General features: G+C 39.7%; 4 protein-coding genes across 7 annotated transcripts; 1 reads left to right on the plus strand and 3 right to left on the minus strand.

The window, feature by feature from the left end:
- Positions 1-4,853: 4,853 nt before the first annotated feature.
- On the minus strand, positions 4,854-8,889 carry LOC146559938 (extracellular calcium-sensing receptor-like). Its single transcript, XM_085244386.1, has 11 exons — positions 8,624-8,889; positions 8,252-8,490; positions 8,034-8,125; positions 7,745-7,924; positions 7,454-7,642; positions 6,849-7,331; positions 6,530-6,739; positions 6,296-6,419; positions 5,984-6,177; positions 5,624-5,905; positions 4,854-5,313 (listed from the first exon to the last, which is right to left on the minus strand). The coding sequence occupies exons 1-11, from the start codon at positions 8,887-8,889 to the stop codon at positions 4,891-4,893; spliced, it is 2,682 nt and encodes an 893-aa protein (XP_085100512.1). The 3' UTR covers positions 4,854-4,890.
- A 10,682-nt stretch (positions 8,890-19,571) lies between these two features.
- Positions 19,572-76,772, minus strand: LOC146559939 (1-phosphatidylinositol 4,5-bisphosphate phosphodiesterase eta-1-like). Of its 2 annotated transcripts, none has more exons than XM_085243673.1 (23): positions 76,280-76,772; positions 59,621-59,767; positions 55,310-55,555; positions 54,814-54,941; positions 52,295-52,465; positions 51,643-51,736; positions 49,996-50,199; positions 49,243-49,363; positions 43,738-43,909; positions 39,386-39,493; positions 37,462-37,620; positions 36,678-36,740; positions 32,583-32,677; positions 30,968-31,065; positions 30,693-30,872; positions 27,890-27,997; positions 27,121-27,245; positions 26,825-26,909; positions 25,904-26,050; positions 25,413-25,492; positions 25,212-25,271; positions 24,326-24,716; positions 19,572-23,430 (listed from the first exon to the last, which is right to left on the minus strand). In XM_085243673.1, the coding sequence occupies exons 1-23, from the start codon at positions 76,320-76,322 to the stop codon at positions 20,744-20,746; spliced, it is 5,712 nt and encodes a 1,903-aa protein (XP_085099799.1). In that variant the 5' UTR covers positions 76,323-76,772; the 3' UTR covers positions 19,572-20,743. The 2 variants fall into 2 exon arrangements, with proteins under 2 accessions (XP_085099799.1, XP_085099798.1); XM_085243672.1 differs by lacking the exon at positions 76,280-76,772 and adding an exon at positions 67,733-68,117.
- A 17,052-nt stretch (positions 76,773-93,824) lies between these two features.
- miso1 (mitochondrial inner membrane subdomain organizer 1) lies at positions 93,825-96,060 on the minus strand. 2 transcript variants are annotated; one of them, XM_085243675.1, is made up of 5 exons: positions 95,873-96,060; positions 95,537-95,596; positions 95,206-95,365; positions 94,493-94,653; positions 93,825-94,406 (listed from the first exon to the last, which is right to left on the minus strand). In XM_085243675.1, exons 1-5 carry the CDS (start codon positions 96,032-96,034, stop codon positions 94,152-94,154), a joined length of 798 nt encoding a protein of 265 aa, XP_085099801.1. In that variant the 5' UTR covers positions 96,035-96,060; the 3' UTR covers positions 93,825-94,151. The 2 variants fall into 2 exon arrangements, with proteins under 2 accessions (XP_085099801.1, XP_085099800.1); XM_085243674.1 differs by having other exon boundaries at positions 93,825-94,409.
- A 1,171-nt stretch (positions 96,061-97,231) lies between these two features.
- On the plus strand, positions 97,232-121,436 carry med13b (mediator complex subunit 13b). 2 transcript variants are annotated; one of them, XM_085243677.1, is made up of 30 exons: positions 97,232-98,075; positions 98,929-99,163; positions 100,208-100,376; positions 103,221-103,366; positions 103,464-103,661; positions 109,107-109,301; positions 109,411-109,567; positions 109,659-109,766; positions 109,851-110,567; positions 110,695-110,911; positions 111,620-111,650; positions 111,747-111,868; positions 111,979-112,069; positions 112,164-112,360; positions 112,445-112,644; positions 113,066-113,955; positions 114,057-114,224; positions 114,337-114,560; positions 114,689-114,884; positions 114,984-115,365; positions 116,576-116,792; positions 117,886-118,077; positions 118,203-118,426; positions 118,704-118,846; positions 118,934-119,092; positions 119,187-119,372; positions 119,460-119,593; positions 119,871-120,035; positions 120,299-120,399; positions 120,499-121,436. In XM_085243677.1, the coding sequence occupies exons 1-30, from the start codon at positions 98,010-98,012 to the stop codon at positions 120,629-120,631; spliced, it is 6,363 nt and encodes a 2,120-aa protein (XP_085099803.1). In that variant the 5' UTR covers positions 97,232-98,009; the 3' UTR covers positions 120,632-121,436. The 2 variants fall into 2 exon arrangements, with proteins under 2 accessions (XP_085099803.1, XP_085099802.1); XM_085243676.1 differs by having other exon boundaries at positions 111,620-111,868.
- The last annotated feature ends 460 nt before the right edge of the window (positions 121,437-121,896 follow it).

Raw genomic sequence — 121,896 nt, forward strand, 5'->3', positions numbered from 1 at the left:
TTGGCAGGTAGCTCCATGCCCTCCTGGGTTTTAATTGCACCTTAGAACACATATGCATCAACACTACAATGAGCGGGTGGAGGGAGGTTTGGAGTCTTCTCCCACCCCCATTCTCTGCGGCCTGCTGGAGCGGGAGGGCTAGTAGGAGGAGTTGGCCGTCCGACTGCGGTCTGGGGTGTGGGGCCTCCCTGCTGCTGCGGAGTCGGGGTGGTCTGCCTCTCCCCACCGCAGGGAAAAGGGTAACACCACCTGGGTCTGGGTGCAATTCCCCCCTCCAGGGGCAAGGGTACCTAGACCCGGTTTGTAGAGTACGCTTGGGGAGTGTGATTGTGTGTACAGCGTCTCTTTATGTCTGTCTCCACGTTGGTTGAGTGTGGAGTGAGTGCATATGAGAGCATGAGGGTGGGAATGGATGTTTGTGTCTGTGTGTGCCTGTATGTCTGTGTCTATATGTCAGGTTGGGTATCAGACGCCACCTCTCTGGGGACACCTCAGGCCCTCCAAGGTTTGGAGGCCTATCTCCACCCACCACCACTTCCCCTGCCGGTGGCGGACTCCCTCAGGTGTCGGTGTGTTGGTGGTTCTTTGTGTCTGGGGGTGGGCGTCCGGGTGCACACCGGCTCACTCCTTGGCGGCCGCTTGTCGGGGCCTGGGGCCTGGGGCTCGCTCGGGCCCCTTTGGAGGTGGGGTGCCCCCGGCCTCTCGGCCTAGGGCTCGGTCACTCAGGCGCAGCTGGGGGCCGGCGGAGCTCACGGGCGCGTCACTGCAACTCCCCCTGACTTCTGCTCCGCGGCTGCTGGGCGAGCCCTCATCTGGGACTCTCCTCAGCTCTTACTGGGACAGTGGCGCGGCTGCCCCTCTGTTGGTCTTCCATGGTCTCTTGTGTTCTGGGGGCCTCTGGATGTCTGGAGTTTTGATCTCCTCCATACCCGCTTCACACCCTGGAGGACGGGGCTGTGGCCCCCCCACACTCCCTAGCAGATCATTACATGGAGAAACCTTTGGAATGCAAGCATGCTGATCCACACAGGTATGCACACATGGGTATTCACAGACGCGGACTAAAGCTTTCTTGGCTGCTGCCTCAAAGCACACTGTGCGCTGTCTATCTTGCGTGCTGCACAATATCGTTTATTACTTAGTAAATACTGATATCTATGACTAGCTAGTTTATTGTGATGGTGCTTTGGTTTCTCTATTATTATGTTGCTCTTTGTTGTTTGCTGTCTCCTCTGTTTGTTTTTGTTTGTTTGTTTTGTTTTGTTTTTCTCCATACAGGTGACCCAGGAGTTTTTTTTTTTTTCTCTCTCTTCCCCCCCCTTCTCACCGTCTCTTCTCCCCTTTGGTTTTCTTTCTTTCTCTCCCCCTCTCTCTCTCATTCATTCCCCCTGTCCTATTTATTAAAAAAAAAAAAAAAAAAAAAATGACAAAGGATGAACTGAAGCTCTGCCATCACGTAAAAAAAAAAAAAAAAACAAAAAAAACAAAAAACAAAATAGGAAACAGTAGTAATACAAAAATGCAATAAGCTGTACCACCAGGAGCAATAAAACAGTGGTCATGCTCAGTGACAAGTATGTGTAAAAAAACATCCCCGTATTTACCCTGGGAGATCTATTGCGTTAAATTGGGTTTCGGCTGTTTTAAATTAAATTTCAATCAACATAAACAAGTGTGAACCACCAATGATTTGTCTTTTTTTTTTTTGACACTTTTATATCTACATGCAGGCAAGTGTGCAAACAGTGCAGGTTGTATCATAGCAGTGTGAGTTGTCAGTATGACTAGAAAAGTGTTATATAGTTGTCAGTCCATTTTATTCAGTTATATAGGTGCTTGTTCACATGTACCACACATATGATTATCATAATCCAAATGAGCTTGCACTTCTTATTTGAAAAGAATTATACAATGCAAAACAAAAAGGATTCACAAAGGAAAAACATTTGATGAAATTGTTTGAATCTGATCTATATTTGAAGCTTTCATCCTTTTCTTTTTTTTACTGACAGATTGCACCAGCAAACCATGTTTTGAGTGTTATTTCCCATGGAGTTAAGTCCTATTAAAAGGGTCATGGTACAGAGTGCCAAGGAAACTGTGAGGTAATTTTTATTGCATTGTGCTGTGTTTTATGGTTTTTCAGAAAACATGGCACATTATTCATATACAGGGTCATGAATAATCAGGGCCAATCTTATACTTCTTTGCCCTCAGACTGCTGATTTATTTGTCATTCCTAGGGTATTTAAAAGTAAAATGGTAAGCAGAGCCTTTAGGTTTCAGGCCCCTCTTTGAAGCCACCTCTAGGTTTTGCTTCAGGTAAACAGATACCCCCTGCACTTTTAAGATTAGGCTTAAAACTTTGCTTTATAATAGGTGTAGATCAGGTGACCCTTAATTCTCTTGTGCTGCAACAGGTCTATGATAGGGATTTCCTGTAATAAACATTTCTTCTTCAGTCAAGTCTTTTCATTCTCTCTGTTTATGCCTACTTTGCGCTTAATCATAATTATTATCTGGCTCTCTTCCTCTTGTCTTTTGTCCTGTCCCCCTCTCCTCACCCCCAGCTAGTAGTGGCAGATGGCTGCCCCTCCCTGAGCCTGGTTCTGCCAGAGGTTTCTTCCTGTTCAAAGGAGTTTTTTTTTTCTTCCCACTGTTGACAAATGGTTGTTCAAAAGGGTCATCTGGTCATTGAGATTTTCTTCTTCTTTTTTTCTTATTGTAGCTTTTTCACCTCATAATATAAAGTGTCTTGAAACAGAAGTTGAGTAGAAGTAGAAATTAATTGAAAAAAATCATTTAGGACACTTTAACCTCCTAAGACCCGAACTCTTCCACGGCATGCATTTTTAATTTCTCTGTGATATTTGGGCTGATTGGGTCCTGATGAATGTAAAAACAAAGAATTATCAGATTTTTTTTTGCCTAATTTTTGTTTCTAACGAAAATGAGAGCCACATATGAGGATATTTGTTTAAAATTTTGATATAACAGTAACAGTATAATGTCCTCGTAAGTGGATATCGGGCACTTGTAGAGCAAAATTGAGTATTTTGGTCTAAATAACCCAAAATGTGATGTCAACATATGTGGACGCCAGGTCCTAGGAGGTAAAAAAATAGAATAGTTTGGCTGAAAATTTAGCCTTTCAAAGAGCATTTTGGTCACTCATAGTGATTTGAGATATTTATACATTAGTGGAAAAAGGAAGAGAAGCTCCAAACAATTTGTACTTCAGGTCACTATGACCCTTTCATTAAGTTGCCAGGGTTTACCACTGTTGGTAATCATCTACACTAAGGTGTAAACAGCCTGCAGTGTGTATAGGAATTTCACAATTAAAAAAAAGAAAATGGAACATGGCTTAAACATGGCAAGAAATGACATGACCTCTACTTCTATTTGGCCTCTGAATGATTAATGTAAATGGATGCAGTAACAATAGATTAAAATATTTGCTTATTTATTTGCTTATTTATTATTATTATAAATGGACAAAGTGGTATTCAGAATTCCTTATTATTATTAAACAGACTTGTTTTCTTTTCTGTAAGTATAAAAGCATAGAGTAGTTTCATATAACACGTACAGGGTCATGGCAACAAATTCAAATGGAAATTACATCCAGCTTTTCAGCTTTACATGCAAATGAAAAATTGTTGATTGGGAAGGAACCTGTTCATGAAAAAGCCCCTTCAGATTGCCCCTGTCTCAGAAATGGCACTATAAAGAATCCACTCAGAGAGGAAATTATCTGAAAATAGCCTGCAGAGAGTGCCCTTACGCCAATATACATGAACGGCGTAGGCTCTCGTCTAAAACACCGCTGTGAATAGTTGTAGGGTGGTTGATGTACCAACCTCAAATCCTTTTTCTGTGCCACACATAAAACATACTGTCTATTCAAAATGGTTTACAGGAAGTGGCAGATATCAGTGACTGAAATACACAGTCTAAAGTGACATACGGTGGTGAGAGAGAGATGTGAGTAGAAACACAGTTAACCCCAAAATTACCTTTGAAAATAAAACATGGACTAACAGTGCAATCCATGAACTTTATTGTATTGTTATTGCAAATTGTATTTGGACTGAGACAAATTTCTTTGGGTCAAAGAAAAGACTGTTTGCAATGGCATAAGAGTGCTGTATGTACATTAATTTCAAAGCAGCCAGGGGAAGGAACAGAGTATCAATAAATGGTATGACACTACCATCTGCTGGCCATGACTTGGTACATGCAGTTTCAGCAAAATCTACATATCATCTTTAAAGTTATTTGTGTATGTGACATCTACCTATTTATCATGAACTTTGATTGTTGTATATATTTAGAATATATAAGATATTAATGTGATCTGCCTGACAGATTAGTCCTCTCTGTATGGAGTGTGTATCTTCCATTATCAAAGTCCAATGCCGTTTTATTTATTTACTACCAAATGATATCATAAGTCGCCTCAGCACATCTTTGAGTATTTGATATCTATAAGTGTTTTGGGTTGGCCTGTTGTCTTTAAACTGGTGTGTAATGGTTGTGATAAGTTGTCCTGAACTCTCAATTTATTATCAACAAAACATATCAGTAAGTTAGAAAAGCAATCACTAAATTTAAATCAGTTTATGTGGATGGCATAATGAAAAAAAAAAAAAAAACTGGCCTAGAACAAACAAAGTGAAGCATTTTACTGGGTTTTGGTGCAGGTTGTAATCAAAACTCAGGGAAAAAAACCCCACTAAAAACATTGATATAGAACACATAATTGCATTATATTTGATTCTATCCTCTATTATTTACTAACAGTAGAACACAACTACTTTTTCTAATTCAATTCAGTTATTAATAAAAGACAAATGTAAAAAGAATTCTACACTCACATTTGAATAACTATCGAGCCATAAGATGTTTCTTTGTGTTCTTCTCAGGCCTCAAAAGAATAATGAAACATTTGGGGGCAAAAATGCAAAGCAGTAAACCATAGCTAGAGGCAAGTATTGCAAAAACTTCCACAGCAACAACATACTTCCCCGGAGAGCTAATGTAAGCAGGCACAAAGGACACCCAAACAGTGCAGAAAATCAGCATGCTGAAGGTGATCAGTTTGGCCTCATTGAAGTTGTCTGGAAGTTTACGAGCAAGAAACGCCAAGAGGAGGCAGGTACAGGCCAGCAGGCCAATGTAGCCTAGGACGAGGGAGAAGCCTACGACAGACTCCATGGTGCACTCCAAGGTGACCTTTGACCCTTGAAAACCAAAATCACTTTGAGGCCTGGGGGGACTGAGAGAGAGCCATATAACGCAGATGATAACCTGTATGGAGAACAAACAAACCTCAAAGTTATTATTATTTAAAAAATTATTATTATAATGAAGCATGGGATTTCCAATGAAATTTTACTGTAAAAATCATGCCCAAAAGTAATATTTAAATGTTCTTACTCCACTGTTGTTGCCCACATTTTTTAATTTACCTCATTTGTACATTAATGTACTTTATTTGTACATTAATTTACTTTATTTGTAGATGAGACAGCTAATGAAAAAGATTGTGATCTACTATAGAGAAAGGACACTATTGGCAAACATTCTCATTATGTCATCAATACAGGAATATGTGCACCTGTATACAGGTAAAGAAGCAGACACTTCCTCTCTGTTGGCCTGGGCCAAACCACTTCATTAAAGTTTCAGCACCAGGCCGAGCTGAGCGGAAAACAGCCAGAACCACAATGGTTTTTACCAGGAGGCAAGAAACACAAAGCACAAAGCTGATCCCAAATGCAGCCTGCTGGAACCGGCAGGACCAGACTGACGGGCGGCCAATGAACACAAGCGAGCACAGGAAGCAGAGCTTGAGTGACAGAAGAAGGAGGAAGCTCAGCTCTGAATTGTTGGCTCGTACCTGGATATGAGAAAAAATAAATATGAAACAATGAATCAATACTTTAAACTCTATTTCACATTTTGTCAAAGACCTCACCATAGGTGTTTGACGGTAGAATAGAAACACGACAAAGACAGTGGTTGTCACACTGACACCAGACACAGCTGCTGTTGTGAGAGTAATGCCCAAAGTTTCATTAAAAGAAAGAAAGTCCAGCTGGCGAGGGATGCAGGCAATTCTTTCAACATTAGACCAGAACTCAGACGGACACTGCTCACACTGAAGTGAATCTGGTAAAGAAGTGAGGAAAAGCAGATTGAAAATAGGAAAATAAAAAGTGCAGATGAACTTAAAGTAGACAAGGGTCAAGGAAAACACTACCCCAGAACTCTGCTTACATTTCCTTACCAGTTTTATTGCTAATCTCCCCTTCAGCACATGGGATACAGTCAAAACAGCAGACAGGTTCCCCTTTCCTATCTGTCATCCGTGTACCTGGGCGACAGCTTTTACTGCACACTGAATCAGGCACCTAAATAAAAACCACAAGACACATGGCATAATCTTATAAAAATTGACAAGAACACTACTTTCTGCAGCAAATTAATCAGTAACCTTTAGGCAGTTTGTTAATCTGACTACCTGATTTGATCCTGTGCTCCACTGAATAGCTGACTCATTAAGGTGGAGGTCAAAACCATCTACATGACCGACCACAACAAGTTTTAGCGTCCCCTTGGGTGTGTTCTGCCAGTTCACAAGGTCATACTTTGCTGGGGGGTCACCTCCTTGGAAATAAAACACTTCTCCTTGTGGTGTTGTGAGATTCACTGTGTTTAAGTGTTGCAATAGCTGAAAGTACAGTATTGAGAATATAAAGTGCTTTATAGTATTCAACTTATTGAAATCTTAAAGTCCAGCACTTGTGTTTAATAGCTCACACAGTGATAATTATGATCACCTCTACAGTTCTGATGTGTTTTGGAGAGGAACAAGAAGAGATGTTGTTTTGAGGAGGGATTTTTCCACTGGGGCAGGAGAGTAGGCTGTGAAGGGCGTGGGCTGCAGCATAAACAGCAAGGTAGACATTATACACCACTCTTAGCTGGGTGATGTCGCTAAAGAAATGCTGCACTTCATTTATGGACTCTGTCCCACTGCAGGGTGGTATAGAAGCTTTTTTCACATGGGATGAGGTAGAAGTATTGTGTGAGGCATTCACAATACTGCATCCAAACTCCTTTTCCCAAAATTCTCTCAGAAATTCATCATCAGGACGATGAGATGGGCTCAACTTTTTTAGATAATTTTCAAATCCAGGTATTGTTGAACTCCGAATGGCAACACCAACAACTCCACTTGCAACCTTAGAGATTGTAATATCTTGAAGAAGATCGTCACTGGTACTCCAGGCCTCACTGGCCAGAAACTGTCTGCCAGTCACCTAAGGAAATATCAAAATAAAGAAAGTTTGCAATAAAACCAGCAGTGCTTTTATTTTTCAGAACACAAGTTTGTGTTTACTGATGAACTCCTATGCTACTAGTGTCAATATATTTTACTCACATTTCTCTTGGCAAGTTCCACAAATATTTTCTGTACATCTGTATACCAGCAAAAGATCAGAATCACAGTTGCAGTTGAAGACTGGATCGTAAGCGCCACCCGTCTGGCATCACTCACAATAGTTTCTCTGTGAACAGTCTCAATGAATTCTAAACACACCCTTTTCCCCTTAATCTCTTCCTGAAATACCTGAAATATGGAGGTATAAGCAACCACTATGTTATCTTTTATTATATAAGACGGACACAAAGATTTATTCAGCAATTTACAGCATAATAGGAAAACATGCACCTGTATTGCCTTTTGACCATAATCATTGTTCGCAAGCACAGCTCCAATCCAAGTCCAGTTGAGGCGTATGGCCATTTGTGCCATGGTCCGAGCTTGGTAGATATCACTGGGGATTGTTCTGAAGAAGTTAGGAAAGTTGGACCTGTCACTAAGACAGGGGCAGCTAGCCAAGTAGCTGATCTGTGAGCCACACAAATATCAGTTTTTTACAACTTACAAAATATATTAGCTCTTCAAAGATGACTATACAATATTATCATCAGTCATTGTTCCCATTATAAAAACTTACAACTGGTACAGAGAGAGGCCCTAGGATCCTAGAGAGTATCACTCCTGTTGTAGATGCGTGACCTCCAATGAGTAAAGGAACAGGCTGAACACCTGATGATTGGATAAATAAATAAATAAATAAATAAAAGCAGCATCTTTACACAGTCATAGGATCATATTATTTGTTGTTTGACATGAACTTTTCAAATTTTAACTTCATGAAATTTGAAATCAAACCTGCTGTCTCTCCGGGTTGTTCATAAGCTTCAGAATAAAGTGTAGAGGCTGTTAAATTGCAGCTGTGTCTGTCTCCTCCAACCAGTGAGAGAGCACTTTGCAGAGCCCATGGGTATCGGCCGCAGCTATCAAGTATATGATAACCTAGTTTTATTCCTGGTAGCAGAGCGCTGTTTTGATTTATTTCCTCCACGGCAAATGCCATAGCGTACATATATTTTAGTGCTTGTAAATCTAAACTGTGACCACAGGAGGAAAAAAATCATAGTGAATTAAACAACCTGTGAAAGGCAAGGTTACAGGATATGATTTTATAATATGAAATAATACATATTGCAGCAAACAAACAAACATGTTTTGAGTAAGTTTTACCCGCTACAAGGTTCATAATGTGGCAGTCTGGTGTAGTCCTGTTCTACAGCTGAAGGTATGTAATGCAAACTAAAGAGTCCGCCGATAATCACATCTCCATCCTGAAAGACACCCCTGTCGCTTGGCGCACCCAACTGGGAGCACACCGTCGCCTGCACCCCCTGCAGTCCCACTGGTTTACCCATTATGCTGACAAGCAGCAGGGAGAGGGCTGAGGAGAGCCACTTAGTGGGTTGCAAGGGGAGCCAAAATGTGGAAGCAGCCATTCTGTATATGGCACACATGAATGTCAGAAAATTCATGAATTGTAATTACAGTAAATCTAGTAAATGTAAAACACAATTCACCCCAAAACAGCTTCATCAAACCTGTAAAATAAGTCAAATACACTTTTACTAAATAAAACATTTAATTAAATCCTATAGAGCTTCATATGAGTTCTTCAAGAAGAAAGGGCATTTTAAACAAAAACATGATTTCACCTGGTTACAAAGTCCAAACTATCTCGACCAACACATATCTGCCTCCCTCTCTGCACATGTGAGGTGTTGATGTGGCTATTTATAACAGGTGGGAAGCATTTTGAAAGGAAGTAAAACTGATGACTCAAGCAGCAGATAAAATAAAATGACTCCTCTCCAGAGTAATAGTGGAAAAACACTTGAATGCTAACAAGTAATTAGCATGCATGCAGTTGGCAGTGGTGGGTGTGTGTATGAGAGTACAGTATGGTTCCTGTACCCTGTATCCTGTACCCCCGGGGGGAGTATTTTATATAAAATGAGGTAATTGTGAAGTGTTGGTGTAGTGAATGAGCACAACAAATGCTTACATTAATTCAATAGATTAAAAAAAAAAAAGAAATAAGGCGCTCTGACTGCACACAGAGGCACTTGTGGAAGCCCAATTTTTTCAAGATTGCTACTATTACTACAATTACTATTAAAATACTATTCCCCTGCTATTTGCAGGTTCAAAACAATATTTTAGAAATGCTCTATCATTTGCCGGCAATAAGTCGGACTCGTTCCTGGTGGGTGATGGGCTCCGCCAGGGCTGCCCTTTGTCTCCGGTTCTGTTCATAATTTTTATGGACAGGATTTCTTGGCGCAGCCAAGTGGCGGAGGGCTTTCGCTTTGGTGGCCTCAGAATCTCATCTCTGATTTTTGCGGATGATGTGGTTCTGTTGGCTTCATCGGGTGAGGGCTTCCAGCTCGCACTGGAACGGTTCGCAGCCGAGTGTGAAGCAGCGGGAATGAGGATCAGCACCTCCAAATCTGAGGCCATGGTTCTCAGCCGGAAAAGGGTGGAGTGCCCACTCCAGGTCGGGGATGAGTTCCTGCCCCAAGTGGAGGAGTTCAAGTATCTCGGGGTCTTGTTCGCGAGTGATGGGAGAAGGGAGCCGGAGATCGACAGACGGATTGGGGCTGCAGCTGCAGTAATGCGGACGCTGCACCGGTCCGTCGTGGTGAAGAGGGAGCTGAGTGTAAAAGCGAAGCTCTCAATTTACCGGTCGATCTACGTCCCTACCCTCACCTATGGCCACGAGCTGTGGGTAGTGACCGAAAGAACGAGATCGCGGATACAAGCGGCAGAAATGAGCTTCCTCCGAAGGGTGGCTGGCCTCTCCCTTAGAGATAGGGTGAGAAGTTCGGCCATCCGGGAGGGTCTCAGAGTAGAGCAGCTGCTGCTCCACATCGAAAGGAGCCAGCTGAGGTGGTTCGGGCATCTGACAAGGATGCCCCCTGGGCGCCTCCTGGGTGAGGTGTTCCAGGCATGTCCCACCGGGAGGAGGCCCCAGGGCAGACCCTGGGCTCTCGGCTGGCCTGGGAACGCCTTGGTGTTCCCCCGGATAAGCTGGAGGAGGTGGCTGGGGAGAGGGAGGTCTGGGCCTCTCTGCTTATAAGCTGCTGCCCCCGCCAACCGGCCTCGGATAAAGCGGATGAGGATGGATGGATGGATGGATGGATGGATGGATGGATGGATGCTCTATCATTTTTGCTTACAGGAATAGAAATGTATTTAGTGTACAAGACTTGTTCTACATCACATCTGATCTAATTAATTTTATCTTTTTTATCTGCAGTATCAGATGGCTCAAAAATAGTAGTGTTTGCAGAATACAAAATACTATAATAATACAATAATAATAATAATAATAATAATAATAATAATAATAATAATAAAAAGAGCTCTTAAATACAAGGAATGAACATCTGCAAATTCTTGTGAAAACCTTTTTTCTCTGAAAGATTTCCAGTTATTTCTGGAATTCCAGTGCTACACCTTAACTTGTTTAATTGTTTTTTTAATGTGTTCTAAAATTCTCAACATTACATTTATATAGATGATTCGAACTCAAGTGAAATTACAGTTAAGTGTAAAATAAGATGGGTGAATATTTTTTTATATAATCTGTGGTCATTGTAGCGCAGGAGTTAGCCCAAAAAATATCTAGAAAACTATTTATCTTTCTTTGGATCGAGTTCCCAGCTGCCCTTCAAATCTTTCTTCCGGTGATTTTTCTAATTGAGTCTTGATTCTTTTTACTTTTTCTTTACTGTTTGATGTTTGTAGCTGGCAAAACCAGTTACTGACCAGAAGTCTGTAGACTATGTACATATACACTCACCAGCCACTTTCTTAGGTATGGCTGTTCAACTACTTGCTAATAAAAATATCCAACTAGCCAATCACATCTGAAGTTCAAAAAGTGATTTAAGAAACTTGCCATGGTTGTTAGCATTGGACAGGATGGTGTGAGTATTTCAGAAACTGCTGATCTACTAGAATCTGCACACAGTCATCTCTAGGGTTTACAAAGAATGATCTTTTTTTTTTTTTTTTTTTTTTTTTCTAAATGACATCAGAAACAGCAGTATGCGACATTACGTGATGGCAGAGCTTCAGTTCATCCTTTGTCATTTTTTTTTTTTTTTTTTTTTTTTTTTTTTAATAAATAGGACAGGGGGAATGAATGAGAGAAAGAGGGGGAGAGAAAGAAAGAAAACCAAAGGGGAGAAGAGACGGTGAGAAGGGGGGGGAAGGGAGAGAAAAAAAAAAAGAACTCCTGGGTCACCTGTATGGAGAAAAAAAAAAACAAACAAACAAAAAAAACAAACAGAGGAGACAGCAAACAACAAAGAGCAACATAATAATAGAGAAAACAAAGCACCATCACAATAAACTAGCTAGTCATAGATATCAGTATTTACTAAGTAATAAACGATATTGTGCAGCACGCAAGATAGACAGCGCACAGTGTGCTTTGAGGCAGCAGCCAAGAAAGCTTTAGTCCGCGTCTGTGAATACCCATGTGTGCATACCTGTGTGGATCAGCATGCTTGCATTCCAAAGGTTTCTCCATGTAATGATCTGCTAGGGAGTGTGGGGGGGCCACAGCCCCGTCCTCCAGGGTGTGAAGCAGGTATGGAGGAGATCAAAACTCCAGACATCCAGAGGCCCCCAGAACACAAGAGACCATGGAAGACCAACAGAGGGGCAGCCGCGCCACTGTTCCAGTAAGAGCTGAGGAGAGTCCCAGATGAGGGCTCGCCCAGCAGCCGCGGAGCAGAAGTCAGGGGGAGTTGCAGTGACGCGCCCGTGAGCTCCGCCGGCCCCCAGCTGTGCCTGAGTGACCGAGCCCCAGGCCGAGAGGCCGGGGGCACCCCACCTCCAAAGGGGCCCGAGCGAGCCCCAGGCCCCAGGCCCCGACAAGCGGCCGCCAAGGAGTGAGCCGGTGTGTACCCGGACGCCCACCCCCAGACACAAAGAACCACCAACACACCGACACCTGAGGGAGTCCGCCACCGGCAGGGGAAGTGGTGGTGGGTGGAGATAGGCCTCCAAACCTTGGAGGGCCTGAGGTGTCCCCAGAGAGGTGGCGTCTGATACCCAACCTGACATATAGACACAGACATACAGGCACACACAGACACAAACATCCATTCCCACCCTCATGCTCTCATATGCACTCACTCCACACTCAACCAACGTGGAGACAGACATAAAGAGACGCTGTACACACGATCACACTCCCCAAGCGTACTCTACAAACCGGGTCTAGGTACCCTTGCCCCTGGAGGGGGGAATTGCACCCAGACCCAGGTGGTGTTACCCTTTTCCCTGCGGTGGGGAGAGGCAGACCACCCCGACTCCGCAGCAGCAGGGAGGCCCCACACCCCAGACCGCAGTCGGACGGCCAACTCCTCCTACTAGCCCTCCCGCTCCAGCAGGCTGCAGAGAATGGGGGTGGGAGAAGACTCCAAACCTCCCTCCACCCGCTCATTGTAGTGTTGATGCATATGTGTTCTAAGGTGCAATTAAAACCCAGGAGGGCATGGAGCTACCTGCCAAGGAGCAGCAGGTAAGCGCATGGTCCCTCCTGCTAGCCCTCAATGACTAAGTGTATTTAAAATTGAGAGGTGGGCAACGACGTCAGGGGTGAGGTATACACCCTGATGGTAATTTGGACTCCGTGATTGTGCCCACCCCCAAGATCCTATATGTATGTGTAATGAGAGTGTGAATAATGTGAATGTCTAAGTTGTGGGATAAAATTGAGGCAGAGGCAGCCAGAAGGGGACAGGGGGGGGGGGGGGGGTAGCCTCCTCTGCACCCTGGTGACATACCCCCACTCCAAGGCCCTGCATGTGTGGGTGGTTGTGGAGGAGCGGGAAGAGGGAGGCAGCTGGAGATGGGGAGGGAAGGAAGGGAGGGGCAGGTAACCCCTCCCTGGGGCCAGCTCCCCCGCTGACCCCAGTAGGCACTCCCACCCTCCGCGACCCGCCAGGGAAGGGGGGCCCAGGCCCATCAGACCGGGGCCCAGTGCAGTAGCGCCCCCCGGCTCCACAGAGCCCCGGACAGTCCACCCAACCCCACCACAGAGAAAACTGCACCCACCCCACCATCCACTCATCTTCCAGACTACATGAGACAATAGACGCCCAGGCTGAGATCTTCCTCCACCTCTCCTGTATCTCCCCCTCCTGCAGAGAGTTCCTGAAGAGAAGAAAGCTCCTGCAAGATGTGACCATCCCCCCCACCAGTTGAAGAGCCCCCCAGGCGGCTCGACGCACCGGCGGCACCCTGCTCCAGGGCCGGGCCCCCATGCACCCACCCGCCCACAACCCCGGCAACACACCAACCAGGACCCAAGCCCCCGAGGCCCGGCCCGGGCCCCAGCCCAGAGACGGAGCGCCCCCAGAACCTCACGCCCATCCCGGACCCACCCAGGGGCAGCCAGGCTACCAGGTCAGTAACCCACGTCCGTCAGCACAGACCCTCCCCTAGCCACGCTGCACGCAGCCGCGAGGAAACAGTCACCTGAGAGCCAACAGAGCCCCCAACCGGACGTGACCGCTACCCCGGGTTGAGCCCCCCAAGGAAGATGCCTCTGGGGAACCCCCCGACGCCCTAAGCCTGTCCCTACCCCCTCACCAATCACAACAGTGAAGGCGGGACCAAACTATGACCCCCCACCCCAAGGCTGGACTGGGACAAAAAATCGGCCCGGGCATTTTGACTAGAGCCCGGCCCACCAGGATAAAGATTGAAAATGTGACGTCATTCAGGGATAAAACCGCAAAGGATTCTGGGAACTTGTGGCAAGAGGTACTAGCGCATGCAGGCTTTCAATTGAACTCAGTTACACAGCGATAAAAAGAAACCCAAAAAATGGCAAGAAGCTGTTGTATTATTAACTGCAATAGCCGGTCGCATGACAGCCACGGGAAGCCGACGGGTAAAGAGATCGTTTTTTTTTTTTTTATCGGATTAAGTCATTGAAGAGAAATTTTTAAGCCATGTTTCCGAAGTAAGAGCCGACAGATGGTCTGGATATACCAAATATAACGTCCCAGAACACTCCAGCTCACATGTTAGTCTGCTCCAAGCATTCCCACAAAGGTCAGTGTTTTTTAGTAGTTAATACGTCATTTTTCTTAACATAATTGGTGATATAGGTTACAAGCAAGTCTGGCGCTGAACAGAAATTGTCGCGCTATGCTCCTTTATTTATTGTGTTTATTGTGCATAAATAGTGAATTGTCCTGACACAATATTGCGTTTCGTTTCTGTTATAACCATGGTACACTGACAAAACCATATACTTTTACTCACAGGATAAAACAGTTGTTTTGTATCACTAATTGTCCATTGCGATTACAACATACAATATTACTGTCACTGCTACATTTCTGTAATGCTACTGTAACCGGTTTCTGCTTCATCCCGCTGCAACAGTTCGGCCCAAACAGACTCCTCGACTCTGCGTTGTGTAGTGTTTTTAAAAAGACAAGGAGTCTCTGATCGATCGTTGCCACTTTATTTCCTGAATGGAAACAACGGTGTATTATCAGTGCACAGGCTCGCCATACACCACTCCGCACAGCACACTCTCGTATGGCTACGGCAGACTGGCAGCGATTACTGCAGCAATATTACAATTTCTAATATACAATAAAATAACAGCAACAACAAATGATGTACCTGAATGGAAACAACGGTGTATTATCAGTGCACAGGCTCGCCACACACCACTCCGCACAGCACACTACGGCAGAACATCTCATTAGCATTCCGCTTTAGCATACAGTTTCACACATTAATAAACAAATGAAAAGTACATAAAACTGGTGTTGGACATGTGTCCACTAAGCACTTATTACACTCGGTGCTCGTCAGCTAATCAAACATGTTTTATGTGTCTGTACTACTTAGCTATATTGTGTGCGGAACAATACAACTCACCTCTCGTATGGCTACGGCAGACTGGCAGCGATTACTGCAGCCAGCCTCACCTAACCAGCCACACTGAGAGGGGGGGCGCTGTTTCCCCATGACACTGATATTTGTGGCAAGTGGAATAATACCAGATAAACACTGTTACACTACCAGAAATTATTTCCACTACTAATTAATTACCGTTGAGCTCAAAGGTCCTATTAATAAACTGTTAATGAATGTGTATTTATGAAGACGATTTGTGAGACTGGTAAACTTATGATATGTACAATAGTCTTTCGTTCTACACGGTGCATTTCAAGGTCCTGTACCCATCCGTCGGTAAACTGTACCTGGGCTTGTTGCAGTGACCTGAAGTTACTAAACTTCACGAGTGTGTGCACTCACTCCAAGAAGCGTATAATTATAAATCTGAGCGTGGTGAAAGTTGGGCAGCACGCTGACGTCTTTTGTTCACTCTTTCACTCCTTTGATTTTTTCCTCGTATCTTTTCTTTGTCTTTTCGTCGAGTCTGTCTTTGTACGGACCGGCATTGTTCTCCTTTTGTTTTGTACATTCCTTTTTTGTGCGGCAAAGAAAAAAAAAGAAGGTATTGGAACCGGAGAATGAACGTTTTGCGGTGCAGCAAATGTTTGCATTTGATGCGGTACTTGGATTGTTTTGCCACGGGTTCCCGGCATGCAATGCGCGAAAATCACGTGATTGCTAAACAAGGGGGAGGGTGCATCCAGCCTCCTCGGCTGTAATTGGTCCAGCCCAGAGTCGATCATGACCAATTGGCCAATCCAACACCTTTCATTATATATACCCTTCCTAAAAAATAAAAAAATAAAATAAAAAATCCATCGGCCCATAAAAACAAAAAATCGCCAGCGGCCCACCGGGCAAATGCCCGGTATGCCCGATGGCCAGTCCAGCTATGCCCCACCCCCACTAGGTGATGGAGCTGATAAAAGGGGCCCAGAGCAATTGATCTAATGTGGTGGCAGAGGCTGTGTCAAGACTAATGTAATCTAATAGATAATTTCTATATTGGTTAGAATTAAGATTATTTTTATTTTTCCAGTTCATGAGGACTGTTTTCTTGGCTATGCATAGGGCAGTGAAGATCATATGGGCTATATTCTTTTCTGAAGTGACATTATCTAAGCTGCCCAGTAGACACACTAAGGGGGAAGTTGGAATGTTACATTTCAGACACTTTGATAAGTCTTCACATATCTCGCGCCAAAACTTTTGCACTGGTGGACAGAACCAAAGAGCGTGGATGTAATTGTCTGGTGTATTGCCTTGACAGTGTGAGCAGTTGTTGGAAGATGTAAAGCCCATCTTGAACATCCGATGACCCGTATAGTGCACTCTATGAAGTATTTTGTATTGTATTAATTGCAGACTGGGATTTTTAATTAATTTAAAAGTTTTTAAGCAAATCTGAGACCAGAAGTTTTGGTCTAGGTTGACTGATAAATCTGCTTCCCACTTTGCAGTAGGAAGGGATATTGATTCATCTAATTTAGAAAGTGTTCTGTATATTTTAGATAATAATTTGGGGGATTTAAGAGTAAGAAAATGTGCCGCACTTAGTGGTGTTTGTAATTCAACTTGACTGAGGTTAAATTTCTTTTTTACTATGGATTTAATTTGTTGATATTCTAAAAACCTTGTCTTGTTGATCCCATATTGTTCAACTAGTCTGTCAAATGGAATAAATTCTGTTCCCTCTAATATATGTTCTAAGTATTTAATTCCTTTACAACTCCATTCTGGGAAATTAATCATATTATTGTTTTGTAATATGTCAGGGTTATTCCAGATAGGTGTACGTTTGCATGGGATTAATGAAGACTCCGTTATTTTTAGAAACTCCCACCATGCTGTTAGAGAAAAGCTGATGTTGATACTTTTAAAGCATTCATGTCTTTTGATGTTTGAGCTAATAAATGGTAGGTCTGAAATCTCTAGATCCTTGCATAGTGCCTGTTCAACATCTAGCCAGGGCTCAACTAAGAAGGTATGTTTTAACCATTCTGAGATGAACTGAAGCCTGTTGGCTAAGAAGTATTGGTGAAAATTAGGCAGATCTAATCCTCCTCTATCCTTGGTTCTTTGTAGCGTTTTTAAGCTAATATGCGGGGGTTTATCTTTCCAAAGGAATTTGGAAGTATACGAATCCAGAGATCTGAACCAATCTTGTGATGGTTTGTTAGGGATCATCAAAAATAAGTAATTTATTTTTGGCAAGATCATCATTTTTATAGTGGCGACCCTTCCCATGAGTGATATGGGTAAAGATTTCCATCTAGTCAGATTGCCTTCTACTTTCTTTAGAAGTGGGATGTGGTTTAGTTTAGTTAAGTCTGAAAGCTTAGGAGAGACATTAATACCTAAATATTTAATATTTCCGGATTGCAGTGGGGCAGAGGAAGAATTATGGAAGGAGCAGTTAATGGGGAGAACTGTAGATTTTGGCCAGTTAATTGAATAATCTGAAACTCTTGAAAACCAGTTTATTAAAGTAATTACCTCAGAGAGGTTGGTTTGTGTGTTTTGCAGAAAAAGCAACACATCATCCGCATAGAGACTGATTTTATGTTCTATGTTCTTACATTTTATGCCCTTAATTGTTGTAGCCTGTCTAAATGCTGCTGCTAGAGGTTCGATAAAAATTGCAAAAAGTGAAGGGGAGAGTGGGCATCCCTGTCTGGTGCCCCTCAGGAGACAGAAGCTGGAGGATGTCTGGTCATTTGTTCTGATACGAGCCGTTGGGGAATTGTATAATATTCTTATCCAGTTTATGAAAGAGTTTCCAAAACCAAATTTGTGTAAAGTTGCGAATAAAAATTTCCAATTAACTCTGTCAAATGCTTTTTCTGCATCTAGAGATAATATTATGGTTTCGATGTTTTTATCGTATGAGTAGTCTATTAAATTAAGTAATCTACGAGTGTTTGTTGAGGAGTGCCGACCTTTTATGAAACCAGTTTGGTCAGGATGAATTAAGAGGGGGGTCATTTTCTCTAATCTCTTTGAGAGAGCTTTGCAGATTATTTTAAGGTCTACATTTAAAAGAGAAATTGGACGATAGCTTGAGGGAAATAAAGGGTCTTTGCCTGGTTTTAGCAGGAGACTAATGTTGGCAGAATTCATATTTGGTGGTAGTCTGCCCTTTTCCTCGATTTCCTGCAACATTCTGTGGAATACTGGTGCCAGAATTGTCCAGAATTCTTTGTAGAATTCTGCAGGGAAGCCGTCTGGACCTGGAGCAAAGAATGATCTGAAAAAGAGAAACGATCCAGCAAGCAGCAGTTCCTTTGGGAAAAATGTAATTACAATATGTAAATAATGTTGTTCTGATGACTCGATTTCAGCTGCAGGAATAACAACTTGGCATAAATGACATGAAAGCATGGCTTCATTGTGCCTTCTGTCAGGTGTTCAGGCTGCTGCTGGTGGTTTAATGGTGTGGAGAATATTGTCCTAGCACACCTTTGGTCCCTTAGCACCAACTAAGCATCATTTAAACGCCACAGTTTACCTTTTATTGCTAACCATGTCCATCCTTTTATGACAGTGTATCCATCCTCTGAGGCTGTCCAACTTGGTGCTAGCAAGGTGTACCTAAAAAGTAGATTGTGTGTATTATGCTGACATAAGAAAAATAACAACATCTCATAGCCTTTCTAAAATCCATTAAATTAGCTTTATAATTAAGGCAATTTTCACTGTCTCTTGCTTTTAGGTGGCTTGTAAGTTTAATATTTAATTTGGAAAGCAAAGCTTACAGCCACTGTTATAGATGTTGTGATGTTTGGTATTGTGTGGATGAACTAAGGCGACTGAGATACTGAGCATTAGGGTAGAAAAGCAAAGTCTTGGCTCAGATCTTGTCTTAATGAGCCTAAAGTTGAATAAATCAAAAAAAAAATAAACATTCAAACTATGTAGCTGTATGCCTCTTTTCTCTCATATTTCCCTGAACGTTTGTACTGTGGGAGTTGTGTATCCAGAGCAACAGGTGTATCATTTGTCAGCTGTATTACACTTTCTATTACACTATTACATTTCATGAGCAATTACATCCCGTTACGTTTTAGGTGGCATATGGGGAAAGAAGAGGCTGTTTATGTCTTACAATGAATCGATTTTGAGCTTCAGCCGCATTCTTGATTGATTATCTGTTACTACACAGAAAAAAAACATGTCATTTGCTGATACCAAATATCTCATAATTTTATTGCATTGATAAGAAAATGCTCATAGTTCTTCAGTGAGCAGCCATACAAAGAAAAAAGATGGTGCAACACTGAAACAAAAAAGAAAAAACCCACCAAAACTGCAGTCTTACTACGCTCCTCTCCTCTGCTTGGCCCAGTGTAGTTGTCACTCTGCCTTTTCAGTCCATTACGTATACAAAATAAAAATGAACAGAACTAAAAGATCATTTTTGCAGTCTGTATCAAAGCAATTATAAAAATAAAAACCTTTAAACTCATTTTTTTTCTTAATTTGCAATCACATTTTCAAATTCTACAAATCAAAAAGAGCAACAAGTCCAAGCAAAGAAGTCTATGTACTGTATTGCACCCAATACAAACCAGCCTATGCCCTCTGTTGTATCCAATACAACTGTTTGTTCTGTGCAAATAAGGTTGGTCAATGCAACACCTATTGTATAAACTGGTGCATAGTCATGCTTGACATGTTCACAAGTAACATGCACAAACATAAATGTACAGTTAGAACTGATTCTCAACTAAAACTCATCTGAGATGAAAAATCATGTCAGGAATATTTACACACAACACAAATAAAGAAATACCACCGGAAAGAGAAGGAAGACTTACATTTGATATGAAGATGAAATCCATCAATTCAAACTAGCTGTTTGATACTACTACACATTCAAATGATACACAGAAAGACATTCCCTCTCTGCTTAACAGCCAATGCTTCTTTTTTTTTTTTTTTGCTTCATAGTCAGTGTACATATTTTGGACAGTACATCACTGGGACAAAGATAACAAGTATCTGTACAATCAGTCTAGGAAGCCGTTTGGAGGGACCCAAAGTTCCCAAGTACATTTACACATTAAGCATAATACAGACAATATATAGCCGACTAGAAAGACCATTCACTATTGAAATAGTGGACATTTCATACAGGCAATTCATGCTGTCAGATCCAACCATGGATTATATGAGATGCTTTACTTTTATCTTTTCTAAAAACAGCCCAGAATAAACATTTATTCAACTTGGGGTTAACAAACATGAGAACAAGCAAGTGCTTATTTCATTGATCCCCAGACTTTTGGTATAACAGAAGTTAATCAAGAATCACTGGCAGATTCTTAATTTCATGTAAAGTTATCAGAATTAGAGTCTGAGCAGAAAGTAGACCTCGGGCTCAGACACTGAGTGGCTTGTGTTTGCAGGTGGAAGAGAGTCATCAGTATAGTATCGATCTCCATAATGGTCACCATTTCCGTAACGTAACGATGTGCAAGCTCCTTCGGGAAGTCCCCTGTCTTCCAGCTGACCAAGATAACCTGCTATGTAAGAACCAGTAGAGTGTCTGTTCGTTGGAGGATTCTGTGAGGCTGGTTTATTCCTTAATACCACCCCACCAATGCCACCAGTGCTATTGATGACCACCCCTGAGCGAGGTTTTAGAGCTTCTTGCTGTCTTTCGCGAGCCCGGCTATTGATGTGACGTACACGGCTTTGACTACGGGAGGATAGGCGACGTGTTAGGGGTGGAGGGGAATCATCTATATCCCTGGACACAACAGGAGCTAAACTTGGTGCCTGTGGCTGTGACAGTGGGGATTTTTCTTGCAACTGAGGAGACTGGGGCCTATCGATGTCACTGTCATCCCCCTCCAAACTGACCAGCTTACGTAGCTGTTCGGTAAGAGGATCACACGACTGTGACTGGAAAGTTACTCCCTCTATGGTGCCCGACTTCTTTTGCTTCCTCATATGGGGCGTGATGAAACTGCGACTAATAATGTGGTATTTGCTCTGAAAGTTGCATGATATGTCTTCAGAGGTTAAGTCTCCCAGGGATTTGGATTTGCATGGATTGGGGGCTGTGGAGTCTATAGTATCAGACTGAGAAAGAGGTGATAAAGGCTTTAAACTAGACTGTCGTGTAGTTCTGGTTTCAGCCTGTGGCTGGTGCCTATAATTAATCTGAGAAACCTCGTGGTTCCATGACTGCTGTTGGTCAAATGATTGTGTTTGACTTTGGTTGTGTAGCTGACTGTTCTGTGGCGCCTTAGAGGACATAATGCAGTCATAGTCCAGATGGCTGTATACTGCTTCACAGTCTGAAGAGGGGGAATAAAGGCCTCTGTCTCTACAGCTGTTTACAGATGTAGCAGATTGATCATGGAGGCTTTCTGAAGAGGAAATACCATTTTGGTAACATCCTGCTTGCTCCCTCTCCAGCTGTTCATACCCCAGCTTGTCTTGATGAGACATGTTTAGGATACGATTCCCACTGTAGCTCCTCTGCTGGTAGGAAGTGCTGAAGTCTCTGGTGTAGTTAAGGGCCTCGGAATTTCTCTGAGGTATGGGGTAGCTGTTTTGACGCAGTGGACTGGGTTTAGAGGGTCTAGAGTTAAAAAGTCTATAGTGGAGGGAAGTCTGGGAGCTGTCATGATGTTCATCGTGACTGAACTGCTGATAAGAAGGTTGATTCATGAGGGAATGATGTTGTGAAAATGCAACGTGAGAGGAACGTGATGAGTACTGCTGTTGGGAATCATAATATGAAGAAGGCTGTTTTTGTAGGAAGCAGCTGGGAGTGGACTCATGGTTTTCATATATAGCCTGGCGTTTGATAGGACTCATAAGCCCAAACTCACAATGTCTTGGGGAAGTCAGCATCGTCTCCAGTGGATCCTCATCAACATTTAACTCCACTTCTGTAAAAACTTTTCCAGATGAATCGCAGGGAATCTGGAAACTGTGACCGTTTACAGAAGAGCCTATGTACCTTTTAGAAGTATTTTGTTCTGTTTCACTCATTGGTCCTGGGGGATCAGTCACCTCTTCATACACCCTCTCCTCTATCTCATCATCTCTTTTTCTTTCCACACAATCCCAGCCTATATTATGACTGTTCCTCAGTCCCTGAACCACCTTTGCTGGAGATGACCCCAAACTGCTTGAGGGTGTGCTCTTTAAAGTGTCTGCCTGAACATGGACTGTCTGTTTCTTCAGGTTGTACACTGATACTGGCGACAAAACCTCCTCATCTAGAATGGTATAGACCTCCTCAAGCTCAGTGGTTTCTGGGCTGGAGATGGGGGCTGGTGCACGTTGGATACTTTTGTGAGGTGAACAGATTTCCTGATTTACATTATTTGCTTTTTGAACTGCCTTCTGGGGACTTGTGGGATTTTTCTTGTAGGGGGAATCTGCGCTGGTTTTCAGAGGAGATCTGAACTCTTCTAGTGTTTTAGGGGTAGTAGGCCTCAAGTTTGAATGATGGGATGGGATCATATCATGAGATGTGAAACTGTTTTGGTCAACAGTGCTTTCAAATTGACCAATAAGAGCTGAAACAGAGCCACATGTGTCTTCCTCATTGCTTAAGGATACAGCATCAATAATTCTGGAAATTGTGCTGTCATGCATAGAGCTGGGGCTCTTTAAATCACAGTACCTGTTGACAGGGGGAAGGGGGGCCACAGATGAGGGGACAGGGGAGGAGGATGAAGACACTGAAGGTGCAACTGTGAATGTTGTGCTGCTTAATGATGTTTCTGGTTTATCCAGTTGCATTTGGCTATTCATTGCAGGCAGTACAAGAGAGTTTTTCTCTGTTCTTGTGGAGATGATCTTGGATTTGTTGACTTCTGGTTGGTAATTCGCATAGTCTTCTTCCTTCCTCACTTCTCCAACACCAACAACCAGATAAGAAGTCTCTGACTGGTGAAATTCTTTGTTTCTGTATGTCTTAGAGGGAGAAGGGGTGTTTGATTCTGTGGCAAGTGATGATTCGATGAGTAGGTCAACAGATGAAGACCTTGGCCTGTCAAAAAGGCAGGATCCTGTGGACACAGATAAATGAAATACGGGATTAATAAAGAGATGCTTATATACAATAACTGATTTTGAATACCAAGCAGACCAACACTGACAACAAATAACAATCCAGCCAAAACAAGGCAACAGCAAAACACAGACAAATGGATCACCAAGTACAACTGTGAAAGGAGAAGATGGTGGAGGTTTTAAATAAAGAAAGAATCCATGTTTGCAAAGATCAGATCAGGACGGAGATGGTCAAATGGGATAACATGGCACAGTAATATATTTCTCAGGCCACTTTCCAACAAAATACACTGGGTGGACGCAATACTGGTATGTTTTTGAACGATGCAACCTTCAGACAATAGGTATTTTAGATTACCTGTAGGCATATCCTAGTCAGTTCTCTACTATAAGGAAACACACAAATGAAGATGGGACAGAAAAGGCACGTTAAGGTATTATGAAGAATAGGCTGTAGTCTGTCAGTTCACATGGTTACTGTACATGAGTTTTGTAGCATGAAGTAAAGCAAGGGAGAGAAATCAGAAAATATTTTACATTTATTAATCTGCAAAGCAAATCAAGGCAACTCCATGTAACATTCAAAAAAATATAACAGTTTAAAAATATGCTGTAGTTTAAAAACAAGGCATTAAAAAATTTAATGTTTCACATTTTGACTCTGTTGTTTTTGCCACAGATTGCTGTGGCCTGATATGTGTTAGTGTCTGATATTAGATCATGAATCTTACAAATATATTTAATTCAGTTAAATTTTAATTAAATAGTGCCAAGTCACAAAAACAGTCATATGATGGTATTTAAACTAGAATGGTTCAATTTTCTCAGTAATTTATATAATTTCTGTATTTATTTCCATCTTTGACTGCAGGATGAATGGAAAATACCCACCAATAATAGTGTCTGCACCTATGTCATGCTGTTCTTTGTCTGGGGAGCAGATGGAAAGCTGCCCTTGCAGAAGTCTGTCTAAGGGCATGGAGATCGGCCTGTGAATAAGTGGGGCTCGAGGCTGGAGACGTCTCTCCATCCCTCCTTCCTTCCCAGACACACCCTCTCCTCCTGCAGCAGCTGCACCTGTGCCATTCTTATGGTCTGATATTGAAGCCACTGACTCTGACAGCATCATCTTTGTCTTCTTCCGTCCCTTTGCCGGGGCACTTGCCGTGCGTCGCAGGAGGTGATCACTGATGGAGCGTTTTCGAGGACCACTGGAATTTGTGTCAACGGAGGACTTGGAAGAACGGTTAAAGAAACCTCGGATACCTCGTAGCTGATTACTCTGAGGACAAGAGCCAAACAAGAAGAAAAATGTATAAGTAATGCCTGATCAACCAGTGTGTCGATCTAAAATAATCTAAATTCATTACAACATTTCAGTTTGAAGTTAAAATGTTGATGTGGAATTTTATATAAACGATGAGAGGTTTGGCATGTACTGGATATGACCAGTTAACAACTACCTGCTTTCATGAACATTGTCTATAGATGGCACCCTTACTCCTTAGTCACCACAGCAAACAAAATGCAAAAAGCTGTTGTTTGGTTGTGCACACATGCTGACATTAAAAATAATTACATGTACTCTCATAATAAGACAACAACAGGTAAAAAAAAAAAAAAATCTGAATGAAAGCTTAATTTGTAAGTAAACTGCATGACTCAGTCAATTGAAATGTCACACACAAAAAGTCACTGAAGATAAGCCAGACTGCACATTTGCATCATGCATTGCTTTTTCATGCAGCAGCACACAGACCCTAGTAAACAGGTATACCTTATTAGATCCTAGAAAGTGCATTATGGTAAAGCTGGGGTTCAGCACTAGAGGGCTCCACTAGAAAGACAAAGTATTGAGCATAGCTTAAATGGACTGGTGTGTTGAGAAAAAAGCAATTTTCTGTTTACCTGTTAAAAAAATGTGTCACTTGATGAAAAAGGCTAACAAGGGGATTCCCCAGGCGTATAGGGCACTTACCTTCCCATAGACATCATGCACTGACACGTGCACAAAAATGGAAGCTTCAGTTAGCCCTTCCAAGTAAACGTGTCTGTAACCTGTGGTTAGAGATGAAGAGAGAAAGCATGTGAGCTAAACAGTGTGTTTAACACAGATAACAGATGTTATCAAATGATGCAGGGTGATCTTCAGGATTTCAAAAGAAATTCAAATGGATCCAAATTTAGAAAAGAAAAGAAAAGGAAAGGAAAGATAAAAAAGAAAAGAAAAGAGTAAAAAGATAACCTGACAAATAACTTTTTTTTCACTATATAGTTACATGAAATCATGGTTTACCTAATACAACCAGGAGATGATATATCCCTTAGCAATAGCACCATCTAATCCACAAAGGGAAAATTATCCTAGTACTATATTGATTCTAGCCATAAGTAACAACCTTGTCCTCACTTATGTTTATGTCATTCATGCACAGTAAGTACAATATGTAAAACAGAGTCTTCACAAACCAGGCATCAGGCTGGTGAAAGCAACAGTCCGTTGACCAATAAAGTCCCTTCCAATCGGGTCATGGTCCCAGACAAGGAAACGCACCAATGCCACCTCAGCCATGTGAAGTGTAAAGGTCAGAGTCTCCTCCCATACTGGGTTAAAACCTGAAGAAAGAACATATATATATACATATATACATATATACGTGTATATATATATATGTGTGTGTGTGTGTGTGTGTGTGTGTGTGTGTGTGTGTGTGTGTGTGTGTGTGTGTGTGTGTGTGTATATATATATATATACAGTAAGCTTAATTTAATTATTATTATCCATTTCATTAGTATGCCGTTAAAGCACACACCCACACACTGCAAGACTTCCGTCGATAAAAGGTAGGATCTCACACTGATCATATAATACTGTTGAGCTCCCGGGCTTCATAATCTTTCCCAGAGGAGGCATTCTCCCTGCCCCTGCAGAGTGCTCTCATCTGTGGAGTCACGTTTGGGGTGACACCCGAAGATCACGCCTTTTTGCTTCCATTGTTTCATTAATTAATTAATCTGATTTTTTATCCAGGCTGTGCTTCACAGCCCAGAGTAAAATGCAATATCTGTGGCATTGTTTCATTGGTTTGCTCTGTTTTTTACAACAATGCCATTACCAGAATATGATAGAGGTGAAAAGACCTGTGACTTTATCTGCTTTTTTTGCATGCCATACTTGCATTTTATTCTATAGTATGAACACTGTAAAACACAAAATATAAGCAAACAAAACTCACACATACACAAATATTCCACATTCATCCTTTTTACACAAAAGCATGTAAAACAGTTATGAGAAAATATTATATTACATAATTTATACTCGTTGTATATAGTTCAGGTTAGGTCAGTGTAGAAATGTGCAATTTTTGGTCTGTGTGTGTGTCTAACCATTATCATCAACAACTCGGGTCTGTTCCTTGCAGCAGTCAACTGGCAAACCGATTATTTCCACTTCAACAAAAGGATCAATAATCTGATGGAGGAGAAAAAGCAATGAAATGAATTGTATTTCATTTTATGACCCTGGCTATATTAAGAAAGAGAGCAACTGGAAGATCTAAACAGTCAAATAATTGTCCAAATGTGTGCAATAGCGTGTAAGAACAAGAGAGAGACAGAGAGGGAGAGAAGAGATGACAGATGGAGAATGTGGAAACAGGGGATGTGTTTTGGTATGTTTTTACCTCTCCACGGTCCCCCAGCATGGAATCTGGCGGTTTGGGCAACTGCTGTCCGCTAATGATCTTGAGAATGAGCTGCTTCTTGGGATAAGCTGGAAGGGGATCATCACAGAATGGGTTGAAGGTGCCTAGAGGGAATAACAGACAGCAGCGCACCAACTTTGATTAATTCCAGCAGTAAATACAAAAAAAACATCCATGACTTGCTTTCATGCTGCACACATTTAGTAAACCGTAAAGAAATTGTACAGACTAGAACTGCAAACTACACCTGAAGCAAGCCTGCTAAAAAATTCATCAGTGCCTCTCTCGTGTCATGCAGCTAACTCCCAGTTGGATAGATAATTATAAAGCAAACAACGCTGTACTGTAAAATGAAATCTCTCTAATGAACTGAGGTGGGTGAAGAGAAGGATATCTCAAACTTACAGCATGTTAAAAACACAGCAGAGTTCCCAAACATTATGCTGAATTATGTAACATGATCAGAAAGTTCTTCCTCTGATTGCTCTAGCAAAACATGCACTGAAACTATAATTTTAGTTAATATCTCTTACAGTTAAATTCTTATTATGCTTTCTTCAATGAACACTGACTTAACATGTTCCAGCATGTTTCCATTCCAACTATAATGTACAATGTAATGTATAATGTACTATAATCCTGGGAAAAACAAATAGGTACTGATTTAATTATCAGTTAATGCTATTCACAAATAATCTTTTATAAACGCTGACCTATTTGTGAGTTTGCAGTGAGTTTGTTGCTGTACCTTTACACATTGGAGGAGGCTTGAGGACATATCCAATACCTCCATTCACCATAAACTTGGCTCTGTTCAGCTGCATCATCCTCCCCTCTGTCTGATAGTTGAGTGCAACTAAAAGAAATAATAATAATAATAATAGTTATTATTATTATTATTATTAATCTAATAAACATATCATGTTAATTGATTTTCATCTTTAACATTTTTTTATTATTATTCAATGCTCCAGTGGGTTCTTAGTTAGTTAGTTAGTTTATTCGTGATCATTATCTGTAATATGAATTCTTGGTTTCAGTGGGGATTAATTTTGTGTAGGCTTTTTTATGTTTGGCCTTCCCTTCTGTGTCACTGTCACTGGTTTTTTTTTTTTTTTTTTTTTGGGGGGGGGGGGGGGGGGGTTATTTCTTGCTTTATTTTGGTAGCCTTGGTCTTGTGCAGTGTTGGTCAAGTTACTTGAAAAAGTAATCAGCAACTAATTACTGATTACTTCCCCGAAAAAGTAATCCTGTTACTTTACTGATTACTTATTTTCAAAAGTAATTAATTACTTAGTTACTTAGTTACTTTTTACAAGCACAATTTACAACCTGAATAGGTGATAAAGCGATAGATCTTTCAGCCCAATTCTACTTTTTCTGCATAATCCATCATACAAAATGTAATCGAATGGAAAAGTCTCTTTTTTTTAACTTGTTTTATCAGTTTTAATCTTTTAACTTTATGCATCAAGCAAAAATAAAATTATATGCACCATTCTCTGACTTGAATAAATTAGTTTAACATTTAAACCTATTTTCTGCACATTCCAGCACATAAAATAAAATATTTTTTGTGTTTACACCCAGTCTTTCAACTAGATGCAAGTAAAACACAGCAGAAAATAAATAAAGTCAAAGACTAGCGGTCCTTTTGCTCTATTTTCACCTGTAAAGCAGGAGTGGGGTAGGCGGAGGTGTGCTCTGGTGCAGGTGTGCGCAGCAGTCAGTGGAAGAATCCGCGAGTGAATTTCCCATTGCATCGTTGCACACTCGGTGCTTGTTTAGGGGTTTTTTTTACTGTAAAAAGAAGTTTTCTTCCCACGCACAACGGACACTAATGTTTTTGTCACTTTTTATGGAATCAAACTCAAAATAAGGTCAGTACTTCCACGCTTTAAACGCTGCACGCTCATACTCTCTCCTGCACTCGATATATTATCCATTGTTGATCTGCACACAGCTGTTGTCACAAACGGCGCACTCGCTTACGTCACTGTCATGAGACATTCTGGCTAAAAAATCACAGTTTTAGTAACGCAGTAACGCAGCGTTCCTATGGGAAAGTAACGGTAATCGAATTACCGTTTTTGCAATAGTAATCCCTTACTTTGCTCGTTACTTGAAAAAAGTAATCAGATTACAGTAACGCGTTATTTGTAACGTGTTACTGCCCATCTCTGGTCTTGTGTGCCTAGTATTTAGTTTTACATTCCCTCTCTTGCTATCATGGATATGTTTCAGTCACCCTCCTTGATTACCTCATGTGTGTATTGAAGCCTCAGTTTGCCTTAGGTCTTTGACATGTCTGTTTGTCCTGTTTATCCGCCTGAGTAGTTTCCCTGGTTGGATTTTGGGATTCTGTTTTCATATGCCATTTGCTCTGTTGGCGTCCCCTAATGAATGTTGCCTTTTGCTCACTAACCCGATCTGCAAGTCTGCATTTTTAAGTCCACATTATGCACTAATAATGTCAAAACATGAATCCAGATAAACTGCAATAATTTCCCAGTACAGTAAGTCTAGCCTTATATTTAGTTATATTTAGTACAAAAATAACACATCAAATATATATATCGATCTACATATAGATAGAAAGATATCTATCTATCTATCTATCTATCTATCTATCTATCTATCTATCTATCTATCTATCTATATATATATATATATATGACTTCAAAGGTTGATGAAGATGTTTCAAAGATGTATGGCCAGGGTCACAAATGACTGACTACGCTGTTTAAAATAAAATAAAATAAAATAAAATATAATAAATAAATAAATAATAAACTGTTTTGAGTTGCTATTTCAACTCAAAACAGTTGAAATAGCAACATAACAACACATAAAGAGAGTGTTCCAGAGATGGTGAGTGTTTCAAAAGCAAAGATGGGGTTCTGAAAGCCTGCATAGACAAATAGTTTAACAGTTTAAGAAAAACACCTTTAAAAAAGCGAAATTGCAGAGTATATTGGAATTCTGTCTTCTATGGTAGTATATGATACTATAGAAATTTAAAATAATTACAGGAACAGTTCTTTAGATGGAACTGTTTTTGTTTTGCTTAAAAGAAATTAACTGTTTTAGATCAAGAAAGATTCCTATCTCTTCACAAATAACTACATTTCAAATTATATCAAGCGAAGGCCACCGATAAGCTGATTTGTATGTGTTCATGCATTTTTTAAGCAGTGTTAATGTATGACAGATAAATAGACTATTTCTTGCTTTCCTTCTTTACTTGAGTACTCGAAGCACTCTATACAACATGTATGATTCACCCATGTGTCCTTTTTGTCTATACTTTTTCTTCCTAAGTGCTTTTATCTAACATTCACACTCCAATGCATGCATCAGAGAGCAACTTGGTCTTGCCCAATGTCTTGCCCAAGGATACTTAGGTTCTAGATTAAAACAGCCAAGAATCAACAAAACACCCTTCCAGTCAGTATGTTGAACTAGGAGTATGGCATTTTTTAAACAGCTGTGTTTTCTAAAGCTCTCAGAGTTTTCTAGAACCTAATAAGATCTCTAATTTGTCATCTTACCCAACTGACAACCCACATTCCAGTAGAACTGAGGGTTGAAATTGGAAGAGTCGATGCGATATGCCGAGGGATAAATTCGAGACAGCTGCCTCTGGTTAAAAGCCAGAAACTCTTCTGTTCTGTGATTCACCAGAGACTGTGCTCTGGTCTCACTGAAAGACAGAACGTCACCTGCAGTACCTGAAGAAAAACGAGGAGTTGTTATAAGAAGTTGCCCTTAATATGAAGCTTGCATTTTGCTTGTGTGTGCATATGTCATAGCTCTGGTGTTTCACCTTCATTAAGACACTCCTGTGAGGCAACAGAGTTGGTGAACACCACAAGATTTGACAGATCTCTGCTCAGTTTCATCGTCTTCCTCTTTCTTAAACACCTGAAACAGTCAGATGAACGATTTTAAAAAGAGGACAGAGATGACAAAGTGAGATCATCGAGGCAGATGGAATAAAAAGGATAGTTAAGACTTGAACATTCATCCATCCATTAAAGTATTTATATGAGAAAAGCATTGCAGGATAGAAGATTGTCCACTGGAGGCAACTTGGAAACCACAGGAAAAGAGCATCAAATGCAAAAAACTTAATAGGGACCAGAGGATATGCAGTGCAGAAGACTCACTCAGATTCCCACATACAAACAACTACACTGTCATGCACCCGCAGTCTTAAAAAAAAGTCAGCCACTCAGACACATGCTTGCGGGAATCTGTATTGTGACAGTTCCCTGGGACATGCCTATATGAATATGCAACAGAGACTGGAAGAACAAAGAGAGACAAAGGTCTTAGTTGCAGACAGCCGCTGAACAAGGAAAACAAAGCTGGATTTCCACATTTTTTTTTGCCAGTGTTGACTCAAATAGAAATGGGGGGGAAACAAGACCAACATGGACATAAAACTGAAAAAGAAGTGGACTATATTCAAACTGAGGATGAAAATGGAAATACTACAATTTACTTTGGTATGATTCCTTTCAGATTCTAAATAAAATACAGACCAAATTAGTGGCAACAATAACACTGAATTATGTCATTTTAACACCCCTTCCTCTGTTATTTTTAGTACATAATGAGTTGAGAGGATAGATGGGGGACTGCAGAAATGAAAGTAAAACATTAGAATCCTGCATCATTTATTTCTCAATAATGATATAGCAGTAATAATTACCACTTATTACTGCAGATGAAAACAAGAATTGTAAGACCACTCATTAGTGACAGGTAACATGGTGTGAAAAATATGCAAAATATTGATATGATATAAGTGAAGGCAAAAAACCTAGCAATACTGGAATTAGAGAAAGGTCAGGAAAAGTATTTTGAATATTTTGAGTTTTACTTCTGACAAATAATGTGGCATCAACAATTTTGCCAAATAAATGATCAAAGTTTATAATTATGGTTTTGAATAAAATATCCATCTTTGACTACAAGTTAATAAGCATATGAGCTGTGGGATGGTTTATTATTATTATTATTATTATTATTATTATTATTATTATTATGTGATGCATTCTGTTATGGCGCCAGTTTCATGCATCCTAGACCTTTGGTATTATTGGGCTTTTGTAGGAAGTCAGTAAAATGCAGGCTCAACATTACAGATAAATTTGAGAAAAGTGGAAAAGGGTGACTGTTAAATACAGTCACCCAAAAAATCTTTGATGCTGGTGGTAGCTCCAGATTTGACTCCTTAAACTTTCTACATAATCTTTTCTCCACAAAAACAAAGTCTTCTCCAGCAAACATACAATATTTGTTTGGAGAAGCTTCAGTGTTTGCATGGCACTACCAGTGACCTGGATTGTTTCATGCTCCCAGCAGTCAGCAAGTATCCAACCTCTCAGCTGTCAGAGATTGTCAGTATTGTGATGAAGTGGTTCAAAGGTCACCTGTTGAACTGTCCTCCAGCCTCCCTCCCAGACCTCTCCTGACCATCTTCTTCCTTGTCCATGCTTTGGCATGTCAGCCTGGATTTGGAGTGCCTCTGGATAGTGAAGAGACAGAGATATGTAAACAAACACACAATTACACTACTGTAAAGGTTTGCCCTCTAAATAAAAAGTATAAACAAAAACATATCTAATATCCATAAAGCCACCTACATTCTCACAGCACACGTTCTTTATGCCTACGAGTTGTCACTAGTGTTTTTTCAGCAAGTCCGTTTCACTGTGGCTGTTGCAGTATGTTTGAGTGTGTGATTGTGCATGCCAGTGGATGTGTCATACATAGCATACTCAATCACTGCGAGACTTTTTTTGAATAAATTGTTTTCTGTTTTCTTAGTTTTGATGTGCGTTTAGCTAGTCTGTTCTAAGAGTAATTACAGGGTTAAGGCTGCCTACCAGCAGATTACTTGCACCCATGTGTGAACAGATATATACACACACGTGGGAGGGTGCACAAAATGCAAAGAGGGAGGCATAAAAGAATGAAGAGTAGATGTGTGTGGGCAGTAGAGGAAAATGAGGAAGGTAAAAGGAAGCGAATGGCTAGAGAGAGAGAAATTCAAAGAGAGAAATAACCAAACTGAGGAATGTGGAAATGTTTAGGGAATCTTTTCAAAAACCACCACCCTCTTAAAACTGACACAAACTTGCGTTAAATGCATGGTAAATTGAAATCATGCTGAAGAACTGAGAAGCATTGTAATCAGTTTCACTAGATTTTTTTTTACAGTCGGCCACACTCTATAGGAGAAATTTACCATAAAGAAAATTAAAATTTGTATATGCATATTAGTATGCTTTATATCTACAATTATAATTCAAAGGTATGTGACAAAGAAAAAACTAACATAGTGGCATAGACCATCACAAAAACATGGATTCTATGAGTTTCCTTAGCTACCGTTAGCTGGAAGTACCGTTTTTTTCCAAAGCATACTTGTTGATTTAATGTTTCGATGATGGTGGTAAAAAGCACTGTTCAAGGAGATGACGAGTTTAAAGGCCGTAACTTAGATTCACATAATTTCCATACTCATTAAAATATTCAATGACCTCTTGTGCTCAATGGATGAGACTACTCTCATCAAGATGGAAATCTTTAATCGAAGGATAAAGGTGATTACTCATAAAACTTTGCATCACTAGTCTATGGTGTGTGCAGGGACCGTTCTCTTTATGTAGAATTTAACATGTCAGAAACTAAGCTTAACCATTCCTCTAGTGCCAGAGTTAAAAATTCTGGGGTTTGTTTTTTTTAATGTGTCATAAAGTGTCATTTACATTAGCATTTGCTATAAATGACTTCAAAAGGAGCTTTCAACTAAAAGAAAGCAGCAATTGCTTCTGTTTCACTTCTTGTAAGTGATGCTTATCAGTTAGAGAGCTGTCTCTGATGATGAAATAGAGCAAACAGTGTGGCAAGGTTGCACCAAATTAAAGCTCTGCTTAATAAAAACATATGTAGTCTAACATAACAGCTTTGAGGTAAGCACTACCTTCAAGAAGGCTTTAAAGTTGTGTGGCTTTTTTTCCAAACTATTTTAAAGAAGTGTTCATAAACAATTATGTTCATTTTCAGGGTTGTTCCTAAAATGCATTGCAATATTGTAATTATTTGATGAGCTGGTATAAATTTAGTGTTAAGGTTGTGTAACACTAGCTCTTGCCTAGAAGAAGAGCTGGTCTTTTTCTTATATACAGTGAATACAACGCAGCACTAACACAGTCAGGCTTGGCGTAGCACAGAGAATATAAGAAGATCCACACAGTCGGTGACCCAGTGTTTTATATTTTGTATTATTATATAGTCTTTGATTTCATTGCTACTTAGGTTCTAGTCTCTTGGTTACTGTTCTGTGCTCCGTGTTCCATGTTCCCTGTGTCTCCTCAGTATCAAGTCTGTGTCTTTTGGATTCCTGGTTCTTAGGTTTAGTTCTGTATCTATGTTTAGATCTGTCTTCCCTGTCAACCATGTCCCCTTGTGAAGTCTGCACTGTCCTCAACTGTCCTGTGTTTCCTGTTTTATTTTGATAGTCCTTGTCCTGTGTCCTTGTCTTTTTATATCTATTTAGTCCCAGCTGTGTTTCCCTCCCCTTTCCTATTCCCTCGTTACTCCCGCATGTATTTAAGCCCTGTGTTTTCCTTTGCCGTTTGGCATGTCATACTTCCTCACGTACTGTGAGTCTCTCCATGTTTTTAGTTGCCCTGTGTTTTGTTCTTAGTTTTATTCTCAGGGTTTTGGTTTGTTTTTCTGTAAATTTATGTTATGAAGGATGTTCCTCTAGCAAGAAGAAAAGCTGTCGTTCTAAGTTTATTTTCCGTGCACAAGTGTCTGCATTTGGGTCCATTTCCTGACTGCTCCAGCCGTACATGACAGTTACAATATCTACAGTAAAATCTGACTAGTTAACATTCTATATCTAGTTTGTTTCGTGCAAAAAATGCATTCAGAGGCTTTCATATTTCTGCTCACGTGCACTTTTTTAGATTTGTGCATGAGAATCATTTGGTGTGAATCTTATAACAGTCACATTAGCACCCAAGTGAGTCACTTAAACCCTAAATCTCAAGAGATGCATATAAAAGACATTAGCCAGTACAGCACAATACAACTGATAAGTGGGTGGGAAAAAAGAAAAAAAAAGTACAGTAAGTAACACCTAGAAATAAATAAGTAAAAAAGTGTGGTGACAAAATGAGGTGAAGGGTATCACCAGCCAACCATGAGTAGAATAAAATGAATAGGAAACCCCGATGCACAACACCCACTACATTAAAATGACTGTCAGGAAACTGAAGCTATAATACTGTTACCAACATAATGATATTCTGTTGCTAACTGGTTTTGCCTAATAAGCATATATTGGTTTCCATATTATGGGTAATATTACGGTGGTGCAAATATTGTTGGTACAAGATAATACCTATTTAATAATATGAAATTATTTTGGTAATCAAGTGATAATAACTTGCTATTTTCATCTTATTACCTTCTTGTTTCCACCCTATTAACCACCATTATTATTGCACAGCTGTTATTTTAAAAAAAAAATGCTACGACTTCCAATTATTTCCATTGAGAATATAAGTAAATGCATTTTTTGAATTTTATATTTTTCAAGGAAGTTAGAGTAGATGCCATTTATTTACATTTCTAAATATTGTCACTAGTGTTTTGATGGAAAAACAATTGCAAAAAAAAGCTATTCTTAAAAGCAGCCAATTTTAGCTTTACAATTTTGTTTTCTTTATATTTGTGTCAGTCAAAACATTGTCTGAACGTGTTAATAATAGTCATTATTATGGATCGTATAAGAGCATGTTGTGTTATTATGCATGCTGTTAAAAAAGTGCAAACCATCAGTGACAGGGAAAGACAATAACATGAAAATAAGATGATCAAGCACACTGGAAGTGTAATCAGTCACCCAAGAACACCTTTCATTTTACTCATTGAAAGACAACTCCAATATTTCTATTTGTGATACAGATTGTTTAATGTATATATTAAGTGCATAGATACAAAAAAAAGTCAAGAAATTATGACAGGATCTAACTGAAAACAAGCAAGAAGGTTTCAAGTAATGCAAAAGAACATGTCTATTTGGACATGATAATTTGAGGGTTCAAAAACACAGTATAAATACAACAAACTGCAGCTCTGCTGTTGAGCTGATGGAGCATGTTAAATCACCACCCTGGGTGAATTCAGTCAGGCTGGCTGTTCTGACAAGAGACTCATTGATTTCAGCCGTTTAGTGCAGGCTTGCACATTTTTCCTTCATGCACAAAGACAGCATTGATTTCTTGGGGCAAGTTTGGTCTGCCATTCAAATAAAACAAAATCTCATCCTGCTGAATATTAGTTTCCCCTCCCAAAAAAGATCATTCGAAAGTGGTTTAATATTCTAAGAAGTAAAATAACTGATTACAACCTAACCTGAAGCTGAACAAAGATGAATTACATTTTGGGACCCCAGATAAACAGAATAGGAAACAAGCACATAAAGCCACCTCCTTTTCTATGCTTCTTACCTTCTGTTTGAGTGTCGTGATGAACGATCTGCTTTGGGATTTCTTCAGAACCCCTCTGGAGCTCTAAAATATATATTTAAAAAAAAATGCATTCAGAGGCTTTCATATTTCTGTTCACGTGCACTTTTTTAGATTTGTGCATGAGAATCATTTGGTGTGAATCTTATAACAGTCACATTAGCACCCAAGTGAGTCACTTAAACCCTAAATCTCAAGAGATGCATATAAAAGGCATTAGCCAGTACAGCACAATACAACTGATAAGTGGGTGGGAAAAAAGAAAAAAAAGTACAGTAAGTAACACCTAGAAATAAATAAGTAAAAATGTGTGGTGACAAAATGAGGTGAAGGGTATCACCAGCCAACCATGAGTAGAATAAAATGAATAGGAAACCCCGATGCACAACACCCACTACATTAAAATGACTGTCAGGAAACTGAAGCTTCTAAAAATAGCACGAGAGGCAAGCAGGGAAATTAAATATTAAGTAACACTGCAGACATTTAGTTTCTCATCACTTTCAGTCTGTTTTGACAGCCTTTGGATGAATTTGGATTACGTGGGTGGAAACATAAGATCCTTCAGACAGATGTGTGTGTCTCTGTGTTTTCATGTATTTGGTTAGTGTGTTTGGTGCAGTAACTAGTCTGCCTCTTTATTTTCTCCATCCCCCTCCATGACTAATCCCATGGCCTAGTTGTATCCCCTTGATTTCTTCTCTTCATCTGTTAACAAGTATAACTCTCCTCCATACTCATCCCCACACATCGCCTTGAACTTTACCTGCCGCAGATTCTTCTGAAGACCCTGGTGTGTGGCTCGGAGCAAAGCTCTGATGCTGAAGCTGTCAGTGTCTTCCTTGTCTCCGATCCGAGACTCCTTTAAAAGAGAGTCCAGTTTCTTTCTGATGTGAGACTCCACCACCTGGTGGTGACTATTGCCCTAGGTGAAAGAAGAGACAAAAGGAAAACGCTTTCAGTGTGGTGTAGAGTAATGCCTTTTTGAAGCAGGAGCACACCTTATTGCTAATGCAAAGCACCTGAAATTGCAACACCAAACTGCTATAAATCAAACCTGTATACAGAGTGCCATATATTTGCAAGAAATAGAAGTAGAAGATGATAACTGCATATAATCACATATAATCTTGTGTATATCTGAGGAGTATCGATTTCCTTTCCACAGGTCAGAAGTGTATAAGCGATAATGATAATGAATAAACATCTCCATCTTGTATAAAACTGTACACCTGCTGAATGAATGGCTGAATGTGAATGAGTAATTTTCTCAGTGAATTATATCTGGAGCTCAGTATGTGCATCATTCCATTCAAAATGACAATAAAAATAAATATTTACAAACAGTCTGAGTAATCAAGACCATGCAAGTCACCTTTTTACAAATCCGATGCATCATTACTGTACAAAACTTACACCACACTATTATTGTAATGTTCAGCTGTGACTGCTGTGAAAGCAAACTGGTTTTATGAGCGCAATACAAAACCTCCCATCAGTGGAAACCTGCCATCTCCCGTTTTAAATTGGCAATGATCATCTGAAGTGGCATCTGCAGCCTCGTGCCTCTCAGCTAAATGTGGAATAATGATGCCATATTTGGTTACACAACTATACCATCTGGAAGAGTCTTGTCCTCTTTTAAGCATTGTAAGGAGGACCATGGCACTATTGTATCACAATATGATGATGATTAAGAATAGCTATGAAAATAGCTCAGGGAAAACTAAAGAGCAGTTATCATAAGCTGGCATTAATGGCATTCTTGGACATATTTTCTAGCAGGCTGAGTACTAAGTGCATTTAAAGTTTTTTTTTTTTCTGTTTACTTTTGACTTGAATCTACGCCTGCTTGATTAAGCACCGGTTATTCCAAAACATTACAACAATGACGATCATTAAAACTTTGCAAGCAAAAATTATTGAAGTCATTACCTCTAGAACAACAATACCATTTAGATCTCATTATCTAACCTCTGTTTATGGTGCCTGTACGTGGCGGTTGGGATTAATTCACTGCAAACTGTTTGTTTGTTTTTTGTTTGCTTGCCTGTTTGCTTTTTGACAGGCTGTTGTTTTTGTTATTATTTTTTGTTATTCATTTTGAATTAAGATAAATAATTTATCAACATGTTTTGACATAATTTAAGTTCATCGCTAATTAATCAATGTTACTTGACCTGGTTATTTGATTTTCATGGTACAAACAAGTGTGGCTTAGAAACTTATCTGGAGACATTTCCTACACGCAGCTCAGTAATAATATGGTAACAGTGTGATAACAACGTAGAAATGAGACTGCAATAACATGGAAATGACAAGTTAATTACCAAAGTAAAATTCAACTGAAATCCAAGTAATATCTTGTATCGACAGTGGTTTTACCTGAGTAATATTACATTATTTAATTTTTCTTATTAATGTGGAACTGAAATATGCAGTTTGCATCATATTATAACAGTCTCATAATCATATTATCATCATATTATAATACTGTTACCAACATAATGATGTCTATATTAAGTGCATAGATACAAAAAAAGTCAAGAAATTATGACAGGATCTAACTGAAAACAAGCAAGAAGGTTTCAAGTAATGCAAAAAAACTTGTCTATTTGGACATGATAATTTGAGGGTTCATGCTTCGGTGTGTGCACATCATCATTCATAGATTTATTCCTCTCTCTTACATTACTGCTCTTGAGCTTGAAGTCGTCCTCAATTTCATCAGCGCTGTCATCATCGGACACCTCCCCTTCTTCAGCATCCGCAGACAGATAGGCAGGCAGGCGTTTTCCCTGCATGGGAAAAAAAACACAGACCAAGACATGAGAGGATAGACATTTGACCCATGCATATGTCTTAAATGCATCGCTCATCCCTTTTATACACATGAACACCCACTCTGCTTGGACTTCTAAGATAGTCCAAGAATAACACAGCACAATTCAATATCTCTGACTCCAGAATATATACAGGCAGATAATGAGCATCCTCCTAATTTTTGAAGATGCTTTACTAGATTCAGCAGGAAAAAATTAAAGGATATAAGCACAGAAAACAACAAAAGACACACATATGTGCAATCACATACATTCTAAACAGTCATCTGCAGAGTCTCTGAGAAGCTTTCCGAGCACTCCTTTCAGCACACAGTGGAAGCCCATTAGTAAGCCACTCTGGAGGTGTGAGTGGGAGTTAAAATTTTCTAAGCGTCTTCTTCTACTATCAATGGCATACTCTATGCTTACTGCAGTACATCACCGCCCTCACTTCAGCAAGTAATACATCCCCTTTCCTTCTATCTATCTGTGACTGTCAAAAATCTTTACGCCAGTTTTCTTCATTGTCTTGTGACTGTCTGGCCTCTTCTGCTCTTGCTCCTCTGGTTTATTGAGAAAGGTGAAAGCCTCTCAAACAGAGGGACAAAAAAGATGGGGGAGCAAAGGGCCTTTATAGAAAATCAATAATGCTCTTTAACTTTGCAGACATCTGACCATATAAGACAGATCCAGGTTTTCTTTTCACAGAGAACAATGCAGACCTTCTTCAACATTACAGATAAGCTGCACTATATCTCATTCTTATATATATTTAAAAAAATCCAACAAATGGTGAAAGCTTTTGTTGTACTCTCTCTTGGGGTCTCTGGGCAACTCCTACTGCACTGGTGGATAAGGATCTTGGGTCTCAGGTCTTTTTAGATCAACCACAATTTTTAGATCATTTTTGCTGGACACTTTTCCTGCATCTTGGGAGAGGCTATTGCTCTAAACAGATAAGCTTGTGAGGATAGACATGGTAATGTTCTTAGATAAACTTGCAAGTGCAACATCCATTGTGAGGTCACTCTAAATTGTTGCTTTTATCTATATGATTACATCGACTGAAGAATATATCTGATTGCTGTGGAAGTACACCAGTTTAGTAATACACAAAAGATTTTGTGTGTTCAAAAAAATTTGGTAAGTATATTTTGTTATTGCTTGTTCACATTGAGGTGTACTGTGAACAAGCTTAAAAGAAACTTCAAAACAATCATGTTTAAATGACATAATACAAAATTATCATGAAGCATACTATGGTAAGAAGCCTACTTTGGCTGCTGTTAAGATGCAAACTACAACAGTCACATGCCAAATTAAAAACTATTAAAATTACCCTAAAGGAAACATTTGTGTACACTAACCAGGCACTCTTTTATGTACATCTGTCAACTTCAAATATCTCACCAGCCAATAGTAATGCATGGATAGATTTAAGTATATGCACATGGCATTTGCACATCTGCTAAAGCTAAAACCAAGCATTGCAATGTGGAAGAAAGGTGCACTTTGACCTGCTGGTTGGTGCAAAATGGGCTGGTCTGGAATTTCCAATAAAATTATTTCTAGAGTTTACAGAGTATGGTCTGAAACACAGAAAATATGCAGTTTTCTGGTTTAAAAAAAAAGCCTTGTGGATGTCTTAAGTCAGAGGGACTGACCAGACTGATATGAGTGGAAAAGAAGTCACCAGTAACTCATATAACAACTTTTTTGGATGAATGCATGATATGTCAAACTTGAAACAGATGGGCTACAGCAGCAGAAAATCACACCAGATGACACTCCTGTCAGCTGAGAACAGGAAACATTACACAGGCTCACCTAACTGGACTAAAAAAATAATAATAATAATATAGTCCGACAGGTCTAGATTTCTCTTGGAGTATTCACATGGCAGGATCAGAAATGTAAATCGGTGTAAATATCATAAAAGCATGGATTAATGCTGCATTGTATCAATGGTTCAGGCTGCTGGTGATAGAATGGTGTGAGGAACATTTTCTTGGCACACTTTGGGCCCCTAAGTACCAACACCCAGCCTACCCGACTATTGTTGGTGGCCATGTCCATCCCTTTATGACCCCAGTTTACTATCTGCTGACAGGCTGCTTACAGCAGGACAAAGTGCAATGTCACAAGCCTCAGATAACTTAATTTTAAGTTCATGAAAAAATTTATTAAAAATTAAAAATTTTATATTATGATCTGTCATTTGAGGAAAATTGCAATATATTGAGTTTCTTGAATAAGTACAAGAAACTGGGCTTTCTTTGTTTTCAATTTGCTAAATACAAATAAATAAAGAAGGATGATAAACTTTGATATTTCAAAGATTTGTTGTGATGTTGTATGTGGTAGGTTGTATTATAAAATATTTTTCAATTCAACATTGCTAGTTACAATTAGTTGTCATGGTTATTTTAAAAAATATTCACACATCCAAGCACAAAAAAAATAAAGTGCAAGGCAAAATTGTACCAACATCTCAGAAAAAGCATAAAGACGGCACAAGGTTGGGCTGCAATTAAATAATTTATTCTCTTCAAAAGTTTTAAGGCTATATTTTGATCCAGCACCCTGAAGAAGATTTGATCCTCTGAATCAATTTTGCCTCGAAAACTAAAATAATTTAATCATTAAACTGGAGCTCAGCAGTTCTGCAGACTTTTGTGTTTGCAGATAACAAAACTTAAAGCCTCACTCATCATATACTAGCGTCTCGTTCTTCTCTCTTTCTTGCCTATGATTAATACATTGACCTAGTTTTGCACCACTTCCACACCCTCTCCCACTCCCTGCTCCTCTTCCTTCACTTCATCTGTTTATTGGAAATAGTTAGTGGCCTTGCAGTACCTTCTGAACTCGTGCACATGAAGTAAAATTGGCATATGCTCAGCACACTACTTTGTTCACTGAAGTGAGAGGAGAGCTGATGCAGTTGCATTTATTCACAAGTGTACTAACTGACACGTCATATTTGAATTCAGTAAGACATTCATTCATTTACAGTTTTTCTCAAATGTTAAAACACAAAAGCCAATCCTGTAACCCAAATGACCAGTAGTCTAAACACATTTACTAAATGTAGCCACCATATTCCAGTACCATAAACACATGTCACATGAAGACACAATTCACAAAACACAACCCTCTGTACTCATAAATCTAAACACATTTTTCCTTGCTAAAACACATGTTGCAAAACAACTCTGCTCATATCCTCAAATGAAAGCCCATGTGATGCAAAATGCTTGCCACAGTCACCAATCTTTGAACACAGGGAACACACCTGGCGTCATTCACTACACACAATGACTCAAAATTGAAGACACTTGTTGCTAATGCTGTACCCACATGTAAAAGCAAGTTCAGAGTGCACAGTATGCTGAAGGTTCCAAACAAACACAATGGATGAAGGCAGAGTCAGGGGAAGAGGAATTTGATGCAGAGGAGGGAGAAGAGCTGGCCCTGGAAGAAGAGGAGCAGGCCAATGAGGAAGAGGAGTTCAAATGAGAGGAGGAAGAGGAGCGACCAACGAGGAAGAGGAGAAGGCCAACATGGGAGAGGAGAAGGTCCAGGAGGGAGAGCAAGACAACCTCGCACCATCATTACGGACGAGATGCGAGCAACAGCTCAGCGACATGATGCCGCACAGTGATTGTGGTGTGTGTGTGGTGTGAATAACGTAAATAAAAAAACTTCACACCCTGTTCATGTTTTCAAGATTACTGTTGTGTGCAATAGATTCTGTTTTTGCATTGAGTTGTGTTACAGTAGTGTACGTACATGCAGGATTTTCTATAGATTTATACTACTCATATGAAACTCACAAATCTAAATGCCTAATCCTCTGCAGAGATCTACGACGATCCGTTACTGTATAGTTTCTAAAATATGCATTGGCAGTTATGAAACAAAGAACCTTCTCACAAATTGAGCATTGTGTTTTCAATTGTTTTGCTGTAGTGTGTAATGCTGTGTATAGTGTTTACAGTTTTGACAGCTTCGAGCTGCTCTCTTGGTGTGGGAGTTTGAGTTTTGCAGTGGGAAGGTGTGGTTGTGTTTATGTAGCTTTAGAGAAGGGTGTTGTGTTTGGACATTGGGGGACCTGGTGGTAACGTTTGTGAAATGTGTTTTAGCATTTGAGAAAAACTGTAAAGCATGCACTGTCAGTCCATCTTCCATTCGTCTAACCACTTTAGACTTATTCTTACTTTGATGAGTATCTTGCCTTGCAGGCTGTGAGGACTGGGTAATGTTTTGCAGTCTCCACTCAGTACATCTCCTATGTCCAGTTTGTCTGCAAAGATTTCTCGCAGGTACTGTGCAATCTTCTTTTGCTGCTGGATGCTACAGTGGTTCTCTATGGAGAGAATCACTGGATACCTTTAAAAAAAAGAACAAGACACATACTCAGCTTTCTTTAAGTTACATAAACGCTGTCCACACTCTCAAAATGTGCCTTAAACGAAATCAATGGACTGAAGTGAGATGGATCTGCTGACATGATCATAAATCACATTTCAAACTGTGCTCCCATTTCTCACCTCAATTCAACAGAGCAAAGAGGAGGTAAATCATAAAAATACAGCTGCACCTCTGTGGCATGGCATGGTGTATGCGAGTCAGTGGGCTGTGTGTGTGTGTGTGTTTTCATTTAGAAAAGGTGAAATGACTTGTGGCCACACAGCAGTACAGCTCAAATGTCAGGTTTGTCAGACTGACAGCTCTCCCTCAGGGGACACAGCCTCGCTTTCACTCCCACCTCTGATCCTTGAAACACACACTTGCATGAACAACACACACAGGGACATGAGCACGCGCTCACACACACACACAGACGCAGGCACTAGTTCTCTGCCAAAGAGCTAAAGACAAAAAGAGACAACAGAGAGAGAGTCATTTCATTTCAAACATCTAGCAGCTCCTCCCAGGTGAAACACCGAGGCAGCCCAATGAACTGCGTAATGTGTGCTTGTGCCTGTTTGTGTGTGCGCGCATGTGATGCGGGAGAGCAGAGACTCACTCTCTTTCATTATAGCCTCGGGCCCATTAATCTCATTAACAGGTGGCACTGATGATAAAAAATTTACTGAATATAGAAAGTGAAAATGGCAACAGGAGAGAAAAGAGAGCAATAAAGCACATGACATTGATTTTATTAGTCTGTTCTTGCTGTCATTATTATTATAAACACTTAAGTTAATTAGGATCAGTAATTTTTTCATAATTGGCACGTTTCACATGACAATACTAAACATTTATTTTATACTAGAGCGCATCATCATGAAATCTTTGTTTTATTTCTTGGGTCATTAATGGCTTAAACTATTGATTTGTACTCAGTACAGGTCCATAGCTTGCTGGATAAAGGCACTTTTATTTATTTATTTATTTATTTCAGTTTTGCTGCTGTACACCACAGTGGAATCAAACAATGAATAAAAATCCATTATCTTTCATAACTGCAGTTGTAGGTGTGTCAGAGGCAGAGTTGTGGACCCAAAAGGACTCACCAACACAGAACCAAACTCAGAAGAAAACAATTAACAGGAACAAAAGGCAAAGTACCCAAGTAAATGGTCACAAACATAAAATAATCTGATCCACTGACAGGATGACAAACAGATGGAAAGAACCACTACCCGCATGGGGAGAGAAGAGAGGGACATGTAAACAATAGCTGTGTCTCAATTCAGGGGCTGCATCCTTCCGAGGACCTGACCTTCGCGGTCTATGTGGGCCGGGTCTTCTGAAGACCAAGAAGGCCGGAAGTGCGAGGCTGTGAAATGGGACGGTCTAGCCTTCAGATTTGCGTCACCGCTGTCTCGGTGGAGTTTAATAAACTCAACCGTCTGCTCCTTGCTATGTAAACTATAACAGGATATTGGAGTAAATTCTCGACCATCTCACACTTCTGTTTAATCAGTCTTCTGTTTGATGTTTATTTAGCTGTGTGAAAACTATGATTTTAATCTCAGCCAAACGGATTTACTCAGGAACAAATAAAACACTGAAAAAAAGCCAAACAATAACTGTCGGCCACATTTGGAGCAGCCTTCAAATTGGGACAGCCTTCGTTGCGTCGCTATGACGTAATTGGCCTTCAAATGCGGCCTCAGAAGGATGCAGCCCCTGAATTGAGAAAAAAAAATACTAAACATAGAAAAAATACAACAACAAACAGAAACTAAACCTTAGAATATTAAATGAATCGGAATTAAACAGGTCCAATTACATAAACACTGGATCACCCAGTGCCATGACATTACCTGTTTAAGAATTACTTACAGAAGCTCAAAAAGTAACTAAAACAAAATTAACAATTTCAGGGTGGTTTTAACAGTTAGAGGAAAATCCTGGAGATAATTCATTTATGTACATTATTTTTTTTGGGGGGGGGGGGGGGGGGGGGATTTTCAAATATGGGGCCTAAAGAGATGGTAGTGCAAGAGGTTAAAAAAATGCAATGCAAAGTGCAAAGGGCAGCAAAAACTTCAGGAGTGGCCAAATAAACAATCTAGTACATTCATGAAAAACGAATGGACTGACCAGCTCAGGACCATAAGAAAAACCACAGAAAAAACGTAAGTGGATAATCATGGTATTATTTCCATCGTTAAGAAAAACAACATCCCAACATCTAATTGAATAAATGATACATCTACCTCAGGCAGGCAGACATGTTCTGATGTGTAGGGGCTATACTCTTTGCTCAGAGTACGCAAAATGCTGCAAAACTGATCAGACGGTGTTTAACAATGCAAACGGATAATGACCCATTATTACAAATATTTGATCCAGCTAGGTAGCATAGTAGTTAAACAGGTCTATAGAACATGTATCATGAATTTTAAAGGTTTAAAGTAGACAGTTACAGGCAAACTCTGAATAGGACATGCCGTCAATCTGTTCCCTTTAAACTTAAAATAGCTGTATATTTCTGCCAACAATGTCTCAAAAATGAACAAAGTTAAGTTGAAAATAAGTTAAAGAACAGGCATACAACTTTTAATTAACTTTACCAAACATTTCAACATGCTGCCAAATGTAGTCACACTTTTTGTTTACTTACAGAAACTGAGGGTACTCCAATATCGTCTTTATTAGAAACAGATAAATGGTTTTATAACACAATCGCTGCCATCACAAGAAGCTGCAATACTGGATGTCAAATTGAGCCAATGTGGCAGCAGGAAGCTGCATCATTCAACACTTTGTTTGGGTAATGTTGGACCTGACAGAGACAAACCGTGGCTCCTCGGGGAGCTAGAGGAAGTGCTGCTAAACAGATGGCTGGGTAATAGGTGCTATTCAGTGCCAGGAATCACAGTGTTCTCTAATTATCTACTTTCTGCAACTTCGTATTTAAACATTTCTGGGGAAACCTTCATTGTAATCACCAATATTTCGTTATAACAGTGTGAAAAACAGAAATTATGTTTATATCATGTTAGTGAGTAAACTGAAGGATAAATAAGCCAAACATAATTTCCATTTAGTATTCAAAGCTGTTTTCTCCCCCACTAAAATAATGGGATAATAGGTAGTGATGTGTCGGTCACGAACAAAACGGCTCTTAGAGCCGGATCTTTGACGTGAACGACGCGAGCCGGCTCCTTATCGCGAGCCGTGGGTTTTTTTTTTTCTTTCTCTCACCCTCTCTCGCACTTTGTTTCTGCTTCAGTCAGCATGCGAGCCTTGTGCTTTACGCTGGGGTGAGGGGGGAGGGGCGGTAGTTACACTCAGTAGCACAGGAACAGAGCAGGAGGGAAAGAGAGAGAAAGAGCCAGGGACAACAACGTCACATTAGAAAGGTATAGTGATCATCCACAACTATTTTCAGTTGCGGATGATAAAGGATTCAGAAAGTTTATTCGTGCAGGCCTATATGACAGAGAATATGCATGTTCTTTTTGTTTTCATATTATAATTTACATTTAACTGTGTTGTGGTTTGCAGTGTTTTGTGTTGTTTCACTTTAAGTTTGTAAAAGGAAAAAGCTGAAAATTTTAAATAGTTAAAAGTTGAAATGTGAATAGTTGGTTTTTGTATTATATGATTTATTTATTACATTTTATGTGGCGTGAATAAATAAAAGTATATTTACGGTGGCCCTTAGAGACAAAACACGTACAAACTCTGAAGCACATAAAAACTCAAAACACGTACAAAAGACAACAGAAGTGCTCCAGGATGCTAAAGCAGTGTTGAACTTTTGTTACCTAGTGGTAACAAAAAATTATTTGAATATATAGGAGTGCTTGTGTATAAATACACAAACATACACATATGCTTTCAATTGTGTAATTTAAGTGATCTAGGTAGCTCTGTTTTGGAAGTTCAGTTCATGCTAGAAATGTGTTTTGGAGTTTGTACGTGCTTTGTCTCTAGGGGCCACCATATATATTTATATATAAACATATATAAATAAAACCACTTTTTTTACATTACTACCGTAATTGTCGGGCTATAAGCCGCTACTTTTTGCACAAGCTTTGAACCCTGCGGCTTTTAGTCAGGTGCGGCTTTTCTATAGATTGTCCATGATTTTTGTCATATCGTAAGACGATTTGTTTTGTTTGTTCCGCTGTTGTACGGCACTACGTTGCCTGGCGGAAGGATCGGGGTTCAAGAGTGGTATGTTGGTCACATGTCCATCCGGCAGGCAACATAGTGCCGTACAAGTAGCGCGAAAAACAAACTTCAAAGTAGCGCTACGCGTTCAGCGGGAGTCGTGGATGACGAGCGGCGATAAACTTGCGAAAAGCAAGTTGTGCTCAACTCCACCGGTGGATTCTGACAGCGTGGAAAAGTGTGAAAACATCCACGATCACCAACGGATTTCGAAGGGCTGGACTGCTGCATGATGAAGAGGAGGACACCGCCACGGCCCTTCAGAGGGTGTTCGACTCTGACACTGACAACGAGGATTTCTTTGGTTTTGAAAGTGACAACGAAGGAGAGAAGCTGAGAGTGGATGACGAAGCCATCCTGAACCTGTTCGTATCCGACACTGGAGAAGAGGACTTTGGTGGTTTTAGAGCGCAGGAAGATGGTGGTGAATGACTGACTTTTCTTCTTGTTAAAGCTGTGTCACTGCACCTGAGCCTAAAAGGTAGTCCGAATCTATTTTTCTGGTGTGCTGTAGGTTATTGTTATGTAATACATTTGTTACTCATTTATGAAGCACAGCACATGTGCAAATATGTACCCATAACTTGTTTTTCAAAATATTAATAAAAGGGGTGTGTCTCCAAACAGCCATCTCTTTCCTGACAATTCCCTTTGTGCATATTCTCTTACATATGATGAGTCAACATTGAAACACCTGCGGCTTTTGGTCAGGTGCGGCTAATGTATGTACAAAACAGGATTTTCCCCTGATTTTAGCTTGTGCGGCTAATATTCAGGTGCGCTTTGTAGTCCGGGAAATACGGTAATTCCTTTTGTGCATAATTTTATATTATTGTTAATAATAAATTAGTGAAGCAACAAAACAACCTGAAGAGCCGGTTCGGAGCCGAAAGAGTCGGCTCTTTTTAGTGAGCCGAATCAAAAGAGCCGGTTCTCTAAAAAGAGCGGGAAATCCCATCACTAATAATAGGATAATGGAAGTGTCTAGTGTCCATTAAACATTCACAAACACTCTGTCTCTCTCCTCCAGACACACACATTAAAAAACACACACACATAAACACAGAGAAGTTTTGACTCACTGGTTATTTATGAAGGCATATTTATTGATGGTCTCTATGACAGACTTGAATGGGATCTTTGAGGTCAGAGTGTAGCCATGCTGGACCATCGGCTCTCCTTCAGGACCATCCCAACAGTCCACTGTAGGAGAAGAAGGAGCAATGATTCATAAATACTGAAACTATTTATATACAGTTCTCTCCTCGGAAGAAAATACAGCAACACAATGCTACTGCTGTGAGTTTTTAGTCTGTTATCGCTGTTCAACTTTCCATATGGGAAACACAAAATGTATTTGAATAACCTTTGATTTCACAGCTCTTTTGCATGTTTTTAAATGTTATGACCAGTTGGGATATTACAGGTTGTAAGATTGTGTTTTATGTTGAGGTGAAGCTCTTTTGTCCCCAAAAGGATCCATGCAGTGAGAAAAAACACACACAAACAACATAATTTAGTACATGCTGAAATCAAGATCATTTTTTACTATTATGAGCCACCAAACATTTTTGTCTAATTACGGTACTACATTTTCACTGCAGACATACTGATTAGTTACAATATGAAAGGCTCAGGTGTTACTAGTTACATTAATGAGGGTACTGTTCTACAGCATGAACCATTAAGCAGTAGACCCAGTGATGTAGTGTAATGGAAGTCATCTATCATCCATTTGAACATTTTTACCTTCCTTTTTCTCACTTTTTCCTACATGCTTAATGTCTTCCGTGCAATGGGTCAGATCACACATTTAAATAGAGCTATATCTTTACCTTCTACACAGCGGCAACCAGACTGCAGCACCCAGGCATACATGTCAGTCTTGGAGTGGGAGAGGAGCTGATCTCCAGTCAAGTAGGTGTTATGAGAGGAGGCGATGAAGTAGTTACACAGAGGCTGGTCCATGTCTTGATTTACCTCATGGTGCAATGGGTTGAAAATGTCACACGTTGGACAGCGCATGAAATTTGTGAAACCTGAAAGAAAAATATGAATTTTAATTAACAAAAGAAATTACAGGGGAAAAATAAACATCCATACTGAAACCATAGTTTCAGTTATGTTTTACAGCTTTTGTGTGAAATAGACTAACCCCCCTTTTTATATATATCTTTCTTTTTCCTAAACTAGTAAAATGTTTTTTTCTTTTTTTGAATAACAATCCATGGGATTATTTCAGAACTTCTACCCACATCTCTTGATCACCAAGTCAGTCTCTACAAAACTACAAATGGATCACAAATAACTCTAAAAACCACAGCGATGTGGTTTCAAGCCACACTGTTAGATATACTTCACATTGTTAACTTTTGGGGGGGTGGTCCAGCATGAAGGGGAGTAAGAAGGAAGAAAGTTTCCTTTCATCCAGCGAGAATGCAAAGAAATGAGACAGGAATACCAAGAGCAAGTGAAAATAAGGAAAAGAAAGGAAGGAAGAAAGGAGAAGCAGAGAGTTAATGTGGGGAAGCAGACTGAGGAGGGGAATTAAAATAAGAAAGAGATTTTAAAAATGTAGCATAAATTTGGTGATTGATCACATGTGCCTGACCATGGGATATTGAGATTAAGTTTAGATTGTAACAACACACTTGGAGGCATGAATATTAACATCTGTTGGAAACACAGTTGTTAAGAGACCAAAAACTGTACAGCACATCTTTTTCTTCATGCCATAGAAAAACATGTACATCCTGTGACTTCTGTTTGGACACCTATGATTCAGAGCTGCAACACGGTAATACCGATCTGGTTGGCCAGACATACAGACAATGGCGGACTTCATGCCTCAGACGACAAGATTAGCCTTACCCCCTTGTCCTCCCACCCCTCATCTACTCTGGCCTCACTGACTTTTCTCTTTTCCACCACCCACATTCTGATTTGCCAATTTTCACACTTTGGCTGTCCTCATCCATCCTCACGCCTTCTCCTCCTTTAAGGTCACCCTTTGAGTACATGGGATGATACTTAAAATGACACTCAGAGATAAAATCAGAACCATTCACGGTCCTCCTTTTATAGTTCCCATCATTTCTTGCTAGCAGTTTATAGAATTTCTATTATGAGGATTGGAATTTACAGCCAATATTAAGAAAAGTTGTTTATGAATGTCAAATATTTTTATGAATTTTAACCTGGAGACATACAAAGGGTAATATAATGTTTCATAATTAATTTTTTTTTTTTAACTGGCCCCTTTGTTACCTCCAAATAACCAAAATGGCATCAACTCTATCAATAGCTGGTCTTGATCTTAAGAGTATGAAAACTAATTGCAAATAAAAGTATAAGCATTGGTGTTGCAAAGTGATGATGTGCCATGACAAACACAGGGAAGGAAAGAGAGAGGCTGACAACGTCCAAGATTTAGAAATGCAAATAGAAAACTCTGAAAGGGAGGATAAAGAAGTTAAAGTTACCTTCAATCCCCATAACGCATTGTTGTTTATTTTCTTCTGACACTTCAAACTTGTCAATGATTTCTGCAACATACTCTGGAGTCACATTGGTCATCTATACAGAAAAAAAGTAACAGAAAATGTGAAAAGACCTATATTTGCAGCATTTGAAAGGCAGTAAATACCCAGTTTCATTTAAGTCTAGAAGGTCAAAGTAGTCAGTGTTACTTCCCATTTTTGTACTAAATTCAGCAGCTCAATTTTAGAAACATATTAACCTGAGTATATTAGGGTGGGAACAAAAAATGGGGCGTGATGAAAAATTACACCATTGAAATGTAAGAGAAGTAAAAACTCTGTAAGAAAAAAGAAAACCTTGAGAAGAAAGAAAAAGAGCATAGAAAAGTCATATAAAACAAGCCAAGTGCTCCCATGACACAAACCAATTTTAGATGCAATACATTGGCTTAGTGGAGCAGATTCCTCTGGGCAGACAGCTTAGGCAAAGGGAGTTAGACACTGGAGCAACAAGGAGAGCGTGAATAGGAATATAATGAATCTCTTTTCTGAGGCCAAATTAAAATTAAGAGAGCTGATTTTTGAGACTCTGGACTTCTCATTATAAAACTGTGATGGATTTTAACATCCTTTGCTGAGAATTCGATTGGCGCACCTTTTGCTCGTTGTGCAGGAAGTTGACCAGTTCTTCAGCTGTCAGGTGGTCCTTCCTATCGCTGTATGCCATCATCAGCAGATACAGGTCCCGTCTCAGAGACATCATCTTGTAGAAGACAGAGAACTCCTCGTATGTGAGAGTGCCCTGTTGATCATCTGTGTCTGCTTCCTGTGATGATGACAGAGTGATATGTCATTGGCGATATGACGATAGCTTGGAAAGCCTATTATTTTCATGCACACTCAAGCTCTGCAGTGTGATTATCAGCACAAGGCTTCGCTGAGACAGAAATTCTGCTCATTGTTTCACAATTAAAACTATTACAATTGAACGTTGTTGTACTCTGTGTCATGTTAAGTTAATCTTCTTCAGTTCTGAATAAATCTACCGTTGGCGCTTGTTCTTCCCAGTGAAGCTGCAGTTCAATGTGACATTTTGTCTGCAGTATGAAAAGTGCCATGAGTTCTTCCCACCTGTTAATTTATATGTTCCTTGATATTTGATCCAAATGATCATAATGCAAGAAGTTGCATATTCCATGTCCTATAACTGAAAAGCTATTATCCTACCAACGTGCAAATAGTCTTAAACTGTGCAGGTGTGCACACGGTAGCTGCATACTGTCTCATCCTTTTACACTCATACAGCACAGGTTCACACTAGCACCAAGCAGACACCATGGACCAGCATTTTTTCTATATATAAACACATTACCACTTTCTCTTTTTTTTTCTTCCGAAACTCATATCTCACTAGATGTTTCCAGGGGACATACACAGCTGGGCTCGCTCCTCATTCTATCCTGCCACCACGCTCCACCGGCTCGGTGGGATCCAACATCTCATATTACCTGGATCTCACGGAGGCCCATTCGACACTAAATCTAATAATACTAGCTAATGCCTCCATCGCAATCCCATAATGAGTTCACTGTGAGCATTGGGAACTCGATCATAGACAGAATCTACACACAACGAAAAGGAGAAATCACTGTGATTGACTTGGAATACATGGACAGAAAACAGACAGACTCTGGATATTTTAAGCACCAAAAGCTGTTCAGGTGATGATGTCTCCTGGTGCGTCACTGGAAAAAGATATATTGAGGAAATTTTCTTTCTAATCTAAATGCAGAGACTGAACACTTTCAATTTATTCCATTGTGAGAGGATGAAACATTCTGAGATTCACTGTATCATCTGTGAACTAATGAAAGACTGGAGAAGAGGAGGCTTAAAGGGGTTAATACTGTTCAGATTTTTCATATCAGCAAATTAGATTTATTTTAAAACATGATGTAATTCTTGGCTTAAATAGGGATTTACCACACAACATGTTCTCATGAAGAGCGATTTAAAAGCTTAAAGGCACTGAAACCATTTCTCAGCCTCTACATCTGAGCAATAGGCCCACCAATGATTTCATTAAGTATGGTTTAGCTGAGTTTTTGTTTTTGTTAAATTGAGAGAACAACAACACTTCTCTGATGTAGTCATACCTGAGCAACTTGACAGTTGTGGCCCTAGTTGCCTATTGTGCCAGGACACCTACACAGGCAATCAAGCAGTTGAGTTTTATTTTTTTGATGATGGGATGCAAGAATTAATTAATCGGCCCAGTTAATTAACAAATTGTCAGATTGTTGTAATTACTTCTGATGTCTTTGTGGCTGGATACATTTGTTGGGGAGGGAGTACCATGTGTCATTTATGTTTGTTTTTGTGGTACTTAAAAGTAAGAGCTTTATTTTTAATGCTGTACGTTCCTAAAGTACACAATAATTAACATTAGAAAAGCCTGCGGTATATACAGTCTGTGGCAGGGGGGCTACAAGAGGGTCCAATCCTGCCCACAGAATGGCTTTGAAAAATGTGGAAATTTCAGATGAGGAGGGCATACAGTGTGAATGTTTAACTGTATTTACAGTCTCTTTTTTATAAAGATATAAAAATTACTGATCCATTAAAGGTAAATAATAATAAAAAATAATAGAAATTATCTGTGAATTCACATATAATTTATTGCTTTATTTCTGCCTCTGCAATCCCAGTGAACAACAGTAATTAGTTTCCTCGATTTTCTCCAGCTGCATTGCTTTATAGTGTAGAGAAACTAAAACCAAGTTGAAAATGGTGTGTTGAAATTGCAATAATTTTTCTCAGGGCATCTCTTGGGTTGAATGTGTACTTAAACTTATTTAGACAGAATGAAACTGGGCTGTATTTGCCCCATGAAGAAAAATGAGACTGACACTCCTGGTGTCTGCAGCCGGTACATTCCTCACTATCACTACTGTTCTTACATTAAAATGTTCTTTTCCTATAAAATTATCTCATGCATAAGGGCTAAAATACTACTAAATATCTCTAACATATATATTTGAATTACACACAGGCATAATAATTACAACAGCTGAGCTCCTCTAATGTGCTAAAATGGAAAACCTTTATGTTGACCTAAATATTTATATACAGAAAAAATATATAAATTCATTTGGAATGGTTTCATATTCTAACCTGAAACATTTGCTTGACCTTCCTGCGTGGCAGATTGACATTCAGCTTATGAAGAAGTTGGTAGATTTCGTCAATGTTTAGCAGGCCATCTCCGTTCTTATCGGCCTCTTCAAATGTCTGCTTCATCCATGTGAGACACACACACATTAAGGAAAAAGACGTAGGTTTTATGTTTCTATGTTTATAAAAATTGTCAGGATCATTTTTTGCATTTCCACTTGTTTAATAGGAAACACTGACAAACATGGATGAAAAAAGTTTAGGCAAAAATATGCTGATTGCCAGCTTTAATAGTAGAAATAATTTTTTTGACGACGTGCATGAATGCAAAGTTATTTTCTTAAGGAAAACAATTATACTTTGCATTGTGGTGAAGAATTTTATTTTAAAGGATTAAATGTTTCCTTCTGAACTTAAAAAAATATGAATACAAAACTCTTTTCCTTCCTAGAAAACCGATGTTCATGATTTCTCTGTAGCTATTTGTTTAAAGGATATTGATCGTGTGTACGCTGGCGTTTAGCCAAAGAGTCCTCATCACTGATTCCGGCCATCAGGTAGCGAAGACCAGTTATCCAGGTTCTGGCTTCCTCTGCATTTGATGTCACCAGGTCAAGGGACTCCATGTGGTTTCCATGATAAACAGTGAAACAGCAGGCAGGGTCGAAGGTGCCATCCGCATGCCGATGGAAGATGTCCGACTGGCCGCCCTCTGTCACCTTATACAGTGAATCGATGGTGACTGATAGTGAAAAGAAAAGATGGAAAGAAAGGAAAAAAATAATAAATTAAAAAGGCAGCTTTTAGGTATCATTAATAATTGTCTCTCTAGTTAATACTGAATAACAACTCAAATGAAAGGCTGCTGATATGAAACTTTTGAAAAAAAGTAGCTAGTTAGTTGGTATAATAGGTATTATAGTAATAAAAACTAAAGCTTTGGTATAACATTGTTGGTAAAAAAAAAAATATATATATATATATATAGATAGATAGATATAGATATATATCTATATCTATATCTATATATATAGATATAGATATATATATATTGAAAAGTGATAGAGTTATGCCATCTGTTTACATTTAAGACACAGACATTTATCCCGTGAATGCACATTTGCTCTAAATTAAAGTGTACTATAAAATATTGATGTTTAATCTAAAGAAAAAATGAAAAAAGCAGCACCCAAACACTTTTTTAAAAAAAATCAATAAAAAATTATATGCATTTGGTTCAGTTTAAATTTATTTATATGGAGCCAGTTGTCTCAAGGCAATTTCTATTCCAAGTTAAAGACCCTAAATTATTAAAGAGAAAACCCCAACAATCACACTATTTCAAGTTAGCAAACACTTGGTGACTATAGGACAGAAGAACTCCCCTTTAACATGATAAAATCAGGTGGGGGCTGAGAAGAGAAATAAGGAGAGAATAGAGTTTTTAAAGACGAATTCTTAAATAAGGTTGAATGGGCTTGAGGGCTGGAAGAGACAGGATGGAAAATTTAAAGTTCATTATTTGCTGACAAATTGAAAAAAAAATGGATTAACAAAATTAATTGTCTTTAACTTCAAGAAACAGAAGAACCTACAGAAGCATAATGACAAAAACACAAAGCCAGCAGAACATAAAACAAGGGATAACATGAAAAGAACATGAAAAGCTTTTTGAAAAATCACCATGATTAAAAAGATGCCAGTTCCTTCACACACTGCTTTTATGTGAAATACATAAAGGCAGAGAAAGAACATAAGCTGCTCCTATATGCTGCAGAATATCACAGCCTAATGAGATTTCAGTATAAACCCAGCTAACTATGAGTCTGTGCCTTTGTGAGGAAAGAGAGAGTGCCTGCAGTAAACTATGACCTTTGCTGAATCTAAAATCCACTCAATGCATCACTTCAAGTTGCTGCTTTTTTCCTTATGTCTATAAAATGTTTTGTTAATGACTCATCAACGCACAAAGCCCCTTACTCAGAAGAGTAAACGTTTTTGTTTTAGCATAATATTTAAATGACTAATTAAAGAATTGATGAGTTTTTCATTAAATTAATTGCCTCTCTACTCATCCTAAAATCAATTTTGTTATGATCCATTCCAAAATTATCCACCATCACACTCTTACCATGTCACTTCCTGTTACATTATCTCATCTCTGAAATCCTGCTACAGTATGACAGAAAGTAACAATATGGCCGCCTTGTTTTGATACTGCTTAGAAACACACACACACACTTTCAAAGAAATATTCATGCAGCTGTTGTGTGTTTCTCTTAATCATGTCAATGGAGAGTATCTAAGAGGCTTATCTAATGTTGACAGTCTACTCACAGACACACACAAACACACACACTGCCATGTACACATTTAAGGACAGGTCCATAGACAGATGTATGCCTCAGTGGGTTGATATAAAATAAAAAAGTGCTAACGATGCTTTGAGGGGGCCGTGAAACATATAACGATAATCCTCTCAGAGCCAGAGCAATGTGGCAAACTCAGATTATTAAACTTCAACAGACATTCCAGGAAAAAGGTTTACTGCTGCAAAAAAAAAAGGAAATGGCCACAATCTGTCAAGCACTTTGAAACATGATATGTGCTAAGAATAAATAAATAAATAAAAGTATTATTAGTGCTATTATTATGTAAGTAGAAATAATCTTATGTTGATAGCTTTTTATAGCTTTAACTGTTGAGTATTGTACTAGAAACAGTACAATGTCTAATAGTGCAACATCTGTGTGATCAGACAATTAGGCATGTAAAGAGCAGAGTGGGGTTTGTAATCTCACTCTCATTTGTTTAGATCTAAACAACAAAAGCGCCTTGTTTCAACCCATAGCAGATTATTTTTTTCTGTATTAAACCAAATCACAATCTTTCCAACAAGTTACACAGGTGTAAATAACAATATATAATACCAATGCCATTATTTTAGGATTTGTTTTTTGTTTTTTCCAAATTCAGCAATTCATATTAATAATCTAATGAATGCTGCAATATTTTTTGGTCTTCTTTAGGCCATTTTAGGAGGCAGCTATGCAGCATAATGATGTCATGATATATCACAGCCAATTCAAGTTTTGGGTATATAAACATGATGTTACTGTTGTGAAATAAAAATGACACAATGCTTTCCTAGGGTGCTAAAGATGTATAAAAACAAACAGGTCAATTTAGCCTGCTGGTATGCAGTAGCTAGGCAATATTTTGATATCATAATATCTGCATCCATAATATACATAGGAATATTGAGGGGCCTAATATGTACCTTTGTGCAAATTTTGGTCAGCTACTGATTTTTTAAGAGAACTTCACTGAGATAAAAACATTTGTGTGTTATAGTAAGATGCAGCGATCTTAGAATATTACAGTAATGTATGACACAGTACTTTAATAGTAGCACTTTATAGCACAGTCTTGTTGGAGCTAGCGGTGAGCAATATACTCTATGTATCACAAGTTTTTCCACGTACAATGGTTAAAATGGCTTTATTGTAACCACCGAACATAAATTGCACAGGCAATATAAAGCTGTCTGCATGTGATTGACTGAGTTTATTTTTTTCTCCCACACACTGCGAATGCATCATTAATCCACCCCTCCCAACCACTACGTTCACCATGCGTATTTATATACTACCAGATAAGGAAAAATATGGCAACAGCGTCAATTTCAGACGAGCAAGGGAATGCGACTCGCTGTCGTTTGGATATAACAAGGAGGATGTTGCACAAAATGTGGTAATTTGCAAAACAAGCTGTAAAACTATTGCCGCAAAATGCAGCAGTACCACATATTTATTCCACCAGCTGAAAAGTCATATAATGTAAAATGAAGAATGTTTTAAAGTCCACATTTTCCTCATATATAGAAAATTAAGAAGGACAATCACCTCAGCAACTAAAGGGGCAGGCCAGCAATTTGAGGTGGACTTGAGCAACTAATGGGAAAAATCAGAACATGAAACAGAGAAATTATCTGATTTTTATTAATAGATATATCTCATGCTGCAACTGTAAAATGTCTGCACTCTACTTTGGTCATATGGCAAACTACAAACAGAGTTGGGGTTGATGGATGGGTCCACAAATCACTTGATTTAACACAAAATACTTCTGCTCATTTCTGATTTTTAATCAAAAATATACACTACTTTCAATCGTGAGTATTTCTCACTGTAACAAAAGAGCTTTTTTCAACAAAGAAACCTTTCCCAGAACTTCTCTGGTTGGTCAACTCCTCTCAGCATTTGTTTTCAGTCACTATTTTGCACTCTTGAGTTACAAAAGCAACCATTTGACCAATAGACTAGGTTAAAGCATAGCATGGTTGCCTGTAAAAACTACATTTAAAAAAACACCCAATTTTTTGATATGTCAGGGGATTAGTGTGCTTGACATTTAAGATCCAGTACAAATCTTTGGACCATAGTGGAAATGAGGCCCAAAAAAAAATCTGTCTGAAGGAGTCTTTTAAGGTCCTCTGTTTTATTTGTTTTTGTGCCTGAGCCTCACAGATGTTTACTCTGAAATCGCATGCACAGACTCAAGGCAGATCACCCATATGGTCACTTAGGTTGAAGGCTTGTACAGTGCTACTTCAACTTAGACAAACTATGAAAAAAAGTTGTAATAAAGAAGATTTTCTCCATTAAATGTATCCACGATGTTTAGAAATTATACCATAATTTGATAGAAAGCCGGACAGAAGGACAGATGCAAAAATAGTTTGTGTATATTATTTTGAATCTGTGTATCGATGCAGAGGAGTGTGTGTGCATGCACGCATACTCACTCTTGGCCTTCTCACTCTTGCGTGAGGGCTTCCAGCGGATGCAGGAACGATGTTCATCCAGGTAGAAGAGCCTTACCAACCCTTTGGATCCAGCCTTCAGCTTTACCATCTGTGTCCCTGACTGCATAACACTCATGCATCGCTCCACTGCAAATAACGAAGACACACAAACACAAACAAGGTTAGCAGAGAACCGTATCAAGACAAAAAAAGGAACAGGTGTTTGGCTTTAACTGTATTTTCTCAGGAAGAAGTGTGGCAAAGTGTCACAGAGTCACACAGTTAGTAGTTGAGCCAGCAGCTGATGTGGGTCAGACACCAAAATGAACAGAGATTCTTCTGTGTAAACACACAGGGCTGCTTTTCTGTTACCCCGCTGACCTCCCCATGAGAGCAGCTCAGAGAAGGAAGAAGTAGAGCGATCTCAGAGAGAGAGACTTGTCTAATGTGTATGTCTCTGTTCTAAGTTTCACAGAGAGCCTAAAGAACTGTTTGAGGAAAAAAATCTTCACATTATGATGAAGCAGGTGGAAGCTAAGATTGGGCTGCATTAAAGGCTGCTGAATTTGTTACATACCTCTGCAGATTTCTTCACTTTTAGTGTTTCAGTGGTTTCTGGTGTCTGTCTCTGACATTTCTCCCTCTTCCCCCAATCCAGCTGGATTGAATGCAATTCTCTTTGAGGGTCTCACAGTATTGAATAGATTTCTCCAATAAACTGAAATAATTCAAAAGCAGAATCTGTGTTGCTGCTATTCTGGATTATCTACAGACCTCACCGTGAACAGTATGATTTAAATCTATGATTTGTTGATGTTGTCTTTGTGGAGAAGAGTTTATGGTGACTGGATTTAGATGAATTCACTCCCCGGCTTCAAGTTTTGGTGTGTGCACCTGTGCCATCATTCCTTTTTTTTTTTTTAAGTACTGTGGCATTTTGAAGTCTCTGCCCATCAGCTTTAACATGAAACACACACACACACACTTATCGCAAACCGATGCTTAACATTTTCACATTAAACACAGGCAGGTGAAGGTCCACTCTCTGTCAATGCACTGCATCGTATATATGTGTGTCTACACTATACTACGAACTGAAAACTCAATTTCTGGTAGTTATCTACTGGAAAAGGTTCAATTAAAGTGACTTGAAATGAACAGGAGTATGGCAAGAAGAGGGCAGGGTGTTCTGAAGAGGAGCACAGAGGGACTGAAATGATGGTAAGAATTGACTTTGTGTTTGATTGCTTGACTGTCTAGCACTGTCCAGCTTTGAGAAAGGATAAAAGACAAAGCTTCAAACTTTTTACTTTGCGTGACAGCTGGTGGCAGAGATATAGACAGGGATGACAGCAGAGAGAGGGAGAGATTTCCATCCTCATTAGTGGAGTGTGTGTACGCCTCTGCGTGTATGTGTGCGTGCATGGCTGTGCATATTTCATGTTTTCACATAAGTATGCATCATTTCTGTGTTAACATGCATCAGTCCACACATACATGGATGCAACACTTAAATAAAATAGAGAGGGGAATAAAGAGGTTAAACAGAAAAAATGTTATGAAATACCTGAAAGGTTAATATTTTAGTGACAGGTATTCAAATATTTGGCCTTAAAACAAGGCTGACACACTTTTAAAAGCCTCCCCCTCTCTTGACAAGACTGCATTTCATTGTACAGAGTACAACGAACAATGACAATAAAGGCTATTCTCTATTCTAAAGCTTGTCACTGATTGTCTGGTGTGTTTTCTCTCACCTTTATCTGAAAAAAATGTGACTTCTGGTTGAAATGTAAATTGTGTTTACATAGGATGAAAAGGGGAACAGGGAACAAACAAGGAGTGTGATGGTAATTTACTTAATCAGTGACGAGCTTTAAAATCGTACACAATGATTCGATTTCTTATAAGGGCTACTTAGTGAAAAAAAGATAATAGGAGGCAGATTAAAATATGAAGAATGGAATAAAAGCAGCAAAATTTGTAACGTATATAAAACAGCTTAATCTTAAATTTTCCAAGTTTGTGCTCCCCCACTTTTAAAAGCAATGAAGTAGCCGTTTAACTGTAAACTATAAGCCATTTCAGTAGATTATGGTGATGAGTTAATGTCTGACTTTAGATGTATAATGTGGAGCCACACCACAGGCTTGAGCTGAGGAATTCGCTTCCCAACCCTTCAAGATGGGAGGCGATTAGTGCCAAGTGTAACACTTTGTATTAAGGTATAAGTATTCACGGTCAACTAGTTATTAGGATACATAGTTGTAGCATTAGGGCCATTTAGAAGTCCTTATTCAGCACTTATTGATGTCTTATTCAGCATTACTGTATTCTATAATTGCTTGGCCATTAAGAAATTTCCCCACAAGAACCCTCTGTGTCTAAAAACTGATGAATTAGTCATGAAGAGATTACTTTGGGATTGGGATCGAATTTAAGGGTATATGGACAACTGTAATAGACCTAACAAGATGTAATTCATGTACTTTCATGGGGCTGTAATTAAGAGGTTACTGATAAAGAAAAAAAAAGCTTGTAAATACTATGTGAACATTAATTTTATAAACCAAAGTGGATCGCTGACAGTTTAAAACAAGAAATAAAACATACACTTCAGAGTTTACTTGTAAAGAGTTACTCATAAAACATTAAAAATTTAGTGGTGCCGTAAGGTAAATGCCAATTCTTCTCCTAAACACAGTATATAAATGAAAGCAAGCTCAAGTTCTCATGTCCCATTTCAATGTCTTGGATCAAAAAAGAAAATGTACTCAGAGAGAATTCATGCTAAACAAAAACTTGTCACGGTACTGGGTCGTGAGGCCCAGTGTTTGAGTTCTAATGCATATTTTTGTAGTCACATGTTGTAGTTTAACGCATCTAGTTGATTTCTAGTTTGCATTTTAGTCCTTGGTTTCTTAGTCCCTTTTTTCATCTCTCCCTGGTCCGTGCGTCTACCTGTCATGTTTCATGTCTGTGTGGCTCTTGTTGTCAAGTTCGTGCCATGTCTATGTCTCTGTGTTTCCTGTTTTATTTTGGAAGAGTCTGGTGTTCTTTGTTCATTGTAGTTAGTGTTACTCTCCCCTGTATTGTCATTATGTTTCATTCTAGTCAGCTGTGCTCGCATGCGTCTCCACTTTGCCTGATCACCTCATGTGTGTATTTAAGTCCTCAGTCTTCCTTTGATCGTCATCGCATCATCTGTTCAACTTCACCCATGTTATGCCAGGTTTCAGGACTCTGTGCTGGTCATGTCCATGTTGCATACGTGTATACATTTCATAGTTCTTTGTTGTTCCAGCACAGAGTCCTGTTTATAGTTGTCTCAGTCATATGCATCATTGTCTCCTTGTCTCAGTCTTCCCTGTCGTCTGAGTTAAGTGTCAGTTCTTAGTTTTCCCAGTTCAGCTTCTAGTTTAGTCTTGCCTCGGTGCTTTCAGTTTTTTGCCACTTTAATCAGCCAAAAGAAAGGCTCGCTTTTCGTTTCAAGTTCAGTACTGTCTCCTCGTCTGTGTCTGCACCTGGATCCTCACACTCCCACACACGGTCTGCCCTCCGCAGACCGTGACAAAACTCTCAACATATCAAAACATTTTTTCATATTACAAACACAGCAATGATATTATTTAGTAAAAAGTGCATGTTAATGGTTAAGATGTTAAGAAGAATACAGTTAAAAGCATACATGATAATAACTAGTATATTTTTTCTGCATCAGATCAATGGTGAAGGAACCTGAAGACTCAAAATCATCAGGGTTTACAAATAAAGAAAAACTGCCTAAAGACTCCATATCAAAATTTGAAAAAGGTCAAATATAGTGAAGTTGTATTATATTTGTAATAGCAAATACACAAACACACAGAAATAAATTTAAAAATGCATTTTTTGATGACATGAGTGATTATCTTTAAAGACACCAAAAGTCAAACCTCTTGTGGCTCTAAAACACATATTTAACCGTACTTGACAGAGCACACACTCAGCAGAGTGCTGAGTACAATCTGCACTCTCTCTATCCTGAGGAAAGGCTTAGCAATGGCACAAATTTGGCTTTCAATACAAGATGAGTTCTTTTAGTCACAGATGCTCACTCCAGGGACACAACCGTAAACATATGAGTCCAATAGCTGCGTATCGCTTCGGAAGGTTCACAGCACATTATGAATGCAAAGATGGTCACACAGCCTGCCATGTTATTAACACAAAAGAGAACAAAGATCAAAAGATACATACAAATATGTGCGAAGTACACAACAAGCTATTTACTCTAACCGGCAGTTTCCAGCAAATCAGAAGAAATATCAATAGTGTTGGGGTAGGACTATGTTTTAGACAACAGTAATGGACTGCAAGGGTCACCTTTTATAAATGATAAGCTTGAATTTCAGTAAAAGAATTAGTAATGTGAACATCTGATATGACAAATGGGCATGACTAAGATATAAAAAGGAAAGGGCAGCGTCACCGAGTTAACAAAAATATATTTACTCTTATTAGATTATGGTAACAAGATTTTTGTTTTTATGTAAATATAAAACAAATACAGTTTTTGTTCTCTGTAAATGACCCACCTCCACTTTTGCTTATTATACACCAGATGCATTTGTTACACCATTTTCAGCTCTTGTTACATAAATGTTACCTAATGCCATACTTCTGAACTTACTAATATTTTTGCATGAACTGCTGTTTTGGTTTCTTTTCAACTGTTTTTTTTTTTTAACCATAAAAACCAACCATAAATAATAGTAAGAAAAAAATGTTTCTTTTAACACATTGGATAGCTTCAAAAGCCCCTCACTTGACTTTGAAGTTATTAGCGAGTGGTTGATGGACATTACCAGCAGTCACTTGGTGAAATCAGTCGCAAACAGCTAAATTTCCTTGTGATTTCTTTGATTCTGAGCAGATTGCTGCAGTCACTGAAAAAACTGTGTGGAAGGCACCAACTTGTTTGTAAACATTAGTCAGCTATGTGCTAAGTGACAACGAAACCGCGAAGAGCACCAAACAAACCAGTAATAGAAACGCTTGCCTTCATAGTAAAATTTTAAACTTTTACTTTGAAAGAACTTTATTTTTTGATTTGCGTCTCACTTTTATAAATTTCACTACCAGTCAGCAAGCAGTTGGGGAGTGTTTATAGAAAAGCAGGTGTCTTCCATGCAAACTACAAGTGATTGTGGCAATCATCAAACTAAAATCAGGGACGCTTTTACAGCACGCTCTTTGCAATCAATTTCATCAAATTACTGGCAGCAGCCACTCGCCAACCAGTCAAGGAATAAGCGTTTTCTCTTGGGACCACAGGTTGCCAGGGGGTTGCCAACTGGTCTTTAGGCCTGTGGGACCGAGGCCTAAATCAAACTGACCAAACTGTCTAAACTTGTTTGGGAGATTTGCTCATTAAGCTCCTCATTGACAGTGCCCTAATGAATAAATTAATTCACAATGACATTGAAATATTCTACAGTACATACAACTATTAGCTATAATACAACCAGAACCTGTGCACTGTAGTTCAGAAGAAATAGAATCTCAGGCACAAGGTTTCATTAGACCCACTAACAGTTATATAAACACTATACGCTATTTTTCTATACCCAGCTTTAAGCCATTTTAATCATTTATCACAAAACAGGGAATACCACAAACTTTTATATCAGCTCATAATGGATGAGTACTTTATGGTGTTGCAAAAAGCCTTCAGGGCTGTAGAAAATAATGGGACACTGAAGATGCAGAGAGATTTAGAGAAAAGAATTAATCAAAAACAAGAAAATAGGACATGTTGCATTATTTATCTCTCATGGCCACTTATGAAATCCACAGCTTCATTAACAATGGATTTCAATGGATGGCACTGTCACATGTGGGTTTCCTGTAATGCTAATCACATCCACAATCTTTTTCCGGGTCTTCTCTCGCTATGTCAGACTGTAAAATCCATGACTCAGACTAGACAAGCTCACAGCATCACTCTGCCAGCAGTTGGATGTGAAACATCACAAATCAGCCCCAAAGTGAATAAATGCTATTCAACAGCCCTAGAAAGTACATGCCCATGCTCCCACTATTCCCTCGGAGCATAAATATGTAAAAATGTTTTTCAGAAAGGCAGTCAGATATATTTCACAAGAAAATTCTCAAAGGGAATACAGAAGTCATTTTTTTATTTATCCATCCAGCTCAACATCAAAAACAGGCAGCTTTCCAGAAACAGAAGACTGAAATCCAGGTATCATTTCATCATCAGTTTGTGTTGAAGCGCAACCTAAAGTAAGTTCACTTCCTCCCTTATTGCATCTCCATTTTTGCTCTATTTTCTTCAATCCATCCCTGCTATTCCTTGACCTTTCTGCAGGCATTCTCCTGTCACTCTGTTTTCCATCTGCATGATAAGCACCACAAAGAGCCAAATCTCAAACTTAGGCCAAAAGCTGAAAAGCAGAATGGAAGAGAGCAGGTGGGTTAATGTGCACACAGGAGAGGGGAGTCAGCTCATAATAATAGATGAGAACTAATTTAAGTAGCTCTTTGAAGATCAGTGATGTTGAATGAAATAATCGGCGGCCTGAACACCTTGACACTCATCTCTTGTCCAATTTCTCTGCTTAAACCATCTGAGGAGCAGATATGAATTTTACCATTTCAGTTCAAATTTGTAATTCTTGTCTGTTTCTTAGAGACACCTTTGCAAAACTGAATTCACTGCCTTTTTAACCCCACTTGACATTTTTATGTGAATTATCCTCTGATGGTGGTCTTTGTGCTTTGCTGGCACCCTTCCAAAAAAAAAGGATTTTAGACACATAGCAGCTCCATCCAAGTGTAAAAATGTGATATTTTTTTTAGCTATATGAGAGTAGGGAAAATATAAAGAGCAGCCTTTTTCTACTTTTTTAGCTTCCATTTCCATTGAATGAAATACAGTTGCTACACATGCATGTGCTGCTGTGTGAGTGTTTATGAGCGTGCACGCATGCATGTGTAAAATCTCATCATCTCTGTCGGCGCACAGCAGAGAGCAGATCAAAGCTTTGTCTCTCCACAGAGGCCAAGGAAATTCAAACATATTTTAATGGGGTAGGTGATGAAGACGCCTCTGTGATAACCTGATGAACAAAGCCTGTTCTTACTTAGATCCATATTATAAGGCCTGGAATTGCAAACACATAATACCTGGTATTTGATTATCAGCTACAACAGCTTTCATTAATCTTTTTCAATCGTAACTGTCATTTTTTTAATCTCAACACTGATGTGAGATTCTTATCAGCCGTGGCCTCATTTGACTGTCTAATCTACTCAGGCTAATATTTCAATTCTAGTATGGCCCTACATGAGATCTCTGTTAAGATTTGGTCTAAGGGTGACGACTAGAATGGACAACAGTCCACAGATTTATCATAATTTATTCATAACTACATAAATTCATATTCACCAGCATCTGCCTGATACTTCATGCACTATTCATGTGGCATAAGGCACCAACACTCAAACTATCTGAGCCAGTTTGACTACTGAAAAACAAATGCAGCATTTAGACAAGAATAAAGCTGTCCGAATGGAGACTTCTGCCCGATAGCTTTCATGACCTGCAGGTTTTGTTTTGTGTACGCAAGTTGATTCAAGATGTGAATCGGTCTCGGTTGATTGGCTGTCCAAAGGACAAAATGAATTATATTTACGCAGCATTACAATGTGAGATAAAATATGCAGAAATCAACACACAAACTAGACAAATCTTTCCTCATGAGGGCTCGCTGCTGGTTCAAAGTTATGGTAGCTGAAAGTGAGCAATTTGATTATTCTGGGGATATTCCATTGCATAAACATGAGCTCCTGCTCTGCTCCTGTGCTATGAATAGCACCAGGATGTGATGTGTTCAATATGCAATATGTTTGTCTTCATGCGCAGTTTTAGAAAACCTGTACAGAAACACGAAGATACCAGTTTTTCACAACATATATCAATTTAAATATAAAAAAGTCAGCAAAGGATGATGAAAATCCAGTCAGCTCTATTTGTTTGCTTCAGTCTGCATTATTGACTCGATCCATACACATACCTAAATCACACAGACATCACAGACATCAACTTACCAGTCTGTGTAAGCCTGCATTTCTGTGGTACAGCCACGGTGCCACCAATGTGGTATATGTTACGCGCCAAAAGGGTCGCTACTGTTAACGCAGCAGACTTTTCAGCAGGACCGTGAATAAAGGTGGATTGTACTTTATGAGCAGACAAAGAAGTTGGACCAAAAAGTGAACAAATTTCCTCCATTTCGTCGGCAAAAAAAATCCAAATTCGCCTGTAGGAGTGTGCCTCGGCTCAGTCCCAGTATGAAACACACTCAGCTTTTACCTGTAGCTAAACCCTCTGAAAACCACTTGCGCTTTTCCTCAAATTAGGCTTGACGGACAGCGCGCACTCTCTCCAGACAGTAAGCCTCCACACTCAAAACAAGAAGCAAGCACACCAACACTCCTGCTGTTCATCTTCCTCTGTGGTGTGCTCTGATCTGTAGCGTCACCTTCATCTGACAGCCTTCTCTCTCTCTAAAAATACACATTTCCACCTTTCGGTTGGTCATCTGTTCACCACTCCCGCTCTTCCCATCCACCTCTCTCTGATGTTCGCAGGTCTTTCAGAACATGTGCAGCTGTGTGACTGTGGCTGCCAACATGCTACTCTGACGCACAGATTTGTATTGTTGTGCTGTTTATGGAGTGATTATGAAGAGCATGGGAGGAGGATAGTGCAGATTTCTGTCTCTGTATCGGCAGGGTTCATTAAGGTCAACTAGCGGGATGCAGGGATAAGAATGATGACATAACATTCATGATAATGCATTACCAAAAGTAAGATTTAATGGGCTGGCATGTGGGAGGAGTGTGTGTGGGGATGTGAGTACAACAGGAAAACTCAGAGATGGCACATCTGTCTATCTTGCACTAAATGCTCTGCTATTATACACAAGCCCCCTCCTGGGGGTAAAGTCCTCTTCTCTCATTAAAATTTATTTGATCAGGCGATGAAAGATGCCATTTGTTAAGAGTAACATAATGCTGTAAAAAAGGACTCTATAATGTCATTTAATTAATGTGCTCATGTGTTGTTTTTCATACCCTAAATTGGTGTTAAAATCAAACTCAATAAGCTATAGAATAGCTCGAGGATATGAATGGCTGCAGTCAGGGATAGCTTGGGTCTTTCAGGCTATACTAAAGTACAGCTTTTTTCTCTCTCTCTCTTTTTACCCTTGAGCAGAGGAGTCTTGGACTGATGCGTCTCTTTTCTAGCACTTACAGTTTGTTCAGAACAGCTGCACTTAAGACAAGAAGAGCATGCTGTGATGAAGAGAGGCCAGATGCAAAAAATGCTCAAATACAGAGATAATAGGATTCGTTATTGGTCACTGTCTCCTTGAAGATTGGACAAAAAAGCTTGAGAAAGGAATTCATACCATGCTTAATGTCACACCTCCGCATGCATGAACTATAGCTGTTTGGAGATGAAATGCTAGTTGTTAATTTATCATTAGAAACACAACTTTGGAAATGTAGTGAGGAGAGCTGCTTCAGACACTGTTCAAAAAACAGTCAGAAGATTCATTCTAGCCACAAGTTTAACAGATCAAAGCTGAATGGGATCATCTGTGCCTGCAATCATGAAGGGCTGAGGAGGAGAGGAGGTACAGCGAGGAGCTCTTTAAGTACAAGAAAGTCATGCTGTCCTTTACTGCTTGCTGACTGTCCTGTGTCTGTGTACAGCACCACTGGCACTAATGCAGTTGTGAACGTTACACTGTGGTCATTGCAGAAGGGGATCCTGTGGTTCTTTCTGCTCGTGTTTCTGCTGAGGCTGCAAAACCTCTGTTGGGAAGAACCAATGTACCAATGCTTGGACTACTTTGACAAGGAGAAGGGCTTCCAGCCGAATCCTAAAGTCCAAGAGACCATGGTGGATCTCCATGGTGACCATGTCTGCTCGCCAAGTTTTCAGAGCCAGTTGGTTGCAACAGTTAATTAATAATTCAAATTCACTTTTTGTTACATGTTAATATAATTTTAAAGTAAAGTTGTTTTTTAAAGGCGCATTGTGTTAACTGAATATATTTACTTTTTTCCACTACAACCAAATATTTAATCTTTCTTTGACACAAGTCAGTGAAAAGAAAGAGTTTTGAAGTCCCTTTCCAAAATTGTAAAACTGCATTGTACAGAAGTTGAAATCAGATTGAAATGTAACATATAAATAAATATATATGTGAGGCGAGGAGTTTCCCTTTGATGGATCCAAATCTCAAGAAAGGTGAAAGTCCTCATGCCAGTTTTCAGTGTTTCACAGAATATTATTTCTGGAGGTATTTTTTCTTATTCCTTGTATGCAATTTTCTTTATGCTGTATGTAATATAATATTATATAGGATTTTTATTTGGAATATAACATCCACAAGAACCAGTCTGTGTTTCTAAGATTAGATAATCAGGCAGATTGGGGTTTTTTCTTCATATCACTGCAACAGAATAGATCAAAGATGATAAACCCCAAATTAAACTTCATATAATCCCATCACATCTTCTTCTTACATATATTCATGCGTTATATCATCCAGTCTCCATCCTGTTTCGCTGTTCCTCTCAGGACATTCAACAGCTTATGAAATTAAATTAGTGAGGCGCACAGCTCTGTGACAGATGACGACTTCTGGAAATCAGGCCATAGCATGGTGGGATGAATGCCCCCAGCTCATTTGTGACACTGCTGTTTCTAATGCCTTGGCAAATTCCAAATTCCATCACCTGCTCCATCAGTAAGCTTCCCAACAATGTGATTACTGGGTGAACATAATTTCTAGGATAACAAATCCTGATGTGGCGTTTAATTGATTCACTTTGTCTTGTTGCATGTTTCTGTTCATAGTGATGGTGGCCTGGAGCCATTCCGAGTATGTATGAGGTGGAAAGCAGGTAAATAGCCTGAATCTGTTTGTCAGTCAATGCTAAAACAGAGAGGCAGACCCTCACATTCCTAGCTGTGGGACAGCTGGAGTATAATCCACCTGATGTGTGATTGAAAAGACACACAGGGGAAACCTGTATGAATGCAGAGACAACATGCGGACCACATGCAGGAAACGCTAATTAAAGAACTGCAAAGCTGCACAGCCATGACACATTTTCTGATGTTCCTGTTTTAAATCAAAACAGTCATTTGCTAATATATGCAAGTAAATATTCGAGCTTTGCCATTTCTATTCCTGCATACACGGAATTTTAAAATGCACAATATGAAAAACTGATTAATAAATGTGAAATCATCATAACTATATTCTCAGGGAAAAAATAACTATGTAATAACAGTTTGATCCACAATGTCAGCATAAAAAAACTCCATTGTATTTTTAAAAGTACTGAAATCTACAGCGAACTCATTGTCATCTTCAAGAAACCCTTTTGAGATTGTTTGAGCTTTGTGACACTGTGAGGTGGAAGCATCTAGCAGAAGATGGGTACACTGTCTTCATAAAGGGAGGGACATGGTCAACAAGAATACTCAGTTGGTACTAAGGAGTCTAAAGAATAGCCTCCTTATTATGACATCATGACCAGCAGACGGACCCATTAATACAAGGCAGGATGGATCCATGCTTTCACAAGTCTAAACAGAGTTCAAACAAACCTCAACAAAAAAAATTTTGCCTTCTAAAAGCAGACATATGGCTGTTTTATGATCTACTGCCCCCCGCTGTTGTTTAGCAGTGTTGCATTGTGCAATTTCATACTAACACTAATATTAATATCGCTAAGGTTAAGGTTAGGTTGCGCTTCAGAAACTAAAACTACTTACTCCTTGTTAAGATATGAAAAGAAAATATTTTATCCTACAGTGGAAAAATAACTGAGGTGTAAGTTTTGAATATAGGTGCAAACCAGTCTAAACCGACTATCCTGCATCACCACGGGAGTGGTAGCATGGATTTATGATACATAATTACGGCACGTAATTTTCTTGTGAAAGGAGTAAAAACAGAAAAAGCCACAGAATTATAATCCTAATCTAAAAACTAAGTCATAATTAACATAATTCTGAGATAATAACCTCTTGTGTGGTGCCTGTACTGGCTAGTTCTGTAATCATCACAATGCGGCAGCTTGAACTAGACTGCATCAGTCCCAAACTTTTGAGCAGAATGAACAATTAGCCACGTTAATATCTGCGTTGATTTGAACACTTTGTTTTGTGTTTTACTTAAGAGTGTTTTACTTAAGAATAAACAGTGAATGAACTGTATTAGAAGTGTCAAACATACTGCCCATGAGTCAGAACATGCAGCAAAACTGCAGTGAAGTCAATAAAAATCATATTTTGCTATTAATTCAGGCTCTGTTTCACTGAATTGTTGCATTTGTGTCTTTTTTCTGGCTGTAGGCTTGAATGTGTACATGAATAGTTGTCTCTTTGTCTTAGCCCTGCAATAGACACCATGTCCAGGGTGTACCTGACCTTTTACCCATGACAGCTGAGATAGACTCCAGTCCCATTGCAACTATGAATTGGATAAGCAGAAGAAGACTAATGCAAGGATGCAAGATATGTGACATTGTGAAGAATTTCTTATCGCTAGTAAAAGAACAGATTGTGCAGAATTTAACCAAATAAAATGTAAGAGCCTGCATACAAATTTCTTAATTTATTTTTCAATTCTCCCACTCCAGTCTCACAAGTTTGCAGCAGAAGCTCAAATTAGTTTAAAAAAAGAGTCTGCACGCAGACAAATGTCTCTCAGCCCCAGAGTCAATCACAAACACCTGGTATACAAAAAAACAGATCACCATTGGAAGGGCATTAAATTCATGGAGGGTTTTGATTCATTAGTTTCAACCCAAAGATCCAAAGGTAGAAAAATCACAATTGAAAAAACAATCAAAAAAGTCACACCCATAAATGAATGAATGAATGAATGAATGAATGAATGAATGAATAGCTTAATTTGTTAGTCTATATCGTATTATGCCCAGGCTCAACAAGGCTACACAACAATGTTATGATATGAATATTGCTAAAACATTACTAGTTTTCCATTTCCACACTTTATTTCTGTGTCAGTGCTAAACAATCAAATAATATTCATGTATCTGAGATCCGTGTGTCGGTGTCGGTCCTGCCTCATAACAACGTTTGTCTGAAATTAGACAGGATTGCTCTGTTGGAGGTAAAGGGGGAAATATTTCTTTGTGTATATTAAACTCTCTTTTCTTTATTAATTTATTCACTATAATAAACATATTATTAATTTTGTGTTTGCTGTAAGCCAAATTTAGGTTACCTGCGTTGGCTTGCTAATGAGAGTTTTTAAAAGCATTAGTTAACTTCCTGGCTAATGATAACTAAATGCTCAGTGAGCCAAATGAGCAATAACGATGCTCCTGAATCATCATTATAATGATGCAGAAGCAACACCAATATGGTGATTTCAGATTGTACGACTCCAAATCTGATATTATTATGCAACTTTACTCTGACTGTCAGTGCCTGAGATTGTGGCTATAGTAATAATAGTAATAATAATGGATTGCATTTATAGAGCGCTTTTCGAGAACCTCAAAGCGCTTTACAATTCCATTATTCATTCACTCTCATATTCACACACTGGTGGAGGCAGCTACAGTTGTAGCCACAGCTGCCCTGGGGCAGACTGACAGAAGCGAGGCTGCGATATCGCACCATCGGCCCCTCTGGCCATCACCAGTAGGTGGTGGGTGAAGTGTCTTGCCCAAGGACACAACGACCGAGACTGTCCAAACTGGGGCTCGAACCGGCAACCTTCTGATTACAAGACGAACTGCCAACTCTTGAGCCACGATTGCAATGTATAGTATGGCTGGCTGCATTTTCTAATAAAACAGCCCACACTAATGTTAAAATTCTGGGCATGTATTTATGTTTACATTTCCTGCCTATATATAGGTTGTTAATGGCACTAAAACGAATCGACTTGTCACAAATAAATGGCTGCCAAGATAATAATCTGCTGTACTAATCATTTGTATAACTCCAGTGCTTTATATTTGACAGCAACATGGTGCCAATAGGTTTTAACTAGGATCTGGATTGTACTTTCAAATAAAATTCCTTTTAAAACAAAGTCATTACACAAAAGTTCTAGGGTAGAGTTAAGAACACTTGGTAAGGCTTCTTGTTAGCAACATAAAAGAATACACACTCACTCTTATGTCGCAGTCACTTACTCCACCTAATTAAGAGCTCTTAGGGCAATGCTCACACTGCCAGTGCTACAAATGGGTTTCCAGGTTCCCTCGGGTGCAGTGTGGAGCAACTCCGGAATAAAAATAAACACACGACAACTGCGGCATGATAATGCATTTGCCAAAGCTGATACAGGGGGTCCCCGAGCGGAGGAGGAGTGACTTCAAAGGCGGGAACTGAACCCTGCATGTGTGTCAATGCGCTTTTTATGTATACATTTGGTGTACGATTGTTGGCTGTTCGTGCAGTGATTGAGCTTCTTCTTTCTTCTTCCCAATGCCAGGAAGGATGATTAAGATGTGGTATCTCTAGCAGAGCCAGACTGCCATAAAAACCTGTGTGATCTCAACAGTTTCCCAAAAAATATTTGAGAGAAGATATGATTGCCTGCCTTCTGCTTCTTATCAGGGAGGCCGAAAAGTGTTGAATAAAAGCAAACTGGACCTCTGGGTAGCTCATTAAAGGATGAAGGGATGAAAGGAAATTAAATAAAAGCCTGTATTTATGGATAATTTCCTTTCTATTTCCCACTTAAAACGCTAATACGGTGTGGTAAATGCGTTGCCTGGCTGCAGATTCATGCTGACAATTACCAAAAGAACCCCAGTAGGTTTAAGGAGTTGGATTTTTTTTAAATCCAAGGCAAGAACAGATGTGATGTGCCAGTTGCTATGTCAGCACACAGGCTGATAAATTAACCCAGCAGCAATTAAATTTTACTTCATATAAATAAAAAAAGAAGATCCTTTTGGAGAAAGAAGAAAAGGAAAGAACATTACTAATAAACAGGAAACTGATTATTGCTAAACTGAATACACTGGAAGCACCTATGCAGTGGAACAGCTAAAGAGACATGGGTCCTTTTTCCAGCAGTACCGTGTTTCAGTATCATATTATATATACTTTATACCTTATTGAAAAATTGCCTATTTAAAATTGGACGAGATTGGTGGTATCATATTTATTTCATTTCTGTCAGAAGAGAAGAGAAGAGAAGAGAAGAGAAGAGAAGAGAAGAGAAGAGAAGAGAAGAGAAGAGAAGAGAAGAGAAGAGAAGAGAAGAGAAGAGAAGAGAAATACTTTTGGAGAACAGAGAAGATCTAAAGGACTGGGAGAGTTTCTTCCTGGTGTCTGCTTGCTGTTTCTGCCCCGAAGCTACAAAAAAGGAAGAGGCAGAAACAAAGATGACGGTAGAGAGAAGACAGGGGGAACGTGCTGTGATTCATCATCATCATCAGTGCAGGAGAGACACATGAGGAAAAACACATTTTACATGGAAAAGCCATTTCCTCCATGTGGAGGAGATTAGTATCTATACATGCTCCTCCATACCTTCCTCTTCCTTTCATTTTTTGTTCAGTTTCTCTCACAGCAAGAGCAGATTGTCCATGAAGCACAAGAGTTGTTCAAAACGAATAAAGCGCTAGTGTCATGTCCAAGGTTGGCAGGGCCCTCCCTCTAAAACCCCAAAATGAGAAAGAAAAACACACAAACCCTGGCACTGCAAGGGGTGGTGGCGGGGGCTGAAAGCTTGACGTATTCTGCTTTTAAGTGCCAAGGATTCTCCATATTTTCAACATCATAAAAGGGCTGCTGTAATAGCCCGGGGACTGTTAGGGCTTCAATTTGACCATCAAGACTCAATTCACAGCTCTGCCACATTGTATGGCGCTTAACATCCCCTGCCTGATTTTCAAAATGATCCTATTTCTCTTGATGCCACCGACAATCAAGCCCACCTCTTTTACTGAGCTATGGCATGTGGTAATGCTATGTGGTGTGTCAGTTTCTGAGACATGTTCTCACCAAGGATTGTACTGACAGAACTTGTGAACATCGCAGATATGGTTAGATTTCTGTAACAGTGCAGAAGATCCAGATCTTACAGGATGCAGATCTATATGGACTGAGGGCAGAGTTATCCAATCGAGAAATTAAGGGGGTTTTCTGCCCCCTAGTGACACGTACAAAGGGGCATTTTCAGCACCAGGGACAGTTTCCCGCTGCTGCTCCTCATCAACATTTCTCATATAAGCTGACATAAACGCTCAGCAGTTTACAAATTAAAATTAAAATATTGCCCCGAGTGTAATGAATTCTTTCTGTATTTGAAACGCCAATAAACATCAGCCTAAATACTGCCTAATGAATCCCTCATGCAAATGACAACGCGATTAGGTTCCTTATTCCAGCGTTTGTAGCAGAGTGGGTGATGATAATTCCCCACAACAAGCGCAGTGGAGATATTACGCTCCAGCCTTCTTGCGATGTAGGCTGGTGCGCACGCAAAGGAATGTGTGCACCGCACTGTCTTCTGTGAGACAGATATACCAAATAACCACAATGTCCAAGTGCTGAAAATGATCACTTACCCCTCTCCAAACTAAGATTTCTGCAAACTTCAAGCTCTGCCATTTAGGACTGAAGTTGTTGGTCTCACAAAATCCCTCCATGCGCTTCGGGCATCATTTTATTCCCTAGTTGTGGCGGTTTGAAATGCCAAGATGCCATCAAAAAGTATCCGATTAGTCCATTTCTCCATGATGACTAGACTGTTCACAATAAGCGCGTCATAATCATAAAGTGACACTTGTTTTAAGAATCCAAAAAACAAGCCCCAGAAGCAAACTGCTCCTCAGTACCTGCCTCCCTGTACTGTCTGCAGAGTGGATTCACAAATCACCAAAGCTCACATCCACAGCCTGTGCGCGCACATCCTCTCCTCTCACCAGGCGCAACACAGGAGCAAAACGATAAGCCGATTTCTCACACGCTCGATGGGTTTGGCGGAGAGTGGATGTTAATGAGCGAGAGCTCAAGACGGGCGTGGAATGAATGAACGTGAATGATAGCGCACAGCGCGTTGGCTTTAGCCACTCGAGTTGGTCATTTGGACATTTTCGCCAGTTTTTGGTTGTTGTTTTTTTGCGTGGATCAGCTGCTTGACGACAGTTTAAATTCCTCACCAAAATCAGCTCGTGCAACATCCGTTTGTTTTGTTACAAGCATATTTTTTTAGTCAGTGATTGATTGTAGTCTTAAACGATAAAAACAACAACAACAAATACGGCACAATTGCGCAGCGATGCCAGCGCTATGACCCACTTTACATTGCCTGTCTCTTTCCATGCTTACTCCAAGACACAACAGGAAGCAGGCTTCGTGAAATAATAGGAATGCAATAAACACATTGGGACATATTGGTTCCCCAGAGAGAGCGACAGAGGCAGAGCAAGTCCCGTGTAAACATTAATGAATAGGTAGGTTTTTTTTAGCGTTTAAATTGCGTGTGAGCGTTTTTATGTGTGTGTCCAGCCGGGCGCGTATCATCCCAGTAGAGTCATTTCCCTAATGAAAGTTTACTCAGTCTGAATCTCATAGATTAGTTTCGTCCACTGGTCCTCGTTAAAGCCATTTCATTTAGGACTGCGAGAGACAATTTCGGAATGACCGAGCAGACACACAGACGCGCAGTGTTCAAACACTGGGAGCCAGAGGCAGAGGTTACCAAATCGATTAGTGCTGTCTGAAGAAACAAAAATGCATGTCTGAACACGTGTCGCCCTCAGTTTAGTGTTGCATGACTGTATGTTGTCCATTATCATCCTGGGTATTAGAAGGTAATTGGTGACTCTGATTTAAACACAAACATCTCTTCATCCACACTTGCCTGATCAGAGACAGTTAATGGGCCCAGCCCAAAACACCTGGCAGTGTCTAGTTTATATATCATGATCAGACAAAAAACAAAATCAGCCAACTTGATAATTCACAAGGCTGCAAGCAACTTGGAAGAAGCAAAAGAGGCAGAGTGAAGAAGTGAAAAGGGAAATAAATATGCTCTGACAGTAAAGGACAAACATGTCAAGGACATTAATGGAAACATAGAAACTCCAGAAATGATGCAGCAGATATTTCATACAGCTTGTTTGATTTTTCTTCCTTTTTCACCTCTTAAAATGACACAACAGCTTAGACAACAGTTAAAAGATTAGTATCTTTTCTTTCTTTTTTTTTAAATTGGTTAGCACTCACTGAAAATGCATCCTCATTTTGTGCTCAGCAGGCTACACTTTTTTCATTTTCCCAACATTAATAGCTCCCAGATTCTAAAAGAAAAGGCAACTTCATCCTCAGAGAAATTATATATACAAATTATAAATACATGGCCAGAAATTGTCTGAAATTTCATACACATGGTGATTTCTAAGCATAACAGATGGGAAAACAAGTAATTGTGTTTTCTCTCTGTGTCAGTCAGCTCAGTCCATCATCCACAGAAGAGCACTGAAGCAGTCATGCTTGTTTTCTACTACAGTTCACTGACAAGAAACGGTACAGCCAAAGCATAGCACACAGTCTACCGAAGTAGGATGGAGAGTCGGGAGGCAGTTTGTCAAGGTGAGGCTGTAAATGGTTTGTCGGCTGTAGGTGTGTCAAACTCAGAAGCAAACCAACCCATCAGAGATTTTTCATGGATTTTTCTGACAGAGCTGTCAGTGCAGAGATCAAGATCAAACTGATGCAACTGCATGTCTGGATTTAGTTCAGATTAAGAAAAACTGTAAGGAAAAACCGACTTAGATTATATCTAACGTAAACAGTAAAGTCTCTCAACATTTCAGATGATGTGTATTACAAAAAAGAAAAGTATGGCATTTCCAAAGAAGCTGTAGTGTTAATAAAAAATAAAATGCAGTGATGTCCAAATAATTTCAACCCCCTTTACTTGAAAATACTATTAATGTAATATATAAATGTTGAAAACTGACTGTTTTGTCATTTTGAATGTGATGACAGGGGTATTTTTAACATCACTGTGTTTCAGCACCTCTTCTTTTAACAAAAAGCTGTAAATGCTTGGGTGGTGAGGAGATGAACTGTTGGAGTTTTAAAAGCAATGCATTTCAGCAGTAATTTTTTCAGTAGTCAATTTTTTTGTCATTTTACAGCAATATGACAAAATTTGGGTGGGTGTCAGGTCTGGACTGGAGGCAGATCAGTTTAGAACCTAGATTCTTTCACTACAATGCCATGCTGTTGTTTGAATGATATAGTTTGATATAACAAAGGTAACAGAAGAAAGAAAGAAAGAAAGAAAGAAAGAAAGAAAGAAAGAAAGAAAGAAAGAAAGAAAGAAAGAAAGAAAGAAAGAAAGAAAGAAAGAAAGAAAGAAAGAAAGAAAGAAAGCAATGCTCCAAAACCTGTATATATTGTCCGGCATGATGGTACCTTCACGACAGATAAGGGGTACCCATGCTAAAGATACCAGTGCACTCTCGTTCAGTCAAGCAGGTATTAGCTGCTAATAATCTGGATCGGTCTTCTTCGCTGTAGCCTCTATGATTTCCAAAAATAATTTCAATGCATCAAAGAACAGAATACGTTTTCAACTCTGGATGTTGCACATATAAGGTCTGAGTGGCAGTTTTAATTGTGGAGGGAGGAATGAACTGTGTTCTCTGGCAATCACTTCCCAAGTCCATGCACATGCCGAGTGCCCAAATGTCACAAATATTCCATCTATTTTTTTCCATATTGCTTCTTATACAGACATTTGCTTTGGTGACACTGTGTCCAGATATTTTTATCCCCAAATATCTTCCATTTTGCTTACGTTGACCATAAAAAAATAAAAATAAAAAATAAAAACATTTTAAAAAATCTGTAATTCTTGAATTTTCTTGCATTTTATCCCATGCAAAGTTTCAGAATGGTGACTCCCTGCCTACTTTTATTTGAAAAAAGTCTAGATTCTCTATGAATTCTAGACCTCTCCCCTCTGTACTCTTACAAATTAACCTAATCAGTAGTCAAATTATTCAAATTATTATTTTATGATCCCTTGTTGCCATTGTCCCAACATCTTCGAAAAATGTTACTGTCATCAAAAATATATGTTTTAAAAACACAAGCAGTTACAACATATCAGTCAGTTTCAACATTTGATATGTTGTCTCTGTGATCATTCCAATTATGTATATTATTAAATGGTTTGAAAATCATTGCTTTGGTAACAGCTTCATAAACACATTACCTTGTACTGATGGAAATGTGAGAAACAGATAAGAGATATCTTGTTTTAACTTCACAGGTACTCTTTTCCATGGTGAGAAATTCATGGAAGGCAAAGAGATGCTTTTCATCAATAAAAGAAAGAAAGCAATAAAAGAAAGTCCAATAACCTGCCAACACAAACATCTATGAACAGTTTTTCCATGTATGTTATGCACTGAGTCAGTTGCTTGCAGCTGTCTTTTTTTACACAATAATAGGGAGGTTTTGTTGTATTGGCTTTGCAGTCTGATTCTAGTCTGATATTACTTGAAGCACTTTTTTTGGCAATGCATCTCCCTCTAGTGTCCATTCTCAAGACATGCAGGTGTCAGAATATTGTGTATGTTTCTATTTGATATTTACCGTGAAAAATGCTATTGTCTGCCAAGAAGTGCCGTCGGTACTGCGGCTCTCCTTTCCTGTTCACCACCCAGGAGCTCATTTTGAGAAGAGGAGAAGAAACAACTGGATGACCTATGAAGGAGAGGACAATTGGATTATGTTGTCTCAACATGTTTGCAGAAATCTGGATAAATGTAAAAAGTAATATGATGATATATATTATATAATAAAATAAATCTACTGCAGGTCCATAGCTGTGAGCCAAGTCACAAATCTTCAAACAGCAAGTGATTCCATTTTAAAATAAGGCTTATTGAAGGTTTAAAGACTAAATGCTTTCTGGACATGGAGATGTAATTACAATAATGGCAAAAGTCAACATGAAAGTAATCTTTCAGTAGTCCTTTCCTGCTTCTGCAATCAAAGCTTGAATTGAATTAAATTATCCGATTGTTGCTATTTAGACACGACCCAGGCTCCCTGCTGTCTCGCCTGCTCTGCATTCACCAACTAGGTCCCGTTTCTCTAGCCAGCTCTCTTCGTTCAGTTTTTTGTCTCCTTTGATTTTTCCCATCTACTTCTCAACATGTGTTCCCATTTATCTTCTTTCCGTTTCTCTTCTTTTCCCTTTACTTCCTCCAGATTACCTTTCATTCCTACCATTTCCATGGCAGCTCTTAGTGATTTCCCACCTGTTGCTCATCTGTCTTTCTTTGATTTATTGCATCATACTACACACACATACAAACACACACCAAAGGTGTGTAGTTCTGAAAAGGCTTGGAGCCCCTGAGACAGTTATTGCCGTCTGGTTTCAGCTGACCTGAGGAGAGTTGACTGTTGAAACACACAGAGCTCAAGGGTCAAGTGTCTTGAAGGTGAAAGTACTTTCCTGTGATCCTGCAACCACCTTGTTTTAAAACGGACCTGTAATGTGAATGGTGTTTATCATAGACCACATGGACCAAGACTTATGTGTCCTATTAATACGAGATCCGTGTCATTCAAGTCAGAATGTGCATAATCCAAAAATGTCAGTGCCTTGTAGTGTCAGTGGAACAGTTTCAATTTTTTAACTCTTCTTGTAGCAGACAACTGGAATACTACACTTTCAACAATCAGTCAGATCGTACATTTATTGTTTAGGTATGCACTGGTAACTGCTGCTGCGGGAAGTTAACTTTACAAGATATTTAAAGAAAGAAAATTATATGTAATAGAAACAACTGACTTAAGCACAAACCATATGAAAGCACAGATATTCACCTTTTACTTCAGGGTGTGGAGGAAAACAACAAAGAAAGTGTTTCAAGAAGAACAACAAAGGCACAGAAAGGAGTTAAGGAAAGCTTTGATAGCACATATTTCAGCTAATCAGTGCAGCCTAGTGCACTGGTAGTTGGCGGAACACGGCTTTGAATTTGTGTCATTATTCCTGCTCAACAAAAAAGCTTTTTAATTAAAGGAGATGAGACAACTTTTGCATTGCCTTCATGCCAAAAGCACAAAAATCTGAGGCTTCTCTCCAGCTCTGCTCCACCTTATGTCAGCAAAGTCTCTTAGGGGCTCTGAATTCACTGTAGAGCGCAGCCCCTAAGAGACTTACTGCTTAATTATAGAATAATGTTCCTAAATTCTGTTTGTTTTCATAACAGAGTCCAAATTAGAGACAGGAGTTGAGCAGCTGAGGTAGATGATGGGGGATATTGTTTGCACAGCTTTAACGGGATGTCAGGTTGCAATGCAGATAGATTACGAAAAAAAGACAAATCACATGGCAAGAACTCACCACGTTTGCACTTACAAGTCAGCAGACGTTATAAATGCTGTGCAAAGGCGCATAGCAAAATGATATCAACAATGCAATGACCATCTGAACTGACAATTCTTTTAGTAAGTGGTGTTTCTGAGACAGAACCACAAACAGGGTCTTGTCAGTTTGAAGAAAACATAGCACAATTTAGACACTTTCTCACCAGAAGATATTATAAATGAAAACACGAATATTAAATGTAAAGCTACACAGATAGGTACTGAGAAACAATAGCTCAGCACACTGAAAACAGCAGGAAGCAGGATAGCGCACTAGCTCTATATTAACATAAAACTTCTATACCCCACCACCTCAAAAGTTTACTAATTAGTACAGAAATCATCCGTTAATTGTTAAAAACAAACCAAATTAAATGTAAAAATGAGTTGTACAGTGGCTGGGTATATCAAGACTTACCATCATTGGGAGGTATCCAAGAAGCAAACAGTAGGGTTTTTTGTACTAAACAAACAAGACCTTCCCTGTAAATTACTGCATTTGCGGTCTTTGCTCTAAGCTGAGCTAAGCATGTTTATATGCAAAATAATAAGCATCGTTGCATCATCATTCAGCTGTTTGTGCATGTGTGTGGGGGTACTGTCATGCTCATGTCTTGTGAGTTAGTAAAATGAGTCTTATTACTGCATAACTGTAGTACCCTACTTAACCATAGAGTGCAAAAACCTCAGGGGAGTACAGTCCATTCTTTCTTTTCCATTGGGCTACTGACTGGGAGAGAGAGCAGCTTAAAAATAGATATTTCACTGCCAAACTGCCTATTTCAGGTCCTGACAGGAAGTAGGTCAAAGATATCCGCAAGTGAAAAGCTTCATTGTAGTAGCTATTTAAATCATACCAGAGTAAGATTACCTCAAATATATGTGTGCAGCATTTCAATACTTCCACTTGTCCAGTCTTTTTTTTATTTAGAGCCAGCTCCAAATACATTGATGTTTTATGCATGCAGTGCTAATGCAGAGGTTACCTGTAGCATGTTGAAGCCTCTGCTTGTGGATGTGGGTTAAATCTCCAGGGTGAGATCTAATCAGAGTTATTATAGTTTTGTATTTTCTAATCAGTTTTTTCATTTTAATTTCATTTTAACTTTCTGTCTTTAAGTCAGTTTAGTTTCAGTTAATTTCCAGAGCATGTTAACTCATTTCAGCTTAATTTTTGTTTGAAAATGTTTAGCCTTAGTTTACTTTTTGATTCATTTTGAGTGTTAGTTTTAGTATTTTTAATTATTATTGTTTGGAGGGTATATGTCAGAGGCAATGTTTAGGAAAATCAGTACAGTATTACAATAAAAAAAAAGAAAGAACTGTTGAAAGCTGTTGGCTCACAGTCCTAGACACACCAAGAGTCTCAATACACATTCATGAATGCCCCAAATATTAAACCTTCCTCTAAATTCTTATTTTATTTTAGTTCATTAGAGTATTTTTTTTTCTAGTGTTTTCTAACAGTTCCTTGCTATAATGGTAAATTACAGTCATTGCATAACCATTCCTTTTCAAATTTAGCATCAAATGAAGTGGTTTAGATAATCTTGTCTGATAATACTTAAAGTATCCTGCAGTTGTTTAAGGGTTTAGGTGCATCTAAAGGTTTTAGATATATAATCGATTTTTTTGTTTTGTGAGGTAACAGTATAACAGATCAGGAACAACACAAATGGTCACATATTCAGGATGCGGAGCAGTGTGTATGTTGAAATTATAACAAAACCACAGGCCCATGCCATTTTCTGCACCTGCTCTGAGAGTTTACTCCAACATAAAGATTTTTGTTTGTGAGAATATGAAGCAGTTTTAAAGCATTCATTGCATATTTTATTGCCAGTGTGAGACTGGGTTGTAACATAGTTTACAAAATTACCTTTTCATTGATTTTCATTGCTTTTTGCATCAGACTGATTTCTGCGTATAGTACACATGCTGGATTTTCTGTGAAATTGTTGTGCATATGCATGTTTCACAGTGCCTTGCCTCATTGCCTCTCTTTCGGTGCGCTACAGTGTCAACAGAATACAACACTTGCTAATGTCTGCTTGGAAACGGAGTTCACTAACACAACAAATAACTGCATCTCAGTTCAACACAGACTCCAACACAAACTCAGCATGTGGATGAAAACAAAAATTTGTATTGGGCCAGCTACAGTATTAGCCAGGAAGCAAGCTAACATCAACAAGCTAGCTGTTACATGCAGAATCAAGAAATTCATCCAGTTTACTTTTTCCATTCAAATCAAGTGATCTGCAACAGCATTTCTCCAGTGTTTCTGAAGATCTGAAGTTTTTCTTTGGACTGTGGCCTGTATTTACTCATTTTCAATCCAATTCTTGTATCTGACCATTTCAAGAGGAATGAACCTCAAAAGGCTGCTACTCAAGCGGGTGAACCAATGTTGTGTCTACACAAAAGAGACAACTTGGCAAAGAACAAGTTTTAAATTGTGTCTTTTGGTACAAAGATATAATTTAGTCCCCTTTAGTTGAAATTATGAAAAACAACAAACATAATAAAGTTTGACAGTCAAAAATTTACATTTTGGCACCAAAAAGATGATTTCCAAGGAGCTGTTAGCCAGTCAAACATTGAGTTGTCAAACATTTTGACAAAACTGGATGTGGTGAACAAAATAACAAGTGTCATGGCTATAAAACTATATATAGATAAACAATATCTTACGTTTTTTGAAGTTTCATTAGAAATGGTCTCATTGCAATGGTGGCTGTCATGAAGCCATTTGTTACAGGAAAAAACACAGGAAGAAAAGGCCAAAGTTTGACACGAGAACCGGACTGAAAATCAGTGGCAAGAGGTGTTATGGACTAATGAATCAAAATGTAAAAGTTTTTGGTTAAACCTCATCAGTATGGTCAGGAGAAAGGTTCAGCAGTGAGAGTCTGCAGCCATCTGTAAAACACGGTGGAGGCTCTGTCATGGTTTGGATCTCCAGTGGTGTTCGAGATTTTGTCAAAATTGATGGAACTATGGACGCAGTGAAGAGCCATCAGACTTTGATCCATCATGCAATAATCATGCAATACCACCATTTGGAAAGCAACTGACAGGCAACAGCTTGATTTCTCTGTATAATAATGATCCCAAACATACTGTCAGTGCAGTAAAAGAATACCGAAAATGAAAAACACACAATGGAACGCTATCAGTCATGGGCTGTCCTCGCCAAAGCCTAGATCTCAACATTACTGAAGCAGTGTGGGATCATCTTGACAGAGAACAGAACAAAAAGGCTTTGAATGTGCCTCAATAAGCCTGGAAAACTATTCCTGAAGACTATTTAAGAAATTACAATGAAAGCTTCCCTGAGAGAGTTCACCCTGTGTTGGAGAATAAAGGTGGTCAGTTACTAATTTTTATGCTGGTTAGAAATTCTATTTGTGCCATACATACTGTATGTCCACAGATGTTTGCACGTGTTTTAATACATTAGATGTTGTCAGCCATCCCCATGTCTAAATGCTCCTTTAACTCCAGTACATATAGTATTACTCTTCTCCCAGGCTATACAACTAAGTATAATGTCAAGACATCCATAAAAAGCAGGATTTTTGAGGTTGAAAGAAATTAGAATAAAGCTGTAATTTAGACAATCTACCTAATCTAACAGAAATATTCCTTAAAATAAATAAATAAATGAACAAATAATCAAACATGTACAGTACTGCCTAACTGTGGAAGTAAAGGAAGTCGGACATGTAAATAGCACTGATGATTTGGAGGGTTAACATACCTGCTACCTCTTGGTCAGTCGCAGATCTATAGTTGGGTTAATAATGAACATTAGCACAGGAAAGATGAAGGAAGAGGGTTTTATAGTTTTCAGTAACAGTGTGGGTGTCCCCATATCGCAGAGGCAGAAAAAATAGGTTGAGGACACAGAAAATGGATAAAATGTAAGCCAAGAGAATGAGGTTAGTCATTGATATGTTTCTGTATGATCTGGATTAGTGGTTATGAAAAAGTCCTTACGCTAAGCATAATGTCTATAGTGAGACTGAGATTATTTTTTGAGGAATTAAAATATTTGATTTTGGGGACACCCTGAACACAGTATGCACCACCAGTTTATTTGAACGGCAGTGAAACCATGCTTTACATGAATAGTGCTAATGAAAAGCTCCACAGGACTAGAACAAAATAGTTTTGGGGGCAGTGATATTAAAGGGCAAAAAACAGCATCATGTTCCAAGAAAATGGGAGGTTTTTTTTTTCTTGAAGGCCACTTGCAACGTTCTTGAGACATGACTAAAATATGTGCCCTTATATCAGTACACTGAACAATGTCCCCTTCTCATGACTGTGACACAAAGAGCAGCATCTGTTACGCCATACTGACACATTACAAAGAGTTTGCTGCTCAGACACGAATAATGAGACATACAATGATTGTTCTGTTTTATCTCATGAGGCCATCTGTCAGTCATGTTTAGAGTTAGTACAGCTACACTTACACAGAGTACATAGTTTGTCAGATTGCTTTACTCTACCGTATATTATCCTGAAATCTGTAAATAGACGCCATAAAACTGATTCCATGAACACAAGCAGAGGTGTTCTGCTCATACCGAAGACAGATGTGTTACTCTCTAAACACTGACCTTAACTACAACTCCAATGGGAATAAAAGGGATCCTAATAGCACACTACTTGTAAACCCTCCGTGGTCAATGAGTACCTTGCAATTTCTTGTTGAGCAGCTATCAGAACAGAGTAAACAGACTTGGTATGCTGATGGCTAGACAGATAGCTTTATAGTAAAGGGCTGAGTGATCTACTAATCCAGTAATGCGTTATTACAGACTGCACTGGAAGTATGGGGAACAAAAGTCAAAGAATTGGCATTTGAACACTTATGAATACTGTACACTGTAATGTATTGTTTAATACATTATTACAAACTAGAAATGTGTTTGTTTTTTTCAAACAGGTTTAAGTATACGTTTCTAATTTGGGTGTTTATGTCTGTGCATAGAGTTGTGTGGTTCAGTTGGCTGACAAGTGAACTCATTCTTTAAACAACTGTAAGATATTTTAACCAGACCAAGAGGAAGGACAAGGAAGTTATAACATCTAAATTGCCCAGTCAGAGCTGCTTCACGGAGCTTTGACCTGATAAGGATACGGGGCGGAACTTGAGGTTACAGAGGGGTCAGCAGGATAAGTCCAACCACAGACAGGTGATAAATTATAAGAAAAGCCTGGGCACTTCACTCCTACAGTCAGAGGACTTGTGTTGGTGTAGGGGGAATGATTTTGTTCTAAGAGTTCAGGTTATTGCAAATCAATTCAAAATTGTTCTGAATAATCACTTTTAAAATATGTCTACCCAGATGGAAAATGTTTCTGGGAGTATGACAACGTGTCCATCCACAGACCACAAGGGGAAACTGAATGGCTAGATTAGCATAAACACATGGTCGCAATAATAGTTGGAAAAATGTGTATTTTTAGAATCATAAAAAAAAATATGGTATACTTTTACTATACACTTAATATATATATTGAATATATTAATACCAATATCAGAATTTACTGTTATCTTCGAAAATTTTATGATCTCAGTCTCAATTGAATAGTGAAAATCTGTGTGGAGAACTTGTGTGTGTGGTAAGGTTTCCATGCTTTACCATTGAATTGAGTGTTGGGTAAGGGTTAGAAGTCATGCTTATGTCAAGCAAAGCCATCCCTCAACTCCCCCTCCTGATTCTTCCCACTCTCAGGTTAGACTCAGACTAGGGCCACTGTTGCTCAGGTGGAAGAGCAACTCATTTACCAATTGGAAAGCCAGTCTCTGGTTTCTGGCTTCTCCCATCCTATGTCAAAGTATCCTTGGGGAAGATACTGAACCCCAAGTTGCTCCTGTGTGTGTGTGTGTGTGTGTGTGTGTGTGTGTGTGTGTGTGTGTGTGTGTGTGTGTGTGTGTGTGTGTGTGTGTGTGTGTGTGTGTAATAAGATTTGCAGTAGGAAGTACTTTGAGTGCTTGACTTAAGAAGAAAGGTGCTATAATAACGCCAGTCCATTTTCCAGACTGTCCTACTTTAGCAGATAGATGTCGCAGATGATTTCTCATTTCAATGTGAGGAAACTGATATGAGGAACAAGTGTTTTTGCGCAAGTTGCAGTTATGCATTTTCCTGCAGACAGGAAGATACTGCCAGCACCGGAAACGTGCTCGTCATCTCCGAACATGAAGTAAGGAGAGCCTTCAAGAGAGTGAACACCAGGAAAGCAGCAGGACCAGACGGCATCCCAGGTCGTATCCTCAGAGACTGCGCATACCAGCTAGCTCCTGTGTTCACTGAGATATTCAACATCTCTTTATCTCAGTCGGTGATCCCCACATGCTTCAAAGAGTCCATCATTGTTCCTGTCCCGAAGAAACCCCACCCTGCTTCTCTCAATGACTATCGCCCTGTAGCCCTCACCTCAGTAGTGATGAAGTGCTTTGAACGCCTGGTCAGAGACTTCATCATTTCTTCACTACCAGACACACTGGACCCACTACAGTTTGCTTACCGTCCAAATCGTTCCACAGACGATGCCATCTCTCATCTCCTCCACACATCACTCACTCACTTGGACACTAGAAGGGGGAATTATGTTAAAATGCTCTTCATAGACTACAGCTCTGCATTTAACACCATAATTCCCTCCACACTCACCACCAAGCTGGAGCATCTGGGACTCAGCTCATCTATGTGTCAGTGGATCTCCAACTTCCTAACTGGCAGACCACAGGCAGTAAGGATGGGCGGACATGTCTCAGCCTCCACCACTCTCAGCACTGGAGCCCCCCAGGGGTGTGTTCTGAGCCCCCTGCTGTACTCTTTGTACACATATGACTGTGTGGCCACTACCAGCTCCACCACCATCATCAAGTTTGCTGACGACACCGTCGTGGTGGGCCTGATCTCTGATAACAACGAGACGGCCTACCTGAAGGAGATTAGGAATCTGGAGAACTGGTGCCAGAGGAACAACCTCCTTCTAAACGTCAGTAAGACAAAGGAGCTGATAGTGGACTTCAGCACTAAGCAGGAGAGGAACTACCAGACCCCCGTCATCAACGAGTGCCCAGTGGAGAGAGTGGACAGCTTCAAATACCTCGGAGTTCACATCACGCAGGACCTGTCATGGTCCTGTCACATCAACACCGTGGTGAAAAAGGCCCGACAGCGTCTCTACCACCTCAGACGCTTGAGAGACTTCCAACTGCCCTCCAAGGTGCTCAGGAACTTTTACTCGTGCACCATAGAGAGCATCCTGGCGGGAAACATCTTAACCTGGTTCGGGAACAGCACCATGCAGGACAGACGAGCTCTACAGAGGGTTGTGCGATCAGCTGAGCGCACCATCCGCTCCGAGCTCCCTGACCTGCACTCAATCTACAGCAGGCGGTGCTGGACCAAGGCCAGGAAGATCGTGAAGGACCTCAGCCATCCCAACAACAGACTGTTCTCTCTGTTGAGGTCAGGAAAGCGATTCCGCTCCCTGAAGACCAACACAGAGAGACTGAGGAGGAGCTTCTTCCCGCAGGCGATACGGTCTCTCAATCACACCACCACACAGTACTGACCCACACATGCAGTTCTTACACACACACTGGACTTTCTGGACTTTGGTTTTGCACAACACTGGTCACTATATTCTTCATTTCCGGTTAATACTTGTACAGCTGCTGTTATTGTGTATATATTTATTTATATTTAGATTTCTTCATACATTCTTATATAGTTCTATATTGTGTATTGTGTATTTTGTTGTACAGTTATTTTATTTTCAACTTTAATTTATATATTTATCTTTATCTTATTCTTCCCAGTTAAATTTACCCTTCATTCTAATTTGTGTTGTACAATTATTTCATTTTTAACCTTAATTTATATTTTATTCCTTCCTAGTTAAATTTACCCTTTTTAATTTTTCATATTTATTTCCTATCTTATTCATAGCCTTTTCCTTTTTTTTTTCTTTAGGTCACGAGCAGTTGTCCAAGCATTTCACTACATATCGTACTGTGTATGACTGTGTACGTGACAAATAAAATTTGAATTTGAATTTTGAATTTGAATTTGAATTTTACAGCATAGTTGACTGAAAATTGTTAGAAAGTTATTCTCACAAAATTAACAAAGTTCAGTCCTCAGCTGTTCACTTTATCACCTCATCCTTTCTTTTCCACCAACAAATGTAAATTATTCATGATCATGAGTGATCCCGGCACTCACAAGGAATCATGTTTCCAGTCCTACAACCCAACACCAGCAAGCTGATACACTGTTCACAATACTTTAACTCACACAACACAAGGAGTCACTTTACGGCTGATGCATTCCTTCACACACACACACACACACACACACACACACACACACACACACACACACACACACACACACACACACACAGCTTTTACAGTGCATGTGGGTGTGTGATAGAATAGATGCAAAGTGTTATAGCTGTTGCCAGTGCGTGTTTATTGTGACAGAAGATGAAAAACACAGCTGACTCATTCAATAGAAAACTAAGCTCAACAAGACAGAACTGCACATGAAAAATGATATACTAATGACAGTTTATAGTATGCTGACAAATTAAAGATAAAAAAAACAACATACCGGGTTGCTAGTGTAGTTTCACTGTGCTTTGCCATTCTACATTCTATGCTATATTAAGTCTTTGGGGAACATGGATTACCTTTTTTTTTCAACAGATATTTCCAACTTGGGCATAGCGAGCTCAGTCTAACCTTATGGACCAAAATTGTTGAATGACCTCTCTGCCCATGGTAGGACGGCTTCCTCACTGCCTGTTTTGAAATATGTCTTAAAATTAGATCAAAGTGTTCTTACCTTCTATTTATTTATTTTAGTGTTTTATTGATTAGCTTTGTGTTGTTTTCTAAATGGCTTGGGAAAAAAGCAGCTGAACTTATTTAAGCTATGTGACACCCTTTTACCTCTCATCAGCACTTTGTCAAACTGTGTCAACTTTGTCAAGCTTTAATGACACTTTGTTTCTTGTGGATGCGGTATTGTCATCATAAAAGACACCACTCCAATGATGATAGAAATGTTTTATCGCAGGTTACAGAAACCCAGACTTTACCATTAAAATGTTCCCCACATTCGGACACTCTCATTACACAGGTTAACATTTTTCCTTTAATTTGTCACCCGTCCGCGTATACTTCATCCAGTAAGCACACAAAGACAGTCCCTGTATTAAAAGCTGACAGCATTCTGTAAAGTTTATGAGGCAGTAGCACCAGTGAGGAGAGTTACTTTGTGCTCCCTGTGTCTTTAAATCCCTTTGCCTTTCACATAGGCCAGCCACTCACAATAACCCACTCAAATCAAATCAAAAATCCCCAAGGAGTATGCTCTGGGATGGGGGAGTGCCCCATCTCTTTTTTTCGGGGATGGCTACCGGCTGAGTGTAATAAAGGCCTTTGTTATGCTGCCCTGCTGCAAATCTGTGTTGTTAAAGCTCGCATGGCAAAGAGCAAGTGGCCAAAATTGAATGTCACAGAAATGTTTAATCGGTCACATTGATTAATTACTGACTACGGCAGCATTCAAGCCAAAGAACAAGACTGAAATGTAAAAATGATCACATGAGGCTATTCACTTTGTTTTCGTCAAAGTGATCCGAGATATGTTTTAAGCCTGACTCTGTCTTACCTGGAGCAGGACAATAAAGATAAGGATGGAAATGTCTTGAGTTTTGGTTTTATAGAGCTTGTGTGCAGGTAGACACACAGGTTTAACAGGTGCACAGCTGCTTGGATACTGCATACAATGTCCTAACAACAGTACATTTAAAGTGACAGCAGAGTGAGTGCAGATTGTTTTAGTCTTAAAGTGCACCGTTGGGAAGTAAGCCTTTTAAGTTAGTAACAGTTAATGAGTTGCTGTCTTGCCGTATTTTTTTAAGAAAGAAAGAATCTATCAGCCCACTTACGTCTTTTACTCCAGTTTCTGATTTTGAAGTTAAGTTGTCCTTCTTCACAAAATCGGGCCACTTTCACTGGTAGTAATACAGCAGTCCTTCAGGCTCTGGACTTCCATAGCATTAGGCACTAGTGTAAATCTGTTATAGTCCCAGTGGTCTGGTTTAAGGCAGGGAAGACTCCAACAACTTCACTGTGTGGGTAAGAACCCACCACTAGATCAAGCATGGTGCCTTTTCAAATGACTACTACTGGTGTGGGACTAGTAAACTGTGGAAAGCCTGGAATGGATTTCGGAGTGGACCGTGTTTCATAATTTACTCAGATTTTGATTTACATAAGTTAAAACTAAAAAGACACAATGAGCTTTTTATATACTTCAACCTTTAAAGGCATAAGCCTCCGTAAGCTGGCGTCTTTACTAATGCTTTCTCCAGTAAGACATATCTGTTTCTATTTTTCTTTATCTGCACAAAATGTTAACTGTAGTATACTGGACACTGTAACAGTCATCAACGTTTCTGGTAATGTATAAGAAACAGGCTCCTCTAAATCAAGGCTCCCTGGTTACCTGGAAACTAATTTTGAACTATTTACTATATGTCAGTACTGCTCAGCTATCTCCAAAAATATAAAATTGCCATTATTTAATTGAGATACAAGAAGAAGTTACACCAACAGCTACCTAAAACATTTAAACTTCCTGATTAAACAGCACACTCTCTCTGTGATCACTTGCTTTAGAAACGTTGCCCTCCTCCTGCTGTCTGTCACAGCCGTGGTTTCCCTCCCACTCCTCCCTCAGTGACAGTTTGTGTAGCAGCAACAGCCATCAGCCTGAAATGCACCTTACAATTTAAACCAGCCCACCAATCACCAGCCTCTTAGGCAGTAACAGTGGCTAGTAACATTTGCACAACAAAAGAGAAATCTGATTCATCACTCCCCCCCCCCCCCCCGCCTTCACTCCCTTTCCCTACTACTGTGACTCCTCCTCTTCTGCCTTTGTGTTCAAACTCAAAATCCCCTTCTACCCCTGTGACCCTCCTCCTCCTCCTCTGCACTAATCTCCTTGTGCCCCACTGGATTGACTGCTTCACCTCTCGCTACACTGTGACTCCCCCGCCCCGCACCCCTCACGACGCATCGCTGACTGGCCTCATTTTTGCAGGACCTCCTCCTCCTCATCTGCCATGCTCGGATGAAGCATGTGTAACAGCCACAGGCACAAGGTGTAATGTTGGCATTGAAAAGGCAATAACAGGAGCAGGATCCTCAACAGGAAATTAGCTTTGGTGCAGGTGTCGATGTATGCTGATTAGAATAACGTTTGCAGATAAATATCACTCATGAGATTTTTCAATCATGCCTACAATAACAGCATGTAGCGTTCTGAAAGAGAATAGATTTGATCTCCCATTTTCCACTGTGCTTAGTGCTTAAATGTACTGGTCACATTACAACTAAAAGGGCCCTCTTTATAGGTACTTAAAAGCCCCCTCACACACACACACTCAATATATAAGGCTCCCATGGGGTTTGGGGGCCACCAATATAGAGTTTAGCCTTGGAGTCGCTTTGTATTTCACATTTAGTGTTTCTATAGCAACTGTGGACAAGTGGACCCCCCTTTATTTTGAACACCATTAAATACCCCACCCCCGTCTTGAGTTTAGTGGGGTTTCCCCCCGCACACACACACACACGCCAACAGACGAGGCTGTGTATAGCTCTAGTTTAATTGGTAATGAAAGCTCAGGGAAGAAGAGCTTTCAACAACCTTTTTAATCATTTTAAGTTTTTTATGACTGAGAAACAGTAAAACATGTTTCAATCATTTGCAACAGGTGCACTAAGGATTTGATGCATAAATGTACTTCTTGGGAATAGTTTTTAAGTATCAGAGAAAATAAAGCAGATCAAAGACTTAAAGAAATCCTAAGTGCACAATAAAGGGAATGTAAAATATCACATTTTTGGCTTCCACTTCCACACTTCCAACAAAGGTTTTGGGCTTCTGACTTGGAAATCATCGCTCACTTGGTGCATCAGGTTCTTTTAAAGATCCTCTTCATGAGTCTGAATACAGCGTTGTCCCTGATAGCTTTGGAAGTTCTCTCCCACAGGGTGTCCTCCTTCCACATACCCCGACCCTTCCTCTCAGCTTTCACCTCTGCCCTGTGCAGTCGTCTGTGGAGACGCCAGTAGAGGCGCGAGTCAGGGAGGACACCAGCTACGGGGGCAGTGCGAGCCAGTCCGAGCCTGAGTACCTCTTCGTTCATACAGTAGCTCCTCAATGACCCCTTCTGGAGAGATGGGAGAAGACAGGGAAATATCACTTTATAACTTGAAATTAATTATTCACTTTTCCACATAAAGTTTGCCTTACCCTGCTTTGAGACACCAAACAATACAATATGTCGTCCTCTCGGCTGATAAGCTTCAACCACACCATTTGGGAAGGGGCCACATTCTTCTCCAGCCATAGTTTCCCCTCTGGTGTCAGCTCCACTCCTGCAAGATGGACCAGCAGCAGGGATGTAGATACATCTGAAAAGAAGAAAGACAAAGCCTTTACCTGACATTTTATGTATTCTGTTTAGAATATGAATTTTGAGCAAGGCCTGAAACTGTATTTTTTTTAGTAGTGTGAGCATAATGTAACAGTTTAGTGGTGTCACTACTGAAATGCTGCATTTTACATTTAACAATAAAGAAAAAAAATTGTTGTTAGATGCAAAGACAAATTGAACCCTCTCTATACTAAATGACTGATCAGGTTTGAAATCTTGAGTCAGGTGGGGCAAACGTGTTATCTGTGTCCTTTGTGAAGTAGCTGATGCTGCACCTTATGATTTCATTGCTCAGTGACTACTGTGACCTGATATAGTAGCTAACAGGCTTACCTGCCACTTTCAGTCATGGCAATTTAATAAAATATATCCGACTTTGCAAAGTAAAAACACCACAATTATATTATGGCGCAAAAAGATTCAATAATTACGCTGCTAAGCCATAGATTAGTGGCTCTGAATCGTATAGACCATGTATTTCTGGTGTGATAGTGCACATGCTTTCATGATCTCCTCTCTCCCGTATTACCCTTATACTTTGAAAGTAATGGAGAGATAACAGGCAGATAAATTGGAACATGCTCCACTTTAAATCCTTTCTCTGTGATGGAATGGACTTTCCCACGAAGGCTGACGTTCCTCTCAATAAAGCGTGCGGGGATGTCACACGCAGCTTGAAATTTTGTGATCTACAGAGGTGGAACAAGACAACTGAATGACTCATTCTAGAAAAACACAGAAAAAATGACATCTTATGTAGTAGGATGTCGAATTGAGAGAGCAAATTGAGATAGCACACAGTGGACACCTATCAGCAGGGTGAATGTGCAACTGAACATTTGAGGGTCTTTCTCCCTTACCAGTTTGATACTCCTTGCTATGACAATTACACCAGCAATGGCCAGTCCAGTGCTTATATTCTGGGGGAGACAAGAGAATAGTAATGGGATGAGAGTGATGTTACCAACCAGGCTAAAGTGCTGGTCGCTGATAATGCACATGAGCACTATACTTTGCTGGAGACAACTAGAGAAAGGACATCTGGTCAGCGCCATGAAGGCTTTTGCATGAGACCACAGTCCTTCCTTTCAACATATAGGCTACCAACAAGTGAAAGATTAAATGCAGATGTAGGCTGACAGTGAAGTAACCATGCTGTCTGTACATCGCAGTTTTCAAACAAAGGAGACTCCTACCCGCACGAGCGTTAAATTATCATCTGCGAACTGAGATATTAAAGTCACGATGTTATGAGACACCGGGGTTTCTTCCTTTCTTTGTTGTCTGTCCCTCATTCCCTCCTCACTTTCTGTTTCTCTGGAAGTCTGCGGCATGTTGTTGACATTTTCTCGACGCATCCTAAGCCCCGCCCACTCTGGGGAGGGACGCTTCACCAGTGAAGGCTCGTGCGGAGGCTCCGCCTTGTGGTCTGCTGTGGAAATGACAGGAAGGTGTGCACGTCCAATGCGTCTGAAAGCATCAAGTTCACAGCCCGTGTGACATAAAAAGCACCAAAATAACCAGCCCGGTGGATGGCGAAGCTGTTTACTTAGCGCTGCAATAACGTTGAGGAGGGGGTAGAGAAAAAGTTGTCCATGCAAAAATGCAGCTGAGGTTCACATTATTGAACACCGCTGGGATCAGTGACGTATCCATCTTTGTCTACACAGTTTGACCTAGATTTCTTCATTATTTAAAATATTCCCTTGAATTTATCTGTTTATGTCTGTTTTTGTTGTTGTTAGATTTAAAAAAAAAAAAGTATGAAGATTTAACTCGTGATTGATGCCTTTTCTATTTTGAGACTGCAATACAGCTGTTCTGAAATGCACACATAAATGTAAACTGCGGTAACATATTTGCAGATTCATCTAGAACAAAGGAGTTTTATTTGATTAAACTGAGTTTGCTTCTTAAGGGTGTTGCAATGCATGAAAAAGTTTGTTTATATTAATTTCAAAGTAAATTTCAAAAATGCACTTAAATAAATTATTACTACTGAATGTGTTTTTTCTTTATTCTTCATTTTCCCCATATTTGCATATTAATTTGTCAACTATATGTATGTAGTCGGATCAGTGTTTGTGTTTCATGCAAATGTTGGTTCTTTATTTGCATTTGAAATAATTTCAGTAATAATTATAAAAATAATAATAACTAGATGACTTCGTGTCATCTAATTATTATTATTCAATGCACAACGCAAACGCCCCAGAAGACAATAGAATAACTCAGTTTTGTTTTTGTTTTGTTTTTTGGTTGTTTTTTTTACAATCAGGGCCTTTACATAACAATGCAAACAAACACACACATGTTCCCACAACCAACAATAATTCACCAAATATTTAACCATAACTGTCCATGCAGCAGATGATGCACAGTAAAACATGCACGTTAACAGGCATCACTGAGGAGTGACCACTGCATGACAGATGCACTGGAGCTTTCATCTTGTAAACTGTGAAGTCATGGAGCTACTTGAAGCCGGATCACGCCCCCATTACCACAAATTGGCCAATAGGAGCTGAGAGGCAGAGTTGTCCTCCTGGCCGCCATTAAAGAATTCAATACATGAACTGAAATAATGGAAATCTGCTGGACCTATGGAGCAGGCAGAGAAGAGTAGCTGATGAGTAGTCACGCTAGTTTGGGGTGTTTCATTCGTTTTAAGGGTAGTTTTAATATGACGGAGCACCATGGTGGTTTTGGTGAAAAGGAGGGCGGCGTAGCGGGTTGTTTTATTTAGCTGGCGAGCTAACGCTGGAGCTCTGGTATGTTAGCGAATGTGCTAGCAGGCTAGGCTAGCTCAGGGGGAGGAGGGGCGAGTTCCTCCGCTTTGAAATTGTTTCAGAGCAGCTAGCTGCCATTAGCATTAGCATACCAGCATCTAAGTTTTTCTTTTAAGTTTTTGAGCTCGTATTTTTATTGCGCATTTAACTTTTTCCAGTGTTGTATTTAACGCTAGTCTTTCTTCGATTTGTTATCGATGATTATTTAATGTTGAGGTGATGTAGCCGCAGGCTTGCGGCTAACCAGATCAGACAATACATTTCAAATAGGATTGATGAATCGTATAGCGAGAAGCTTACAGTTGACGCGTTCTGGCTGTCTGTCTAACGTTAGCTTAGCTGCCAGGCTAGTGGTGGTGGCTAGCGCCGGTTAGAAGTTGACTGTTTAGCTAGCGTCAGCTAGCTGACGCTAGCAAGTTGGCAGCGCTTTAACGGGATAATTAGAGCTGAACATAGCTTCGCAAGCGAGTTACCCAGATCGGCTATTGCCCCCCGAAGATGATTGAGAACATGGATTTTAACGTTACAACTACGCAGTGAAAGGATGAGTTCGTGCTTTGTACCAAACGGGGCCAGTTTGGAGGACTGCCACTCCAACCTCTTCTGCCTGGTAAGACTCTGCTCTGTGAGCTAGCGAGCGTTAGCGATCCTGAGAGGCCAGAAAGCCATTTTGGCTAATAAGGCAACAAGCCTTGTAACGTCAGTTGCAGATTGGAGTGAAGGCATCGGGCCTGCAACTAACAAATCGTGATCTGAGCCAACTTTCATAACAGAGCCAGCACATTCTGCATGACAACTATGTTGAAGGCTGGTTGATAAATATGGCATGATCTTGTGTTTACACTGCACTGAGTGCTAAAATATTCCGCTAGCAATAACGTTATTTACATGGTGGTAAAAAGAACAACTAAACGAGCAGTTTCTCTAAAACCAGCTGAACATATTGTTTTCCCTTGATTTAAACTGCACTGCATGCAAATTAATTGTGGCTGTCACCAACCATTTTGAGACAGATCAGTCTGGTTTTAAACTGACAGGTCTGTCATTGGTTGTTAACTTGTTGGTTGTAAATTATTTCCTTATAGTTGTGTGTTATGCCTTCAGGCGTGATCATCTTGGCAAGTGTAAAGAGTAAAGGAAAACTTTCAACAGTGTAAACAAACCTCAATTTTCAGCTTTGCTTATTCAAAGTTTCCTCTTTCTGTTTTCTCAATATAATTGTAGGATCTATACCTTACAATATAAAGCACCTAAGGCAACTGCTGTTGTAATTTTGCACTATATAAATAAAATAAAATTAATTGAATTGAAAGTAATTTTAGCAGCGAAAGCAGTGGCTGGCTTGTTACTGCAGTGTGTTCGGTCAAGATGCATGAAGAGTTGTGCAGTAAACAGCTGGAAATTAGCTTTATGCTCTTCAGTTTTTCTGTGTTTATTCTCACATCACTATTCTTCTCTTTAAGGCTGATTTGACTGGAATAAAATGGCGGCGTTTTGTGTGGCAAGGACCCACCTCCTCGCCAATCCTTTTCCCTGTGACTGAGGAGGACCCGATCTTGTGCAGTTTCAGCCGATGCTTGGCGGCAGATGTGTTGAGTGTTTGGAGGAGGCACCAAACCCCGGGTCGCAGAGAGCTCTGGCTCTTCTGGTGGGGTGATGACCCCAGTTTTGCAGAGCTTATCCACAATGAGCTCTTAAGTAAGTTCATTTAACCTCTCCACGAATTCTGCAAGATTTGTGATTCTGACAACATCAGAGTTTATTAGATGAAAATGTTTATTTCATTTCACTGAATTAAATTCCAATGTTATTTGGTGATTTACTCCAAATTATATGTGGACTCTTGTGCTTTTGCAGCAGTTAGTTCAGTTTGTGCCATCTGAACAATTTGAAATTGAAGTGTGTAATTGTTGATATTAATAACAAACCTCTCTAGAGATGCTGTCCTGAAATGCTTACTGCATTAAAAAAATTTCTTATACATTTTTGATGATGCAAAGTCTGATTAAAAATAATTTCTAAGACCCTTGAATTTGTGGCTAACTGGTCTTTGAATGTCTTTAAAGCCTTGTGAAATTGGCCCTCAGCCATAGAGACGCAGACTTGCATGGTAGGATTAGAACAAGTTGTTGTGCATCACAGTCACCTGACACACTTCTAGATTTCTGGAGATTCAATCCTGCTTTGTTGATATTCATATTCTTAGAGAAGAAGTACCCTTAGGGGCTAACACACAGGTATTTTGTCTCAGGTGTGATGAAGTGTTACTTGTAGAAATTGCTCATTAAAGAAACAGAGTTGGCAACAATTTTTCAAATCTCTCTTGAGCTCCAAAGATAGTTGGAAGAATTTTCCACTATGCAGGGAGTATAGCTCTTGATGATCAGAAAGGAATGGCATGAGTAAGCTTCACCTAGATAATCATTTCTCTGTAATTTAACAAAATAGTTTATTTTCTGTTACATAAGTCAGTAACTGGGTTGAAGCCTTTTATTTTGGATCACGTCATTACATAACAGCAACTAAGACTTTTATTAATATTAAATGTTTTCCTGTATTTATATGCGGTAGAGCAGCTGTAACTGTGGTGTTTTTGGGTTTTTTGTTTGTTTGTTTTTTGCATAGCCAAATTAAGGCTACGGGTGTATGACAAAACCAAGTACATTTAACACTGGTTAGCTTTATCAGGGGAAAAAAGCTTTGATTGTTAAAGTCATCATGTTTGCATCTGCCTTGTTTCAGGTGAGGAGGATGGTGAGTGGGAAAGTGGCCTATCCTATGAGTGTCGAACGCTCCTGTTCAAAGCCATTCACAACCTGCTGGAGCGCTGCCTCATGAACCGGGGCTTTGTTCGTATTGGCAAGTGGTTTGTCAAGCCATACCAAAAGGAGGAGAAGACCATTAATAAAAGGTATGTCCTGCTTCTTTCTAGAAAAATTGTAGGATATTCTGTGAATTGTTAAATTAAAGATGACACTTCTCTTGTAATACTCTGTACTCTTAACTGGGGTTCAATTCAGTCTTTTGTACTGATACAAGAGCATATTCATCTCATAGTTTGCTATCTGTAGGGCAGATTAAGACAAAGTTCACTATGAACCAAAGACGCAACAGAAGTTCCTTTCCACATTAAGCCTGAGCTTACACATACGTCAGGGTGGTTTTTTTTTTTATAACACAAAAGGACTAATACAATTGCTTAAGGGTAAACATGTCAGTGGAGTAAAGTGCCATGAATTGTGATTGTGCTGAAGGGTAAAACATTAGTCATGTTGGCTGTTGGAGTGTTTTGTTTTTTTTTTGAAAATTCGATTCATGTATGGGTTTTTGTTTTTTTCCAGCTTTCTTTAATCAGAGCAGAACAAACCATGGAATGTGACATATGTAGGAATCAGGAACTGAAGCACGCATGTGTTAGACATGCTAAAAACAGGGTAATTTAAGTGCATGTGTACTGCTTAAGTTACGGGGGAAATTCAGCTGAGCTGATGTGCTCTTTATGGTGTGAAGTTAGTATAACAATGTCTGGCCTTTCACATTCTTTAATCATTCACATTACCATTTGTGACGCAGCTTGGGAAATGTTGCATGTGTTGTTTTGACTATGCTGTGGTCAGCTTATATCTGTTTTTAGGGTTGAGCCACCCTTTTCTTATAAGGAAAATAGTGTTTTGCACACTTTTTAAGTCTTTCTTTGAGCAGTGTAATCACGACATTAAAGTATTGCCTTTAACACAACATCTGCATCTCTGATATAATCCTTAATAGATACACGACTGTGGTCTGTACCTTTTGTATTCATGTACAACTGACTCAGTGTTGGTTCGCCTCTATGACATCCTTCAGGTCTCAGAAAATTCTGATTCGTGGAATTGCACAAGATCTAATGATGTGATGGATTATGGCAGCTTTTGAATCACATCACTGGCATGGCACATTGTCATGCTACGCTGTTTCATTTGCTGTGAACCAATCCATCTTTTTGAGTCCAATACCACTGTTGAATTAATAAGTTCACTGGAAACATCCAAGTTGTGTAATAAATAAATAACTTCATTTAAAAATGTTATTAATTGATTCTTAATGTTATATTACTTTGGAGTAAATAAAAAGATCTAATTAGATTTAATATATAATTACATTTATCTAATTTATTTGGCCCTTTCAGTTCAGTGTGAATTTTTGTGTTTTGTTGTAATTTACAGCCACCCCGGTGTCTCTGCTCTGTTATTCTGTTCGCTGTTTCACTGTGTGCACTTCTCGCCACTCATAAAGCAGAGCAGATGAGACAGTTGATTAAGGAAGGTGATAACAAATTGTTACGGTACTTTAAGTGAAATAAATGGTTCTGTTGGAGTTTTAGACCTAACATAATGAAGAAAAGATTTATGGAAAAGCCATGTGAGAAGGCACTGTTCACTGCTTGCTGTAAAATCAAAATTAAGTAACAAATAAGGTGATTTGTTGTTGTAGCCAGTGTGAAATGCCATTGAACTGCTGGTGCCCTTCATGCAGCGTTGCTCTGCTTCTAGCAAAATGTGCTGCTTTAACTACAGCACTGCTGACATGTGATGTAGTTAATGTGGAATGACATAAAACAAAATAGAATAAATAATTCCATTATCGCAGTTACTGATCTCACTGGCTCAAACAGCAGGAACGGTATTGCATCCATAGTTTTCTGTGAAATTGTAGGCTTTTGAGAAAAAAAAAGTTAGAGAGACATTTATTGTTCGCATCTCTCCAAAGCCCAAAACTGGGCTGTTGTTGTTGTACAAATACAAGCTTGAGGTGAACTAGCAACAGTAACACATAAATATCTGCCTGGTTCAGAATGGAGTTGTGTAATGCTGTACCATAAGGGTGGTGACATAGATTTAGCATCTGCTGTTGAATAAGGAGCCTGGAGGACCCCAGAGTTTCCCGACAAGCTCATTTGAGTTTCAATTTCTTGTGTGTGTTCATCCAGGGTGACTTTGTGTTTGATGCACAAGCCTTTGGCTTAGTTCCCTCTGGCTACTTTTTCAATGGTTTTAAAGAGTTTTAGCAGTTGTATAAAAAGGCTGTTGTGTTGAAGAGGAGGTGATTTATTGCTCACTGGTTTTTAGCTTCTGTTTTTACATAAAGAGGTCCACAGGCTTGTTTTGTGGCAGAGAAGCTGCACCTCTAACAGAGGAGTCTGGCAGCCTTGCTGTCGCCTGCCCTCTCTGACTGGTAAACACAGCAGTCTCTGGAAACTGCTGAGTTTGCGCTGTGGTTTTACAGAAATCATGTCAACGAGTACTATTTTAGTGAGTTTTGCTGCCTGGCCTTCCAGACGTGGTTAGAAAATAAAGATGGCATTGTTTTCACATTTCAGTGCTATAAGAATTTCTTATGCATATTTGTGCTTCATATTGTCAGTTTGCTTTACAGCAATTTTTAAATCCGTGTGTATACTGCGTGCACCATCTGATTGGCGGTATTAGCCTTGTGTATGTGGAACCTACCATTATCACGTGATATGAATCAATGAGGCCAGTGGAATATGAAAGGAACTGTGTGGTTTCCATTATCAGCCCTGCCTTTTTTCTTTGAATCATTCCTTAACAGTGAATGAAAGAGAGTACACCGATAATCTCAGTTGCCCTTAGGGAGTTTATCTTCTAGGTGTTTGAGACAAGTGTTTGTTTATTCATTTACTGATGAGCTTCTGTTGTATACCACTCTTTCTAAGCATAACAGTACCTCTTTCTGTCTTTGATTCACCTTGCAGTGAGCACCTTTCTTGTGCATTCAACTTCTTTGTACATGGGGACAGCAACGTGTGCACGAGTGTTGAGATAGCTCAGCATCAGCCTCTTCAGCGATTGAGCGAGGAACACCTAAGCCTTGCACAGCAAAGCTCCAGCCCCTTGCAAGGTAAGATCACAATAGTTGTGCACAGTAGTCATGCATTAAATGGAACTAGACCAACGTTTTGTTTTTAGAATTAAAGTACTGTAACTCTGCCCTACAGTCATCCTGAGCCCATATGGCTTGAATGGGACCCTCACTGGCCAGGCTTTTAAGATGTCAGACCACCCTACTCAGAAGCTTATCGAAGAGTGGAGGCAGTTCTATCCCATCAGCCCCAATCCCAAGGAAGTCCAGGAAGAAAAGTTGGAAGATGCAGACTGGGAGGATGACTCCCTGGCAGCTGTGGAGGTCCTTGTTGGTAAGGCTTCTTAATATGTTCATAATGTGGTGGTGGATCACTGAATGCAAGGAAGGAACAGAAAGGTAAGTTTATTGATATTCATTTATTTAGTCGTGCCAGTTGAAAAATACAGTACTACATTTTCAGCTCTTCTTGATATAAGGATGACATACCTGCCAACATTTTGGTCTAAAAAAAAAACCACAGAGTCCAGGAGGATTATGTATTTATTTGCTTATTTAAATAAAGCTTCTCATGTGCTCAATAAGAATTGCTTAAGTGGTAAAGCTACAGCTAAAATATTGAGCCATCCATATACCTGTGCCAAGAATAACTGTACATCCTTTGAAGCAGGTTGTGGGTCACCAGGTTGGATTGACAAATTGATTAAAATTGCATGTGGGTCGATTGTGTGTGCGCAGACTGCAATTCATACCCAATCTTGCAGTTTTGGTAAAACTAGGCAAAGCTTGAAGTTTCAACCCTCATCCACCAGTTAGCTTGTTAGCGTAGGCCAAAATTATGGCCAAAATGGTTGTCAGGATTTTATTACCTGTTATTTGTTATAATTATTCATTGATTTGTAGTCACATATTTATTTATTTTATTTTTTTTGTGCTGTGATCTCGGTGGCACATATCTTGGTAAACATTAGTGCTTTAAGATCCATGTTGTGCTACATTCCTGCTAATGTACAAATATTTGGATCAAAGTAAAATAGATTCCCCCCCCCCCTTTCATCTAAATTCAGTACATTCTTAAGAAGAAAAATCAAAATTTTAAGAATTGTACCAAAACTGGAGAGACAAGATTAATAAATGAACAGGGCACTGCTTTCACATTTACACGGTACTACAGTCCTTTATTCACTTGACAAGTGCATCTCTTGGAAGCAAATATAGTCTTTTTATTTCATCTATTGTGCATCCAGGATGGGTATCAATAAAACGTCGAAGTAAAGTACTCGACAGCTGTGTATCCCTGTCCATGTCCCTTGCGATGTTTTGCATACAGTTCAGCTTTTGGCACGCTGGAAGAATAACCGTGCAAGGGGAAAACGTATCTGTTGTCCAGTAGAGGTGGGAATCACCATACATCCCACGATACGATATTATCACAATACTTAACGCATGATACGATATTATTGCAATTTTTAAAAATATTTTGCGATATTCAGATTCTGTACATAAAGGTAAACTTTATCAATATTCATTTTATCTAATATCAAAGTCTCGCACTCAGTCTTTCTCTCATTTCAGTCAGTTTTATTGTTGACAAACTGAACGGTTTGTATTACAGTCTAGTCCAACTTAACTGAATGCAACCATCTGGTACAATTATAGCTATTCTGAACTATGAAATTTATGAAAACTTCAGCAACTGAAGAATTTGAAAGTAAATTAAAACAAAATATAATTTTACATTAAATAAAAAAGTTTTAAACTTAATTAAAATAAAACATGTCTTAAATTAAAATAAGTAAACTATCATGTTTATTGCCGCCAAAAAAAAAGTTAAACACATTTGGACAGTGAAGGAATGTCAGAATTCTTGCTCAGAAAAAGGATCAACATGCTCTGAAGTCAGAGCAGGTTCCATTCCACAAAAACTTTTTTTGTAACAAAATATCGATTTCTGCTGTCCCTGTATCGATACATTATTAGCAAACAAAATATCACGATACTACACAGTATCGATTTTTTCCCCCACCCCTATTGTCCAGTATGTAGACGATTTTCCTGAAGTGCTTGTGATTGCGTGTTTATTGGAGACACATCTTTGGCCAAATGGAATCTGATTTCATTTGTGATTTCAGTGCATATTTGTGAGCTGGATCGATACGCTGGTTTGCTTTTATGGACGTCTGAATTGATGTTGGACAATTCATGTTAGCAACCATTGCATTGTCTTGGCTTTCATGTAATCAGTATACTGCAATTTGTGGTGTGTTTTGTTTTTTTGGTTTTTTTTAGGAGGTTCAATAAGACACAGTTCTACAGCACTCCTTGCATGCGATTATGGCTGCAACGATTTGTCGAGTATTTCAAAGAATTATTAAAAATTCGCGACACAAATTCTTGCTTCAGTGCTTTGTTAAAGGCACGGCTCTGTAGTGCGGCACTGTTACCATGGAAACCAACATTTCCGACTAAAAACAGACTTGCATTACAAATGTATTTAAAAGCAGCGTGTGAATCAAAAGTTTGACAACATTAAGCCCACACAGCCCCCAGTTTTAAACAGAAATACTGATAACACAGCAGTGGTGATGAAGACGATGGCACAATTTAACGTGGAGCCGGAGTCTGTTTACACACCGCAAAGAGGCGGAGCCGGTACCAAGATGGTGAGCTCAGGGAGAGTGAAAGAAACAGTGTTTCTAGTGTCCAAAACGGCAACACTGCTCCCGTAATCACCATTAAAACCTTTACTGGGGAAAAGCGAGTCTTTAATCGAAGCACCTGATCAACAAACACTGACCTCAAGAAAGGCAAACTTTGTAACTGCTTCATCCACCACCATTTGTTTTACATAGTGAAAAATCTCCAGTAAGTGTCCAGAATATGTATTAAAATATGCAGATGAACTTTTAACTTAGTCTGATACCATGTTTAAATTATACAACTTGCTGAAGGCTGATGGCAGCCATCCTATTTTACATAGAAGCGAACAAGGGTGTGAGTCTAAAGCAGGGCATGGTGTCTTCTAGACCAGATTTATTTCAAGGTTTTCAGAACATTTTTCAGATTGAAAGTGAAATAATATAAACTACTGTCTCAACTAATTTATGTTAATATTTAAAAATATAAAAATTAAAGCGTTTTTCACAATCCAGTAAAAATGAAATGAAATGTAAAACTGAGCCACTGACCTGAGGGATTTTAGGTTGGACATTGAATTATTGTTAATATTAAATAATGTCTACACTATCATAACATCTTGTTTTTAGCAGCACATAAGCTTTGCATCAAAGCACAGGGCAAACTTCAGAATGCTGATATGGTTGCTTCTCTTCGTTGCAGCCACCACATTCTCCTTACAAACAAAAACTTACTCATTCACGTTCACACTTAAACACATGTACCAAAACATAAGCCTTCCAAGAAGACAGAGTAAAGATTTTTTTTGTGCCTTAGTTTAGATGGCATATTTATCTTATTTTATTTGACTTTGACTCTACTTGAGAGTATTTATATATTTCTGCAATTGAGAAAATGTTTTCTTTAAAAAAGAAAACTTAATGTGGCACGTAAATACCAAGGGTTGTTTTTTTTGTTTTTTTGTTGTTGTTTTTTTTGACAAATGAAACAGATGATGGATGCAACAAAAAACACTGCAATTTCTAAAAACCAAAAGAGCTCTTGAGCTCTATTTATTATTGCTCATTAATAAGATAAAATTATTTCTTATTCTATTAATCGATGGAATAATCTATAGATTACTTGATTACTAAAATAATCGAAAGCTGCAGCCCTACACGTGATTTCGTCTTTAACATCACTTACCATAAATCTGAATATTTCCAAACAGATTATCTTCTGCTTCAAGGGACAAACTCTTCACTTTGTTTTTTGTTTTGTTTTTTGTTTGTTTGTTTTTCAAAAAAAAACAAGCTCTTCACCTTGTGCTTTACTAGACATTTTAATTTTTTGAATTTCTTTCTTTAAACGTGGTGTTACTGATCAGGGTTTTAATAGTTTTGCAATTTTCATTATTTTTAATTTTTATTTAGTTTTGACTTCAGATTTTCAATTTTATATCAGTTTTAATTAGTTTTTACCAATTGTTTGCTAGTTTAGTTTAGTTTTTATTTTTTTGAAAATCCTTAGTTTCAGTTTAGTTTTGATTAGTTTCAGTTATAGTTTTAGTTGTGTTTGCAATAATTAAGTGTAACAAAATCCCAGTTTCATCATATCATTCATGCTCTTCTGCTTATCCTTGGGTATGTTGCTATTCCAGCTACCATACCCTGCACCCCGGACAGGTCGCCTGTCTGTCGCAGGGCTAACACGCAGAGACAGACAACTCACATTCCCACCTATGGGTTGTTTAAATAAATAAATAAAGGCAGATGAACAACCATTGATACCAGGCAACTATAAAATGTATATCTTGGCCCCAATGAGACTATTAACTCTTGCAGCACCGGGTGTTCGTAATTTTGGTTCAAGTGAATTGATAAACATTTTGAAGGCAATTGACTCACACAGTTATGTAGATATCCCCGTCCTGTTGTCTCGGGATGCATCACGCTGCCTTGCCTGAGGTTAGCGTCTGTTTCTGGGGATGAGGGTTGAGTGTGCTTCCTTACCTTCTCAAGGTAAGCTAGGTTAGCTTACCTTGAGAAGTGCACTTTTTTTTCCCTTTAGAAATGTCCCTCATAATTTGTCTCTTTCCACTACAAGACACTTGCTTTATCCAAAACACAGTCATATTCAAAGTAATCCCAAATTGGACTCTGGCGCTTTCTCCCGACTTTTCCTGACATGATTCTGCGCGTGGACGGAGCAGCAACACAGACGACTCGACTAACGTACTGCCACCTGCTGGCATAATGAGACACAGCAAGAAATAAATCTGGAAACTAAACTTCATTTTCACCCTTGACTATTGTATGACACGCACACATCAATGAAAACTAAACACATTTTTGCTATAAATTCAGTTAATTTTAGTTAGTTTTGTGAACACTCATTACAGTTTTAGTTAATTTTCCTTTTTTTTGTTTTTATTTTTATTTCCGTTAACGAAAATGTTTTTTCACTTCTAGTTTTCGTTATTTCGTTAGTTTTCGTTAACGATAATAACCTTGTTACTGATACAGACTTATCCAGGAAAACCTCAAGCTTTACAGTGCAGGGAACAGCTGTGAATGGCTGTGATACGTCATTGTTTATGGAGCAACTAATTTGCTTTTGGTTTGCGCTCTGTTGGTGAAGCACATGCTTCCAGTATCCCCCGTTCATTGAACTGTGGGAAGCCAAAGTCATGGTTGAGATCAAAATCAGAATATTTGTGCAGCCTTACAATTATTCATAATAAAGTTTGAATCTCGTGTAAATTACGAGTGTATCCTGGGAAAAAACGGCAACACAGGAGGCACCCGAGATATTAAATACGGCAAAGCCCGAGGAAAAAGAGTGTTGGCATTTATGAGATAAATGGATCAGTCTACAGCTATAACAGAGCCCTAAAATGTGTCTGTTTTTTGTGGTTTTGTTTGTTTGTGTTAAAGAAAACAGTCCAAATAGTTCTCTCTGTCACTGGTACTTTTGAGAGACACTATCCTTTTTTTTTTTTTTCTTTTTTTTTTCCTTTTTTTTTTTTTGTAGAGTGAAGGTGAATAAATGAGTCAGTTATACCAAAACATTGTTGCATTTAAAAATGTGTATTTGGTTTGTTCAGTTCTGTTTTGAATTTTCATGCTGAGTTTTTAAAATGAACAAATGTCTTTACTTTCAGCGGGAGTAAGGATGGTTTATCCTTCCTGCCTGGTGCTTCTCCCTCTGTCGGACCTCCCTACTGTGGTCCCTCAGGGCTCAGCCAACGCCTCAGGAAGCTTGTGTGGTGCTCAGCAGGGCCAGGCTGCTAACAGAGATCCTGCCATGTCCTCTGTCACTCTGACTCCTCCAACGTCACCAGAGGAGGCTCAGACTGGTAAGAATTACAATTAAAAATACATGTTCATCAGCCTTTATTTTTGTGAGACTCTGCATACCACTGCGGTTGTATTTATTTTTATCATCTTTATCTTACCTTCTCACAGATTATCAGCCTGCCCAGAAGTGGCTCAAGTTGTCTTCTGCATCTGATGGCTACAGCTCTAACAACACTCTACACGGTGGTAAAATCCCTCGCAGGATGGCCAGCCAGATGGTGGAGTCTGTATGGCAGGAGTACAACCTAAACCATACAGGGAACAAGTATGTTTTTGGCCATCTCTTTAAATTTGCATTTGTTCTGGTTTTGCCTCCATCCAGATGGATAACGTGTTTGTATTCCCACTCTTTCTAGGAATAAGTTTACTTCATTGACAAATGGAACCTGTGAGGAGGAGACAGAAAAAACAGGACTCTGGGATTTTGTGGAGCCAGCTCATAGGCTGCATTGTAATTGTGCAAGGTATGTTTAGTGAAGTTAATTCACCAGCGATTTAGTTATTTATTTAAAATATTTTATAGCCATTATTTGTTTTATTCCAAACAGACATAAGAATTCGAAACAGCGGTCTAGCAGCACCTCAGGACACCCACCTTCATCAGGACAGCCTGCCCTGCCAGCCCCCAAGCACAAGCTGGGCGAGAAGCTGGAGAAGGGGGAGAAGCAGCAGAAGAGGCCACAGACACCTTTTCACCACCGCAACTCTGTGAGCGAGGAGCAATCCCTGGAGCCTCAGACCCAGAGGCTTTGCCTCAGATCGCAGGAAGAAGGCTCGTATCCCAGCTTGCACCATGTGGACACGGTGCAGTCTAAAGCCCCTACACTGCACGCCCACGGCCCTCCTGCAGACCTTGTTGGATCTCCACCTCCTCCTCCTCTCAGCCCACATCCCTGTGATCACGTAGAAGTTGACATGACTCCTGGTGGCATGAAGAGCTCGTCAACTCCCATTCACCAACCATTCTACCCGCCATCAGTGGAACCTTGTCAGATGCCACCAAAGGGCTCATCTGAGGAGCCTCAGACGGAGAACATGCCTATGCCTTTGCCCTTTCCCTCAACCTACAATGAAACCCTTGAACCCACCATCTTTGTAGGTTCTGCCATCAGCCCCAGTGATGACTCCACCCATAATCCATGGAAGTATTTCCTCCTCCCTCAGAAAAAGCCCTCAAACTTCCTGACACCCCAGCTACCTTTAGATAAAATGAGAGAGGATTCTGCAGGTGGTGGAGGAAGTGAAAGTGTAGTCTCTGTCACAGAGTGAGTATCTGTTGTCTGATCGGCGGATGCTTTAAAAAATATATATATATATTTTTTTTCTTTTTGTGAATTTAAAAATAATGTATTTGCATGCCTTAAAAATGTCTCTCTCCTACACCCCTCCCAGGTTGATGTCAGGATCCTCGCATCCCCTGAAAGTGTCCCAAGAGCTCATCAAGACTTATACACAGCGGAGAAACAGCCATCTTGCTTCCACCTCAGGAGATGAAGAGCCTAGTGAGGAGCCAGACCCTTATGCCTTCGTCGAAGGAGATGAGGAGTTTAGCTTTACTGAGAAGAAGGACAAGTCTGGAGCTGAAAAGGACGGAAACAAGAAACACAAGGTGGGTCCTGACAAAGGCTGAAATCCTTGTTTATTATGACATTTGATGAAATCTACTTTCAGTCCCTGGTAAAGTACTTGTTGGAACTAGTTATTTTGAACATTTCTGTTTTTTTATATTAAAGGAGGTGAATCATTTAAACATTTTCACGTCTGTTCCAGTGCTTATTTCCTTCATTTCTCTGTGCTACATAGTAGTAGTTGTCTTTTGAGAGCACACACTGATATTGCTGGGTATTGACCATTAGTACTTAATTAGTAACCAAAATGTGTCTCTATCACAGGTCCTGTTAATTAAATTTGCTTTTACATACTTGTCAGCTTCACAGTCATGTTTGCTTGCTCAGATATTTACTGATGTAAAGTACGTTTTGGTTTCTAGTGCCAGCACGTATACCCTAGTGAATCACGAAAAGACTGTGCAGTCATCTTGATAATTGAGTCACATTTTTCTTATCAAATTCTCTTGTGAATTTGTAGAAGAAAAGTTGTGTAACAAGGATCAGCAGCTGATTTTAGATGTTTCAAACCTCACCCTGTTGTGTTATGGCTAACTCTGAAAATCAGCACTCGGTGTGCAAAATAGTGACCTTCATTTTAGGAACATGTTTGATAATCAGAGCTTTGTATACAAGTACAAATAGTGGAAATTTTAATGACAAACAAATGGTCATGACGATAATTACTGTCATCTTTTTGTTTAACCAAGGTGGATGAAGGAACTGGAACTTCTGCAGATGGTGAGAAGTTTATTCATTCTTGCTTGGAGATTTCTATGTATGTTTATTTATTTGCTTTAATTCAAAAAATGTCCCTCAATTTGTTTTGCGGTGTAGATGGACAGTGTCCTACAGGCAGTAAACCCTCAGCCTCGACCAGCCTCATCCACGAGAACGACTTGGCTGTGTCCTACAGCGACCTGGATAAAATCTTCAATTCAGATGAAGATGAGCTAACAGTGAGTGCATGTTGTGGCATATTCAGGAGCTGATGGTGATGTCTCCTCATGAAGCCTGTTAAAACTCCAAGATGTACTGAATATGTTGACTTGTTTTCCCCATTGCACAGCCTGGATCCAAAAGAGCTGGTGTTGGTACAGATGACAAGTTTGGCTCTAAAGATACTAAGCCAACTGCACTGGATCCCCTGTCTTGCATAAGTAGGAAAATTAATCATCAATTACTCATTGTTCATCAAGGATCATAACTACGTAAGTTGTTGTTTCAAGAGAAGTAATAATGTCTTTTCCTTAGGCTCAGTAGACTTGCACACAATGTTTCCCACCCCACCCTCCCTGGAGCAGCAGGGTTATTCTCCCATGAACTCCGGCAGCAAGGACAGCTTAGAAGCAGGGGCGGGGCTCACCTTGTTGGACGGCAGCCAGCTTAATAACCACTTCAAGATGGAGGTGGAGGAGGGTTTCTGCAGCCCTAAGCCATCTGAAATAAAGGTACAACACATCACGCAATTACCAAGTAGAGAGGAAACTGATCATTTTTCTTTATTGTTAAATGACCTGCGTTTTTGTTTTCAGGACTTCTCCTTTGTGTACAAGCCAGAGATGTGTCAGTCATTCATTGGCTGCTCAATGTATGCCCCCCTGAAGACACTACCAAGCCAGTGTCTGTTGCCTGTCAAACTACCAGAAGACTGTGTGTACACGGCGAGCTGGACCATGGGCAAAATGGACCTGATACCCCCAGTGTCCAACACTAGTCTCCTCACTAAAGATAGGTAAATGCATATTCTGAATTAACTTTTTCCCATCTTTGATGTGTGATCTGTTGATCAAGAAGGGTTTTTCTCACAATTTGAGTTTTAGTCTTTTACAGTACAACTTCAAATTTGTACTGAAAAGTGACGTATTACACTTATTTCCAGCTCTATATTTTTATTCATTCACAGTTCTGCAGGTTTCACAGTTCAAAGTGATCATTATTTATCTTCCAAAGAGCCTAAACCAGCCATCAGGTCATCCTATGTCTGAAACAAGTTTATTATGTGCAGCTATCATGTCGGTGGCTGCACATAATGAACATTGCAATGTATGTAGAACAAGAAAGAACGTAAATGCATGTAAACGGTACTCTTCAGCTGCTATATAACCAAACATCACAACATGAAACCCTAATCACTGTTCATCTTTATATAACAGTAATGTCCCCAGTGTGGAGCCTGACTATAGCCAGACCTACACCCCGCAGACCCACCCGCCCTTCATGTCCAGCAGCGCTCCTCCCAGCAACAGTGGTGCAGGTATTCTACCATCCCCAGCCACACCACGCTTCTCTGTGCCCACACCTCGCACACCCCGCACTCCACGGACTCCACGTGGCCCATCCAGCGTCCAGGGCTCCCTCAAGTATGACAGTTCTGACCTTTACTCTCCTGCCTCCACGCCCTCCACCTGCCGACCCCTTAGTTCTGTTGAGCCAGCCACCGTGCCCTCAATTCCCGAGGCTCACAGCCTATACGTCACGCTCATACTTTCAGAGTCAGTCATGAACCTCTTCAAGGACTGCAACTTTGACAGTTGCTGTGTGTGTGTCTGTAACATGAACATCCGTGGGGCAGATGTAGGCGTATACCTCAAGGACAACGGCGAGGCCCAGTATATATGCACTTGTGGTTTTAGCGCTGTCACCAATCGGCGCTTTGGCCAGTCAGCTGGGCTCTTTCTAGAGGATGAACTGGACGTAGTTGGACGGGGCTCTGATGCTGCTCGAGATACAGAGCGGTGTTTCGAAGAGCTGCGAGCTTCTACATCACACAAAGCCAGCAGCCTGAAGGAGAAGCCTCCAGATGAGTTAATCCTGTTGCTGCAGGACCAGTGCACCAATCCATTTGCCTCGATGGCTGGTGTGGAGTACCCCAAACCAACTTCAGCCCCCAGTTCGTTCCTAAGGGTGGAAGAGAGAGACTGTTATAACGACTGCTACATGGCACTGGAGCATGGCAGGCAGTTCATGGACAATATGTCAGGAGGCAAAGTCGATGAAACACTAGTGAAAAGCACCTGTCTTCATCAGTGGCCCAAACGCAAATGTATGTATTCTCACATTACTGCTGCTTTAAATGTAGAGTTCTTCCTTATGTGTTTCTAGCAGAAATGTAATACTTGTTTCCTATTGGTTCTTCACTTGTAGCAGCAGACATGAGCAAGCTATACTCTGTGGATGTCCTCCGGGTGTTGTTGTCCCTCCAGCCTGTGCTGCAGGACACCATTCAGAAGAAAAGGAGTGTGCGCTCTTGGGGCGTTCAGGGGCCACTTACCTGGCAGCAGTTCCATAAAATGGCTGGGAGGGGATCATATGGTATGTCGAAAGCGTTTTTTGTTTGTTTGTTTTATAGAGATAAATAGAATATTGTGGAAGTTTATGGCTTTGTTGTCTTCAAAGACACTAACTTGTCTCCTTATCTTCACAGGTACTGATGAGTCTCCTGAGCCTCTGCCCATCCCAACCTTTCTGGTTGGTTACGAATATGATTTTGTGGTACTGTCTCCTTTTGGGTTGCCCTACTGGGAGAAGCTTCTCCTGGATCCTTTTGGTTCTCAGAGGGATGTGGGATATGTTGTCATTTGCCCTGATAATGAGTCTCTGCTCCACGGGGCCAAGACCTTTTTCAAAGATCTAAGTGCAATGTATGAGGTATGCACCTGGCAGTTTATTAAACTCACCCTTCCTGTGCTGACATGTCTACAGAAACAGTTTTGTAGCTCTGCAAAAGTGATTCACACTGTTGCACTCTTGTTTTCTTTTCTTTTTTTCCTTGACAGGCATGCCAGCTGGGGCAACACAGGCCCATCTGCAAGAGTCACCCAGAGGGCATATTGAAGGTTGGCACCAAAGAAGGCAGGAGCATGACAGAGCAGCCTCTTAGTGACTGGTTCGTTAAGATGGCTGCCAGAGAAGGAAACAATGAAGCCTTTAATAAGCTCAAACTCTTTGCTCAAGTGTGCTGCTATGATCTAGGTAATGTGATTGCTTGTAGTGCTGAAAACCTAAAGTAAGTAAAATCGCATGGTTTGTAAAAATGATGATTTATCATTTTTCTTTTGGGATCCCTTTCAGCTCCATACCTGTCAGAGCAGTCTTTGGATAGCTCTCTGTTGACCCAGCGGAACCCTACCACAGCCGCCACCCCCTCCTTCCAGACCTCTAGCTCTTCCAGCACTTCATCAGGACTCCAGAGCACCAACACTACCGGCTCCAACACCAGCTCTGCCCAGCCTGCCCAGGTCAACAGCACCCCTCCCTCTTCATCCTCAGGCTCACAGACTATTGGGGGAATGACCTCAGCCAAGCCAAGTTCCTTCTCGTCATTTGGAACAGCAGGCTTGCAGGGTGGAGCGTCTCAGAATGGACCCCAGCCAAACTCGCAGGGCACAGGGGGAATGGCTGAAAATGGATCGTCTGCTTACCAGTCTCAAGGACCCACTGAGAGCCCAGAGAGGTAGTTAGATCTGCTGTTACATCACCTGGCCAAAGGACCAGTGACCTTATGCCGTAACTAGGCGCCTGTTGTCTTATCTCTCCATATTTCCCAAAAATTGTTAGTCATATTTGTTTTTTGGTTTTTTTTTTATGCACGGTCACTTGGGATCTGTGATGGTTCATGAGCCAGATTATATTTTGAATCTTTCCTAGCAAATGCCAGTTTGCTCGTTTCAATTCTTTCTATTTGACAGAATATCTCAAGTAGTAGAGCGTTGTAGTTTGGTACTTAGCTCACAAGCCTTTTCATAACTGGTATGCATTCATGGGATAGATAACCAGTGCTGAGTTATTTTAAGCTGAGATGGAGATTGTTTCTACAACTGCTTTACAAAGACAATCTGATAAAAACACACTGACGTGCTCAGTTCCTCGACAGTTCTGTGAGACACCTTCTTTCAAAGGTCACCAACACTTACACATGGTCTGTTTGATATATGCAGTTTTTAGGCATTCATTGACCAAATAGTCTTATTGGTAGTAGATTATATTTAAGGTTGATGAATGACCACATTGGTAACACTGCATAATCAGCAGGGAAAGTTCATCCTCTGGCTAAAAAAGTATTGTGTGTCACGTGTTTTGAAGGCAGTATAATATTAGTGAGATCTGAAGTTTTGTTATGGCAAAACACATCTCATGAGTGCTGCGTGTCTCTACTTTCATCTCAGTAATTTTATTTTTACGTTTCTTCTGATGGGAGCTGCGCCTGCCAAGATTTGGCTTGAGCCATTTTCATACATGATATTTGGACAGTTTCTTTCACATGTAGCACACAGCAGGCACAATTATACTGGAAATACTGGAGTTTATGTCAGGGAGCTACCTAAATAAAGTGTGCACGCAGCAGTATACAAACATCCATTTGCTGGAGATAAATACACTGAACAACTACAAAGTGTGGATCAACAGAGCCCAGAAAAGTGTGGACTTTGTAGTTGGGCTGGCAGGTTAAATAGTGGCTAATATCTAATCTGACTGCTCTGAGTGTTTTTGTTTTTTCATGTGCATGTCTTTCTAGTAATGTCTAGAAAAAGGTTAAGGCTGCACAGGACGCATGCAAAAAGCTTCAGTTGCACACTGTGGACAGTAATATGAACATTATTGACAGATCTGATGAAGATAATTTCTTGGCCTGTTTCAGTAATTATCTGCCTAATTTTTAACAGCACAATGGAGAGAGACAAAGTGGGTAAGCCAACAGACGGAGAGTCCCATGCTGTGTCTTACCCGCCTGCTATAGTGGTGTACATCGTCGACCCCTTCAGCTACGAAGACGCAGACAGAGAAGTCCATTCGAGTACCTACACGATGGGCCTACTGCGCTGCTACATGGAAATGCTCCACATCTTGCCTGCTTGCATCAGAAACTCTGTCTCTGTGCAGGTAGAACAACACTCTTAATAGTTTTAAAATTTCATAACTGCAGATTAAAGATGTGGCTAAATATTCTGCGTAGTGTATAAAAGAACAGACTCCAAAAGTCAAAGATATTTCACAAAATAAGTTCATTTTCTAAATATAATCTACAGTTTAATAACATCTGCTCAGTTTTCTACTTTGGTTATAATAGAGAGGGTTACCAGCTGCCACAAAGGGAGGTGAGAAGGAGCAGGGGAATCATTAGCAGGCACTAATGGAGGTGGTAACTGCCACACCTGTGATATAGTGGCACAAGATTGCATCAGTATGCCAGAGGGAGTTCTGAAACACAAGAGGCGTGAATGTGCTATAATGGGTTCAGTACAGCAGCAGCATAACTGTGTGGGCTAATATCCATTCAGTCCTATCGCTGCAGACATGCTAATCTCTCAGATGTGCTGTCATTAACTCTTCCTTCGAGCTAAGATGTGGCAATATTCTTAGTTTAGTAAACAAACGGTTTGGTTTGACCTCCGTCTTCTATGAACAATATAAGATTAAAGACACCCGTACTTCTTATCATAATTATAATTACCATAATCACTCACACTTGCCAGTATAGTAACAGTACTGGTAATGTGGTGCAGATGTTTACAAGTAGTGATGTGCACAAAATCTTTTCACAAAGTTTTAATATTTGGGGGGAGAAACATTTGATTACTCAAATATATCCTGCACAGATTTGAAGGTGTGGATGCCTTTCACTGGGAGCTAGAGAATGTTACGGCGTTCCTGTGGATTAATACTTTTAAAACCTATTCTGATCTTTGGATGAAGCAGAAATTTTATGTTGGGATTGAACTTACTTACAGCAGTGTAGTTTTTGAAGTTCAGGGTTCACTAATGTTTCTTTCACCACAAACTATTACTAATTGTCAGAAAGACCTATTTTGAGATTTCCATGTCCATGAATTATCATCTACAACACAACCCAGTCAGTAACACAGAGAAACTTTCAGTAAAAACAAATGTGTAGTGAAGCTTAAGTCTAACAAATCCATAAACATCCAGCACTACAGGCTGTCCTAAAATGCCTTTTTTCCTCCTTTTGTGTCAGATTGTTCCCTGCCAGTATCTGCTCCAGCCAGTGCACAGCGCAGGGCGCCACGTCTACAGTCAGCACCTCAAGTCGCTGGCTTTCTCTGTGTTCACTCAGTGTCGTCGGCCTCTTCCCAACTCCACCAATTTCAAGGCTCTGACGGGCTTTGGTCCTGGTCTTGCCATTGACATGGCACTCAAGAACCCAGAGGTAACTACCCTGATGCTGAACTCCTGAGTTTTGTTGAAGCTGTATGTCTACAGACAATTATGCTGTTGTACCTTCTGTCACTCTCAACTTGAATATATATATTTTTGTGTTTGTGGGCTGTGCAGAGGCCTGAGTGTCTGCGTCTCTACACGCCACCCTTCATTTTGGCTCCAGTGAAGGACAAGCAGACTGAGCTCGGGGAGACGTTTGGTGAGGCATCGCAGAAGTACAACGTCCTGTTTGTCGGCTACTGTCTGTCACATGACCAGCGATGGTTGCTGGCCTCCTGCACCGATCAACACGGAGAACTGCTGGAGACCTGCATCATCAGCATCGATGTGCCGAACAGGTGCCTGTTCACGAAAGATTTACCTCAGTACCACAGAATCAGTTTGGTTATTGATACCTAAGTCTTTGTAGTTAAGTGTAAAACAATCTTAGTTAGCAAAGACTAAATATGATAAATGTCTTTGTTTTAAGACTGAAATGAAACATTTTTAAACAATAAAGGCTAAACCCACTGTGGAAAGTAAATTACGCTAAATTAAACTGAAAGCTAGAGAATCAAAACTAATTAAAAAGCAAAACTACCTCATAAATGCATTACTGTATTATTGTTGCTGCAGGGCTCGCAGGAAAAAGGGCTCGGCCCGACGGCTGGGTCTGCAGAAGCTGTGGGAGTGGTGCCTCAGCCTGGTGCAGCTCACGTCACTGCCATGGAGGGTCGTTATCGGGCGGCTTGGAAGGATGGGGCACGGCGAGCTGAGAGGTACACACTTCAACAGTGTCTGCAGAGCGGGCAGTTTACATATACGCACGCACACACACTTATGTGCTTGTGTCTTGTCTGTTTCAGACTGGAGTATTCTGCTGAGCAGGAGGAACTTGCAGTCCCTCAGCAGGCGACTGAAGGAGACGTGCAGGATGTGCGGCATATCTGCTGCTGACACTCCCAGCATCCTTAGCGCCTGCTTAGTTGCCATGGAGCCTCAAGGTTCCTTTGTGATTATGCCAGGTAAAAGAAATAATATTTAAAGTTTGGCTAGTTTCACTTCATTTACAAAAAGCCTGTAAATCTGACAGCCCTCTCCTTCGTCTCGTCTCTGCAGACTCAGTGTCGACAGGCTCCGTGTTTGGTCGAAGCACCACCCTTAACATGCAAACATCGCAGCTGAGCACCCCTCAGGATACATCCTGCACACACATACTGGTATTCCCCACGTCAGCCATGGTGCAGGTCAACACTAACACTTCAGAGCCCCTCGACATCGACACCTTTAACCAAATAAATCCCGGTATGTTTTCACAGCTCACAGAGCTGCTACAATATATTTCTGCTCAAAGCTGGAAAGCCAGAATGACACATTTTTCCCTCTCTGCAGATGGATCAGAGGGAATGAACATCTTTGAGTTGTTTGAACAAGACATGGATCCAGACTTCATCAACATCCTGCCCAACTCCCCCACAACCTCCCCTGTTCACTCCCCGGGCCCCCAAGGGGGAGATGGAAGCAAGGTCTGCCATCTTTTTCATGAAGTCACTCATCAATATAAAATGTCAGATACAGACTTTAAGATTATTAACAGGCTGTGATGTATGAACCACTCGGCAGTAATTAAACAACTTCTTCTGTTTTTCGTCCTCAACTTAATAGTTACATTAAAAAAAGTTAAAAAAAAAAAAGCATGCTAATGAGCAAAAAAAATTAGGTGCCCCTTGGTTATGAAAATATGATGCCTGTTTTGGCTGCAGCGATGCTCTAATCGATGACTTTATCACCTTCGTTTCGCAGGGTCAGAGTACAGATCGGATGGAGTCTCACGAAGAAGCGCTCAACATCTTGCAGCAGCCGATGGCTTTGGGTTACTTTGTCTCCACAGCGAAGGCCGGACCGCTGCCCGACTGGTTCTGGTCAGCCTGCCCCCAAGCCAAGAACCAGTGCCCACTCTTTCTCAAGGTGACTCATACCTGTACTACTAAAATTATATGTTCATGAAGTCTTGAGTAATCGCAATAATGCCGTTCTTCAACAAAATGCCTCTTTGTCGTCGTTGCTCTGACCTATCGACAGTGCTGCTTGTTTGCTGGTTTAAGAATACTGACTCTTTTACATCAGTTGATGAAATAATGAGATTTTACAGCTCTACATGCAGATGTGTTGAACCTGAAATTCAGTGATTGAATCTGAAGACTGATTTCATTTGTCTCTTTCTTTTCCAGGCCTCTCTTCACCTGCACGTGTCTTCTGTCCAATCAGATGAGCTTCTGCACAGTAAACACTCCCACCCCCTGGACTCTAACCACACCTCTGATGTGCTCAGGTCTGAACTGTAACCAAACTCAATTTTTTAATAATTAGAAAGACATTTGTTTCACTCCCAGCTTTATTAACATTTCCATGTCCTCCTCCTTCATGCCAGATTTGTTCTAGAGCAATATAACGCCCTCTCCTGGCTGACGTGCGACCCTGCCACCCAGGACCGGCGCTCCTGTCTGCCTGTTCACTTTGTGGTGCTCACCCAGATGTACAACTTTATCATGAACATGCTCTGAACTCTAATGGGATCAAACTGCTGAGATTTGATTGGAGGGATCGCTCAGACATGTTGTGGATTTCCTGCTACAAAGACACCCCGACACTCGAAAGGACCTCGCACTCCATCAGGGTAAATGTGGACGAAGCACCCTCCTCTTCCTCCTCGTCCTGGTGTATCTCTCAGAACTCTAACTGGAAGTTTCCAATGAATCAATCAGATGCCAAGAATCCATTTTATCACTTTGGATGATCAAGGGACATTTCATAAAGGAGAAAAATGTCTTTTTAATGACTGTAGATTGCAATCTATGAGATTTTATCATAATGAAATGCCTGCATATATTATTTATTGTAAGTTTTTTAATGTGGAATTTTTAATGCTTAATATCTTTTATATATTACAAATCCTAGAGGGTGTGTACATCTCACTGTACAGGAATTGGTATCAAAAGTGTAATTTTTCTCAAATACAAAACGAAAATCCTGTTCAAGTGAATTTGCTGTAGATTGCTTTTAGAATATTATTTTTTCAAAGGGGTACAGACCTTTCTATTGCCATGCTGTAATAATGAAGTAAAAGCTGGCCTGGGCATTTGTGTCCCACCCAATGAGTGGATGAGACTTACCTCTCTGTCTACTTTGGCTCCAGAGTCTCTTGCACAGTAACTCAGTGAGCTCTGAAGAGGAATTAAAAGGTACATTGTCAGATTATATATTTTATATAACAGATTTAGGTAACTGTGTGTGTATATGTGTACATAGTAATTGTGTGCCGCTACTGATGGTGCAGCTTCTGTTTTAGGAATAAAGTGTCTACCTTACTGTCTTCGTCTTTATCTTTGTAGCTGCTTGCAGCTGTCATAGTCTTTTGTATATAAATACAGCCTCAGATGAACAACAACGATACATGTGGCATGCTGCCTCATTATTTGACAAAACTAGTGTGTAAAAAAAAAAAAAAAAAAAAAAAAAAAAAAAAATTAATTACATACTGACTGTATCCAAAGGAATTAAGAGGACAAGAAGCAGTCAGTCAAATGTACTTATTTAGTGATTGTCAGCAAAACAGAAGAGTGTTGGACAGTTTGCTGGTTTGAAGTAGTGATGTGTGTTAAAATGATACTGAGGAAGAAGGACATCAACTGTGCTCTTAATGAACTAACCATCAATCTGGAAATGGCCTTAAAATCTTTCCCGAACAGTGAAAAAAGGGGAAAATGTTCAAGACAGTATTCACAAATTCAGCCGAGCAACGCTCTGAGAAACTGCACTGCACAACACA

Source organism: Mchenga conophoros, linkage group LG14 (genome assembly GCF_057382185.1).
Source record: "Mchenga conophoros isolate Kocher_MC1m ecotype Shallow Benthic linkage group LG14, M_conophoros_male_GT1.1, whole genome shotgun sequence".
NCBI lineage: Eukaryota > Metazoa > Chordata > Actinopteri > Cichliformes > Cichlidae > Mchenga > Mchenga conophoros.

Excerpts from the sequence above, each read along its gene's own strand:
- LOC146559939 (XM_085243672.1), bottom strand. The coding sequence starts at position 67,916 with ATGGAGGAAATTTGTTCACTTTTTGGTCCAACTTCTTTGTCTGCTCAT. Across the intron at positions 43,910-49,242 it reads TATGCCTTCATAAATAACCA|GTATCCAGTGATTCTCTCCA; the intron begins GTGAGTCAAAAC and ends TTTTTTTTAAAG. Across the intron at positions 23,431-24,325 it reads AGGTGCAGACACTATTATTG|GATCCTGCCTTTTTGACAGG; the intron begins GTGGGTATTTTC and ends CTGTGTCCACAG.
- med13b (XM_085243676.1), top strand. The coding sequence starts at position 98,010 with ATGAGTTCGTGCTTTGTACCAAACGGGGCCAGTTTGGAGGACTGCCAC. Across the intron at positions 118,427-118,703 it reads AGCATCGATGTGCCGAACAG|GGCTCGCAGGAAAAAGGGCT; the intron begins GTGCCTGTTCAC and ends TTGTTGCTGCAG. Across the intron at positions 119,093-119,186 it reads TTCCTTTGTGATTATGCCAG|ACTCAGTGTCGACAGGCTCC; the intron begins GTAAAAGAAATA and ends TCGTCTCTGCAG.
- miso1 (XM_085243674.1), bottom strand. The coding sequence starts at position 96,034 with ATGCGTCGAGAAAATGTCAACAACATGCCGCAGACTTCCAGAGAAACA. Across the intron at positions 94,654-95,205 it reads ATTACTTTCAAAGTATAAGG|ATGTATCTACATCCCTGCTG; the intron begins GTAATACGGGAG and ends TCTTCTTTTCAG. Across the intron at positions 94,410-94,492 it reads GTTTGGTGTCTCAAAGCAGG|AAGGGGTCATTGAGGAGCTA; the intron begins GTAAGGCAAACT and ends CCATCTCTCCAG.
- LOC146559938 (XM_085244386.1), bottom strand. The coding sequence starts at position 8,889 with ATGGCTGCTTCCACATTTTGGCTCCCCTTGCAACCCACTAAGTGGCTC. Across the intron at positions 8,491-8,623 it reads CATTATGAACCTTGTAGCGG|TTTAGATTTACAAGCACTAA; the intron begins GTAAAACTTACT and ends CTGTGGTCACAG. Across the intron at positions 6,740-6,848 it reads AACACATCAGAACTGTAGAG|CTATTGCAACACTTAAACAC; the intron begins GTGATCATAATT and ends CTGTACTTTCAG.